Here is a 121,896-nt window from a genome sequence, read left to right as displayed (position 1 = left end):
TGTGGCCAAGCTGAAATAGGAGGCTGGGAATTTAGAGAACAATCTTGAAAGGAATGACATTGCCTGAGGACATAACATAGACTGATTAGCATCAAACAGATATAAGATGGCAGACGACTGACTTTCACTAGACCTTGAGTCTCAGTGTGCACTCACTGTAACATATCAGCAAGCTAAGTAATGACCCTACAGACATCATGATAGTTGCAAGTCCATAAAGGTCATAAAGGCGCGTGGTGGCCCAATTTTTGAAAACCCCCACCCTTTGCCCAGGTGGTGCTGGTAGTAAAGAATCCACCTGCCAATGCAGGAGACCTAAGAGATGTGGGTTCAATCCCTGGGTTGGGAAGGTCCCCTAGAGAAGGGCATGGCAACTCACTCCAGTATTCTTGCCTGGAGAATCCCATGGACAGAGGAGCCTGGCGGGCTACAGTCCATTGGGTCGCAGAGTTGGACATGACTGAAGTGACCTAGCACGTAGCCTTCCCCAAGATAGCTGGAATACCCCTCCCTCTCACCAGCCTATGAAATGACCCACCCCTATAAAAACTGACACCCTCCTACTGAGCTGCTGCTCTTGCCTTCTGAGGTGGCCCATACTTTGTGGAGTGTGTTTCTCTCTAAATAAATCCACCTCTTACCTATCATTTTGTCTCACACGGAACTCTTTCTGCAATGAAATATCCAGCACCTGAAAGCATCACTACAAACAAAGCTAGTGGAGGTGATGGAATTCCAGTTGAGCTGTTTCAGATACTGAAAGATGATGCTGTGAAAGTGCTGCACTCAATATGCCAGCAAATTTGGAAAACTCAGCAGTGGCCACAGGACTGGAAAAGGTCAGTTTTCATTCCAATCCCAAAGAAAGGCAATGCCAAAGAATGCTCAAACTACTGCACAATTGCACTCATCTCACATGCTAGTAAAGTAATGCTCAAGTTCTCCAAGCCAGACTTCAGCAATACGTGAACTGTGAACTCCCTGATGTTCAAGCTGGTTTTCGAAAAGGCAGAGGAACCAGAGATCAAATTACCAACATCTGCTGGATCATGGAAAAAGCAAGAGAGTTCCAGAAACACATCTATTTCTGCTTTATTGACTATGCCAAAGCCTTTGACTCTGTGGATCACAGTAAACTATGGAAAATTCTGAAAGAGATGGGAATCCCAGACCACCTAACCTGCCTCTTGAGAAATCTGTATGCAGGTCAGGAAGCAACAGTTAGAACTGGACATGGACCAACAGACTGGTTCCAAATAGGAAAAGGAGAATGTCAAGGCTGTATATTGTCACCCCGCTTATTTAACTACTATGCAGAGTACATCATGAGAAACGCTGGACTGGAAGAAGCACAAGCTGGAATCAAGATTGCCAGGAGAAATATCAATAACCTCAGATATGCAGATGACACCACCCTTATGGCAGAAAGTGAAGAGGAGCTAAAAAGCCTCTTGATGAAAGTGAGAGAGGAGAGCGAAAAAGTTGGCTTAAAGCTCAACATTCAGAAAACGAAGATCATGGCATCTGGTCCCATCACTTCGTGGGAAATAGATGGGGAAACAGTAGGGACAGTGTCAGACTTTATTTTTGGGGGCTCCAAAATCACTGTAGATGGTGACTGCAGCCATGAAATTAAAAGATGCTCTTCCTTGGAAGAAAAGTTATGATCACTCTAGATAGCATATTCAAAAGCAGAGACATTACTTTGCCGACTAAGGTCCGTCTAGTCAAGGCTATGGTTTTTCCTGTGGTCATGTATGGATGTGAGAGTTGGACTGTGAAGAAGGCTGAGCACCAAAGAATTGATGCGTTTGAACTATAGTGTTGGAGAAGACTCTTGAGGGTCCCTTGGACTGCAAGGAGATCCAACCGGTCTATTCTGAAGATCAGCCCTGGGATTTCTTTGGAAGGAATGATGCTAAAGCTGAAGCTCCAGTACTTTGGCCACCTCATGCGAAGAGTTGACTCATTGGAAAAGACTCTGATCCTGGGAGAGATTGGGGGCAGGAGGAAAAGGGGACGAACCAGGATGAGATGGCTGGATGGCATCACAGACTCGATGGACATGAGTCTGAGTGAACTCCGGGAGTTGGTGATGGACAGGGAGGCCTGGCATGCTGCGATTCATGGGGTTGCAAAGAGTCGGACACGACTGAGCGACTGAACTGAACTGAACTGAGCTCCATTAAGTCCTCAGAGCAGGTGTGTGATCTCAGTTAAAAGACTTGGTTCAAATTCCAATCTGGGTTTTGCCTGGGTTCAAGTTTCAATCTGAGTTGCACAGTTTCAAAATGCTGCACTTTCCTTCACCAGAACTTGGGGTTTTTATGGCCTGTAGGTGGGTGGACCCAAGTTTGGTTCTGTAACAGTCCCTTTTACTTAAGCCCAACAAAGAAAAATGTGAAAACCAAAGAGGTAAACTTAAGATTTTGTTTTAGCTGATTTGAGGGAAAATGTGAAACCTCGCCACAAAGTACTTCTCAACAAAGCATGCCTGGGTGAATTTCCTGGTGAAATTCAGGCCAGAGACAGACGCGAGTAAGCCTCGGTTTGCGGCATTGGATTCCCCTAGTGAAGGGTTCTGTCCTCCTCTGGAAGAGCTTTGTTTGGAAGGGATCTGAAGAAGAAAAAGGGAGGAACAGGTTCTGAAGGTTATCTCCATCCATCAGATTTCTGCAGGAGCCCCTCCAGGGCTGCTGCGCCCAGCACCTGTGGCTTTCTGGAGGTCCTGTGTTGATGGTGCAAGGAAGCTGCACTTGGTAGGGATTGGTTCTTCTGGCTTCCTGAGATCTCAGCGAGCTCTAATTCTCTATAGAGCATAGGTTTATTGCAGGAAGAGGGACCCCTTCCAGGGCCCGAAACTGGACTCTTGTCTAACACTCGGAAATGAATTGTCTGAGGAGACACATGTGTTGACAAAGCAAGAGATTTTATTGGGAAAGGGCACCCGGGTGGAGAGCAGTAGAGTAAGGGAACCCAGGAGAACAGCTCTGCTGCATGACTTGCAGTCTCGGGTTTTATGGTGATGGGATTAGTTTCTTGATGGTCTTTGGCCAATCATTCTAATTCAGAGTATTTCCTGGTGGCGCACATATCGCTCAGCCAAGATGGATGCTAGCGAGAGGGATTCTGGGAAGTGGACAGACACACGGTGTCTCCTTTAGACCTTTCCCAAACTCTTCCAGTTGGTGGTGGCTTATTAGTTCTGTATTCCTTATCAGGATCTCCTCTCATAAAACAACTCATGCAAATAGTTACTATGGTGCCTGGCCAGGGTGGGTGGTTTCAATCAGTGTGCTTCCCCTAACAGGTTTGTCTGTAGGTGCAGGGAGCTCACTGGAACTGATGGAAGTAATGGTGTCAGGAAGGGAGGGTGATGAGGAATTTACGGTAGCAGATGGAGCAAGCCTGAAGGAGGAGATTGCCAAAGGCTTGCACCCATGTTTCCCTTGACAGCCTCCTTTTCTTTTCCTTTGCAGTGTCTGTCTCTTCATCCCTTTTTCTTTTTTTCCTATTTCTTCTTACTTTTGTTATTGACTATTCACAATTCCTTTATTGTACTTCTTTTGGTATTGCTTGTGTGCATGCTTAGTCACGTCCAGCTCTTTGTTACCCCATGGACTGTAGCCTGTCAAACTCCTCTGTCCATGGAATTTTCCAGGCAAGACTGCTAGAGTGGGTTGCCATTTCCTTCTCCAGGGGATCTTCCCGCCCCAGGGATTGAACCCAAGTTTCTTGTGTCTTCTGCATTGGCAGGTAGATTCTTTACCACTGTGCCACCTGGGAAGCCCATTTTATAGAATTCACTTATTATATTTTTGCTCAGCATAGGTAACTAAACTAAGAAATTTGACTAAGACATTTCACATTTTAATTTCCTTTCCTAAAAGTTACACACTAAGAGCCTTGTGTCAGTGACCTGTGGGATGGCTGCTTGTCGTGGGGCAGTTAGTTTGACACTGCCTGATTTGGTCTCTCAGCCTCTGTTTTGAGAACCCTTTACTGTGAGTCATTTTTGGAAGTGGCATCTTTCCTTCATGGGAACAAAAGGCTGTAGGACCAGGCAAATAGCAGGGAGAGGAGTATTGAGCCTGTTACCGAGGACTGGATATTTAGACACTCTTGAGACTGAACATTGAATCACTGAAGCACTGGGATGAAAACAGTTACCAGCTGAGAAGACATTCTTACTGCTGCAAGAACTTTGCTGACAACTTACTTCCTGACCCTTGAGAGCAACTTGGTTCCTGTTCTTTGTCCAAGTTGGGGGACCCAACTTTCCAGGAATTCTCTAAGCTCTTCTAATAAATTCCATTTTGCTTATTATAGCCAGAGTCGGTTTTTGATGTTCTCAAGAAAAAAAAAAAAATCCAGATTCTATTGCCAAAAATGCTCCAGGATACCAACTCAACAGTGCTCTCTGAAGATGATGAGTCACTCTGGATACTTCAGGGACATATTTACCATTTCTAAATGAATTTTGATATTTAAAGTGAAAATTTAGAAAATTCAGCAAAAAAAATAGAAAGAAAAAAAATGTTCTCATCAGTTCAACGCAGCTACTTAAAATTATTTGTAGTTATCTCAAAATCAAAAAAGAACATATTTCTACATTATCTACCCATCTATTTGAGCATGAATAAGGTATAAATTCTTTTCTCTTTTCGTCTTTGTTACTTAGTCTTTTTTTCTATCTGTAGCCAGGTCTGTATATGACAGATCTTCATCAATGTTGGAGCCTGTCAATTCAACCACAGAAATTTCTATGACATTTCTGCTAAAGACCAGTATTTTGTTTGTTCGGTTTGCAGGAAAATAAAAGTCAGGAATGTGTTCAGGCCATATTGTCTTTTACATCTCATTTATAGTGGATGGTAAACACTTAAATTGCCCAGTATGAGATGAGGATTTTGAAGCTTGATTTTGAAGCCCTAGGTTCATAGGTATTCCTTGCATTTACTTGCTGTGTAATCTGAGGCATATTATGTGATCTTTATGCTTTAGTTTCTCTATTTGCAAAAAGGGGATGAGAAATTTGCCTTCAAGGTGAATGTGAATATTAAAGGTAACATAAGAAAAATGCCTGGTCATTCTTTGTGTGTAACCTCCATGGTCCATGTGTCACCTATAGAAAGTAGTCTGTAAACTACAGAGAGTGTTAAATATAAAAGGAGAGCAGCCAATTTCATAGTTTTTCTCCTCTTACCTATTGCCTTAAATCAGTAGTTCTTTTTTTAAAAGTAACATATATTTATTTGGGTAACTGGGTTTTAGTTGCAACATGTGGGAACTAGTTCCCTGACCAGGGATTGAACCCAAGCCCCTGTATTGGGAGCTTGGAGTCTTAGCTACTGGACCAACAGGAAAATCTCACTTTAAATCATAATTCTTTTTTTTTTTTTGAGTACCCCTTGAGACCAAAGAAAGGAATGGATTCTCTTTATGAAAAAATAAACATCACAACACAAGCCCAGAGTTTTGTATAAAATCTAGTGGGATTCTCAGACTATCTTAAAGCCATTTCATGGACTCAATATTAAGAATTCCTGCTTTAAATCAAGTAGCTCTTTTAAGCTGCCTTTTGTGCCAGGTAGTGTTATAAGTACTCATGTTTCCCGGAAGGTGGGATGGAGCTGCAGAAACAGTTCTGGCCCGACGGCTTTGAGGGGAAGAACATAGGACTATAATGGGCAGGTCTGAATTCTCTGTTTTCTTTCCCATCAGGGGAGCTGGAAGTATTAATAAAGGACTTTAAGGTGGCAGAGTTGTAAAATGTAGGCATTCCACATCCCCAATCCCACGTCTCTCCTCTTGGTAGGAGGGCCACCAAGGAGACCCACCTGACCCACACTGGATTAGGAGGGGATGGAGGGATAAATCTGTGTTGTGCAAATTTCCTGAGAAGTCAGAGTGCCTGGAAAGGCAGCAAGTAACTGCTTAACCCAACTGATATACCCCCGCTGCTGACACATAAGGCCTCAGAGAACTTGGATCAACCTGGACCATGTCCACGTTAAATTGTTGTTTTTCAGTCACTAATTCGTGTCTGACTCTCTGCGACTCCATGGACTGCAGCACACCAGGCTTCCCTGTCCTTCACTCTCTCTGGGAGTTTGCTCAAATTCATATCCACTGAGATGGAGATGTTATCTAACCATCTCATGCTCTGTTGCCCTCTTTTCCTTTTGCCTTCAATATTTCCCAGCACTAGGGTCTTTTGCAATGAGTCGGTTCTTCACATCAAATGGTTAAAGTATTGGAGCTTCATCTTTAGCAGAGTTCCAGAGAACAGGAAGGAGAGATAATAACGCCCTCTTCAATGAACAGTGTAAAGAAACAGGAAAACAACAGAATGGGAAAGACTAGCAATCTCTTCAAGAAAATCTGATATCAAGAGAACACAAGGATGGGCATAATAAAGGACAGAAATGGTAAGGACCTAACAGAAGAAGAGATTAAGAGGTGGCAAGGATATACAGAACTATACAAAAAAGGTCTTATGACCGGGATAACCATGATGGTGGGTCACTCACCTAGGCATCCTGGAGTGTGAAGTCAAGTGGGCCTTTAGGAAGCATTATAACAAAGGTAGTGGAGGTGATAGAATTCCAGCTGAGCTATTTAAAATCCTAAAAGATGATGCTGTTAAAGTGGTGCACTCAGTAAGTCAGCAAATTGTAAAACTCAGCAGTGGGCATAGGAGTGGAAATGGTCATTGTTCACTCCAATCCTAAAGAAAGGCAGTGCCAAATAATGTTCAAACTATCAAACAACTGCACTCATTTTGTGTGCTAGTAAGGTTATGCCCAAAATCCTTCAAGCTAGGCTTCAGCAGTATGTGAATTGAAAACTTCCCGATGTGTAAGCTGGGTTTAGAAGGGGCAGAGGAAAAAAAGGTTAAATTAAATCTGTATATTAATAACAATAGGTTTATGAAGTGCTTGTTCAATGGATGTGCACATATCTCACTGTATTTTTATAACTGTAGGAGGGCAGGGATTAGTATACATCTTCTATGGATATAGCAAACTAAAACTCAAAATCTACAGTGCCTTGTTCAAACACACTAGTGGAGACTAACACTCTTTTACGATGCTGTACTTTTACAGAAATATGTCTTAGAATGTTACTGCACCTGTAATAAAATCTAATCTAGCAATTCATTCATCCTAGGCTTGTTCTACAAGATGTGAAGTGGTTCTATTTCAACTAGATTCTACTTATTTAAGGGTTTGGCTAAAGTGGATGTTATATAAAGTCTGCTAACTTTCTGGGAATTATGTAGTTAGTTCAATTACTGAAAGGTTTCAACAATAACAAAAAACTACATATACTTGATAAAAATTGCTAATCAAAGAAATATATTATTGAGGAATTTGTTAACAATAATATGAATTTTATATTTTACATTTCTTTTTGTAAAAAAACAAAATATTTGCTTCAAACAAGTGAAAGGTGTATTTTTAAAGAAACCACAAAATTCACATTTTAATCATTTTTATGAAATATATTAATTCAGAAAAGCACATAACCATATGTACAGTTTAATGGATTAAAAATAAATATACATGCATCCACCATCTAGATCAAGAAATAAGGTACCAGCCCTCTAGAAGCAATCATCTTCAATACAAACTTCACTTACTATTACTTCAACATTAATTTCCTGAATTCATTGAACATGAATTTTCCACAAATGCAACAGACACAAGAATTGAAAATAAATACAACAGAGTCTGTTCGTTACCAAGTTTAAAGTATCAAGGTATTTTGCTTTAGATAACCTATTTCACTTGTCAAGACATATTATTCTTTCAAAGGAAGTGAACATCATGGTAAAGGTACCGACATCTTCGGGAAGAAAGACTGAAGTGAGCTGTATTGTTCTTTTTCTTTTTTTTACTGTGGGGACATTATTCAGATTTGAATTTCTTCATCAAATGGAGATGCCATGATCACCCACTCCAAATTAAACAACTTAGAGCACAGCACAACGCAGTTTCAGATCATTTCTTTCCATATTTGAGAGCAGACTTAGACTTAGCTACGAGCAAGAAGAAATCCCGTGTTACAGTTGCTTACCAAAATAGCAGATTATTTTCTCTCACAGAAAAAAAATCTGGCTGTCGGTAGTCTCTCTTGGGCTGATATGCCTGTCCACTGTGCCAGGAAACCATCCTTAGCACATGGCTTCCACTTCACAGCTCAAGATGGCTAGTCAAGCTCCAGCCATCACATCACGTTGTGCCAGAGGAAGGAGAGGTGGAATAGCTCTTTCTCTTCAAGGATTCCCTAGAAGTTTCATGCACTTCTGCTTATATCCTGCTAGACAGAAGTTGCTCACATGGCAACCTCAAGATACAGGGAAGTAAGGAAATACAGTCTTCCGGACAGAGATAGTCCCACTAAAAATCAAGCGTTCTACTAAGAACGAAAAGATACTGGCAGGAAGTCTTTTTTGCCACAGAGAGCTTTCATATTGGTAGTGTTCTGTAGGTAAATCTACTTACTATATAAACAGGTCAATATTCCGTTGAATAGGGTATTTCCCTGGTGGCCCTATGGCCAAGACTCTGTGCTCCCAATGCAGGGGGCTTGAGTTCCACCCCTGGTCAGGGAACTAGATCCCATTTGCCACAACTAAGTGATGGCATTCTGCAAGGAAAATCTTGGGTGCCCCAGCTAAATCCTGGTGAAGCCAAATAAGTAAAAATATACATTTAATATTCCTTCAGACAGGAAAGTAACTTTCCATGTAGAAAAACAACAAAAATCGATTTTACAATTTTGCAGATGAAATTTTTTAGATGTTGATGTAAGATGGCTTTTTAAATATATAGATGATGAATATCCCTTTTTCTAAAAGTATACTTCATGATGCAAGAAAGGATGAAAAGTCAGATGAAAAACATTTTAAAAGGGAATTTGGTACCACAGTTGCACACTACCTGTATCAAGCAGTCAACACTAACACAAGTTTGGAGCTGTGCCGATGGAGTCATATGGCCCTGCTGTGCTGGGCTGGGCTGCAAGTACAGACACCTGCTCATAAGTCCCGTGTGCTCCCTGCTGCCATGGGTTTAATGCAGTGGCCTAAATGCACATAATACAGGCCGACAGTGAGCTTAAAAGAATATCCCTAGTGAAGTTATCCCATCTTGAAATGAAGCTTAATTAGGAAATACTGGACATTGACATGAGTGCTATCATAGTATTTCTCTAAATTCTGCATGAAAAACTGGGTACCATGTTAAATTCTATCCTAAGCTGGCTTACACTATACCTTTTGAAGTGACGTGAAAGTTGCTGAATTGTGTCCAACTTTTCGCAAATTCTCCAGGCCAGAATACTGGACTGGGTAGCCATTCCCTTCTCCAGGGTATCTTCCCAACCCAGGGATCAAACCCAGGTCTCCCACATTGCAGGTGGATTCTTTACCAGCTGAGTCACCAGGGAAGCCCAAGGATACTGAAGTGGGTAGCCTATCCCTTCTCCAGTGGATCTTCCTGACCCAGGAACTGAACTGGGGTCTCCTGCATTGCAGGCAGATTCTTTACCAGCTGAGGTACCAGGGAAACCCACTATACGTCTTATGATTTCCCCAATCCTGCAATATCCCAGGAGTTCATGGAACAAAATATCTGTATATGAGTACAGATATGGAAGGTTTTGCAGACATGATATCCTGTAGGGAGAGTGTTGACAGGGGTAGTGACTGCTACCTGCAGGACCTGCCTGGAGAAACCCTTATTTAACAAATCATTGCAAACTGCATTAGAGCCTCTAGAGCCCACCAGTCTTTTTTAATTTTTAAAATTTATTTATTATTTTTGGCTGAGCTGGGTCTTAGCTGCTTTGAGCAGGCTTTCTCTAGCTGTGGAAAGCTAGTCTTTGCTGAGGTACCTGGGCTTCTCACTGCGGTGGCTTCTCTGCTTTTGGGCTCTAGAGCCCAGCTGTGGTGCATGGGCTTAGTTGCTTTGAGGCATGTGGGATCTACCTGGATCAGGGATCAAACCCGTGTCCCCTGCATTGGCAGGTGGCTTCTTCACTAAAGGACCACCAGGGAAGTCCTAGAATTCACCAGTCTTATAGGCAAATTGTGCTTTACCAAACATACCAAATGGTGTAATTTCTCTAAAACTTAATGGACTAAAAGGGTCCTAAGAAACCACTTTTAAGCTTTCCCTCTGCTTTGATTCAAAGACAAATAGCTGAAGGGTGAAAGAGAAGCCTTACAGGCAGTGATGAGCTTTTTGGGGGGAGAAATTTTGCTAGTTTATATAGTTCCTAACATTAAAAAAAAAAAAAACCATCTGTTCACAAAAAGAGTAAAATTGGTAAAAAGTAGATACAATGAACATTTTTGAAAACAAACAATCAGTTTTCCTATTTGAAAAGTTGCTTTCCTTTCTCCTAAGGTTTGATATTGTTGGGCAAAGTCAGCAGAGGAAAGTTTACACTGAGGAACGACCTGGATAAACCAGGGATGGATCGACCAGAGCAGTAAGGCCTGCGTACCATCACTGCAGCACTTCTACTTCCTCCCCAAGAGGTGCTGTCTCCCTTACTGGTTGGATGACTGGCTGTTTGGGGGTAACTTCCTGGTAAAATGGAGTGCTTCCTTTTTGGATCCAGCCTGCTTTACTGTAATCTGAAGTAAAGCCTGGGACTTCCCTGGCGGTCCAGTGGTTAAGACTCTGTGCTTCTACTGCATGGGGTGTTAGTTTGATCCCTGGTTGGGTAGTTAAGGTCCCACATTCCTGGATGAAGCCACAAGAAAACCTCCCAAAACCTAACATGGGAAACTTTAAACAATGTTTTTGTCAGACTACAATTTTCATCAGTGAGTGTATGTGCTTACATACGAGCAGACAGTGCCATGCAAATTACATTGAATACTGCAGTTTTGTGAGCAGGGACTGGTCCATAACTTGGGGTCGCCCATGCAGCATGTCTGAGTATCCACTTCACAGGAGAGGCACAGTATTATGACTCAGGCTGTACTCTAAGTTCTGTGGGTAATTCCTCACAGTTTTTTTTTTAAGATTGTCCTGCAGCATGTATATGCCACGTGGTGCTAAATTATCTATCAAACCTCATTCACTTTTTACAGACAGCCCTATACCCAATGAAGCCAATTTTGGAGACAAGGAAGCATAATCTTGGAGACTGTGGTAATCTGCCCAATTTTACACTGCTAATCAGTGAACCATGTAGCCAGAGCACTAGATCATGTCATTCTGATTTCAAAAACCATGCTCTCAATCACTATACTGTGTCAAGGCACAGGACAGAAAGGCAAGGAGAGAAAAAAAGAGAAATGAAAAGAGGTCAGTAAAAATTCAGGGAATATATTTATTTTTGTGACCCTTTAAAAATTCTAGCAAAAAACTTTTAAAGTCTCTTTTACAACTAGAGGCTTGAGGACATGAGTTTTTTATTCTTCCTCCACCAAGAGGATGGTGTTAAAATCAGGGTCACCGATGCCTTTACCTGATAGTTCTCCCCTGTAGTGGCTGACATGTATTAATTTATTGGTTGAAATACAGATCTCCTGCTCATTTACAAATTTGAGATCTCTCATTAGAAAGGCATGCAAGTAATCTGCATAAGATTAGCTACATATGCAAATTTATATTCATTTTCAAATGTTACCTTTTACAGTATCTTATATTAGGGATAATCCAGCTTTTCCCCATTTAATTTGTGACAGCAGGACTGAATTAATAATTAATGATCCTGTTTGTTTTAGAGAGCAAGCAGAAATAAAACCATATACCTTTTTTCTCTTGAGACTTACAATATTTTGCTACTTTCTTTGCACATTTTTGTAGTTAAATCTTTCATTCAACAAATATTTATCTCATTCTGTCACATAGAGCTTTCACTCTAGTGAGAGCCAACCATTAAATGAAATACACAAGACATTATAGGGCAAATGGTATACATGGAAATTGAGCAGAGTAAGGGAGAGTAAGAGAGAGTAAGTGGGGTGCTGTTTACATAGTTCTCAGAGCACTGACCTTTTTGAAAAAGATCTGAGGAGAGACATAGCGTAAGCAAAGTTGGTGCCAAGGGGAAGGCAGGATACTAGAGTAGAGGTCTTGAGACCCAGACATGCTTGGTGTAGCAGAGGAAAGTGGAGGGTCGAGAGGTGGGAGAAGACCGAGCAAGCAAAAAAGTCCTGAATGCGAAACTGGGGATAACGTGGGTGGGAGTGGTTTACACAGGGCCTTGTACACCACGGTAAGATTCAAAGTCCACGGCTTTCATTCTGAGATGGGAAGCCATTAGTGGATTTTAAGATAGGTGAGGAGCCAGCAAGGAGACTAAGGAATCATTTAGAAAACAGGAGAGAAACATAAGAGAGTGGAATTCCAGCAGGCAAGAAAAGGAGCTTCAAGAGGAAGAGAGTAAGTAATCAGCTATGAGTTATCAAATGCAGCTCACAGGTGAAGTAAGATGAAGACTGCGAAATGAAAAGTGGGTTTGAGAACATGGAGGCTCCTGAGGATCCAGAGCATAAGTTTAAGTGGAGTTTGGGGATCAAGTCTGACTTTCGGGTTCAAGAATGAGTAGCAGACATGCAAGTTTTTCTGTATAGGAGTGGATCAGAGCAATGGGGTAGTATTCGGAGGGAGACACGATCAAGATTTTTTCCCTGGAGGGCGGTTATTAAAATGTTCATAAGTAGACAAAAATGATCAAGTTGAGTGAGGAAACTTTTACAGGTGGACAATTCCAAGAGTAAAATGGAACTTGATATAAAAGTAGCCATTTTGGTCTTGGATAGGAATTTGGACTGTCCATCCAGTTATGGAGGCTAGCAGGGTATTCAGATGGAGGAACGTTGCTAGATGCAAGGGTGGGAGTGGGCCGGAGCTGCTACACATTTCTGATTCCTTCTATTTTCTTACAGAAACAAGAAGCAACACAGCAAAGACTCAGGATGTAATGTCAGGTTTGGAAGATGTTAAACAGCTGGGTAGGGTACACAGCTAAGAGAAATTAGCGAGAGGTGAAATTGAGCAGGGCTCAGTGAGGCTCCCCGGCATAGAGGCCTTTCTATTCCCTATTTCTTGTAGGAGAGACTTCAGCCTCCACGACCTTCCCTGAGCTCCAAAGGGCAGATCAAGGGAGGAGCATACAAGAAACAATCTGAGGCAAGATTAAAGGGAACATCAAGATTAGGAGGCCGTCCACCTGAGATGAAGGGCTTCCCAAGTGGTAAAGAACCCACCTGCCAATACAAGGAGATATAAGAGATGTGGGTTCTACCCCTGGGTTGGGAAGATTATCCAGTATTCTTGCTTGGCAAGTCCCATGGACAGAGGAGCCTGGTGGGCTCACATCCTCAACTTGTTACGCTCACATCCTAATCTTGTTAGAGACCCCACCTTTAAACCACTGTTATAAAACCCCAACATCAAGTCCTCTGGGGTTGGGACACACAGTTTTTCTAGGCAGAAACCTGGTGTGTTTCCCTTTGCTTGGTGAAGTAATAAAGATATTTTCTTCTTCACTCTACACTGTCTCCAGGATTTGATATGGCACCTGTGCAGAGACTGAGCTTTCAGTAACATAAGGGGTGAGGAATACTGGCAGCTCATTTTCCTCAAGCATACAGTGAATTGAGCAGGGTACACGGGTCAGGTAGGTAAAGTAGAGGAAGAGAGGAGTCATAACAACAGATAATGGAATCAGATTCTCTTACAGAAGTGAAATTTTTTAAAAAATGGGTTTAACGTTTAGATATGTACTTCAGTAAATAGTCGATTCTCATCATCTAAGGCAGCTGTGTTCTACAGTCACTGGGAACGCTGAACTGCTCCTGGGGAAATAAACACATGGATGGGGTCCTGAGATACTCTGACCACATTTTCGTGAACTGGTTCAACTGATTTCTGTTTAGACATGAGGTGGTGGTGGTGTAGTCACTTCCTTGTCTGACTCTGTTGCTTCCTCATAGACTGTAGCCCACCAGGCTCCTCTATCCATGGAAATTTCCAGGCAAGAATATTGCAGTGGATGGCCATTTCCTCCTCCAAGGGACCTTTGAGACCCCGGGATTGAACGTGCATCTCCTGCCCTGCAGGTGGATTCTTTATTGCTGAGCCACCAAGGAAGCCTCTGTTTAGACATCTTATCTAATATATTGTTGATTCATCAGCACTGACCTCATCATGGGCAAGAGCACTAACGATATACCTAAATCAACCCGATGTACTACACATTTTTTCCACAAAGAACATCACAGCCGTCTTGTGCTTAGGGGTACTAGATAATAGTTCAGCACAGTGTTTGGGGTGGGAGTGGAGGGGCACTTAAAACAGGAAAGTCACCAGTTAAAAGCAACAAAAAATGCTAAAAACATGACTATGTGTGTATCGTGAAAACCACATTTGTTTACACATTAGTATGTGTGTTTACACATTAGTATGAGAAATGAAATAAGACTGAGTGTTGCCTTTACCCTCATCAGTGCCTATCAGGCAAGTCACAATCTCTACCATGAATGTCCAGAAATACTATGGATATTGATCTGGGTATTACAAATAAATTTTAGTGAGAAAGCGAACTCACCAATGCAGAATAACCAGTATGGACTGTACACTGCTAAAGCTGTTTCTCTCTGTAGCTCAGAGCCCAGTTTGCTGTTTTGATCAAAGGGCGTGTAATAGGTTCAGCAGACATCCAATCACTGAACAAGAAATTAGTAATAAATTTTGCTGCCAGCTTTCAAGATGTTTGTGCATGAGACTTCTGTACTATTTTCTGTGCTGTTCCAACGTGATGTCTTGTTACAAAAGTGTTAAAAATTGCACTTAAAAGACTCCCGTTTTTCTTTTTCTTCCATTTCAGTCACTGGCAGTTTTCTTCTTAGTTACTGACAGCATCAGAGGGCACTAAGTAGGCCTCTACTGGTCCTCCCAAACAGCAAAAATCTGACCTTTTGACAAATAAGGCTACCTGATTAAAAAAATTTTTTTCCCATCAGTTGTGATTTCTGGCCCTTTCCTCCCACATCATCCCATCTCTTGATTAGGTTAGCAATAATGTAACCGGTTAGATACCACTTAAATCAATTTTTTGATACTGACTTTTGAAGGGATCTTGTTTCTTCTGATTTGTTTCCTACCTTGCCTTTTTCTTCCATGTAAATGGCTGTATATTTAGTTTACGTTTATTACTATCCTTTGTAGTTAATGCTGCCTTACATGAAGTTTAGAGCAGAAGAAATAAAACCACCTGAATACCATCATCCTCAGGTAAAGGTTGGGCTTCTCATAGTGGTGATAGTGGTAAAGAACCTGCCTGCCAATGCAGCAAACAGCTTCCATCCCTGGGTCAGAAAGATCCCCTGGAGAAGGGCATGGCAAGCCACTCCAGTATTCTTGCCTGGAGAATCCCATGGACAGAAGAACCTAGCGGGCTACAGTCCATGGGGTGGCAAAGAGTCTGACACAACTGAGCGACCAATACACACACCGCCACCGCCGCCACCCCCCTCCCCCTTTAACTGGGAGGTAAGCTTGGATTTTTTCACTCTTCCAATATGCCTATTTGCCACTGTGTAGTGGCAGAGTCTGACACCACTGAGCGAACAACATAGATACATTCCTTAACTGGGGGGGTATACTTGGATTTTCCTCCTCCAAATATGCCCATGTTGCCACTGAGTCTGTAGCAGTCTATAAAATTCAATTTGCAGCAAATTTAGCGCCCCGCCCGCCCTACCCCGAGGCCTTTATTTGTGCTTCCCTGGTGTCTCAGGTGGTAAAGAATCCACCTGCGAAGCAGAAGACCTGAGCTCCATCCCTCGGTTAGGAAGATCCCCTGGAGAAGGAAATGACAACCTACTCCAGTATTCGTGTGCCTGGAAAACCCCATGGATAGAGGGGCCTGCTGGGTTACAGTCCATGAGGTCACAAAGAGCCGGACACGACTTAAGGACTAAATCATCACCAACACACACCAACATACACACACACGTAAAGCTTAACTGGGGAGTATACTTGGATATTTTCCCCTCTAAATATGCCACTGTGCCTGTAGCAGTCTATAAAATTCAATTTGCAGCAACTCGTTAGCACTTTCCAGGTCTTATTGGAGCTTCTCTGGTGACTCAATTGGTAAAGAATCCGCCTGCAATTCCAAGTTCAATCCCTGGGTTGGGAAGATCCCCAAGAGAAGGAAATGGCAATTCACTTCTGTATTCTTGCCTGGAAAATCCCATGGACAGAGAGGAGCCTGGTGGGCTACAGTCCAAGGGGTCGCAAAGAGTCGGCTAGGACTCTGCGACTAAACTACCACCACCACCACCAGGCCTTAGTTCACCTGCGACAAACTCCAGATGACTGGATCTGAGCGCGGACGAGCTAAAAGAGAAAAAAAAACGAGAAATAAAGGAGACGGCGGGGAGGGCGCGGCTGGGGTGGAAAATATGAGTGTCCCCCTACATCAGCAGGCTCATCGGGTGTTTCAAAGCAGCGGCGCTGGCCCTTCCTCCGCGGGTCCTCACCTTGGTCTTCGAAGGCGCACGGGCTTCGGGCACAAAGCACGGTGACCCTGAACACCACCTGCCCTTTTCCCGAGCTTCCGGGGATGATTTACTTCTGTGAGGCCGAAGGCCTAGCTCTGGGTCTGCCGCCGGTCTGAGGCGGGAGCGAGGCCCGGGTTCCGAGAGGGCCTCGCGGGAGCTCGGGCCGCCGCGCACGGAAAGAGCACCTGGGCTCACCGTCCGCCCGCCGCCCAACCACGGGCTTCCCGGCCGGAGCCCGCAGGGGCGGGGGCGGGGGCGGCGGCCCGCGCGCTCCTCCGCGCGCCCCCCGCCCCCGCGCCGCCGGGCGCACGCGCAGCAGCGCAGCCGCCCTTATTTAGTCCGCGATGGCTCCTCTCACGCCCCACCGGCCTCCTCCCATAGACGCTGCCCGCCCCGCGCGCCCCGGGGCCCCCGGGACCAGCCTCGGGCGGCTCCCCGAGCCCGACTACCCCTAAACCGGAACGGCGGCGGCCGAAAGGGCGCGTGCGGACCGGTAGCGGCGACCGGAAAGAGCGGACGGGTCGCGAGGAGGCGAGCCAGGCCGCGGAGGAAGAGGAGGGCCGGGACGAGCCGAGGTTTGCCGAAGGCGGCGTTCCGGCGCGCGCGAGGGTGGGAGAGGAGGGGCGCGGCGGAAACTGCCGAGGGTTTCCGAAGGCCGCAGCGGCCGAGTTGCCCGGATGTAGTTGGTGGAGCGGCAGCGGCGGCACCAGCGGCGGCGGCGGCGGCAGGAGGAGGAGGCGGCGAAGGACCCAGCGGCGGCGGCGGGGGGAGGAGGGGAGGAGGCGGCGGAGAAGAAGGAGGAGAAGGCGGAGGAGGCAGTCGCGCTGTCCGCGGGGCGAGCAGGACGCGTCGTGTTGTCCCCTCCCCCCCACCCCCCGGTTCGCCGCTGCCCGGCCTGAGCTGAGCGTGAGCGTGGTGCGGACTGAGGAGATGGCCCGGGAGCGCCGGCGCCAGTGACGGGGAGGTGCTGAGCGTCGCCGAGGGCGCGCCGGGCCTGCGCCGCCCGCCGCCTGCGCGCCCGCCCGCCGCCGCCGTCTCCCGCGGCCGCTCCCCCCTCCCCGACACACGCTCACAGGCCGGGCATTGATGGTAATGTATGCGAGGAAACAGCAGAGGCTCAGTGATGGGTAAATCGTCTTTTCGTTTCGAGGCGGCGGGGCGGGCGGCGGGGGGGCGCTCCTCCTCATCTGGGCCGGCCGCGCCGCCATTTTTGTTGTTAACCCTGATCCGGAGCGGCCGGGAGGGGGAGCGGCCGCGCGGGCGGCGGCGGGCGGGGGGGGAATCGGGGGTGGACGGCCGCGGGCGGCGGCGGCCCCTCGCCGGCGGGAGTGCGTGTGAACGGGTGTGAGAGCGAGAGCCTATGCGCGCGGCGGGAGGGCGGGCTGCCTGGGGCCGGAGCGCCGCTGGGATTCGGAGCGGGGGCCTTTCTGCGGGCCCCGCGCTGGGGGCCCGTTCTCCGGCCTCAGGTGGCCTTTTCTTCTGTTTTCCAGCTGTCACGACCGGCGGGGGGACGCGCAGCCTTACCAGGTACCACGGGGCGGGCGCGGGCTGCGGGGCCGGCGGGGCCGGCGGGGGAGGGAGGAGCCGCTACTCGAGCGCAGGCTTCACAGGTCGCTGCAGGCCCTTCGGGGCCACAGACGCGAAACCCGCTTGGTGGGGCCGGAAACTCTGCGCTCGCCTCCCGGGGCGCTCGCCGGCGAGGAGTGGGGGCTTATTTTGACAGCTGACGGGAGGAAGTTCAAGTTCTTTTTGCGGGGAGGGTGGGGGGGAAGGGAATAAAAATTGATTCTTGTCCAGGAAGGACCTGACTCGGTTATTCGGGTGTGCGGGACTCGGTAGGACAAGATGTTCAGTAACTCTGGAATCACCTTCATTTGTTGTTTTGGGGAAACTAAAAGTTAACGCAGAGGTATCAGAATTAGACGGAAGGGCAGGGAAGAAGCCACTGATGGGTTTGCAACTCTTTAAGTGAGTTGTAAACCATTACCCCTTCCCAGTTTGTTTTCGGTGGAAATAATTGTCTTCAGTGAAAGATGGCGCTTTTCTTTCTGTAGAAATTGAGATCTTTGAGTACTTGGGTAGTTCACTGTCCTGAAAGGAGTTTTAGGTACATAGTTTTCTTTTTGTGACAGCTTCGTGTAACATTGTAAAAATTTTTTTGAAAGAGTTGGCCCCTGTTTTCCGGGGGAGGAAAGTTCATTAATTTGTAACTCTGGGGTGACTCTAGAAGTAAATACTTGCATCTGACCACTTAAAGGATAGGAGAGCGGGTTTCCAAGCTAACGGTTGTGTTTCTGGATAGCATGAGTTAAAGTTCCAGTTAAAAATCTAGGTTCCTTGACGGGTAAAACATTGTGCATTACATTTGGATAGGTCAACGATTAAACTGTTGAATCACACTCTAAAACATGGTTAATTGTGCATTAAAAAAGACAGCTATATCATGGTTGTCTTAAATATGTTAAATGTTTTTTGAGGGAGTTCCATTAAGTTCCATTAGGATAGGTCAGAAATAAGAGCCTACATTTCTATACCTTAAAATTGTTTCCCATGTCTGCAAGAGTAGTTAAACTAGATCTGAAATGCCTTACTTACTTGAATCCAAGAATTGGAGAAATTCTGATGAGAATTCTCTGAATTCTGATGCTTTTTTGGGGTCAGATCGAAGAAACGTGTTTATGCTTATTTGTATTTGTGTTTAGCATAGTTGCAGAGCAAAAACATTACAGTAGTACTCAGTGAATACTTAAACTTTTTAACTTGCAGAACAGTTTGAGGAGTTAGTTTGTCAAAGTGTTGATTTCTTGTGTTTACAAGATGATTAATGGAAGGTTTTTTTAAAAAAAAACATTTTGATATGTGTGATGAGCCTTACAATAACTTGTGTTTAGGTCTTGTGTGAGTAACTTAAAGGCAGAATTCAAAAAGAAAATTTCAATTTTACAAATTCATAAAACTGAATGTAGGTAATATAGCAAATTTTATGATAAAACTGACTTATGAAACTAAAGTTTGATTTCTTTTTTATTTTGGGGGGGTGATGTTTTACAGGCACTTAAGTATTCATCGAAGAGTCACCCCAGTAGTGGTGATCACAGACATGAAAAAATGCGAGACGCCGCAGATCCTTCACCACCAAACAAAATGTTGCGGAGATCTGATAGTCCTGAAAACAAATACAGTGACAGCACAGGTCACAGTAAGGCCAAAAATGTGCATATTCACAGAGTTAGAGAGAGGGATGGTGGTGAGTAGCTTTTTTAATTGAAACATATTTATTAATAATAGTTCTATGTAAGACAAAAAGTTTTAGTCATATTTCCAGTTTGCAAATGTTACTAAATGTTTATGTCATCAGAATATTTTGATTCCTAAACGAATTATGTAGAAATAAGATGCTGACCCCAGCATCTACAGCTGGACCCCAGTGGGTGATAATAGAGGATGCATTTATGAATGTAGCCTACCAGTGCTTTATTAATGGTGAGTGACATGCAGGACATTTCTCCAAGAAAGGAATTTTCAGCTTTTCAACTTTCCAAGATTGCAGTTTGGCTTGGTTAATTTTGAGATCCTTGTTTCTACTTCATTTTATTTTTTAAGGAGTTCAGGTGTGTGTTCTTGTGGTAAAGTATGAATTTAAAAATTTAGAAGGTTTTTTGAGACAGTTCATGGGTTAAGAAAGTCATTCGTGATACAGGAAATTTTTGTTAGGTTTTTTAAGAAAAATACTATTTTTCATATTTTCCAGGGTCTTATTAATGTAACTTCTGTATGTACTCAGATACTCACCTTTTTAAAAGTGCATTTCAGTGGTTTTACCATTAAGCTATTACTTTGCTTCAAGTTTTTTGTGGTAGGAGGCTGAAAATAAATTGTTTTCAGATTTAATGTATCCAAAATTTACCAAAATAATCAGATTTCCTGTCTACATTTGGCATTCATTGAGGGACAAACCAATTTCACTAAGTCAATTAATCATCTCTATTATTCATAAGATCTTAAATTGCATAATAATGTGTTTGAAATAAATACAGCCCATTTTGATTGTGTTTTTATAAGCTTATAAGGAAACTCAGAGTCCCTCATGGCTTTCTGTCTCTTGATTTTCAACTATCTTCAAATCTTGCTTCTTCTGGTTCTCTTTTTGCCTGCTAGGATAGAAATCAGCTATATTCAGTGTGATGAGATATTGGAAAACATTGGCCTCCTCTGTATATAATGGGTGGGTTGAGGAAGTTAATAGTGGTCAGAAGATTGCATGGAAAAAAGAAAAGATTGGATGGAGATGGAATATTTGGATGGTTATTGAATGGGAGGGGAGTATAGTTCTCTGTTAAACATAGCATAGCTCTATGCTACTTACACATATAAACATTTGTTTGGAAATAACAGCAGGTGGATCTGGTTAATAAGTTAGAATTTGGGGGGCAAAATTAATATTAATCTTTGGGGTAAGTTTTGTGTAGTGTTACGTTTAGCCTGAGATTCTATTACCAGTCACTACTATAGTGGATTTCATTTCAAATGTTGGATCTTAGAAGGCAGTACTGTTTATACTATATTGTGCTTTGTCTTTAAAATTTTGGTGATTGTGACTAAATAGGATGTGGCACCTCATCTCCTTAAAGAGAATAAGTATCCCAGGTTCTCTTTTAGTGAATATGATTTGGTTAATCTGTCGTCTACCCCCAGATCCAGAAAAGGGTCATTTTAGGTACTCTAGGAAACTTCTGTAAATGTTTTCATGCATTTACAGTGAACTGTGTCTGATTAAGTTCTTTTACAGGTGAAATACTCACAAGAACATTCTGTTGCTTAATGCTTAAATATTGAGCAAACATTGGGCGTCCACTGTGTGTCAGCAGTTGTGTGGTGTGCCTGGAAGTAATGCTGAGATGTAGTCCTGTCCTTGAAGCTGTTACTAAAAGCTCTGACTTTGGAGAGCTACTTGTTGTTAGCTGCTTGCTTTTTTTTTCTGTACTCTTTTTTTTTTTTTTCCCCCCTTCATTTTGATTTTCATTTTCCTTCCTCTTGTTGGCTTTTAGTTTCTTTTTTATTTGCATCTGTTTGCTGATGTTTCTTTAGTTCCATTTGTAAGAAACTTATCTTTCTGATCTAGTCATTTGCTAAGTTAATCCCCTTTTCTGATTTGCTTTTTAGCTATTTGCTTGTCTTCCTCTGGAGCCTTTTAACTAATACTAACTTCATCCCTGGTCTATATTATCTCTCATGTACTTGGCTGCCATATTACTTTACACCACAGAGGAATAATACCAAATACTGTAAAATGAGATCTGTATTCTTGAGTGCAGAGAGCATCTTTGATGTTAATTCTGTGTTTTAAAGATGTGAAGTGGTGACTCTTCCCTCAGTTAATTCTTAGATATTTAAGTCATTATACTTTGACTCCAGCTGTTTTTTTCTTCACAATGAGAGTTTGAAACTAACATTTTAAAGTGAATATGTGTAATTTCATTATAGATGTGTTTGTATTCCTTGATATTTTTATCTTTATAAACTCAATTGTATATGTAGATAGATTTTCACATAAAGATAAAAACCATTATTCAAAGTCAAATGCAAGTAAGCTGGATTCTCTGTGTACTCAGCCTGTGTGAGTAACAATATAAGAACAGGTTACTATATTATTGAACTAATATAAAATTGATTTTTATTTTAGGATTTTAAAATCTAATTTTAATAAATGCCTAACTCAAGCGTCTACATACCCCCTACCCTACCCCACACTGCCCCACCGGGCTTTACTGGCATCTGTCCACATCACAGTTTTTTTTTTGTTGTTCTTGTCACCTCAGATTTCGTTAAAGTGCCAATTTAGAGTAATATATAAAAAGACTTTAAGACATACTAATACTGAAAGAAATCAGAAAGTAGGGATTGAGGATTGTCACTCCCTGCAGAAGATTGAAGTCTGCAGTTTAAAAGGATTTATTCCAACTAAGTTTGTACAGTTAAAGGAATTAGAGATTTTTATCCCATAGGATTTATGAAAGGGAGTTTAGATTATTTATTGTAACTAAGGTAAATTTTGTGACATAACATTACCTAAAAGTTCATTACTTGGTGGAAAATTATTTTTACATATATTGTGATCAACTTGCAAAATATAATCTTTTGTTTAAAAATAACCAAAAGCAGGAATCTAAGGTACAGTCGTTTGATTTTTTTTTTTTTTTATAGCTTAGGTTGAATTTGTACATAATGGAATTTTTAAGCTTTTTCCATTTCATTAAAGTATGTTTTTGTTGACTAGTTCTAATGATAATTTTACCAAGTAACTTTCAGGATGATGCTAGTACCAGTGAGTTTAGGAATGAAGGGTAGCTTTATAGGAATTATGTAAATCTGTTCCACAAAAGTTCAGCCTCTTGGGGGTTGTCCCATTTTTCTTATCTTCCCTCTAAGAATTAACTGTTAGAAACATCTTTTAGGGGGAGATAGCTTAGTTCAGTTGTTTAATCAAAATCGAAAGTAATTATTCTTTACTGGTTCCCTGAATTGTGGGAATTAAGTGAATTTCTATAGCTTTTAAAGTTAGTATTCAAATATTTTTGAGTACAAAGGGAAAATTGAGTTAGTGCTTACATTTCTAAATTCTTTCTTTAAAGTTTTTCACTGCATAATGAAAGTATCCCTCCCCCCTCCTTTTTTTGGGTCGTTTACCCATATTTGGAGAAATTGGGAAATCCAATTTTCAAACGACAGTTACCGTAACATTTGAAGGAATTGTTATTCAGTAGAAAGTATTTGGGGATAACTTGTTTTTATAGTTTTTAAAATAACTTAGTAATATTTTAGTATTCTCACATTAAATAGACTGATAATTGCATAGTATGACTTTTGTGGTTCTTCGAATAACTTTACACTGGGATAAAATGAAGTATGCTTTGCATTTGTAATGTTAGAAAGTACTATAAAAATGAACAGTCTCATTTGATCCTTGCATTGACCTTGGAAGGTAGGTAGAACAAATAGTATCCCTGTTTTATAGTTTATGGATGAGGGAATATTTACTTGTGTGAAAGGAACCAGTAGTAAGATTGGTCTAGAAACGGGTTTCCCAGATGGCACTAGTGGTAAAGACCCTGCCTGCCAGTGCAGGAGACATGCGAGACATGGGTTTGATCCCTGGGTTGGGAAGATCCCCTTGAGGAGGGCATGGCAAGCCATTCTCGGTATTCTTAAAGAGGTGGTTATTATGATATAATGGATTTCAGTTCACAGTCAAAACTATTTTGGTATGGTTTACTTTAAGATCTTAAATTTTAAGAAAGAAAGTAAGTGAAGTTGCTCAGTTGTGTCTACCTCTTTGCCACCCCATGGACTGTAGCCTGCCAGGCTCCTCCGTCCTTGGGATTTTCCAGGCAAGAAGACTGGAGTGGATTGCCTAAGGCAGTATTAATTGAACTGATTGAGTTATGCAAGATGTATTTAAAGTTCTTGGTGAACATGCTTAGGATTTGGGGTTCATAATTCACAGAAAATATGTATTCTAGATGGTCTTTCTGTTAAGCCTCTTTTTGTCTTATTCTTTTGTGCAGGATGGTTTGGGTTAAGTTGTTAATCATTTTGTTATGGTGCTGAAAAGAGTGGAGTTAGCAGTGAGCTGGGGGTGTCTTCATACCCCACATATGTACCTGTACTCTTCTTCTGGGACCTTATACTAAGTATTGGAGGAGGAGTTTGTCAGTCATTTCAAAACCAGTTTTTTAGGGCTTGAAAATATATCCTACGAAGAGTCTCCTTTTTATGATTTATTTGATGCATGGTAATTTTGAAAGCCATTTTATATCCGGTCCCACAACCCTTTGAATTAGGCTGATCAGGATTATTCCTGTTTTACGATGAACATATAATCCAATTATGTAGCCTACTATTAGCTATCGAAAGTAGAAGGCAAGTGTTTTTGCTGTATATAAAACCTTATCTCTACCTTACAGTTGTACTCCAACTATAACCACTTGGTTACATCTCTAATAAACCCTTCAAAAGTTGAAAACACATAAGTTGGGAATGCATTTAATACACCTAACCTACCTTAAATGTTCTGAGAACACTTACATGAGCCTGCAATTGGACAAAATTACCTAACAGGAAGCCTGCTTTATAATAAAGTATTGAATATCTCATGTAACTCTCTGCTGTACTGAGAGTGAAAAGCAGAATTGGCTGTAAATGTAGGAGTTGTTTCCCCTTCTAATTACGTGGCTGACTGGGAAGTCCGTCTCTCTGCTGCTGCCGCCCCATCCTCAGGGTATATCACTAGCCTGGGAAGAGAGCAGAATTCACAATTAGAAGTGCGCTTTTCACTCTGCATGCCTGTTGCTTCCACATCATTGTAAGGCCAACAGATCCTAAGTTGAACTGTGGTATATACTTAAAATTGCTATTCTCTCCTCTTACCTGGACTCTTCAACAGCCTCTTAAGTGGTGTCCTGCATCCTTTTTGCTTCGTACTGTTATTCACAGCACATAGCTGGAGGGGTCCAGATAAAATGCCAGTCAGCTTACATCACTCAAGTTCAAGACCCTCCCTTGACCCTGTTACTTACCAATGCCTGTAATAGGCTCTTTGTAAAATCTGGTGTCTGGGTGTTTGTGCTGCTCTGTCCGCACTGGCCCTCAGGAAGTTTGTTCTGGTCTCAAGAGTTCTGCTCCTTGTTTCTGGGATGCTCATCTTTCTGTATGTCCACCTGATGCTGTCTCATTCCAGTAGGGGTCAGCTTCAGCACCCCCTCCCCTAGAGGCCTACTTTCCCTTCTGATGACTCAAACAGCTCCCTGTCATCCTCTGTCCTGTCTGCTGCTTTGTTCTTTCCTTGTACTTAAAGTGATCTGATGTTATTTATTTCTAGTCATTCTGTTACAGCACATGTTACTGAAAGTTACCATGCTGTGCAAAATTGCACCCTGGGATTAGGGAAAATGTGATAGGGGGCACAGTATTCAAAAACATTGTCAATGACACATTAAAACAGGAACTTTATAAATATCTTGATATAACTTTGTTAAATGGTTAAGGAGTATACTAACAATATATTTAGTAACAGCATTTTACTTTGCTAATGACCTGAAATCAGCTTGTGGAAAGGTTGCAGTTTATGAGTTACTGTGAAATGATGGAAGGAAGGTTATCTGAAGTAACCTTCTGAAAATTGTAATCAACTGTGGGTGGATATCATTCCTAACTGGAAGAACTGGGGTAACTGGCAGGTATTTGAGGTGTGTGTCTATCCTGTGAATGCGTATGTAGCTTGGTCAGCTGGGTGCAGCTGGTGTTTCTCAGCAGATGAAATTGTTTGTAGGTAAGTGGGAAATTTGTGTTATGCTCAGATAGTTTCCTGATAAATCAATAGGACTCAAACCTGATTTTCCAAAAAAAAAAAAAGCCGTGTTATAGCAGAACTGACAGTTGCTTGTCCTCTGGAACACACTCCACCAGAATAGGGAGTGAGTTTCTTAATGATTTTTTCCCCTAATATCCCAGTGGCCTAGAACAGTGCTCCACACTATGGATCATTTTAGTAAATGGGTAGATGAAAGAATACTGGGTTTGTCATTATGATTTAAGGAAATGAAATTGCAGTTTTCTGGAACAGTGTTTCTCAAACTTGTATGTATATACGAAACATTTGGGGATCTTGCTGAAATGCATATTTTAGTTCGACAATCTAGGGTGGGGCCCAAGGCTCTGCCTTTTTAACAAGATCCCGGATGTTGCCCATGTTGCTGGTTGCACGTGAGTAACACGGTGCTAGAGCACACTGCCCAATGGAGATAAAACGTGAGCCACAAAGGCAAGTCAGCTGTGGAGATTTCTGGTAGCCATGTTGAAGTAAAAGTGAAGTGAGTTTTAGTATATTTTATATAATGTAAGGTATATAAAGTATTCATTTCAGCACATACTTGATTTTTAAAAAACTAAAGATTTTTTACAATCCAATTTTTTACAAAGTCTTTGAAATCTGTTGTTTTGCGCTTATAGCATATTAAAGTTGGGACCAGCTACATTTCCTGTGCCTACTTGTCACATGTGGTTAGTGACTACTGAATTGGACAGCAGAGTTCTGGAGAATATGATCACTCTGTTGACATATTTAGCTTTACACATATTCCTGTTTTTCCAAAATTTTTTATCCGCTTGAGTTCTGAAATAGGACGTTTATGCAAGGCAAGGTTGGAGTTAATGGGCCCTTGGACTGTATAGTGCTGCTTGTACTAAAATTTTTCTTTGTGCGTACAAATTTATTATAGTAAAACCAGGAAATGCAGAGGAGGGAAAATGACATTGCCTCAGATCCTATCAGTTTTTATAGGACTCCTTCTTGTGCTATAAAATACCAGAAGAATTCTATATGTAGCCTTGGTAGAGTTTCTATTAAAAATGGTTACATTTTATGGTTTTATTTGACTTGTCTTTAGTATATTTTCTCAGTGGATTCAATACTTGGTATTGACAGTATCAGTCTGAGAGGCCTGACGAGGTAAACTTTTAGTTAGTGCTCAGAGAATGTGCATATTTACCTTTCTTCCTTAACCAGTGGTTGAAGCCATTTTTCAGTTAGTTGTTTAAGGCCAGGTGCTGATACTTGTAGTGGGGTGGTGACTTTAGGCCTATTACTTAATGTGTGTTTTTGTGTCCATTCCCTGAGCATTGTTGTGGGATTGAATGAAAATTATGGTATCTAAAACACTTGTAAAGCATTTAGATGAGTGTTCAGACTGACAGTGAATTATTAGGTTTATTCTTATTCCTGTGACTAATTAGGAGTTGTTGTCAGTCAGATCAGCAGCCCCAGGCCTCAAGCTACTCTTTCATTCTTACCTTTTCCTTAGGAAGGAGCATCCTAGATATTTCACTTGCCAGTTGAGGAATCTGGTCAGTGAGAGCTGCATGAAGGGGCCTGCAGGGCTGTGCTGACTTGCTCCCTGTTCATACCGAGAACTCTGCAGTTGAGAGATTTTTAGGATTGATGGAAGGGGAAACGTAAACACCTGTTTATTATGATTACCCCAAATTGGGCTGTCTGTTCAAATCACCTAGGAAGCTTTTGAAGCTGGAAGTTCCTGAGTCCGTCTGAATTACCGTGAATCAGAGCAATGGAGGAGGATGGAGCATAGAAAACTGAATTTTTAAAAACAAACACTGGTTTAATTTCAATATTTACCAACTGCAGATGTAGGGAGAGTACACACAAGAGGAGGATCCTCGAAGAAAATGAGATACTAAGGAATGTAAATTTTATCGTTAGGACTCTAGAAGTAGGGTGGTTGTTTGCCAAATCATACTCTGCTTTCTTGAGTTTGAAAGAATTTTCTTCTGTCACCTTCGGTCTGAGTCACAGATAATAGTATAGTTTGTATGCACTTACACATTAAATAGTGAAGTTAGCATCCTGTGGCATCTAATGTGGTAGTTAGTGCCCTAGAGTAGAACAGGTGTGGCCATTAGAGTTTCTTACCAGTATTTGCAGCTCGACAGACCAGTAGGATCTATTTGGGTACTATCTGAAGCCACTGCTGTTTCTTCAGATGAAATGTCTTTGGCATGTCATGTCTCCCCCTACCCCTCACATTCCCATGCCATCAGGCTTTCCTGAGACAGTTCAGTGTTAAACTTGATTTAGTTTTTGGAAAGTAAAGCCTTTAACCCAAGTTGGTATACTCAGATTGACTTCAGGTGTTAGCAAACAGTTTTCTTGAAATTGACTATTAGGAGTAGAATTGACCCTTGAACAGTATTTGGGGTTGGGATGGCAACAGACCTCCCCCACTCCGTATTGCAATTCTGTGTGTTAACTTTATACAGTCCATCATCCTTACCGGTGATTCCACATTTCAGATTAAATTAATATTGAAAAGACATCTATGTGTAAGTTGACCCATGCAGTTCAAACCTCTGTTGGTCAAGGGTCAATTGTAATTGCATTTTAAACAAAACTTTAAAAATTTAAAGAGGCCACTTAAGTCTTCCATACACTATGTAATGAAAATTAAAATCATTTAATTTTCATAAGCATGGCTGATGTATTTAGATAATGCTAGTCTTTTGGTTTAATCTCCGATTCCTTCTGAGTTACATGACAATATGCCCAAAAGAGCATGGCATTGTGTTGGCATCTTCTGAAGAGTTTTGACTAAATTGTATTATATTCAGAACTGGTCCTTTCTGGTAGCCAAAAAGCAACTCTAGTACTAAAGACATTATTTTGGAATATTTGGCTTAGATGAGATCATGGTGAGTATTTCTGCATTTAATAATACACTTACGAAGAAAAACTTTTCTGACTTCTCAAACTTTTGTGCGCTAGTTGATTATGCATACTTTTGTTGAAGCCCTGAGGGAAACATGGAATCTGTGACACAGTAAGATGGGCAGTTAGAAGTGGTGTTTTTTGCTGTCTTACAGCCTTTTCTGTGATGATTTGTCCCTGCTGATTGTTAGCTCCTAATTCAGGTTTTATAGCCTTGTTATTTAATACTGTTTGTGTAGAGATTGTCTTGTTTATCATGAGACGTTTAAGTCACAAGGCTATTCTTTCTAAAGCTGAAGACTGACCTTAACTTTGTATTTTTGTGTAATTACGGTAGTTCCTTTTTAATATAACTTAAATGTCAGTGTTCCTTATTTTGCAAAAGTAGACCAAGTTACTTGGTCCCTCAAAATCTCCTCTTTGATTTGGGCCAGTTTTATTTATTATTTCCTCGACAATCAGTTTAGTTAAGTCCCTAATATGGACTTTAGAATTGGGGTGTTCTTGATTCTTGGGAAGAACAGATTTTAAAATGTAGCACTCATTTTAGTATTTAAATGTTAAACTATTATTTTTAGTGCAGACATTGATAACTACTGCTTAATTTATATATAAGTTGATTTTCATTTTCGTTACATAGTGTATGGAAGACGTAAGTGGCCTCTTGAAAGCAAGAGAGCTACTGGGGGCCCTTACTTGCTAGTTGTTCAGTTGGACTTTGTTAGCTCTGGAATCACATGCTTGTTCACGGCTTTCCCCCGTTATGTCCTTGTTCATGGTCATACTGTACAGTTACGCTTTTTAAAAAAATTTATATTTGGCTCTGCTGGGTCTTTCTTTGCTGCATGTAGGCTTCCTCTAGTTGCGGAAAGCAGGGGCTACTCTCTAGTTGGAGTGCTTGGGTTTCTTGTTGCGGTGACTTGTCTTACATTGGCTCAGGCGCTAAGGTACCTGGGCTTCAGTGGTTGCTGCATGTGAGTTCAGTAGCTGCAGCACATGGGCTTTGTTGCTCCACGGCACGTGGGATCTTCCCAGACTAGCAATGGAACTGGTGTCCCCTGCATTGCAAGGCAGATACTTAACAACTGGACCACCACCGAAGCCTTACAATTACGCTTTGAGGTTGTCCTTTTGTGTACTGATTGGGGCACATTTGCCAGCCTTTGGTTATATAAAGCCTTGTATGGTTAGCATTGCTTGTTGTACTGTAGATTTGAGGTGATTAGGTTTTGGCTTAAGGTGGTAGAAGTAGAATTTAAGAGGGATTGCACTTGATTGTATTTTGAAGCAAAAACATTCTGGTGTCAAATCTAGATAGATCGGTTTGGATATGTATTTGTCATTGGGTGACCCATTACAGTCTTGTTTGTGAACTCTTATCAAATTTCTATAGTAGGGAAACTTCTGAGTCTTACTTTGTAAAGTAAAATGGATTGGCCTGTAAATTTTCTAAACTTTGCTGCTTTATTCATATTGCATTCATTTTAATGCAGAGTTATAGAATGATTTCATTTTAATTCAAGCCTAAATGTGATTTCAGCTTTGATTTTCCTTTTTTTAAAAGCCAAAGTATGTTTAAAAATATGCTTTCAAGTTTCTGAATGAATTTTATAAATCTGTATTTTAAAAATTGTTTAACTTTGCTATTCCGATTTTCCTGGCCTTTTGAAATTAAGATTTTTTTCCTGTTATCTCAGAATACTTTAATTCTAGCAGATGTTTTTGAAATGTTTGAAAATAATGTGTTTTTCTCTTTAGATCTAGTTTAGAACTCTTTAAATCAAGTTCTAAAGAAATGGATGCAGTAGATTACTATTGCTATGCTATATAGATTCTATCATATAATACTGTGCAACAGAAACCCTTTGTAGTTTTAATTTTTACTTGATCTGTTTTTGACAGGTGAGAAAGTTTTCCCGTACATAATTGATTGTACTTATTATTTATTTATTTATTTTACTTTACAAAACTGTATTGGTTTTGCCTGTACTTACTTTTTAAAAAGCATTTTTTGCTCTATGTGTTCTACCTTTCTGTACACGTAAAGATTCATAGCTTATTTTTTGATGGGTGGTAGTCTGAGGCTTTGCATGCTCAAACATGTCTTCATTTTGTTTCTATATATGGAGAATGATCTTTTTGCTAGATTAAAATCATTTTTCCTTGAATCTTTAAACATTTTATTTTTTGAAGCTACTTCTAAATTGATAACTGATCATGGTTGCAAATGAGAAGTCCACATCAAATGTAGTTCTTGTTTATAAGTGGCTTATCCTTTGGGATGCTGTGTCTTTGCCCTGTTCTCCGGTCCAGCTTGAGAATCTTGGATTTCACCTTCACCAGTCTCTCCCTGTGTGTGGTCTTATTTGGGTACTTCTGCTATTTTAGCCTGAGGATAGTCCTTAGAAAGAGTCTTCGCTTCCTTTCTCCTCTTCCTGCCACCACCCTCCCCCCGTTAAAGTTATTTCTGATTCTTCTCCCTTTGGAATTGGTGTTAGATGTGTTTTCGTTTCATTTTTACCTCTTGCTTGGTAAAAAGTAGGTGTTGGGATAACTTTTTGAGTGAGAACAGGGTACATTATACTCTGGGGAGAAGACCCCCATGACAGGTTCTTTTAGTGCCATAGTTATACTGAAAGCTGTGTTCATTTTATTCACCTGTTAAAAGTTTTAGTTTTTGGATGATTTACTTTTAATTTTTAAATGCCTTCTTATAATTTGATTCAGTAGAAACTCTTGAGATTTTATATAATATTTTTAGTTTTTTTCCATGTCAAATATATGTCCTCAGAAAGTTTTCTGTCTGGGTTTGCTGCCTCTCTTGTATGTTACCGATTTCCTCAGGCATTTGCTGTTTGAAGTTGTCTGTTCATGTTTGGAAAGGAGAGTTTAGGTTAGTTAATCACTGTCCAGAAAAATGTGTAGTTCAAAGTGTTGAATATCTGAGCTGTCCAGTGTGGCAGCCTTAACCACATGTGCCTATTGAGTATTTGAAATGTGGCTAATGTAGCTAAGAAGTTTTAATGCTTTTAAATTTAGCCCATTGCTGTTATGGCGTATTCTCTCTGCAGTATCGCGATTACTCCTTTTGCAGTTGCTATTAATCTTTTGGCTGCCAAGTCCACTGAAAACCTTCCAGATGTTCCTAAGTCCTTTAAAGTGATTTTGCCTTTCTTATTGATAGCTGCTTGATGTTTAATTTTCTTGGCTTTCCTTTCATTGCAGCTGGTATCAGCTCTTCCTGAGCTCCGAGTCTCATTTACCTCCACTGACATGTCGGTGTTCTTTGTGTTGTTCTGTCTTTGGTGTACCCTATCCTTGGATTTCCAGGCTCACAGGGTTTCTTACTTATTAGGCATATTTCATGTGATGGTCCATGGATTCCTGAAGTCTTCTTAATTTGAGTATTCCCTGACCTGATTACTACTTGGGAAGTTATCCTTAATTCCTTTTCCTTTCCTTTCTTCATGTGTTTAGGAGGGATTCTAGACCGCGTTACTCTTTTCCTAACTCATTTTTACAGGTCTGTTGTCTCTTTCCTTATGCATTGCTGTCTGAGTAAAGACTTGAGACTAGAAATATACATATTTAAATTTGTGAAATAATATTATAATAATATACATAAATATAACATTATGTGTTAACAACATGATTGTCCAAATCTGTGAGTTTTCCTCCCTAATTCTTCATATGCTTTCTTACCTGGATAATCTTCCTATGTAGTATACATAGGAAGACACTGAAATAAAAAAAAAGCTGCTACGTTCATGCTGGAAAGCTGGCAACTCAGAATAGATTTTCTGCTTGTAATGGTAGCTAGAAAACTTGAATTAAAAATCTTCTGGGAAAAAAATATTCTAAGTCACCATGGCCAAGAGTCCAGACTTTTCTCAGCCACCCTCTCCTCTCTAGTACAGTCGTGTCCAGTCCTAGAACATCAAATACTGTTGTCCCCCTTGTCTATGTTTTTTACAGCAAAACTGTACTCTAGTCACTTCGCTTGGCAAACCTCTTAATCCTTCAGGATCCCAGTTCTTTATTGTATGAGCCTTCCTTGAACCTATTTCTCTTAAAGTTCCTGTCCAGTGAATTGTAATTGTTTACATACATGGTTTGCCTACTCTTAAGCTCCTAGAAGGCAGAGACTATGTTTAATTTTATTGTATCAGGGCCTGGCATATGAATGTAGGTGCTCAGTAATGTTACAGTTACATGCCATTCGACACATGTAGTACATGTGAGAAACAGGTGAATGATGGCACACTAGTTCGTTCTCAGGTACATTTAAGAGTAAAATAAGAATTTACTATTCCAGAATTCTTGAAGTGATTGGATTGAAGTTGCTTTTGTACTGTTTATGAAGGAAACAAATAATTCATTCACGTTTTCAGGAAACTAAACTTTAAAAAAATTGTGTACAGTAATTGGTATGTTAATCCCAACACATTATTACTTGTTCTTTAAGTTACCTTGATAGTTTGACTGGTATCAGTTGCCTTATTCTCTTTAATATATTTAATTTGAATAATGACATTTACATTTTTACAGACTACCAATTTTTTTTTACTGTTCCTCTTACAAATCATTGTTTCTCAAATCCTTTTAAATTCATGCCCCATTATTTAAGAAGATCTCTTACAGTTTTACTTTCTGTGATATATTAGGCAGAATAATAATTTGGTTTTGTTTTTGAGGGGCTTTACTGCTTTACTTCCCCCTTTTTTGGTTGTTGGTCTTTTATCCAAATTTTACTGTATTTGAATATTCAATAATGTTTTTGAAGCTTATTGAAATTAAGAATTTTCCTAGAAATTCTCACATGTGGTGCTCTATATTTTTCACCCTTGAGAATTAATGCTCTAATTATTTTTAATTAGTGATTCATTGTGTTGTGATTTTATTCCTTAAAGTGACTAAAATGTTAACTGAAGATCATTTTGTAACTGAAGATCATTTTGTATCAGTAGAAAATAGAATACAGCTATAATATGGCATACTTTAGCTCTTGATAGTAAAATTTTGAGAGAATTATGACTTTTAAAACTCATTTAAATAATGTAAACTATTTCAATCCAGCAATGGATTGAAGATCAGTTGAAGTCTTTAGGGGTTGAATTCTCATCTTACTGAAAATCAAGAGCCATAGTAACAGATTGATCTTCATTTCTCTTAAATCCCATTTGGTTTTGATCTGAAACAATACTGACCAAACAATATTAAGCCAATTTTACTTCTACCCTTTTCCCCATTATTTTCATTTGAGTTGCTAGTTGTTTTTAATAGGCAAACACATCTTTAATGATTAAAGAATTAGCCTATTCACTTCAGTGAATATACTCCAAGCTTTCAAAGGAGAAGTTCTTAAGTGCTAGTTTTCATCATTGGAGATGCCTTAAGGTGAATGCTTTAAAGGTTCCTATCTGGCTTTTTTTTTTTTTTTTTTTTCGGTATATGTGTATTCTAATGTTTATTTTTTTAAAATTATTTTTCACCTTAATTTTTTCTCTGTGTTTATTCTTAAGGATATGTATGGTTTTAAAAGCTGTCTTCTGGCTTACAAGCACTAATTTATTTATGTTGGAAAACTGTATCAATATGCTTTCTCCCATATCTAGACTCGTGCTTGGGTGCTAACTTGCTTCAGTCATGTCTGACCCTTTGTGAGTGTTTGGACTGTAACCCGCTGTCCACGGGATTCTCCAGGCAAGAATACTGCACTGGGTTGCCATTTCCTCCTCCAGGGGATCTTCCTGACCCAGGGATTGAACCCATGTGTCTTAGGTCTCTTGAATTGGGAGAAGGGTTCTTTACCATTAGCACCACCTGACTCAGGATTGATCAAATCAGGTGGAGAAAGTCAAGATTGTTGGGCAGAGTGGTGCTTAAGTTTTGGTTTGTTGACTGTCTGTTCTTGGACATACTAGATATTCAGTTCAGTTCAGTTGCTCAGTCGTGTCCGACTCTTTGCGACCCCATGAATTACAGCATGCCAGGCCTCCCTGTCTATCACCTTATCTCTCTGTAAACCTTTCAGTATCATTAAGATTGGTGTTAGTGGAGGAAGCCAGGGATGCGTGTGGGGAACTTCTGTTTTGCATTCTGCTGTATTATATCAGAAGATCCTTGTTGATTGGCATTTGGGTTTTTAATACACATGTCAAAGCATCATGTTAAAGAACTAGTACCTAATAAAATTTGAAACCTAGAAAAAAGAAAATGTTGTATCATAGAGCCAGAACCCTTTGGATTGAGTATTAACTGGATTCAAACTGCAAAAAAGTTCCTTTTTTGTACTTGGGTGTATGTATCTTTTAGAATGGCATGCTGTTAAAAGTAGATCCTTGTTAGCTTGGTGACAAGGGTTAAGGTGAGAAAATGTAAGGTGAATGTGCACCAGTCCTGAGGTCTGGATTTGTAGTTTTTGTTTGCTGATTCTTAGCTTTCTGATTATGGGGAAACCTTATAAATTTCTGGATGCTTTCTCTTTCCTTCCCTTTTTTTAAACAAGATTGAATTAATAATCTACAAGATACTTTCCAAATAAATGGCTTGAAATGTGTGTAGGAGAACCTTCTGAATTTTTGTGCTTTAATTTATGCTTTTAAATATTTGCTCTGTGTCCTGTCATTCCATGGTTACAAAAACTCTCTCCCTGCCGGAAGTATAGACTACTTTGAAATATTTCTCTCCGATGTTCATTTAATATTTTCATTACTCTTTAGGGCTTCCCAGGTGGCGCTAGAGATAAAGAACCTGCCTGCCAATGCAGGAGATGAGTTTGATCCCTAGGTTGGGAAGATACCCCGGAGGAGGGCATGGCAGTCCATTCCAGTGTTCTTGCCTGGAGAATCCCTGTGGACAGAGGAGCCTGGCAGGCTACAGTTCATAGGGTCGCAGAGAGTCAGACACAACTGAAGTGACTGAGCACGCACAGGCACACATCACTTTTTAGAGAAGGATTGAACAGCATGATAGCTGGAGAAACAAGGTTGAGCATTTTCAAGACTATTATAAACACAAACCCTGAAGTTTTCACTGTATGGTATATTCTTTAAAAGTCATTTTTGTTTATACAAGAAGTGGTTTAGTTTGTAGTCCTGCCATACAGCTTCCAATTTAAGTCTTAAGATGCGCACCAAATAACAATATTCATTCTTTTGCATTGTCAGGATAAAATCACTGTGACTCTCAAAACATTGAGTATTAATATTTTTTATTTAATCTATTGGCCAAATACCGTTTTCTGGTGGGTTTACTTTTTAAAAAGGGAAGAAACACTTAATTTCATATTCCAGAAATTCTTGTGTATTTTTCGTATTTTGAACATACAACCTTTTCTCATTTCTACTTTACAAAATTATAAAACAAGTGTCATGCAATTGTGGAGTGCCATTTAAAGTTGAGGGAAAAGTCTTCAGTTTAAAGTATATAAGTAGAGTGTAAATGTTTATACCTAAATTTGGCAGTTTGTTTTTGGTGAAAATGAGTATTTCAGAATGCACATAATTAAGCATGAGTAAGTATTTATAATGCTGTGTAGGTAGCTGTGTGATTCAGTGAACATTGAAGTGTGGGTGAAGTATCCTGATTGTCCATTTACTGGTTGTATGGACTTAAGTTCTCTTTGCATCTTGGTTTCCTTTCCTTTGCTTTTGACTTCCTTAATGCTGTTATCCTTCCGTTTCCCCAGTATCCATTTACTGAGTCTCTTAGATTTTACCTCTGAAATAGCTCTCGAAGCCACTCTTTTTTTTTTTTTTTCCGAACTGGGGTCATGATTCCCTCTTGCCTAAAAGAAAGCAGTGGTCTATGACCCCTTCTCTCCCCAGTCCATTATCCACCCTGCTGCCAGAATCACCTTCTAAGAAAAGCACATTTGCTCATTCTTTATGTAAAAATCTTTCAGTGTCTTCCCAGTGCCCCTAAGATAAAAGTACAAGTGTTTCCCTAAACAGCTTGCTGCGTCTCTGTTTTTCTAGCCTTCTTCTAGTTGTTTGAAGATAATAACTGGAGTTCTGTCATACATGCTGTGTCCTTTTAGAATACTGTCTCTCCCTGCCTCAGTTTGCTGAGTTCATTCCTTCCTGTTTTTCAAAAATCTTCAATTTAGAGGTTGCTTCTCCAACCTCCCAATCCCCAGTCTGGGTTAGTTAGCAAATCAGATATCCCATAAAACACTTTACTCATGGTGGTAATATTGTACTGCTCAAACTGAGTTGCTCATTTTCCCCCTCAAGCCTGCTTTTCCTGCTGCTGCTGCTGTTAAGTCACTTCAGTCGTGTCCAACTCTGTGCGAACCCGTAGATGGCAGCCCGCCAAGCTCCCCTGTCCCTGGGATTCTCCAGGCAAGAACACTGGAGTGGGTTGCCATGTCCTTCTCCAATGCATGAAAGTGAAAAGTGAAAGTGAAGTCGCTCAGTCATATCCGACTCTTAGCGATCCCATGGACCGCAGCCCACCAGGCTCCTCCGTCCATGGGATTTTCTAGGCAAGAGTACTGGAGTGGGGTGCCATCGCCTTCTCCCATCTACATTTTGTTAAGTAGAAACTATAGCCTTTCAGTTAGTGTGACCAATAATCTCGAGCCTCCTAACCAGTCTCTCTGCTTTCCTACCTTCCGACTCTACAGTTTATTAGCAGTGCGGCAACCCTATCAAGTTACTGTTTTGTTCAGAACCCTCTCAAATGTCCTCAACAGTGGCCCACAGGCCCCTGCAATTTGTAACTCCAGCATTGTCACCTCTCTGACCTGCCTCTAAATCTTACTGTTCACTTGCAAAGATTTACCGCACTGGCTCCGTTGTCTCCTCAAGCACTTCAGGTACATTCCTGCCTCACGGTCTGGGTATCTTCTATCATTTAGTTAGTTGACTAAAGCTAGTGCATTATTTAGGGTCTACAAAGGGCTTTTTTGAATAAAAAGTGACCATATACAATAAAATATACTGCCAGTAATTCTAAGTCTTCTCAGTTTTTCAGTCTTTTTCAGAACATACTTCAGAATGTCTCAGAGAAATCTATATTATGTTTTAGAGAAGCATTGTTTTTTTTATCCATGGCCAGAAACATGTACCATTGTTTCTCACAGTGGTGTTCATGGACCACTTGCCCCAGAATCACTTGAGGTGTTTAAGAATGCCACTCAGTTCCACCTGAGTCAGAAACTCTGGGTGCTGAGACCCGAATGTCAGCAAACCTTCAGGTTGGTGTCCATAAAAGTTTGACAGCCACTGCTGTGTGCTCTATGAATAATGGAGTTACAGTGACTCCCATATTATGTTAGTGGCCGAAAGGTCTGGGTTAAGCTTTAATTAAATTTTTACAAAATATTTAAATATATTTAAAACTTTATAAAGAACTATAGCTCAAAACTTTGATACTAAGCGAACATGAGCCGTGTAAGTCTGCAGAAATAGCCTTCATTTTTTTCTGGAAGCAAGTGTGACCAACTTTGGGACTGAATAGGATCCAGTTGGAATTGTCAACAGTTGCATGCGTTCTAATCCTTAGTAACATTTTATCTGTAGTGTGTCACACTGAGAACTTTGGGATAATCTTTGATTCAAACCACAGAAACATACATTCACTGTGTAAAGATTTTTGCAAACCCTGGCCTTCTGGGCTTCCCTTGTGGCTCAGCTGGTAAAGAATCCACTTGCAATAAGGGAGACCTGGGTTCAGTCCCTGGGTTGGCAAGATCCCCTGGAGAAGGGAAAGGCTACCCACTTTAGTATTCCGGCCTGGAGAATTTCATGAACTGTATAGTCCATGGGGTAGCAAAGAGTTGGACACGATTGAGCAACTTTCACTTCACTTGCTTTCTAGGGGAATGTCTCTTACGTTAGTGCTTTGGTTGCATCAGACAATTTCAGGTATTTTTTACAGTGATTGTGAACTGTTTTACATTACTGCTCAGCTTTTGGCCTGGATGTGAATGGGTTATTTTGGGTTGTAGAAGACTGTTTACTGTCTGCTACCAGTTGTTTTGTTAAATGAAAACTTAGCACTTTTGTCATTATATGAAATGTGTAACAGTTTTAAGATGGAGATTGCCCTAAACATTTGAGATTGGTAATTGCTTACTTAGAGTCAAGGTTATTGAACTGGAAACAGTGTTTTTCTAAAAACAAGTAGAAATTTGAGTATACTCTTAGGCATAATTTATTGCATTTTTAGTGCCAGTTAAAATCACATATTGATGCAGTATAGCAGCAGTGTTATAAAACTGTATAAATGTTACACATGAACATTACCTATATAAAGAATATGAGATTTAGCAAATTTGGTCTTGAGAACTATATTTCGTTTCTGTGAAATTTTCTTCATTTTTTTTACCTGCTGCCACCTGCTTTGTTCTCTAATGTTATGTGCAACAAATCTACCTTTTATAAATACAAATTGTAATAAGTTTTATGTAAGTGAACCAACCTAGGTAAGTTCAGGTTTACATTTCTGGCTTTCATTGTTGCACTTTACAGTGTCCAAGACGACAGTTACAGGTATTAGTGAAAGCAAATAAGATAAAGAGTTTGCTTCAGAATCAGTAAGCTCTGGTACATTCAAGAAGTTCAGGGACTCCCAAGGTGGGGCTGTCCTGGGGAATAAAGATACTCTTCAAAGAGTAAGACTTGATTTTTATGCAGTGTAGGCTTTTTAGTTGATATAATTGGCAGGCACCTAAAGTCAAAGGTTGATTAGAGGTGAAAGGTTAGAAGGTAGCAGAAAACTGTATAATTAAGAATGTGTAGTTGTACAAATCACTCAAGGTGAATTTGTTGATAAAACAGATGAAATGTGTAAGGTAGAAAACCATTGGTAGAGAATGTGTAAATACATTGAGCACCTCCTGTGTGTCAAGCTCTGTGGATATTGCAGATAGTTGACTGTGCCCTGACAAAACTGACACTGTCTTGCAAGAGATAATAAAGTGGTAATATATGAGTCAGAAAAAAGTGCTCCTTGTTGAAAAGTAGAGCTGAATAAGAGGAAATAAGATAATCTTGGGAAGTAGGGGTTGCTATATGGAAATGTTGGAAGTGGGGAAGGTAATGATTGCTATATAGAAATGAGAAAGGTGAGTGTATGAATATAGAATGAAAATGAAGATTGCTCAGTTGTGTCTGACTCTTTGTGACCCCATGGACTATACAGTCCATGGAATTCGCCAGGCCAGAATAATGGAGTGGGTAGCCTTGCTCTTCTCAAGGGGATCTTGCCAACCCGGGTCTCCCACATTGCAGGTGGATCCTTTAGCAGCTGAGCCACCAGAGAAGCCCAAGAATACTGGAGTGGGTAACCTGTCCCTTCTCCAGCAGGTCTTCCCTACCCAGGAATTAAACCGGGGTCTCCTGCATTGCAAGTGGATTCTTTACCAACTGAGCTATGAGAGAAGCCCTATGATTACAGGGAGTATATTCCAGAAGAGTGTCAAGGGCTTCTGATGAGAGCATGTTAGATGTGTTGGGAAAACAAGATGGCTAAGAAGAGGTGGCAAGAATACACAGAAGAATTATACAAAAAAGATCTTCATGACCTGGATAATCACGATGGTGTGATCACTCATCTAGAGCCAGACATCCTGGAATGTGAAGTCAAGTGGGCCTTAGAAAGCATCACTACAAACAAAGCTAGTGGAGGTGATGGAATTCCAGTTGAGCTATTTCAAATCCTGGAAGATGATGCTGTGAAAGTGCTGCACTCAGTATGCCAGCAAATTTGGAAAACTCAGCAGTGGCCACAGGACTGGAAAAGGGCAGTTTTCATTCCAATTCCAAAGAAAGGCAATGCCAAAGAATGCTCAAACTACTGCACAATTGCACTCATCTCACATGCTAGTAAAGTAATGCTCAAAATTCTCCAAGCCAGGCTTCAGCAATACGTGAACTGTGAACTTCCTGATGTTCAAGCTGGATTTAGAAAAGGCAGAGGAACCAGAGATCAAATTGCCAACATCCACTGGATCATGGAAAAAGCAAGAGAGTTCCAGAAACACATCTATTTCTGCTTTATTGACTATGCCAAAGCCTTTGACTGTGTGGATCACGATAAACTGTTGAAAATTCTGAAAGAGATGGGAATACCAGACCACCTAACCTGCCTCTTGAGAAATCTGTATGCAGGTCAGGAAGCAACAGTTAGAACTGGACGTGGAAGAACAGACTGGTTCCAAATAGGAAAAGGAGAACGTCAGGGCTGTATATTGTCACCCTGCTTATTTAACTTCTATGCAGAGTACATCGTGAGAAACGCTGGGCTGGAAGAAGCACAAGCTAGAATCAAGATTGCCAGGAGAAATATCAATAACGTCAGATATGCAGATGACACCACCCTTATGGCAGAAAGTGAAGAGGTACTGGAAAGCCTCTTGATGAAACTGAAAGAGGAGAGTGAAAAAGTTGGCTTAAAGCTCAACATTCAGAAAACGAAGATCATGGCATCTGGTCCCATCACTTCATGGGAAATAGATGAGGAAACTAGAAACAGTGTAGACTTTATTTTTGGGGGGCTCCAAAATCACTGCAGATGGTGACTGCAGCCATGAAATTAAAAGACGCTTACTCCTTGGAAGAAAAGTTATGACCAACCTAGATAGCATGTTCAAAAGCAGAGATACTACTTTGTCAACTAAGGTCCGTCTAGTCAAGGCTATGGCTTTTCCATTCCAGTGGTCATGTATGGATGTGAGAGTTGGACTGTGAAGAAAGCTGAGTGCCGAAGAATTAATGCGTTTGAACTGTGGTGTTGGAGAAGACTCTTGAGAGTCCCTTGGACTGCAAGGAGATCCAACCAGTCCATTCTGAAGGAGATCAACCCTGGGATTTCTTTGGAAGGAATGATGCTAAAGCTGAAGCTCCAGTACTTTGGCCACCTCATGTGAAGAGTTGACTCATTGGAAAAAAACTCTGATGCTGGGAGGGATTGGGGGCAGGAGGAGAAGGGGACGACAGAGGATGAGATGGCTGGATGGCATCACTGACTCGATGGGCATGAGTCTGAGTGAACTCCAGGAGTTGGTGATGGACAGGGAGGCCTGGCGTGCTGCCATTCATGGGGTCGCAAAGAGTTGGGCACGACTGAGCAACTGAACTGAACTGAACCTGTTTTCAGAGTGGGGAAGTAATAGGAGATGATCTCAGAGAGGTAGCAAAGGCCAGATCATGGAGGCTTTGAAAAGGATTTAGGCTTTTACTCTGAAAAAGATCAAGAGCCAATCGAGGATATGGAGTCATTTAATCTCTGAATTAGAGAAGCAAGATCACTTACTGTATAAATTAAAGATTGGCAGTAGATTGGTGCATTAATAGTTCATTGATAATAAGTAGGAATATACACACATGCTATTATAGTATCTATACATATTATTCGGAGAAGGCATTGGCACCCAACTCCAGTACTCTTGCCTGGAAAATGCCATGGATGGAGGAGCTTGGTGGGTTGCAGTCCATGGGATCGTGAAGATTCGGACACGACTAAGCGACTTCACTTTCGCTTTTCACTTTCATGCATTGGTGAAGGAAATGGCAACCCATTCCAGTGTTCTTGCCTAGAGAATCCCAGGGACGGCAGAGCCTGGTGGGCTGCCGTCTGTGGGGTCGCACAGAGTCGGATGTGACTGAAGCGACTTAGCAGCAGCAGCATACATACTATTATTTACCGTTTACTTAACTATAGCTGGAGATATCATTGTAGTACCTTTTTTTGGTTAAATAGAAGGATTAATTTTAAATAACTGTCCTCATTTTGATGTTTGTCATGAATTTGACTGATTTTGTTTCTTAAAGACACCTGTATAGATGTTCTTTTGACAACTACCTGAAAAGTTCACTTTTAACTGGTGCTTGTAATAAAAAATAGTTTAAAACAATTTACTTTTGGATATGTGGATGTGTGTGTTTCAATGGTGGCGGGGGTAGACTGGATTACAGAACGTGTAGTTTTTTCATTAGGTGGGATGGTGGGTGAAGTAATTACAGCTTCAGTAAGGATGAGAGAGTATACGAGGGCAGGGAACGAGGAACTGGGAGCTGACTGTAATCTGTGTTAGGCTGCAGACATTTGTAATGACTTCTGTTTTCCGATAGATTTTTCTAAATGTTTTTTTTTCCCTTAGTTCCTTAAGGGTAATGATGTTAATTGAAAAACTGATACAAATAGAGTAATCCGATCATTTCCGGTGTGCTTTTTGATCTGGTACATCTTGTTCCTGAACACAGTAGATGCTGAATAATATGATTTAATGAGCAAATAGTTTCAGTTGATAGTTGTTTCTGAATTTGAATGTAATTTAAGAAGATACTTTTAGGAGATCAGAAAGGTAAGAAAAATTAATAAAATTGACAGTATTTGGGTATTTCACTCTGTCCTTTATTTGAAGAGGTTAAAGTGATTCAGTATTGGCTCTCCTGTACCAGATGCACTTGTGTAGATTGTGCTGCTTTAGCAGTGGGTGTTGTGGTACAAAGAAAATAATGTAAAATTAGCGTGTCAGGGCCAGGGCCCTAACCCCTGTCTTCCACACAGTGACTCTGTAGCCTTGGGCTCATTATTTAAAACTTTTCCATTTTTTTGAACTCTAACATAGGCATTTTTACTATTCCCTCAAAGATTTGCTTGAGAATTAAGTGGAGTGATATGCTTGAAATTGAAGGCAAAGGAGAAGGGGTCAACAAGGATTCAATGGTTAGATAGTGTCACTGACACAGTGAACATGAATTTGAGCAAACTCCTAGAAGATAGTGAAGGACAGGGAGGCCTGGTGTGCTCCAGTCCATGGGGCCACAAAGAGTCGGAGATGACTTGGTGATTGAACAGCATGATTGAAATCTGTAACAATTCCTGCCGTATACAGGGTAATCAAAAAATGTTTTTGTTTTTTGTTTTATGATAGTATTTGATTCGTGTCTGTGCACACTGTCGTGTCCGACTCTTAGTGATACCATAGATAATAGCCCGCCACATTCCTCTGTCCATGAGATTTTCCAGGCAAGAGTACTAGAGGTTGCCATTTCTTCCTCCAGGGGATCTTCCCAACCCAGGATTCGAACTTGAGTCTCCTACATCTCTTGCATTGGCAGACAGATTGTTTACGCTGAGCCACCTGGGAAGTCTTTTGATACTATCTGAGTAAAAATGGGGTGTCCCTGGTGGCTGAGACGGTAAGGAATTTGCCTGCAGTGCAGAAGTCTGGAGCTTGATCCCTGGGTTGGGAAGATCCTCTGGCTAAAAGGAATGGCTGCCCACTCCAATATTCTTGTCTGGAGAATTTCATGAGCAGAGGAGCCTGGTGAGGTCCAGTGCGTGCTGTGGTAAAGAGTTGGACAGTGACTGAGGAATTAACACTTTGGGCTTTCCTGGTGGCTCAAATAGTAAAGAATCTACCTGCATTGTATGAGACTCAAGTTCGATCACTGGGTCAGGAAGATCTCCATGTATTTGAATTTAGGCACAAAGAACCATATTCTTTTGGCATTACTCTTCCCAAGTAATCAGTCTTCTCCTATACTTAGGGTATTTAGTAATGCCTAATAATTTCTACGGACTTCCCTGGTGGCTCAGAGGTTAAAGCGTCTGCCTGCAATGCGGGAGACCTGGGTTCGATCCCTGGGTTGGGAAGATCCCCTGGAGAAGGAAATGGCAACCCACTCCAGTATTTTTGCCTGGAGAATCCCATGGACTGAGGAGCCTGTTGGGCTACAGTCCACAGGGTCGCAAAGAGTCGGACACGACTGAGTGACTTCACTTTCACTTTCAGTAATTTCTGCCTTTTCTTAATTTTGGCTTATAGCCAAACCATTGTGGTTGTATTTTAGAGATTTTGGAGTTGAAAGAAAGGAGGGATGTTTTAAATAAGTCTGGGAATTTTTCACACCTGTGATAATTTAATAATAATAACACAAGACGTATTTTTAAGGAGAACGCTTGAACAGGATTTTCTCTCTAAAATGGCATCAAATCTGGAAGTGTTTAAAAAAAAACTTAAAAATTAAGGAACAAGAACGGGGCAAAGAAAAGTGTTGTATAGAGTTCATTGACAGAATTGGCTGATATTGGGGTTGTCTGTAGGAGGCAAAAGGATGTATTTGAAGATTTTGATGGTGACTGATTCCAGGAAATAAGAGAAAAGCCATGGAAGTTTGGCGAGTAATCAGGAGTCATTAAACATACATTGGTGGAGAGTAGGAAGTTCAGTGGGGAGAGTGAAGGGCAGTGATGTTGAAAGCACCTTCAGCAAGAATGACTTTGATTAGGGCAGTGAGAGAACAAAACCACACCACCCATACTTGTTAACAGGCAGAATAGGAGTGGTCACACTTGGGTTCTAATCCCAAACTGTTTGGTTTTGGCTGGCTACCTTAAAATTTATTTATTTATTTTTGCATAACTATTAGTATACTGAGTGTACTGTCACAACCAGGAAATTGATGATACAATCCCTAATCGCTCAGATGTCACCGATTTTATTGAGTACATGCACTTTTTGGGTATGTGTCTGTTCTGTGCAGTTGTAGCATATGAGTAGATGAATGTGACGACTGCCATAGTCTGGATGTAGAGCAGTTCAGCAGGCAGTGGCACCCCACTCCAGTACTCTTGGCTGGAAAATCCCATGAACGGAGGAGCCTGGTAGGCTGCAGTTCATGGGGTCGCTAAGAGTCGGGCACGACTGAGCGACTTCACTTTTGCTTTTCACTGTCATGCATTGGAGAAGGAAATGGCAACCCACTCCAGTATTCTTGCCTGGAGAATCCCAGAGACAGAGGAGCCTAGTAGGCTGCTGTCTTTGGGGTCACATAGAGTCGTACACGGCTGAAGCGACTTAGCAGCAGCAGCAGTTTCTTGTGCTACTCTTTTTATAGGCACAGCCACTTCCCTCCTTCCACTCTGTCCTAAGCCCTGGCAACCACTGATGTCTTCTCAATCTGTAATTTTGTCATTTCAAAAACGTTATAGAAATAGAATCACGATGTGTAACTGTGAGATTGACTTTTTTTTTTTTACTCAGCTTATTCCCTTGAGAAGCAAGGGACTGCATGTCCATGGTGTGTTTCTGTTTTGTTGCTGAGTAGTATTCTATGGTATAATGTACTCAGTTTGTTTAACCATTCAGTGTTGAAGGACATTTGGGTTCTTTCCAGTTCTGGGCTATTACCAGCATTGCTGTACACTCATGTACAGATTTTGGTGTGAAATAACTTCATTTCTCTATTACAAATGCCAGAGTAAATGAATTGCTGCTTAATGACTTGCAAGTAGAAAAATCTTGTTGTCACCAATTGTCAAGCTATTGCTGTTGTTAGAACTTAATCTTCATTTATTACACTCTTGAATCACATTTTTCTGTTAGTCATTACACAGATATCTGAATTGTTTAAAGGAAAGATGTTTAATTACTGTATGCTAATTTAATGTTTAATACTTGTGAAGTGCTGGTAAATGTACCAGATTTGCTTTTTATTTTGCTCAGCTAATAACAGACATTTCTTCTAGATGACCTGTGCTACCATTGTCAAAAAACTTAAAGTGCAGTTAACAGTAAAATTACTCTATGTTATTTAATCTGCCCTTGAAGATTTAGGCGACCAGGAGAGGTTGCAGTGCATTTAATCCTTGAACAATGCAAGGCTTTATCCAGGTGTGGTATGATTTATAGGTGGCCCTTCATCTCCTTGGTTCCTTCAAGTCATCAGATTCAACCAGTCACAGACCCTGTAAGACTGTAGCATTTACTGTTGAAAAATATACAAGAGTTCAAACCCACCTTGTTCAAGGGTCAGCTGTAACTGGCAGACCTTTTGTTCCTCAACCTGGCTATCTGTCAGAATCACCTGAGAAGTTGAAACAAACCTGAAAATATTCAAATTATTAAAAGGGGTGAATGTGAATAGGTATTTTTCACTGTTTAAAAAGCACCTTTTGGATACATAAAGTTTGGAAAACTATACTAAGGTTCAGAGAATGATTTTTGTACTGTTAGGTCTTACACTGCCTTTGACATATCGTAAATGTTCAGTTAATGAAACATTTGTTAAATGAATGCTCTGTGTGTGTGTGCGTGTAATGTTGACTGCTTTTAACAACAAAGGGAAAGTTTAAAGAGTGTGTTTTGAGTAAATTATTTGCTGTATGTCATTTGGTGCAAAAAAAAAAAAAGGTGTCAAAATAAACACTTTGAAATAAGTGGTGTTGATCCCAGATATTAAGGAGATGAGTTTAGCTTCATTCACACTGCCTGTTTCGAAAGTATAGCTTCTAACTTCTCCATTTGTGCATTGGTTATTTTGAATTTTCTTAGGATTGTCTGTGTTAGTCTACTGACACCATCACCTCCGAAATTAAGATTACCTTAAGTTTTAAATTCTTAAAATATTTGAGTGTCCTCTTTCAGTCATAACAGTCTACTTGGAAAAATAATTCTCTGGGTCATATCTATTGTTTTTCTCTTAGCACATTATCTTTTGGCATTTAGTGTTTCTATGTAGAGTTCTGAGATTTGTTTTGTAAGTGACAGGCTTCTGCCTGGATGATTTAAGAATTCTCCCTCCTCCTCTTGTCTGCCATAGTTCTAATATGTGTATCCTAACAGACTTTAGAGGAATTGGATGTTGGCTTTTTAGTATTTTTTTGAACTTGAGCATGGATTTAAGTTTCCTTGAAATCATTTGTCAGGACCAGTTTGATGGATTACTTGATGGATTTGTTAGTTTTTTTCTTTAGTTAATTTTGATAGGTTTTTATGGAGGGCACACGTAGAAAACTTTCGCTGCCTTGCTTCTGGGTTCTTAGTTCCCCAACCAGGGATGGAACCTGGGCCCTTGGCAGTGAAAGCACAGAGTCCTGACCACTGGACTGGCTGTTTTTAACACTATTCATCTGAAAATCTGCTTTTAGTGTAATTTTCATTGTCAAATTTTCATGATGTCTGAATCATTTAGTTATTAAAATATCTTATTCCACTCATTGAAGTAATGATTTTTAAAATTTTGGAACAATCTCTTAAGATGAGTTTTACTTGGTTCTTTTTAGATACTGCTCATTCTATTTTAGCATGGATGGGAATTCCAACACCTAGATGGTAAATAGAGAACATAAGTGTTCTTAGGATTACTTACATTATGCAGTGCAATGTGGAGTATAATGTTGCTGTTAAAAATGATGTAGAACCACATTAGTGAAGATGTGCTTGTAGATTAAGTAAAAAAATCCACGTGTAAAGTAGGGTGATTCTATGAGTATTAGATCTACACGTGAGGACAAACCTAGGAAGATACAGTTAACCCTTCTTAATGCTTTTCTGTAGCTTCTGACTATAATATTGATATCTGTTCTGGATTTTAGAAAACCAATAGCTATTGCAATTAAAAAATAGTAAAAGATTCAACCGGAAATATGGTTCTTGGGGTATTAAAAGGGTATTGGTTGGTGATGGGATGATCATTATGTAAAGACTATTCCTTATTTGAAGCTTTTCCATCTATTTGCTACAGTTAGTTGTTAACACTTTATTTAAGTCTTGATTTAGGTTTGTCAAATGTTCTCATTATTTGTTGACAGAATGTTTAAAAAAGTTAAAATTTAAGATTCATATTCATGCAGGACTTTTAATATTAAGCTGTTGTGCATTCCTGGACTGAGGTGTGTATATAGATGTGAATCCTCTTCTGCTATTTTCCTTTGATTCTTGTTATTTTTGTCAGGATTTTCTGGTTGGTTACTTTAATGATTGAATCTGATTCTGGAACAGATGATGTACTTTTTCCTTGAAAGTTTGAAACAGTTCCTCAGTAAAACTGTGATATCTGAGTCTGGCTAGAGCTGTGAATGGACAGGGTGGGTGGTGAGGAACAGAGGGGAACTCAAGGGAGAGTGAAGAGATAATATAGTAATAATCTCTGTAGAAGGCATGTTGTGGTAAAATTGGTATGCAGGTTAAACATTATCTGTTGCAGCTTGTCTTATCCCTAATCATTCTGAGCTTGTTTTTATTTTTAAGATACCTCGTAGTATTTTGCATGCACCATTTAAATGTTTATAAAACTAGTTTAGGTGATACAGCAGAGTATTTACTTTTCCCTTTAATATACAACCATGTCCCAGTTGGAGAAGACATAGATACAAGGTGTCCAATCTTAGAAGATCACCAGTACCCCACCCTAAACTGCAGACCTGTCTAAATACAAAGCAGGATGAGTACACAGCAAAAACAGGTGGGTTTTTGGAGTAAACGTTTGTGTGTATATGTCTGTCTTAAGAGACACAGTTCAGTTCAGTGCACTCAGTTGTATCCGACTCTTTGGGACCCCATGAACCACAGCACACCAGGCCTCCCTGTCCATCACTAACTCCTGGAGTTCACCCAAACCCACGTCCGTTGAGTTGGTGATGCCATTGAAACGTCTTATCCTCTGTCATCCCCTTCTCCTCTTGCCCTCAATCTTACCCAGCATCAGGGTCTTTTCAGATGAGTCAGCTCTTCACATCAGGTGGCCAAAGTATTGGAGTTTCAGCTTCAACATCAGTCCTACCAACGAACACCCAGGAATGATCTCCTTTAGGATTGACTGGTTGGATCTCCTTGCAGTCCAAGGGACTCTCAAGAGTCTTCTCCAACACCACAGTTCAAAAGCATCAATTCTTCTATGTTCAGCTTTCTTTATAGTCCAACTCTCACATCCACGCATGACCACTGGAAAAACCATAGCTTTGACTAGACGGACCTTTGTTGACAAGTGTCTCTGCTTTTCAATATGCTGTCTAGGTTGATCGTAACTTTCCTTCCAAGGAGTAAGCGTCTTTTAAGAGACATAGTAGAGCAGTATTAAAACTTCTCATCTGTAGTGTTTTCCTCTAGGTAACTGCTGGAATATGCTGCCTTTTTTCTTTCATATAGCTTATAGATTTGGGGAAAGGACTTTTCCTAGGTAATAGAATGGAGGGTGTCAGTTTTAAAGTAAGTTTAAGTCAGACATTTTCAGTGATTGTTTCAGGTCATGAGTGTCTTCAAACCTATTTGCTGTGTCATATTTAACAGGTGGACCTTGTATACCTGCTTATGATACATAGAATTACTATCCAGCCTTTTCAAGAGCTAAACTCTAGGGATTATCTATGTCATTTCTCTTTAAATGACACTGTAGAGAGCCTAGAGGTTCCAAGAATGTGACTGAGCTATTTACCCTTAATCCCCCACTATCACCCTTATAGCAAGAGGCACTTCTGTTTGAGGTATTGGGTTTCCATTCATGTGTCTATTGAGAAACTCAAGCATTGTTGTAGTTACATCAGGGATTGTAGCATGGCATGGCAGCAAGGTTCCTGTGCACAGAAAGTTTTTCTCCTGGTGGAAGAGACATAAAGTAGACAAGGAGGGTAACTTCATGTTGTGATTTGTGCTATAAAGAAAATAAATGATAATGGCAGGGAGGAAGGGAGGCAGGTGTAGGAGGTGGTCAGGGAGAGGCCTTTTTAGGGAGTAACGTGAATCGACATCTGAAGGATGAGCAGGCAGCCATGTAAGTAAGAAAATCTGTGGCTTGAAGCTGGGAGAGAGTACTAGATAACCATTTCTCTAGAAAGAATCCTCTTAATCTTATTCTTTAGTCTTTCATGTTTTCCTTAAAGACATATTTTTAATTTGCTTTTTCATGATGCACCCAGTACTGTTCAGAAGCACCACCAAAAAACCCCCCAAAAGCAAAGATAAAAATCTCCACACACACACACCCTCTGTTTGATTTCCAGGGTCCTTGATGTCTTTAGCTTAATTTAGCTTAATATAGTTTTATCTCATTTGGGAACCACATGTTCCTGCCAAACTAGTTCTGCTCATTGCCCTCTGAACCCTTTCATTCTGTGCTCACATCCTTTTATGCCGTTTGCTCATATTGTTTGTTCTGACAGATTTTTATTCTCCATTTCGTAGAGGACATGGCACTTACTTGAAGATTCCTTTGTTCATCTGTTCATAGATTGAGGGGGTGCCATGAGGCTTCCAAAGTTGACCTTTGCCACTTCTTGTCCAGTTGATTAGAGTCAGGAGATGAAAATACTTGGAGACCTAAAGGCGTGCCAGCACCTGCCTCTTTCTATTGTTTGCTGTACCGTCTCTCTAAAGGCATTAGCTTGGGAGAAGGATGTTTTAAGTTTTTCAGCTGCACTGTCTCCTACTCATCCTTTTAGAGTCTCACAATAATTTTATAAATTTAACTAAAAATGCTTGTTATTTTTCATACTAACCTATATTTTTCTTTCAGAGGAATGCATTCTTACAGACTAGCCAGTCAGCTAATATAAAAATAAGAAAGCATGGGGAGCAATGTGAGATATAATCTAATTACACTGCATAAAAATAACTATAAAGGACAGATGTGCTGTGGTGGGGGCTTAAAAATTAAAAAAAAAAAACTATTTTGTATTGAGGTATAGCCAATTAAGTTGTGATAGTTTCAGGTAAACAGGGAAGGGACTCACTCATACATATACATGTATCCATTCTCAGTGGGGACTTGTTTTTAGATCGAGGGATCAGGGAGGGCTTTTCTAACAACTTGGCATTTAAACTGAAGCTGAAGGACGACCAGGCAGTACACAGACAGCAGTGGGAGATAGTGGTGAGCAGGTAGAGTGTATGAAGGGTCTAGAGTAGGAAGGAACTGGGCATATAGTCAGAGAAATGAAAGAGGCCAGTGTAGGCAAAGTGTAGTGAGCAGTGAGAAGTTTGAATGGTTTCCCTCTGTACTCATTGAAAGTCAGAAACACATGTCATGATCTGAGATACGTGTTGAAAAGATTATTTTGATTATTCTGTGGTGAGTGTTTTGAACTGGAGATACGAATGAAAGTGGGAGGGCAGTTAGCTATTATGGTGAACCCAGTAAATTTCTACTGGAGTCAGTAAGAAGAGGCGCTTTTATTCCAGGATTCAGTCTGCATGGCCCCGTAGTGCTCACTGCCTGTTTACTTTTCGTGGTATTAAGGCCAGTGCCTGAGATCGCTGAAGAGTTGAGAGTCCTGTGTTAATAAGTTTTTTAGGAATATAAGTATGAGGCACTGAATCTTGAGGGCATACGCAGTTTGAAGGCCCTGGACTTTTCATTGTTACCTTGTTAATATAGCCCTCACCAAGAGCTAACAGAGGGAGGATAAAAATCTTACTCTAAAATCTGCATCAGTTACCTAGTAAAAAGTCAGATGGCAGAGGTCAAAAGAAGTTACTAATATTCATAATATGCATTTCATATTTAGTTGTCATTTTTTGCAGTCTTGCACACCATTGCCTTATTTGACAAGTAAAGGTTACTACAGAAGTTGGGTGACCTCTTCATTTTTATTTAGTGAAGTGTAGAGGCAAAATCTTTACTGAAGCCCAGATTGCCTGAATGAGGCCTGACTGAGTACTCTTCACTAAATGAGTGAGTCTTAGTTAGACCCAACGTGCCCACCCTGCAAGAAGTTTTAAAAGTTATTTAAAAAAAACATTAAGATATAACTCACATTCCATGCAGTTATCACCCCACCCCCTAGGGGGGGAATTTTTTTCCATGCCTATTAGCATCATTCCTGTTTTTCTCCCTGCCCACTCCATACTGCTGATCTGCTGTCGTAATAGATTGTCCTGTTGTGGACAGTCCATATAAATGGGTTGCATGTGGTCTCTGTGACTGGCTTCTTTCACTTAGCATGGTGTTTAATAGATTGTCCTGTTGTGGACCTGTGGTCTTTGTGACTGGCTTCTTTGACTTAGCATGGTGATTTTGAGGTTTGGTTCATATTGTATCAAATATCAGTACTTAATTCCTCCCCCTGCACCAGGTTAAAGTTTATTCACCAACAATTCTCAGTGCTTTTGAAGTTACATTCAAGTTTTCTGTAAGACAGTATCATGTGCAACTTTTTCCCGATTCATGGGACCACACAAGATTGTTTGTTCAAAGCATTTCATGGAGTAGAATTTGAGAAATGATGGCCGACATCTAAGCTAGACAAGTAAAAGTCAAATATAAGATATGGTAGACTTTGGTATCCTTTTTTTGATGTGTAATTCACCTGCCATACAGTTCCTCCATTTACAGCTGTGCAGCCATCACCACAACCAATTTTAGAACGTTTTTGTCATTCAGAAAGAAACTGTAGCTGTACCTGCAGCCCCACTCCCCTGTGCTACGGTATGTCAGCAATCGTTCATCTCCTTTCTGTCTCTATAGAAAGGAGTTGGCCTATAGGGACGTTTTATGTAAGTGAAATCCTACAATGTATAGACTTGTGACTGGCTTGTTCACTTAGCTTGATATTTTCAAGGTTCATCATGTTTTAACGTGTAACAATACTTGTTCCTTTTTGTTGAAGAATATTCTATAGTATAGACATAGGATGTTTTATTCATTTGTTAATCATTTGTGGGGCATTTAGTGTGTTTCTGTCTCTTGGCAGTTCCAAGTAGTGTGCAGTAAACATTTGAGACCCATGCTTTCATTTTTCTTGGACACATACCTAGAGGTGTAATAGCTGTGTTATATGATAACTCTCTCTGTAACCTTTTCAGGAACTACTAGCCTGTTTTCCAAAGCAGCCGAGTGTTTACTTCTATAGCAGCAACGTGTGGGAGAGTGCCAGTTCTCTACATCCTCACCAACACTTATTAAGTCTGTTTCTCTTACTGGAGCCATCCTGATGGATGTGAAGTTGTCTATCATTGCAGCTTTAATTTGTATTTCCTCAATGGCTAATATTTAGCATCCTTTCATGTACCTTTTGGCCAGAGAGTTCTACTAGCAGAACCAAGTAAAAGTCCTTTGCATATGGTTTGCAGATACGGTCTCCCATTCTGTGGATTGTCTTCTCGTTTCTTGATGGTGTACCTCAAAGCACAAAGTTCTTTATTTTGACCAAGTCTAATTTTTCTGTTTTTTCTTTTTTTTTGCTTGTGTTTTTGGCAATGATTTATGCCTTTAAGAGTTTTATAGTTTTTTGCTCTTATGTTAATTCCTGTGATTTATTTTGTATGATGTAAGGAAGGGATACAACTCAGTTTTCCTTGTTGTATGTGCACCTTCTCAAGTGTTTTGTAAACTCCCCATCTGTAGCCTGTAGACAAGTGTGAATAATACATACCAGCTGCACATGTTAAAGAGTAGGAAATAAAAGGACAGCTTCAAAGGAAATGATGTTAAATGTAATTTGCACAGAGTAGTTGGTATCAATGCGCTGCAAATATTTAGCATATTCATTTGTTATAAAGATACAGGATAGCAGTACTTTTTAAAATAGTCTATATTAATGAAAGTGAGAGCTGTATCTCTCATTTATGTCTAAAGTTTCATTATTTTGGGTCCTAACTCATGTCTCCTTGATGCCAGCAGGTGTATTATATGGCATTATTGTTGGTGATGAGATTTTTGTAAGAGTTGAACATTTTGGTAAAAGTTCAAAAACAAAACTCAATACAGTACAATGTGTGCAACAGTTAACATTTCTAGAAAATTCAGCAGGTTGAATAAAGCAGAACCAGGTTCTAGGCTCAGTTAATTAGAAGCTGATATTTTTCAGATATAAAATGGTTCTTTGAAAAATGTCCTGTGCAGAGTAGTTAAGTCCAGTTAGCTACAATTTTTACTTTTCATCACCAGGTACCTCATATGCAGTCGGTAAATTGGCATCAGTGTAATGAAGTTGTGTTCATACATGAAAAATTTTTTTCTAGGAAATGCAAATCAGAATAGCAGGAGTAGGATAACTTTCAAATTGAAAGGGAAAGCCCTTATCTAGCTGTACAGGCAAGACCTCTAAAGAAAATTCAAGCCTGCTTTCCTCTCTTTGCTTGGCTTCCTTTCTGTGGCAATTTATACTTTTCTGTCCATTTTTTTTTAATGGTAACCTTGTTACCCAGAATTTCATTTCCATGTTCTCAACCCCAGGAATTTAATATCCCTTGAAGCAATCTGCAAACATACTGAGCTGCTTGTCAGTGTTCAAGTTTTTGTTAGTGCTCCAGTTATGATAAAATGTAGTTTTGAGTGATTTGCTCCTATTTTCCCCATAAAACTTCTGTTTTTAGTGTGCAATTTTGCAGAATTTAAGGTGTTTCTGGAAAACATTGATTGTTATGCAGAAATGCCCATTACAGGTAGATGACTTTTTTTGTGAACTCCCCCTGACCTTTAAGTGAAGTCTTTCTCTCTCAAAATATTTACGGCTGCATTGGATCTGTTTTGGCACACGAGATTTTTGTTGTGGCATGTGGGCTTTCTAGTTGTGACGTGTGGATTCAGTAGTTGCAGTGCAGGGGCTTAGTTGCCTGACCAGGGATGGAACTCTCATCTTCATTGGAGACCTGGACCACTAGGGGAGTCTGAAATCCCCTTATGTTTAAGTATCTGTGGTCTCTGATTCTAACTGATGAGAGAAGGACACTTGGAATAAAGTGTGGTCTGGATGCTATTAATATATGTGTGCATGCTCAGTATGCCTGACTGTCCTGTGACCCCATGGACTGTAGCCCGCTGGGCTGCTCTGTCCATGGAATTTCTGAGAAGGGAATACTGGAGTGGGTTGCCATTCTTCTCCTCCAGGGGATCTTCCTAACCCAGGGATCAAACCCACGTCTCATGTCTCCGGCATTGGCAGGCTGGTTCTTTACTACTAGTGCCACCTGGGAAGCCCTGGTCTGGATCCTGACCACCAAAACCATCTTGGCAGAGAAAGTGCCTGTAAAAAATTCAGATCTTAAGATCCCATCTCATAGAGTGTGAATCACTGTGAAATTAACTTTGAATTCTACATTTTTTACTAGATTAACATTTGAAGTCCACTGCTGAACCTTATTCAGTCATGCACATTATCTGCTTGTATTAGTTTGACTAGCAGTTTGGGGTGGTGGATGTACTTGAGATCTTCATTTATTATAGGTGTACCTTACATATGCTTCCCAGTTTCTTGGAGAAAGCATTAAGACTTAATTTCTAAGTTCGAGGATGTCGTAGGGAATTCTAGTGGTTATCTTGTTCTGAATAAGGACACAATGCCATATTTTGCCCCTGAATAGACTGGAAACATTTCATCTTTAGAAAAGCTAATTGCATTTCCTAGCCTTGTTTGTTTATATAGAATTGTATGTACTTCCCACTTTCCATTTAATATCCAAGTTCCCTTTTCTAAATGGGAGGGCAGTCTAATTGCTTAATGCCCATTTCTTGCTGAGTCAGATGAGTTACATTTTTGGTCCCATTTCCCATGATACTCTTAGGACTTCATCTTTCTCAGACTGTAGGTTATAGCCGTCTTACTCTTAAGATCTAGCTTCTGAAGTTTAGAGGTTGACAAGTAGGAGGGGTTATTCTGCCCTTTTAAATAGTGAAGATTCTGTCAGGGAGAAGGGCAGCATCTTGCACTGTTAACATGAACTGTCTATCATTTGCCTGGTCCAGGAATTGGCAGACTTTTTCTTAAAGGGCTGGATAGTAAAAATTCTAGTCTCAAGGTCCACACAGTCATTGCCACAGTTAAGAGAATAAAAGTAACTATAGATAATACTTAAATGGCTGGCTGCACCTGTGTTCTGAAAGTCTTGAATACTTTTCATCAGACTTTAATTTCTTAAAGTTGGTTTAAATTTGTGTTATTTAAAACAGTTTCATCCCACTTAGTCACAAATTCCGCTTTTCTCGAGATAATTTCTTTTTCTTTAAAGTGGATAGCCTTTTTCTTGGTAATGTAAAGAAAGCATAAAGGTCATCAGACATGTAAACAGCTATTGCTTCCATTACTTTGTTGAGCCAAGCAGCATCTATGAGACAGTCTCTCACCAGCATATATATATATATATATATATATATATATATATATATATATATGTCTCTGAATTTAGCACTGAAAGTCTGAGTTCAAGTTTTATGTGTGGCTGTATTTTTCTTTGGATATGTTACCATCCACGGGTCATTTATTCTTTGTCTCGGCTTTAGACTATGCATTATACTGCTATTACCAAAATAAAAAACACTTTTCTTATCCTGAAACATACAAATCCCATCATGGAGTGGGATATAAATATTTATGGGAGTTTTTAAGATGAAGTATGAGTTTTCAAAGAAATACTGTTTGTAGCACTCCTTAGGTATGGCTGTGGAAAATCATAACCATAATCATTGTTCTGATCTTGCTTTTCTGCCTGCTTGATACTTCAGTTTGGAAAGAACTATATGGAGAAATTAAAAGTCTCAATGGGATGCTCACCCCACCCCCCACCCCCAACTCCAAATACTTTGGAAGATAATACAAATTGTAGCTTTTGTAATAGTTGTTTGGTTCAGCCAATTATAGTCACATTATTCAGAGGCAAATCTTCCCTGCCCTGAGTTCTTAAGTGCATCCTTCTGACCCTAATCTAGAGAGCCTGTTGCCTGCTTTATCATGCTTCCTGTACAACCTCTTACTTATTTTGGGTTCTATTTAAGAATTATCAGTTTATTCTTAGTCTTTCAATAAAATATCTGTGTCTTAATCTTGCTCCTCACTTTTTTGGGGAGCCACGCCTTTCTGCCTATGGGGTCTTACTTCCCCAACCAAGGGTTGGAACCATGCCTTCCGCAGTGAAAGTGCAGAGTCTTAACTACTGGACCGCCAGGAAATTCCTCCTCACTTCTTTTTTTAAGTTGGTAGTTTTGCTAAGTGTTCTAGATGAATCTGTCTCATAGAATGTGGAATCTAGTCCCTATCAAAAAGCTCCTGTTTCTGAAAATAGCTTTCCCCTTAAAGGCTGATTGAGTTTTTTCTCTGGATGCTATTAAAGTCTTAGACTAGTGTGTCTTGATGCTTATGGTTTTTAATTGTTATGTTGTGCCCTCTGAAAACACTTAACAGACCTAAAAGCTATCTAACATGTCATTTGTTCAGAGGTTAAGCACTTTAGTACTAATTACCACTTTTTTTTTGAATTTTCGTTGATATGAAGAATAACACTAAAGTGAATTCCTGTGTCTTAAACTCAAGAGAGATCAGTAGATCTCGTTTCTAATATATATTAGGCTTATAGAGGACTCTGCCTATCATGTCTTTTACCACATCTTCAGTGTGGCACCATTCTTTCATAAATTTACATCTTGCTCAAGAACATATGCAAATAAGTGTCAGGGCATCTAACCCAGGCTTCCTAAAGAACTACTCTGGGGATCGTTTCAGTTGGTAAGACTGGCCATTCTTTCCTTCATTATTGCAACATATTTATGGGAATTTCCATGGGATTCTCAACTCATAGGGTATAAATGTGGTGTTCTCTAGGCCATATTACTAGTTCTCTTTCACTTGCATGCAACTGTAAAGCTGAGTTTTTAAAAATAGTTTTTAAGTTACACCTGAAAAGTACAAATTTTGGTGTAGATCTGAGATTTTCTTTTAAAAAGTCTTAATTTGGATTTTTTTTCTTTTTAACTGAATGTGTTGGGGTCCCCAGACCACCCCCCCAGGCTTGGTGATTGTCTTAAGAGGAGTCACAGGACCTAACATTCATTACCACGGCTTTGTCTTAATAACTGCGAAAGAACAGAAAGTGACGTCGGCAAAGGGAAAAGGCATGTGGTGCAAAGTCTGGAGGACACGAGGTGCAGGCTTCTGAGAGTCTTGGCCCAGCAGAGAGACACAGCACACCCTTCATTCCTCCAACAGCGGACTGTGACAACACTGGTGAAATGTTGTGGACTGTGGAAGCTTATTAGAGATTTGGTACCCAAGGTTTTTATTGGATTTGGATTCTTATGTAGGCATCTCTGCCTGATTTGAACCAGAAGTCTGGATTCCCAGTAGGAAAGCAGGTATTCAGCATAAACCATATCTTCTACAGAAAGGCTTAGGCACAGTGAACCACTCTTAACAGTTACTGTTGTGGAAACCCTGCTGAACAGTCATTGTGCTAGCCGAGGGCCAGCTGTGCAAGCTGACTTTTCTAAGAATGGCAACCTCAGGCTGGCATGTTAACGTCCCTGTACGCGGAGCTTATCCTTGACTGATTGCTTCTTTTGATTGTGTTTAGTCTTAAAATGTTAATTGAAGAATTTGACTACTGTATTTTTTAAAAAGTTGAGGATGTTTTACATAAATACATACTATCCAACAAGGTACATTTAAACAAGTAGATGAAGAAACCACTAGACATCTTAAGCAGCAGTCTTGTTTTGTTGGGAAATTATCCTCTCTTGTACCCCTTCATTTTCCTAGGTACATATCTTTTGTCATATCATTAGCTTTATTGGGTCTCTGAGTCTGCTTCTAGCTTCCCCAATAAGCTGTGTTCTAGCCAACGTTAAGTCTTGGTTATTCCCTTTACTCTTGCCTTGCTGTTGCTCATTCTGAGCTCATAATGCTTGTTTTTTACGTTACTATGTGTGAGTTCCCTACCTGTCACCTTTCCAGTGGAACAGACTTCTTGCTCCACTTCTGACTTCTTAGATCTGCTGACCATTCCAGTTGAGTATGTGAAACCTTAGGTTGTCTTCTGTCCTAATCCACCTCTGTTACCCATTTGGAGGCATACCTTGGGGAGATTGCCATTTTGGTTCCAGACCATTTCAGTCAAGTGAATATTGCAATAAAGTGAGACACAAGTTTTTTTATTTCCGAGTGCATGTAAAAGTTTATGCTATACTATCGACTGTTAAGTGTGTGAGGCATTATATCTAAAAAAATGTACATACCTTAATTTAAGCTCCATTACTTTGGCCACCTTATGGAAAGACCCGACTCATTGGAAAAGACCCTGATGCTGGGAAAGATTTAAGGGAAAAGGAGAAGGGGACAGCAGAGGATGAGATGGTTAGAGAGCATCACTGACTTTAGTGGACATGAATTTGCATAAACTCCATAAGATAGTAGGGACAGGGGAGCCTGGCATGCTGCAGTCCATGGAGTTGCAAAGAGTCAGACACACCTAAGCGACTGAACAACCACCTTACTTTTAAAATAGTTTTATTACTAAAAAAGAAAAAAAAGTGCTATTTTGTGAGCCTTCAGGAATCCTAATCTTAAGGTCTTGCCTCTATGTTGATGGCCCTAACAGATTGGGGTGGTGATTACTGAAGGCTGGGCGGGTTGTGGCAATTTCTTTAAGACAATGCAGTTTGCCGGCTTGGCTCTTTCTTTCACAGATGTTTCTCTATCATGCAGTGCTGGTTGATAGCATTTTGTGTCTTTCAAAATTGGAGTCAGTGATTTCCAAGCCTGCTGTTGCTTTTATCAATCAAATTTTTGTAGTATTCTAAATCCTTTGTCATTTCCAACAGTCTTCACAGCATCTTTACCAGCAGTAGCTTCGCTCTTAAGAAACCTTTCATCCATGGGAAGCAGCTCCTCATCCGTTCAGGCTTTATCATGAGAGGCAGCAGTTCAGCCTCCTCTTCAGCTCCACTTCTAGTTGTCTTGCTATTTCCACCACATCTGCAGTTCCTTCCTCCACTGAAGTCTTGATAAGGCTCAGAGTCACGTGTGAGGGTTGGAATGCGCTTCTTTCATACTCCTGTTAATACTGATATTTTGACCTCTTACCAGGCATGAATCATAAATGTTCTTGATGGCATCTAGAATGATGAATTCTTTCCAGAGGGTATTTAATTTACTTTACTTAGGTCAGTCAGACTCATGTCTATGGCAGTTATAACTTTATGAAATGTATTTCTGAAAAAGAACAGAAAGTTGAAATGACTCCTTGATCCATGGGCTTGCACAATAGATGTTAGCAGGCCTGAAAACAACATGAATTTTGTATGTTTCCGTCAAGCTCTTGGGTAACCAGGCACATTGTCAGTTAGCCCTAGTACTTTGAGAGGCGTCTTTTTTTCTTAACAATACATCTTAACAGTGGGCTGAAAACATGTTGTAAACAGATGTGCTGTCATCCAGGCTTTGTTCCATTTATAGGCAGAGAAGATTTAGCATAGTTCTTAAGGGCCCTGGGATTTTCAGGTGGTAACTGAGCGTTGGCTTCAACTTCAAGTCACCAGCTGCCTTAGTTCCTGAGAGAGTCAGCCTGTTCTTTTAAGCTTTGATGCCAGGCATTGACACCTTCTCTGTGAAAGTAATAGAAGGCTGTTTCAATCTGTGTTGAAAAATTTGTTTAGTGTAGCCACCTTCATGAATGTAAGATTTTAGCTTGATCTCCTGGTGACTTACTGCAATTTCTACATCAGCACTTGCGGCTTCACTTTGATGTTACAGAGGCAACTTCATTGCTTCAGCCTCAGGAACCAACCTCTTGGCTTCAGACTTTACTCTGCAGTTTCCTCACCTCTCAGCCTTCATAGAATTGAAGAGAGTGTGTTCTCTGCACTAGGCTTTGGCTTAGGGGAATGTTGTGGCTGGTATGTATGATCTTCTCTCCATCTGAACTCAAACTTTATCGATATCAGCAGTAATGCTGTTGTGCTTTCTTCGTGTGTTCACCAGAGTAGCACTTTTAATTTTCCTGCAGGAACTTTCTTCCTGCATTCACATTGGCTAACTGTTTGGTGCAAGAGGCCCAATTTGCTTTCTGTCTGGGCTTTCAACCTGCCTTCCCCGGTAAGCTTAACCATGTCTAGCTTTTCAGTTAAAGTGAGAGATATATGACTCTTCCTTTCACTTGAGCACATAGAGGCCATTGTAGGGTTATTAACTGGCCTAATTTCAATACCACTTGTCTCAGGGAAAATGACAGCCCGTGGAGAAGGGGAGACATGGGGGAGCAGTCAGAACACACACATTTATCATTTAGGCTTGCCATCTTGTGTGGGTGTCATTTGTGGTGTTTCAAAACAAATTCAATAGTAAATCAAAGATCACTCTCCACGGATTACTGTAACAAAGATAATCACAGTGAACAAGTTTGAAATGTTATGAGAATTACCAAAATGTGACACAGAGACAAGAAGTGAACCAATGCTGTTGGAAAAATAGCACTGATAAGATTGACACAAACCTTCAATTTGTATGAAACTCAGTATCTGAAGTTCAGTAAAGCAAAACCCAATAAAACAAAGGTAGGCCTGTAGTTGTCTTGTTGATTGAAATAGTTAATTTTTACTAAATTCTTCTCATAACCACCCTGATTCTGACTGCTAATTAATTTCCAGGACCACTGGACCATCTAAATTGCTCTTCCTGCTTCCAGGTTTTGTTCATTATCTTGTAGCCTCCATACCACTTGCTAGTTCATTTTCTGGGACAAGGAGTAGGTGGGAAGTTGAATTATGTTACCTTTATGATGAAAAGTTCATGGAATGAAACTGAAATACTAACACTTAGACTTTGGCAGTGGAGCTTTTGTATTACTAATCAAGTCTGGATTTTTAGATCTTGGCTTTTCTTAAGATAAAACTGGCATCCCTGATGGTCATGGTTCATAAAATTCATGAATTACTTGAAAGCAACTGGTCATGCTGTGAGGAGATACGATGTCATTTTCATCATCTTGAAAGCAAGCACCTTCCCTGCAACTTAACTTTTTGAAAACTTTATACTGTTTTAGTTAAAATTTGTCAAAACTTTAAAGAGCAAGTGTGGAAACTTAAAGAAGTTGGAAAGTAATTGCAAAAACTTAGTAGATAATTGAGGCTTCCCTGGTGGCTCAGATGGTAAAGAATCTGCCTGCAATACAGGAAACCTGGGTTTGATCCCTGGGTTGGGTAGATCCCCTGGGGAAGGGAATGGCAACCCAGCCCACTGTTCTTGCCTGGAGAATTCCATGGACAGTGGATAATTGGGTAATTGTCACTTTTGTTCTCTCATTAGTGGAAATTTTGGCCTTTTTAAAAAATGTATGTTGTGTCTTTAATACAACTTTAAATTTTTAAAAAAACTACAGTTTGCTAGAAATGACAACAATTCAGGTTTGCAATGATGAATTAGTGATATATCTGTAGTATGACAGCCCAGTATAAACATCAGCTATGACTTACTTAAAATTCTCTTTGCTTTTTATTTTTTAAAGGGACCAGTTACTCTCCCCAAGAAAATTCACACAACCACAGTGCTCTTCATAGTTCAAATTCACATTCTTCTAATCCAAGCAATAATCCAAGCAAAACTTCAGATGCAGTAAGTATATTAATGTTTGCAGTTTTGTTTTTTGAATATGTTGCAAAATTTTAAAAAATCAAAGTTGATCTTAATGCGCCTGAACTAATGAGCTAGCTTTAATATTAAAACTGAGGATAGTCTGAATATGCCATCTTGATATTTTTTCATTAACATCCTTTTGTGGAGCAGAATTTACCTTTGTGATACTTGAGATAGAAAGAACTTCAGATTGTGAAACTTGTGTCTTGACTTCAGCTTTTTTTTTTTCATGAACTTCTGTTTTTAAAATCTGTAAGTTGAGTATGTACTATATATTATATAGCCTACAAAACATTAGTGAGAATAGAGGTCTCGGTCCTGAAAGGCATGAAACCCAGTGAGAGACTGTACGTTTTTCTCAAAATGAAGTAATTGTTAATGAAGTAGTTTGAACTTTTTAAAGTTAGGATTCAAATGAAAGTTCTAATACATTCATGCAGAAATAAGATTTCAACTTTCCAAGCAGATGATAGATTTTTGATGTACAGAACAAAAGAAATACGGAGACTGACAATAGGTCGGTAAACCATTAGATCAGTGCATGTTAAGGTCCTGGGGGAGCCCTCAAGAGGGGACTGAGCCTGGATGAAGAGGCTGTGCTGGCCAACAGGCTGACTGTAACCCATGTAGTGGAAGAGATCTGGAATTTGTATAGCATGGAAAGGAACAGCACCTACAAAAACATAGAAGTGTGAAAAAGCACTTTGTTTGGAGAACACAGGTTTTGCTGGTGTGGAGAAATGGTAGGAGCTCAGGTTACAGAGAGAATGGGGCCAGATCACACAGCGTTTTCTGCTTCCCAGGGATCGTGGACTGTATGTGAAGGCAGTGGATAGCTCCTCAAGGGCCTAGTCAGAGAATTGCTGTATTTGCACTTTAGAAACCATCTGATAGCAGTGTGGAAAATCCATTACAGGAAGGACAAAAGGACAACTAACTGAAAGGCCAGGGAAGTATTGGCTGAATCTTGCAGGCATTGGTTATTCAGGTGGTTATCGTACTTTAAGTGGTATTGAAAATTCTTGGGGTTTATTATTTTTTGTCTCTTGCTGAATCAGTGTGATTAGTACATTTCCAGAGAAAATTGGGACATCAATGATTTTCGTTAAAAAAAACTTTGCTTAGTTTTAAGTATTAGGGTCTGTTCGTGAAAACAAATCATATTGGTTATTTTAGCACAGAGAATTTCAAACACACAAAACAAAAAGTAGCATAGATAGTGATTACCCCTGAGGACTGGAAACAAAAGGAAGAGGTTGGGGGTTATCAGAACCTAATTGCTCAGAGGAGGAGCCCGGCACAGTTCTCCGAGGGATATAATGAAAGTTTCTGATTCTGGGTTGAGAGCTGGAAACTGGGATCCGCTGTGGCTGCTTTCTCCTGCCTTTCAGTCCTCTAATGTCTGGTATTGGCAGACTTAACAGAAAGCCAGCTGGCTAAATAGAATGTAATTTGCATTGTCCCACCCAGCCTTAGCATCACAGAACATAGAAGGATGGTATTGAGATCCAGATAGCAGCTTGATAAACTTTAACAGGTGTTACCATCACACTGCTTCTGCTGAATCATTTTCACTGAGAAATATACTGAATATTTTACAATGAGTATCCATTTTTGTGAAAAATAGCCCCATTAATTTAACAGTCTAGCACTAACCTCATATTCCCTTCATCACTATTTAGATTTTGTATTCATCTGCTGTTAGGACAGAGGCGGGCCATGTGGACATTGTTTTGGTGAAAAAAAATTCTTTATTCAGGAAAAATGGTTTCTGATTATCTTGATTTTCAGGAAATAGATTGGCGTAATGAAATCAGCATAAATAATGGGTATCAGAAAGTTTGCAACATCCAGATTCTAAAGGGGGTCGGGATTTCATTATGTGAGTGACAACAGAACAGGGATTAAATGTCATGTGTTTTTAGAATCAAGGTTCCCCTTTCTGTAAATTTCAACTCTAGGTATATAATTAACCTTCAAGTGGTGGTCTTTTTCATCATAATGTACCCAGTGGGCATGACATTTTTTTACAAACTGAGTTTAATGTTACCTGAGAAGCTGGCTTTTGAACATTAGTAATCTGAAGTAATCTGAAGGTTACTTTCCAACTGTGTCTTAAAATCACTTCTAATAGACTTTTTTTGAGTAGTAAAGTAAAATATAAAATCACCATTCATTAATATTTTTGTAATGAAAGAGATGCACCGATGAATATTAGGTAGCCCAGGTTAAAAAAAAAACACATTATTTTAACCCAGATTAAATAAAATATCTTACAATTATATTTGTCAGTCACACCTCAGTAAAGTGGAAAATAATACAATGGGAAGAACATTTAACACCTGCTTTTGCATATCGGCATTTAAGTAATTTCCTTGTTTCTTTAAAAGATTCCTTCCTTAACCTGTTTTGGGGGATAGAAATAGGGTGGAGAAAATGAACTTAAATTACTAGTATGTGATTGTAATGCTGTACCCTGGAGCACATTTTGTTAAGTAAGATATTAACTTGTACTAACCTAGGATTTGATAGACCCATGCTCTTCGAGCTTCTGGTCTGTGAACTTTTAACTCACTGTCCTGCAGGTTGTGCCACAATGGAAATTAGTTGTCATTAAATACACTCTTTAGTTGAGCTATGGTATATGTTTGTTTTTTAAAGCAAGACCTTTGGCTTGGGAAGGTCTTGTGTTTATATATATTCTGATGCAAGCTCCTTGTCTCCTCCAGGACAGGTCACAGTTTGCATAACCATCACTTTTGAAGAGCACTCACTGGCTTAGGCCTCTCTGTTCTACTCTGATGTCCTCTGTCCGCCTTTAGACCGAACTAGTAATCCCATGTAATCACCTGCCCAGCAAACCAGATCTTGCAAATACATCCATAGAGGGCTTTGTTGGCATAATAATTTAGATCTAGGGGGTGGTAGATGGTAGAGAAGAACCCTTTTGAGTTTTGCCTTCTGGATTGGGTTCCTGCAGCCTGGTGAAGCCTTCTCCTGGCTAGAGTCGGGTGGGGTGTTGAGAATTAACTCTCCCCTGATCTCTAGAGGTTTGGAAGCACTGGGCTGATTTCCAGCAGCTTCACAATTTTGAAATAGCCGGAGAGCAGAATCTGCAGTGTTTCTTCAGCTATGCTCAAAATTGTTGTGACATTTTCAAAATTGGTGTTGATTTAGTGGAAATAATAGGTACCCGGAAACCTGAGTTTTGATCTTTTCTTCTATCACTCATTAGTTTTGTGATGTATGGACATGTTCTCTTAGCTTGTTCCTATGTGCTAAATTCAAGCTGAATAGGCAGTGCATAAGAATTCATTTCCTGAAGTGTTCAAATTGTGTCCCTCTGCACAGTGGTGAACAAGGAAGAAGGATGAACTCCCAAAGTATAACTCTTGCTTCATTTTAATCTCGAAGCTCCTTGGTAAACAGTTATCAATAAATTCACGTAATACTAGGATTTCCCCCAGATTTCCTGGAGCTAGTGCAGGCAGTTAAACATTACATTGTTGAGATTAGTTCCATGAGCACTGGGCCTTTCAGGTAATTTTTAATTTCATGATAATTTTACAGTGTCTATGAAATGACCAGCAAGAGACTGTATCTGAGAACTAAGACAGACCAATTTTAGTTCTGGGAAAATGAGTGCTGTGCTGCTGATGCTGTATGTTGTGTGAGACAAGTTCAGTTAATACTTGACATGTCTTGTGGATTGTGAAGCTGGAGCAAATTTCGTAGCTTTTAATATCCTGTGTTTATACTGAAGCTTTCTTGTGTGTGCTTTTATCACCCACTAAGTAACAGTGAATACAAGCAGGTTGTTCTCTGTTACACTGATTACTGTTGTGCCTTAAAGTGTTCAGAACTGATGTGCTCTCATGCCATCAAGCCAGTCAGTTGAGAGTGGATTCTCTGTGTGACTAGACTTCAGCAGTTAAAATTGTGGTGATGGGGGTTTTGTAATGCTTTTCTAAGGTCAGCATGATGTTAATTTCATGTCTTTCTTCTTGTACCTAGTAAAGATACTGAACTGTTTAATTTGATACTTTATGGAGTGGAGTGTTCCATTGTTACAGTTGAAGGTTTTCTTAGACTAAGAGCTCCTAAAGTGTACATGCAGATGATTCCATCTCAGATGAGGGCACCTTTGTCTAAGGTCTTTTCCCCGTGTGTGCTTGTAAAACCATTTACAGTCTTGATATATCAAATGATTAAATTACATTAACATTTTCTAATTTTTTTTAAGCCTTATGATTCTGCAGATGACTGGTCTGAGCATATTAGCTCTTCTGGGAAAAAATACTACTACAATTGTCGAACAGAAGTTTCACAATGGGAAAAACCAAAAGAGTGGCTTGAGAGGTATTTGTGCTTAATTGAACAGTATTTCTCATCCTTGATTCTGCGGGCTAACATCTTAGGGCGCTAAACACTCTAAATTTAGGTTTCTTAGTGTGCTATTCATCACTTCTCTTCTTAATTAAAATGTTGACCATTGTCTGTGTTTTCCATAATTTCTCTTAAAAAACAAACCTAAAAACTAGGACAGATGAGCAGCTGTCCACAAGGTCCTTGTAAACAGTATATTTAATTTTAAAACATATTGATCTACATTTATTCATCTTTTCTATAATTTGTATTAGAAATCTTCATCTTGTAGGACAGTGTTTCCTTCATGTAGAATGTAGAAATATTGTTACCGTGTTGAGTTCTAGGGTTCATGGCATGTAAAGAATCAGTGTAATGTTGCCGTCAGAAGCATTACTGTTGTTGCTGTGTCCCAGGTCCCACACCAGTTACATGACATCACTGCCTTGTTCTTTGATGTTCAGTGTACTGTTTCCTTAAGCATTTGACCAGAAGTGTTGTGTAGATTCATTGTATCTGTTATAATTTTTATGGGTTTATCTTTTATTTTTAGAGAACAGAGACAAAAAGAAGCAAACAAGATGGCAGTTAATAGCTTCCCGAAAGATAGAGATTACAGAAGAGAGGTGATGCAAGCAACAGCCACTAGTGGGTTTGCCAGCGGAAGTAAGTATTAATTTTTTTCTTTGAACTAATGTAGTGTTTGATTCATTCCAGTAGTTTGTTTACTTTACAGATATATGTGCATCGCCACTTATAATGTAAAATAGTTAGAAACATAACAGGTTTTTTCTTTTATGCTGAGTCTGTCCTTGTAACCTACATTATTTTGTTTCTTGAAAAGGGAAAGAGTATATAATAGAATAGTACATAGTAGAATGAATACACCTGTGTATTCATCACTACTCATAATGGCTATGATGCCACTGAGTTGGTTAAAAAGTAAAATTTTATGTTGTGGATTAACTTCTTAAAACAGGAGCTGCTGCAACATCCCCCTCCCCCCATTTAAACTGGACATTGCAAACCTTCCTGGATTTCAATCTAATAATTAAAGGTACACAGATAGTGACATGAAGTGCCTGTTTTTGTGTTGGCAGTGAGAAAACTTGTTTATTCTTGTATTTGGAAATGGTTTCATAATGATCATAGATCTATGTGCTATCTCGGTACTGTGGGCATACCTTCATGTTCTCTTAAGGTCAAGTTTTGTCCAAGTTGAACAATATGGGTAATGTAAATTTATTTTTTTAATTCAAGTAAAGTTTGAATTTAAAGATTTTACCACATATGTTCTATTCCCAGTGACTTGTCTTGCCCAGAATAAAATTTAAATGCCACATAGAATTCTTAGGCTCTTTATCAAGTTTTGAGAATTTTAAGATGTGTTTTGGAAATTCTTAGACTTAAGCATATTTGAGTTCTCATTCTGTAACTCAAAAAAGTAGGGATATATTTGGTCTCAATAAAGGATATTGAACTTTTGATGAAAAATTATTTAAGGTGAAATATAATATAGTTCTGTAGGGCTGAATGTTTAAAATGTGTTTCTGGAAACATTAAATTTGTTATATTAAATTGTACTTGAGTTTTAGAAAATAAAAATGGTTTAAGATACTCTAAGAAATTAAGAATATTGTATTTTGATACAGAAGACTTTGATTGTAGTCTCATTTTACTTAAGTAACTGACTTTTGGTGAATAACTAAACATGAGTGGCTTTTCCTTCCAGATTAAAAAAATACATAGTGCCCAGCTTGTGGTCCTCTTGAATAAATTATGGGTATCCAGGAAGACTGGCTAGTTGGGTGTAAAGATAACATATTTTAGTTATTAGGGCAGACCTCTCTACATAAGAGGCTGGAGATTCCCAGAGAGGAAAAGATTACCGTCTAGTGTGTCTGTCCCTTCCAAGATAACCTAGGCACTTGTCCTCTCTTGCGGGTAATTAGAAATCTGATAGAAATGTTGACAGAAGTGAAAATACAAATTTTGTCTGCTTAAAAAATATCTTTAAGAAAATGAAACCATAGTTGTATTTTTAAATTATCTCTGTCTTGTTTTTACTTTCAGAAGTGAAGTAAGTTTTTCTTCTTTATGATTTCAGAAGTTAGATATGTTACTAAAAATGAAAGAAGGAAAATATTTTAACCTCATGATTCAGGAACACTTGACATAAACTTTTTTTCTAGCTGCATATAATAGTATATAAAAACATGTGTATGTATTTTATATCAAAATCAGATTATGTTACTGTTCTTAACCTTTTCTTCTACTCAATAATGTTTCAAGGATATAGGACTTCCCAGGAGATCCAGTGGTTAAGACTCATGCTTCCACTGCAGGGAGCGGGGGTTTGATCGCTGGTTGAGGAACTGTGAATTCTGGATGACTTAAGGCACTGCCAAAAAAAATTTTTTTTCCAAACATATGTTTGCTTGTCATTTTATAAGTTAACTTTTATTATGTTGATTGCATGCTGTTCCCTTTTTTGGACATGCTCATGTCCGGTAGATAATCCTCTGTCTGTGGAAACTGGCGTGGTTTTCAGCTTTTTCCTACAGTAAACAGTGCTGCTATTTCTGTGTTTGCCCACTGACCTGATTACTTCCTTAGTTAAATTCCTAGAAGTGTAGAGGAAGAGAGTGGGTCTGTGTTTGTGTTGAAATGTAGTCATATATTACACTTTTTGAGTTTTAAGTAATGTTTGAGAAAGGATTTTAGCTGTATTGCTACTACTTTTTTTTTTTTTTGGTCAACTGACTGTACCTGGTGTGAGAGTAATAGTTACTAAGCCTTTGAAGTACTTAACTTTGTCTACCAAAAACTGCTGGGAGAGCTTCCTCTGTGTCTGGTACATTGGTATGCATGTAAGGTGGCACTTAAAGCTTTGTTCTTCCTAACAGCCCGCTAAAGAAGTATGGAGCAGGGAGCAGGAAGGATTGGAACACCTTACATGTAAAGAGAGAAAGGTAGAAGAAAGGATTTTAAAGAGCATTTTTAGGGTTTGGGGTTTTTTGGCAGTGTTGCAAATAATCCACAATTTGACACTGAAGTTGTATAGGTGAAATTTTAAATTTGATATCACTGCTACTGTAATTGCACTGATGTGGTTGTATTGTGTTTTGTTTGATTTTTAATCTTTAATCTGTGCCTTGTAGAGTGGTTGCTCCGTGGTTAGGGAAACTTTAAGTTGGTGTTCTTCAACAGTGACTCTACTGACATTCTGGGTCAGGTCATTCTTGGTGGATTCTGTCCTCTGTTGCAGAATGTAGAGCTTGTTCCCACCGCCACACTTAAGATCCGAGTAGCACTCCTCTCCTTGCCCCAGTCGTGACAACCAGAAGTGTCTCCAGACTCATGCTTAATGTTCTTGTTGTGGGGATGTGCAGATCAAGTCACTTTAATCGTGTTTCGTCTTGAGTTGTGAGTAATAGAAAGCTGTTGGGGCCATAGCATTCTCATCTGCTGTGATTTTGCTGCTGTGTCCCCCCCTCACCCTCAGAGTTTACACATGTGAGAAGTACCCTTAATTTTCATCTGAATACTTCATACATTTTGGCTGTAGTCATACAAAACAAAGGGCGTTTACTTCATGAGGAAAGTGACAAGGTTGATGGGAATTGGGCATGTTTTGTTTTTGTTTTTTAAAACTGTTAAATCTGTCTCTAAAAGCTTGTGGTAGTGTTATTTTCAGGAAGAAACTCTAGAATAAATTTTTAAGTTGTATGTGCACTCAACTTGATAGTTTACTGATAAGTTAATATCAGGGAGCAGATGTTTGTGATCTGCTGTGGCAGCGCAGTCTGTTTATTTTTCTGGTACAGTAATAAATGCATCTTTTGTAACCCTGATTTTCATTAAGTCTTCAAGTCAAAAGACCTTGTTTTGATAATGACTAAATTTTTTTTTTTTTTTTTTGACAGTATCCAGTACTATACCCAGTACCTTTTGTTTGGCTATAATGTTAGAAAGTGTACATTGCCAACTTGAAAACTGATTTGTAGTTTAAGCATACTTCCTTCTTTGTGCTCTTGTGGTCTCTAGACTTGGAGGAACCATGAATTGGAAAAAAATAACACTGCATTCAACAGGGAGGGCATCCTTTGGTAATCACGTGCTTGAATCTTAAGATGTTTTTCTACATGGAAGTTGCTTTCATCCTTTAGTTACTGGGGAGACTATTGTAATTTAGGCTGGAGAATTTTTGATAAATATAAATTTTCTTTAACTGTGATTGTTCAGATTTTCCTTCTTTTGTACTTATTTTGCAGAAGCAAAAGTATTTTGAGTTTAAAATTTATTTTTGTGGCTTTAAGTTGGAAGAGAATCTGTTTTTAACATACCTAAGTATATTTTTCTGACTTTGCTGCAGATGTAGGGCTTCTATTTTCAGATAGCATTATCTATAACTTTATTTTATAACTAAAGTATCTGGTATTTGTTAGCATTTTAAAAATGATTTACTTAATGAATGCAGAGTTCTTCACAAATTCAGCCATCCCTAAATGAGGTTGTTTTAGCCCTAGTACCAGCAGCTTCAGAGCCCACTAGTTAGCTGCTTCAGTATTCAGAAAAATCAGGCTAACAAAGTAATAATTCTTTGCAGTTGAACCACTGTGGATGATACAGTCAATTATTAGAGCCAAGATCCATATTTTAAAAGCATGGATCATTTGCTTTTTCTGTTTTTAAAATATTTTTTTAATTTGACTGAAATGTTATAAATTCATATATTGATCTTTTTAAAAAATGTTCTGTTGGAACTATGGTGTGGTTCTAAAGAATCCCCGCAAACTAGTAGCCCACTTGAAATCTGAGAACAGGATTAATATTTATAGTCGATCTGAAATTCCTCTTCCAGTATTTGGATGTTTATATGCTAGTGGTAAAACTGCAGACACTAACTGGGCTTGCAGTTTTATAGAAAAGATGTAAGTACAAGTATGTTGCTAAATTAGCTGATGTTAAAGACAGGATTCTAACGTAATCTTTTTTCTTCCCCCTTCCGTCATTCCGACATCTCTTTTTCCGAACTCTGAACTAAAGTGGAAGACAAGCATTCCAGTGATGCCAGTAGTTTGCTCCCACAGAATATTTTGTCTCAGACAAGCAGACACAATGACAGAGACTACAGACTGCCAAGAGCAGAGACTCACAGTAGCTCTGCGCCAGTACAGCACCCCATCAAACCAGTGGTGCATCCAACTGCTGCCCCAAGCACTGTTCCTTCTAGTCCATTTACGCTACAGTCTGATCACCAGCCAAAGAAATCATTTGATGCTAATGGAGCATCTACCTTATCAAAACTGCCTACACCCACATCTTCTGTCCCTGCTCAGAGAACAGAAAGAAAAGGTATGCCGTTATTACTAGATGCTGCACGTTGAACTGTAGTGTGAGTTTCTGATTATATGACATTATTTCCGTCAGCTTCAGTGAGACTCTGAATTATAAATTCGTTTAAAAGTCTTTTAGAATGTTACTGCATAGATTAGATCTTGAGTTAGCTGTAATTAGTTTTTATCTCTTTAATTGTGGAGCCTCAGAACTGGTTTTGCATTTAACACTTTGAAGTCAAGTGCTTAATTTTTAACAGTAATGGATAAAACAACTTATTAAAGCTAAATGAGTGTCCCATCACACGTGTATACAAGTAATTTTGGGTGTTTTGTGATAATTGTCTTCATGATTTAGTCTAGAAATTGTCTCAGTTTTCACTTAAAATTTAATATGAAGAGAGACATTTAAAAACTTGTCATTTCCACGTAACATGCAACTATTGGTTTCAGTTTGTGAATTAGACAGCTGAGTTATGGGCCGTAAGATAAGGAGTCTTATGTCTGAATTAGGACTTAGTTGAAAGAGTAGAGGTTAAAATTTGCAACCCAAATTCCAGTTCTGTGCTAATAACCATAGAATGTTCAAAAAAATTAGAAAAAATTGGGAGATGATGGATAATGGGAAGCACGGTGATGGGATAAGCATATTTGCATAGACCAGTCACAGTCCCAGACTTAACACTGTTTTATGAAACTAAGGAAATTTAAAGGCATTAAGTAAACAGATCACTCTAATGAGTAGACTCATTAGTAGATTAGCATCAGTTAACTGTTGAGGAATTTTTCTTTCCTTCGGGTTTAGGAGATGTGACATGGACCTATTGAGTGTTCAAGCTTTTACTTTATCTGGCCCACTGTTTCACACTGACTTAATTTGTTGACAAAGGATTTAAGTATTTGGGTTTCTTTCGCTTCTAGTTTCTTCTCCTTTTACGTACATTGTTTGAATTTCTCCTGTAGCAGTTTTTGCACATTATTAAACCATGCTTTATCATATAGTGCATAGTACATAAACAGGATATTCCAAATGTTGTCAAATTCCCCAAAGATGGCGTATCAGAATTCACTGTACAAGTTATATTTGCCCTGATGCAGAACTAAATTTCCAAAAGAGAATTTCTTAGAAAATCTGATTTAATGCATTGTTAGTTAGTAGTACTTTCTAAAGGAAGTTTGGTTTTCCAGTTTTGTCCGTTTTATTTTGTTTACAGAACATTTTATTTTTAAAAGCCTTTCTCAGTTTGGAAAAAAAGAATCCTTTGGCCTTAAAAAAGATCTTTGGTATTTATCTCATTTTACCTCTTGTTCATTTAACAGCCCTTTTTTCAGCTCTTACCTTCATCTTGGAGTTCTTTTCTTCCCTGACTTCTAGAATACTGCTGCTCTTTAATTTCCCCACTCTTCTCTTCTTGCTCCTTAAATGTCAATAGAGTTTAGTCTCTTACTGTGTTGTTTTTCTTTTTTCTTCCCCCCTAACATGTTCTCATTTGCTGGCTGGCAATTCTTAGGACTACTTTGTCTCCATAAGTGACTCCCAAACTTTATTTCTAACTCATACACATGTCTGCTTCCTTATCTAAGTAGTTGGTATCCAGAAGTTATCCGGAAGTTAATGTGTACCAAATGCCTCCCTTTCCCCTAATTTGTAGGTTCTCAGCGGTAACGCTATCCTCCCAACTACTCCACGTTCTTTAACATTCTTGCCCTTCTACCCCTACCCATCCATCAACAACTCATGAATTCTTCCAGATTTTATTCATGTATGTCCTTCTTCTTGCTACTGCCAGTGCCATGAGACTCAGATCATGGCTCTTGAAATAACCTCTGATAACTGCTGTGCTTCCTTCGACCCAGTCTGTGCACTTAGCAGTGACATCATTATACTGGGTTGTGTTCTTTTCTTGGCTTAAAGTTTCCTAGTGGTTTTTCCCAAAGGATCAAAGTTGATACTTCTCAATAAGACAATAGCAAGTCCTTGACAGTCTGATTGTGTCTGTCTTAACTAGCTTGATCTCCAGTATTTCACTCTTACATTCTCTGTATAATTAATCTGCTAAAAACTTGTACTTCTTTTTAGATCATGTTATGCTCTTTCATGGCTTGATCCTTTGCTGAAAAGGATATATTCTTTCCTCCATTCCCATTCTGTTGAACTCAGGACTCTTTTTTCAGAGCCAGCTATGATGTCCTTCTGTTCTCAGTGTCAGTTAACCTCTCAAACACGTTTCTTTTGGTCTGTTATTGCACTTACAACTTTATTGTTTTAGTTCCTTCAATTAGACTGTCCTGTGTAGGGTGAGCCATTATGATTTATTGCTTTTTGTACTTTTTTCACTCCCTGCCCTCCTTCAAAGCTTCAAGCACCATTCCTGAGAAACTTAACATAATAAAAAGTAAACTGTATACCTAGTTTGGTGCTAAAAATTTTGTATACATTTTATTCTTTAAAACAACATTGTGAGGAAAATAATTGTCTGTTAGATATGAAAAGCTTGAACATTGCTGAAGTCTAAAGCAATGGCACCCCACTCCACTAACTCTTGCCTGGAAAATCCCATGGATGGAGGAGCCTGGAAGGCTGCAATGCATGGGGTCGCTGAGGGTCGGACACGGCTGAGCAACTTCACTTTGACTTTTCACTTTCACGCATTGGAGAAGGAAATGGCAACCCACTCCAGTGTTCTTGCCTGGAGAATCCCAGGGACGGGGGAGCCTGGTGGGCTGCCATCTGTGGGGTCACACAGAGTCGGACATGACTGAAGCAATTTAGCAGCAGCAGCAGCAAACGTATTGTGTAAGATGCGGTTTCTCCAAAATCCATGTTCTTTCCATAAAATTGTACGCCATGAAAGAGATTACAAATCAATTCATATTTAAATTCTACAGTGTGTCTTTGCTGATCACAAAGTTTATGTGAGAATTTTACATATAATTTTAAGCTTCTAGGAAGCAACCTGATTGCCTTGGAATTGCCTGTGTATTCCCTTAAATAAATTGTGTAACAATTTGGATCTTTTCAGATTGTTTTCCAGTTAGTCTAAATTTATAAAAAGGTCCATTAATTTGAAATACATTTTTTTCCCTAAATTGAGACATCTGTGTTATTTCAGTTAACCTCCCTGTTGACTCTTCTCATCAACACAGTGATTTCCTTGTTTGGATTTTCCTTAACAAATAATTAAGAGGTTGATGGTTCATATAAGATGGGTCTTGGTCTTAAGTGCTAAAAAGCTGTATTTCAAGGGTGTCAGCAATAGAATGCTCTAATAAAGAATACAAGAGCAGGATCTCTGTCCTGACCACTTCTGTATCCCTAGAATAGACAGTCGGTATTTGTGATATGTGAATAAATAACTGAAAGAATGGTAATGTGCTGTTGAGGGCTGGGGAAGCACCTGCCTTGGTCATGGTTTAAAAATGTATTTGGAGAAGAAGTGTTGCATATGTTGTGATCTAATTAAAGAAACCAGAAATAGATTTAGATCTGTGTAATGCCAGTGTGTCTTCCATTAAAAAGAACAAGGCAAATCAGTCTGTGCTTGCTTGAGGGATAGAAGTGTGGAGGAGCTATGAAGCTGTTTGGTTTTGCAGAGAATAATAATTCTAGTGTTAGGTAGAGTGAAACAAGTGTGTCAGGTTACCTCCCTACAGATTATATCTTTGTTATAGTAACATTTGAACATCTATTGGCAAGACTACTTTATTAGACAACAAAGTACAGAGAAACTCTGTGCTTAAAAAATGATGAAATTGAATTTTTACAGATTGGTAGCCTGTTGAACATTCTAAACTGGTCCTGACTCCACCCTCCTTTCCAGATGTGTGAAATGACAAAATAGGCAGGAGACATGGGTCCTTGTTTTCGGATTTGGCCAAACAAGTGCCAAAGTCAGAAGAGATTAAAATTTTTTATTTAATAATTTTGAGTTATATATTAAAATAAACTAGGTCTGCAGAAGCAGACCTAGTCAGTGGCCTTAAGTAATTTCTTAGGAAATTTAGCATGTCTAAAGAGTCAGTCAGTTACATGCTGCTTCTGTAGTCTTGTGCCTCAGCTGGTAAAGAATCCCCTTGCAATGTGAGAGACCTGGGTTCGATCTCTGGGTTGGGAAGATCCCCTGGAGATGGGAGAGGCTACCCACTCCCATATTCTGGCCTAGAGAATTAATGGATTGTATAGTCCATGGGGTCGCGAAGTGTCAGACATAACTGAGCGACTTTGACTTTCTATAGTCTTAATCTAATAAGAAAGGGATTAGTCATTCTTAATATGAGGTATAAGTTAGTCACCTAAACTTCCTTTTTGTGTTTGATGATGTTTTGTAGACTGGGTGAAATTTAAATGAACTCAAGGACTTTGCATTGTATGTTAAGGCAGTAAGCCCACAGAGGAGGTCATTACTGGTTTTAAGTGGGCCACCATTCAGCCCTTCTTTGCTTTGCTTTGAACTACTTTTAGGATTACTAAATATTCATATAAAATTAGACCAATTGGCCATAGAGGTACTCAGATATTTGAATAACTGGGGACATTAATGGGAAGTGGGTGGTTAGTCTGATTTAGTCAGTGAGTTTACTAAAATTACGTTAATAAAGATGGCATTTTGAATAGTGGGACAGAGGGAATCCTGGTGGTGAAAGAATATTAGAAAATATTTGTTTATAACTTGAGAGTCAAGGAAGATCTTTTAAATCAGACTCAAAACACATTTGCCTTAAAAAGTTCATAAAACTTCTCTATGACAGAGATACAAGAAACAAAGTTTGAAAGCAAATACTGAATTAGGAGAAAATATTTGGAACATATTTAAAACCGTACATTAAGGATACATTAAGAATTCATCAAAGCAGTATGAAAAAAATAATCCAGTTGAAAAATGAGCAAAGGATAGGAACCAGCAATTATAGAAGAGGAATTTTAAATTGCCCGTCTTGCTTTAGAATGGTTAGAGAAATTTACTCAAAATGGGACAAAGGCCTTAACTTAGGAGATAAAAGCTATAAAACTCTTGGAAGAAAACAAGGTAAAATCTTTATGACACTGGATTTGGTGCTGATATCTTGGATATGACACCGAAAGCACTGGCAGCAGAAAGAAAAAATAGATAAATTGGATTCATCAAAATTAAAAACTGTGCCTCAAAGGACACTCTAGAGTGAAAAGACCACCCATGGAGTGGAAGGAAGCATTTGCTAAGTCACATCTGATTAGGGATTAATACCTGAATATACAGTAGTATGACTCAACGAGAAAGTGAACAGCCCAGTTCAGAAATGGGTAAAGGAGTTCAAAAGACATTTTTCCAGATAACATAATCTAATGGCCAGTAAGCACATAAAAAGGTGTTCAGCATTATTAGTCAACAGGGAAAGCAAATCAGACCACAGTGAAATATCACTTTATACACATTGAAAAACAGCCGCTGTGGAATACAGTTTGGCAGTTCCTCAACGGGTGAGACATAAAATTACTGTAGGATCCTCCAGTGATTCTTGCTTAAGTGTAATCAGGAGAATTGAAAGCCATGGAATCAAATGGATATTCATACACCAAGGATCGCAACAGTGCTGTTCACAGTAGCCAAATTGCGGAAGCAATCCTAGGGTAAACAAAATGTTATATATATAAAATACACATGCGGTATTACTCAGCCTTAGAAAGTAGTAAGATTGTGATACACACTGCAGCACGGATAACTTTAAAAACCTTATGCTCAGTGACACAAAAGGACAACTGTTGTGATCCAGTTCTATGAGGTACCTCAAATGGACAAATTCATGAACACAAACTAGAGCTATGCCTCCTTAGGGTTTATGAGATGGGGAGCTATTATTTGTTTAGAGCATTTGTTTGGAAAGATGAAAAAGTTCTGCAGGTGAATTATGATGGTTGTGTGTCAGTGTGAATACACTTAGTACTACTGGATTGTAAACCCAGAAATGGTTAAAATGATTAATTTTTATTAATGTTGTATATTTTATCAGCATGAAAGTTCAAAAGAAAGATTACCGATTCAGTATTGGAAATTAAAATGACATTTTTTTCACTCTTAAGATTAATGACAGTTGGTAAAAGTATGTAAGATGGTTATTATGAAGGTCACTTAAGTAAAATCTGTTAAGCTTTAAAGTAGGTTTATCTTTTGTATTATCAACAATTTCCCTGATTGAATTAAAAACCAAGTTGCAAAAGCATAAATTGTTATAAAACATCAATACCATACTTATTTTTATGTATATTTTAAATGCCTAGGTAAGTTATGAACAGACATAAGATTTGAAATTATGAATTAAAAGGAAAGTCACAGATTATATACCAGGTGGTGTCACCTAGCTATTTCATGGTTGTTTTTTTTTTTCTTATTGTACACACTTTGTTTTCCCTTATTTCTCCATGTTGTACCCTCCCTGTGTAACCATTCCTACACAGTGGAATATGGAGGGTGCCCTCGTTGCATCAGTTGTTTGAGCTTTGTTCCTGTGTCCTGTTCAATATTATTGCAGCAACTATCAGAACATTGTAGGAAATTGTTTAGTAATGTAGTCAGTCAGTACCTTTTATTCTTTAAGTGCAGTATCTCTTTAGAGATCTTATTGCAGATTGAGGAGTTATTTGGCATACCAGAAAAGTCTGGGTCAGAAAATTTTGACTTTAGTATATGCTGTCTTGAGTGTTTTGAAAGCGTATCTATAATTAGAAGAGGTGAGTGCATATTATTTAAGCCTTGGAAAGTTAGGTTATGATAACATTTCTATGTGAATGGTCTAGTCTTTGGTAGATTACTCCCTCTACTGGTAAAAATTGGAAATATAAATGAATATAAATGATGAATTCATAAAGAGACAAAAAAGTTTTATCAAAGCGAATATATCCAATTTAAAATCAAAGGGTAACATACTTATTCCATGGCTTATATTAAAGACTTGGTTAGAGAATTACAAATGATTGAAATATCAGTTAGGAAAGTAACTTAGTTCATTTTAAATTTAAAGTATGGTAGGATGACATTGCTACATTTCCTTAAAGTCAGACACACAGAATAAAAATGCTGGAGCTAAAACTAGATACCATTGCTTTGTCAACAACTGAAAAAGCTTAAAGCAACCTACAAAATTAATGCTTGGGAAAGTTGGAAAGTTTCTCATTTAAAGAATGAGACTAGAGGCTGATTTTAAAAAGCAGAACAACGTTTTGAAGTGGCTTTGTAATGTAAAATGCTGCATTGATTTTCTTAAATTCATTGTCTTTTTAAGATTCAGATTTTTTGAATTAAGTCTAAGTTATATTTGTTTCTAAGATTATACAGTATTACTTGGCTTTATGAAAAATAAAGCAAGCTGGTCATTGTCTGCTTTATCAGTTGTATTTGGAGATCTTGGGCTTTTCTCCCCCACTTTAAGCTTTGAACCTGGGAAGGTTCACATGTGTATGTGGAAGAGGACCACATACACATGCCCCTGCACCTTTCTTGCCGAGTCAGGCATCAGTCAAGAAACATGTGATGCCATTTGGGTGCTGGATCCCGTTTTGCTACCAGAGTTACAGAGAGAAATACGACAAACTTCTTTTCCTGAAAGAGTCCCTTTTCTGCTAAAAGGGAGAGATAATAAGCTATCTAATAGAAGATGCTGAGTAATACCTGTGCTAGGGCATTCCGAACGTAGAGGAGCGGCACCCAACCAATAGCTTTCTTCTGTATTTTAGTGATAAGACTACCTTTCCGGGTAGCATTTTATGTTTTCATTATCACATATGATCTTTTGTTCTCAGTTATACTTCTAGATTGAGGCAATTAATATTAAAAATGTTAAAGATGTACTTTGGGAGGATGTTTGTATAGGTGTGTCTTTTAGGAAGAGTAGGGTGAGTGGAGCTGTTTAAAAAAGTGTGAACAAATAGCATGTTGGAAAATAGCATGCTGAAGACCTACCTGGAAAAAGCATTTTAGCTCTCCTGTCTTTGATTATGCCCTTGCTTCGTTATTTCTTGTTTGTGCTAAATTTTGTTTTGATTTTGTTTCCTTTTGTTTCAAAGTTAAATATCTTTTTTTTTTTTTCCCCATAACCAACAACGCCTGGCAGAATCACCCATAGAATTGCAAGTTTACCATATTCTTGGACTCTCTCACCCCCATTCTGTTCTTTAGAACTGGGGTGGAGCTCTGGTATCTTTTTCTTTTTGTTTTTAAACTTCATGAGTAATTCTGCTAAAGTCATTCTCAAAATCAGACCTTTTAAAAAGAGAATTTCTGGCCTTTAGAGATGTTACTTGCTGAAGGTTCCTATAAATACTGAGTGGTGTCAACTGGTTTCCATACTGTTCATCAATCTCTCACAAAACTGTGAAAGACATGTATCCATAGGATAAATAAACATTTATTTACATTATTACATTATCACTGTGAGAGTGATGTGTATTAGTTTTCTGTTTTGGAGTGTTCTTCTTTTCCTGGAATGAGGAATAACACTGAAGAATTTTCAAGCCCCTGTTCATTTTTCCAGTCTGGATTTGGCAGCTTTGAAACACATGTGGAAACAACACCTTCTCCAACTCCTGTCCTTGAAGGCAGAAGAAAACCTAAGTAAAAGCAACAAAAGGGTCATTTCAGAGGGATATAAGTACTGACTTAATTGTTCATAAAGGAAGTAAAAATAGAACTTGTTTCATTCTAAACATCATTAAGATATTTAAACTGTTTATTCCTTAAGCCAAACTTAAGGTATAATGATCTGGAGAAAACTGCTGCTATTGTCTAGAATTGCCTCATGAAATGTAGTAACTTTTCACAAGAAAGATCTTATTTCCTTTAAGTTTCTTTTTACTTGTTTATGATTCCAAACAAATGTTTGAAAGCAAAGCTGAACATGGTAAACAGTCTGCTAAGACTTACAGACCCTCCTTTAAAATGTGTGCTTTGTAAAATGAAAATATATGTCTTACAAAAATGAAGATGTGGAGACCGAAATGGATCATGAGAGATCAGCACATACATGAAATGTACTGAAAGCAGCTCTCAGTCTGGATTTTAGAGAGCTATTGTCCCTAGTTCTTTCGACCATTACGCAGTGTTGTTAAAAGGCTGGTAAAGGAGGTTTGGTTTTTTATTTTGCAATAAGCTTCCTATTAATTCCCAGCTTCTTTGGGGCCATGAAGATTAACGAATGTTTAGTTCCTAGAATTGAAATTAAAGATTTGTACTTAGTAGGTAGCAATGTGATCTTCAAATACAGGGTTCCTGAAACTTTTATATACCATAGTAGCAGTCTTAATTCAATTGTATAATGTATATGAGCTTGAAAATCTTAAGGAAATGGGTTTATAGGGGGAATTAAAACAGCCTTTCTGCCAGAATTGTAAGAGTGTATGGATATCTTGAATAATCTAGTATAAATGTCGTTACCTTCTGTTTTTAATTCTTTGCTTCATTAAGGTGACTGTATTAATAAAATATGACGATATAAAAATACCAGTTTGTGTTCCTTTTCCTGTTGGTAGACATATGGTTTGTTTCTAGTTTTGTGCTAAATTTTTTTTTAATTACAATACCATTTCAAGAATTATTGAATATTTTCTTCTAATTTACATACATTAGAGTTTCTCTAAGGGTGTATACCTAAGGTGAATTAACTGGGTTATGAAGTGCATGTACTTCCAGTTTTTCTAGAGAATGCCAAATTATCTTCCAGTGTAGTTATATGAGTTTAGCTTCCACCTGAGATGCTGTTTCTATTACTCCTTATCAGTATTTGGTATTTTTAGACTTGGACATTTTTCTCAATATGAATGTGAGAGAATATTCTGTTGCTTTTTAATATATATTTTCCTGATTATCAGTGAACTTGACCTTTTGTTTTTTAAGCCATTCAGGTTTTTCTTTGAATTGTCTTTTCATGTCTTTCATTCCTTTTTCTACTGTTTGTGTTTCTTTGATTTGTAGAAATTCCTTAAAGTATTTTGGTTACCAGTCCTTTGGGTGTAATTATTTTGCTCTTTGTCATTTTCTGCATCCTCACATCAAAGTTATTTTTCTGTGTTTTCCACTACTATTTCTTAAGACTTTAATGTATATATAAAAGTTAAATCTGCCTTAAATTGGTTTTGTTTTAAATTTTCACTAGCTATGTTCTTTTTCTTAAGAGTTTTGTGGCTTTTACTAACCCATACCTCTTCAAATGCTACCAAAAATGCTGTTGGGATTTTAATTTCAATTACCTTAAATCTATGTAAATAATTTGCAGTGACAGCTTTCAAATTATGATAATTTTTCATGCATATTTTATACTTTTTTTTGAAACACTGAGGTTGGGGTTTTGTGGGAATTTTTTTTTTTTTTTTGCTATTAAAATCATCTTTTTTAGTGCTGGTAACCTTTAAATGATACAAATAGAGATAGTTCATTGCCTTCTGTATTTAATTCCAGAAGAGGAGTATGTAATTCTAAAACTCAGTTGCTAAGTATAAAAGTTCAGGAGTCTCCTCTTATTTATCACATCCTTAGTCCATTCTGGGGTTGCTCACCATCATGCCTATTCTGATTTTCATATTTAAGTAGACTGTTTTCGTGGTGATGAACATTTTCACCTTACTTCATGATGCATATAAATTAATTCTTGGAGAATTGTATTGTCCCTTTATATCTTAATGGAGCCTTATTTGGAAGTGTAGTCAACACAGGACAGTACCATGGAGGTATTGAGAGTTCGGTTCTAGACTACGACAGTGAAGCAAGTATCACAAATGAATATTTTGACTTCCCGGTGTATATAAAAGTTAACCTCTGCAATATACTGTAGTCTGTTAAGTGTGTAGTAATAGCATTATGACTAAAATCTGTGATAACCTCTAGAGGGGTGGGATGGGAGTAGGTGGGAGGGAAACTCAAGAGGGAGGGGATATATGTATGTAGTATATATATGGTTGATTCACAGTGGTGTACAACAGAAACAACACTTTTGTAAAGCAATTGTATTCCAGTATTTTAAAGATACGTACCTTAGTTTAAAAAAGAATGCTGTTGGGAAAATGTGTGGGTAGACTTGCAATACAGAGTTGCTGTGGAAACCTTCGACTATTTGGGGGGGGGGGATGAAAAAGGCAGTAACTGAAAAGCAATAAAACAAGAAGTGCTTGTACATGTATTTTGAGACATTATTACTAATAAGCAGAGTGGTGCTTTGAAACTCAGATACAGGTTTGGTAGCATCACTGCTTTCCCTGGTGACTCTAAGCAAGTTCCATAGTCTTTTTTTGTACAGTGTTGTCATCTGTGAAATCAGAGTGTGACATATCTACTTCATATCTAGTCAGCCAACTATTTCCTGAGTCCCCTCTGATGCGATTACTTGAGTTAGGTGCCTGGCACATGCATGGATCTTGCTTGTTTGATGTTGGTTCCAATTTCCAGTATTCAAGTTACAGTTTTCAGCCTTATTGTCTCCTTTGTCTTTAGAATCTACATCAGGAGACAAGTCTGTATCACACTCTTGCACAACTCCTTCCACATCTTCAGCCTCTGGACTGAACCCCACGTCTGCACCTCCAGCATCCGCTTCAGCAATTCCTGTCTCTCCTGTTCCACAGTCACCAATACCTCCATTACTTCAGGACCCAAATCTGCTTAGACAGTTGCTTCCTGCTTTGCAAGCCACGCTGCAACTTAATAATTCTAATGTGGACATATCCAAAATAAATGAAGGTAAATTTTCATGGTAACAGTTTCTCAAAAGTTCATTTGCAGTGTGCAAAATTACATAATTAGTAAAATCCCCAGTATAGCAGTTAGCAATACTTTAACTTTCTGTATATTCTCCAAGACTTGTCTGTGTACCTGGTAGTTACCAGAGATAATTACAATTGTTCTGTTAATTAAATGTTTATGGTGAATTTTTTTTTTAATGAAAACAGAAAAAGTATTTGCTAAAATTGATAGAAAACGTTTAGTCTCTAACATATTTCAAAAAGCCTCCTGTATAATTTGAAGTATTTTAAATATGCTAATTACTAGGACTAAGCCAAGCGTAGGAATTCAGGTAGTTCTTGAACTACTTAAACATCTATGAGAAGGGAAGTAATGGATATCTTATGCTGTTTTACCTAGTTAAATTGCATTGTTAATTGCGGTTTTGCTTTTCAGTGTACTACTAAAGTATTTAGACAGCCACCTCAAAGAAATCTGAGTAAAAATGGATATAGTTTGTAAGCCATTCAGATTGAAGTATTAAATCTTAGGAATATTGCAAAATTTTGTTTGCGTGCATTTTCATATAATATATTTAACAGTACTGTTAAGTGGTTAAGTCTTCCTTTATTATAAAAATGGAGCTATTCGAGGCTAGTTGGTCATTAGTTGTCCAGTCTTATTCTTCTCAACATTTCTGTATTCTCTTGTGTGATAGGTAAAGGTTTTACTAGACAAAGTAGGAGTTTTAAATAGTTTGAAGAAACCATAGCCTAAGAAAATGTTGATAATAAAAGATCTTACGCTTCAAAAGTACATAGTATTCCAAAGTACCCAGCTTTTTAATATCCATTTTTGAAAGATTGTTGAGGGTAGATGTTGATGTAGGATTTGAGTGCTCAGCTTATCTAATAAAGCAGTTGCATGGAACAGCTGCTATTTATCCCGTTCATTCCAAGTAATGTACTAAGCACCTTGCCTATGTATGGATAGGTTCCTGGTATAGTCAGAAGTTCCAGTGACGACTATGCTGTTTTAACGTCTCAAGGAGTTTTCCTTTAACTGAACACCTAAATTTTACTGGAAAGGAAACTCTACTGTTTTATTGTATAAGCCCCTTCAGTTTCTTTGCCTCTGCCTCAGATCATTCCCCATGTCTAGACCTGTTGTATTACTCCTGTCTTCTAGACTCAATTTGGGAATTCTAGTATGAAGCAATTTTTTTCTGGGTTCTTATTTGAATTTTCAAGTTTTTACTAATACTACATATGCTGCTGTGTTTTTATTTGAATTTAAGATGTACTGTGTTTCTAGTTCTTACAGCAGCTGTGACACAAGCCTCATTGCAGTCTATAATTCACAAGTTTCTTACTGCTGGACCATCTGCTTTCAACATAACTTCTCTGATTTCTCAAGCTGCTCAGCTCTCCACACAAGGTATTAATGTATTTTTAGATACCTCTAGAATTGTGTCTTTAAGGCAAGGCAGGTGGGATTAATAACAGATTTCTTTTAATCTTTGAAGAAAAAGTAACTATGATAATTTTATTTTGATTTTTTAACACTGCTTTATACAAGTAGTATTTTTCTTTACCTTTTTAGATGAAACAGGCTTTTCACATTTATCTTACGCTGTATATGTTTAATTCAGCATGTAAGTCGTTAATGAGGTATCCTGCTCCAAAGCTAAAATATACTATGATATGCTCTCAATCTTTGTGAATCATTGAATCTGTTTTCAGAGTTGAACTTTGGTTCAAGTTGGTGTTAGATGATTTTTGATCAGAGGATGTGGAAATGCTTTAGTCCTGCCTTGAGTTAACCAGCCCTATTCTTCATGCAGGTGTCTAGTTAGAAGTGACACCAAGGAGCAGATGGGAAGTAAAAGGGTCTCTTGATTTATCCCTGAGCTCCAGTGCAGAAAGCTGCTCAAGTGAGCAGGACTGCTGATCAACCAGTGCAGTGAAAAGACTCTTGAGAGACCCTTTGGGTAGTCTCATGGGGTGGGAATCTGAGGGGGCCAAGAAGTAAGGCTGAGATCAGGATGCTTTCCCAGTGAGACTGTGTTCAGACTTGGAGTGGGTGCTGCACTGGGTGGCTGGTCTCTGACGGGTCATGTGGTCAGTGTGGCCCCAGTGGGTAGAGATGCTGACTTTTTCAGATAGGTGTTCTTTTTGGGGTTATCGGGCATGTGCAGAGTTGTAAAGATCGGCCTCATGTCAATTACAGAGGTTTCTGGTTTATTTTACTCTTCACAGCCCAACCATCCAATCAGTCTCCAATGTCTTTAACGTCTGACGCATCATCCCCACGATCGTATGTGTCTCCAAGGATAAGCACACCCCAGACAAACACAGTCCCCATCAAACCTTTGATCAGTACTCCTCCTGTTTCATCACAGCCAAAGGTAAGTTCTGACAAAACGTGGTCCACTGGAGAAGGGAATGGCAAACCACTTCAGTATTCTTGCCTTGAGAACCCGATAAACAGTATGAAAAGGCAGAAAGATATGACACTGAAAAATGAACTCCCCAGATTGGTAGGTGCCCAATATACTGTTGGAGAAGGGTGGAGAAATAACTCCAGAAAGAATGAAGAGACAGAGCCAAAGCAAAAACAGTGCCCAGTTGTGGATGACTGGTGATGGAAGTAAAGTCCGATGCTGTAAAGAACAATATTGCATAGGAACCTGGAATGTTAGGTCCATGAATCAAGGTACATTGGAAGTGGTCAAACAGGAGATGGCAAGACTGAACATCAACATTTTAGGAATCAGTGAACTAAAATGGACTGGAATGGACGGATTTAATTCAGATGACCAATATGTCTACTGCTGTGGGCAAGAATCCCTTAGAAGAAATGGAGTAGCCCTCATAGTCAAAAGACTCTGAAATGTAGTACTTGGGTGCATCTCATCTCGACAGAATGATTTGTGCTCGTTTCCAAGGCAAATCATTCAGTACACAGTAATTCAAGTCTGTGCCCAACCACTAATGGTAAAGAAGCTGAAATTGAGCGATTCTGTGAGGATCTACAAGACCCTCTAGAACTAACACCAAAATGATGTGCTTTTAGGGGACTGGAATGTAAAAGGATGAAGTCAAGAGATACCTGGAGTAACAGGCAAGTTTGACTTTGGAGTGCACAATGAAGCAGGGCAAAGGCTGACAGAGTTTTGCCAAAAGAACGCACTGGTGTTAGTAAACACTCTCTTCCAACAACATAAGAGATGACTACACATGGATATCACCAGATGGTCAGTACCGAAAATCAGATTGATTATATTCTTTGCAGCGGAAGATAGAGAAGCTCTATACAGTCAGCAAAGACAAGACCAGGAACTGACTATGGCTCAGATCATGAACTCCTTATTGTGAAATTCAGACTTATATTGAAGAGAGTAGGGAAAACCACTGGACCATTCAGAAATGACCTAAATCAAATCCCTTAGGATTATACAGTGGAAGTGACAAATAGATTCAAGGGATTAGATCTGATAGAGTGCCTAAGATCTATGGACAGAGGTTTGTGGCATTGTACAGAAGGTGGTGATCAAAACACCCCCAAGAAAAAAGAAATGCAAAAAGGCAAAATGGTTGTCTGAGGACTTCTTAAAAATAGCTGAGAAAAGAATAGAAGTGAAAGGCAAAGGAGAAAAAGGAAAGCTATATCCATCTCAATGCAGAGTTCCAAAGGTGGCAAGGAGAGATAAGAAAACCTGCCTCATTGATCAATGCAAAGAAATAGAAGGAAACAATAGAATGGTAAAGACTAGAGATCTCTTCAAAAAACTTAGAGATACCAAGGGAACATTTCATCCAAAGATGGCACAATAAAGCATAGAAACGGTATGCTGTGAAAGTGCTGCATTCAATATGCCAGCAAATTTGGAAAACTCGGCGGTGTCCGCAGGACTGGAAAAGGTCAGTTTCCATTCCAATTCCAAAGAAAGGCAGTGCCAAAGAATGTCCAAACTACCACACAGGTGCACTCATCTCACACACTAGCAAAGTAATGCTCAAAATTCTCCAAACTACGCTTCAATAGTTCGTGAGCTGAGAATTTCCAGATGTTCAAGCTGGATTTGGAAAAGGCAGAGAACTGGAGATCAAATTGCCAACATCCATTGGATCATAGAAAAAGCAAGAGAATTCCAGAAAAACATCTACTCCTGCATTATTGAATATGTCAAGCCTTTGACTGTGTGGATCACAACAAACTGGAAAAGTCTTCCAAGAGATGGCAATACCAGACCACCTTACCTGCCTCCTGAGAAATACGTATGCAGGTTCAAGAAGCAACAATTAGAACCAGACATGGAACAACGGACTGGTTCCAAATTGGGAAAGGAGTCCGTCAAGGCTTTATATTTGTCAACCTGCTTGTTTAACTTATAATAAGAGTACATTTCACAGAGTACATCATGCGAAATGCCAGACTGGATGAAGCACAAGCTGGAATCTAGATTGCCAGAAGAAATATCAATAACCTCAGATACGCAGATGACACCACCCTTATGGCAGAAAATGACGAGGGACTAAATAGCCTCTTGATGAAAGAGAGGAGAGTGAATAAGCTGGCTTAAAACTCAACATTGAAAATACTAAGATCATGGCATCCAGTCCCGTCACTTCATGGCAGATAGATGGGGAAACAGAAGCTGACTTTATTTTCTTGGCCTCCAAAATCACTGCAGATGGTGACTGCAGCCATGAAATTAAAAGATGCTTGCTCCTTGGAAGAAAAGCTGTGACCAACCTAGACAGCATATTCAAAAGCAGAGACATTACTTTGCCGACAAAGGTCCATCTAGTCAAAGCTATGGTTTTTCCAGTAGTCATGTATGGATTTGAGAGTTGGACTATAAAGAAAGCTGAGCATTGAAGAATTGATGTATTTGAACCATGGTGTTGGAAAAGACTCTTGAGTCCCTTGGACTGCAAGGAGATCAAACCAGTCAATCCTGAAGGAAATCAGTCCAGAATACTCATTGGAAGGACTGATGCTGAAGCTCCAATACTTTGGCCACCTGATGTGAAGAGCTGACTCATTGGAAAAGGCCCTGATGCTAGGAAAGATTGAAGGCAGGAGAATGGGTCGACAGAGGATGAGATGGTTGGATGGCATCACTCTCTTGATGGACATGAGTTTGAGCAATCTCCTGGAGTTGGTGATGGACAGGGAAGCCTGGCGTGGGGTTGCAGAGAGTCCACTGAACTGAACTGACTGGTAGGTACATCGCCTCTGAGGGGAATTGGGAAAGAACACACTTTGGCTAAAACAAGTTTTCATAGTGTTCTAGACTGTATGGAGGAAGAGCCCTTTTTTGGGAGTGAGGTGGTGGTGGGATGCATGGCTGGTGACTGAGAATAGATGCAGGTTAATCTCAGCTAATGGAGGGCTTGGAGGAGTGAGTTGCACTGGTGCATTGATGCTGTTTTCTCTTTATTGACTTCATGGATAAAGAAGGTTTACTAATAGTCTTATTTTTGTAGAATTTTTAGACTCCAAGCTGTGAGAGAACATGTTTTCCAGTGATTTCCCCATACGTTTTTATAGAAATTTCTGTGGCAAGAGCTTTGTATCTAATTTTCACATCAGCTACTGTTTGCTTCATTTGATAGAAACTTAACTCTTTGATTAAGTCTGATGTTTATGGTCGAGTCATTTTTAGACCCAGGTCTTTCTGAATATAGAACCCATTTTATGAAGCTATATTGCTTGTTTGTCCAAGTAAAACCTTACATTGTTGGCTCCTCACAGCACAGTTAGACTGTTGCTAGTCTCTGTTCTTATTGGGCTGTGAACAGGACCTTATGATGCTGCTGTTGGATTTTACGCTGCATTCTTTGATCCTTGCTCACAAATTCATAAGCAGTTCCCAGTCATCCTCATTCTTTTGTAGCATGCCACCAGTAAAACTTGAGCTATTTGGAAGTTGAAATGTATGCGTTTTAACTTTTTTTGAACTCTTACTGGTAACTGTATGGGGAAATTATTTTTCAACGCTGTAAAACAGGGGGCTGTTTGACCCTTTAATGGCAGAGAATGCCTTACTTAAATAAAATCATAAGCAGAAGCCTAAAAATAAAACTGTATTGAAACATGGCTTGAAATGGATGGTAGGCCAGCTTTTAGGTCTTCTGTTGGCTCATCCCTTCCCTACTTGAGTCATGTTTTTGTGTGTGTTGTAGATTGCTGTTTTAAAATTTTGAGTTACAGTTGTTAGTTTTCTGTGTAGTTCCTTATTGTTTACTTGTATTTTGATGAGAGAAAAATTAAAATGTGAGTTTTAGCACAAGAGACCTATTCTTAGAGCTTATAACTTACCCTGTGGTATTCTAAGAGCACAGTGAAAGATGGCTATACACAGCATAGTGGTTGTGTTGGGTTTACAGTTGATCGTAACATTGTCACTTCAAATCCTGTAAGCAGATGGCTTGTAGTTTTTTGCATTATAAACCTTTCAGATTGTCTTTAAAAGTAAGTGGGCATTTGATCTTATATATATCTTATTAAAATGTTCTTTATAAAAGAACATGCTTTTGTATATATTTTGGACTTACATTCAAAACTGCTTGTTTTCTGTCACATGTGTGTATGAAAATATGTGTGTCCACAGTGGTAACCATGGACCTCTTGGTCTGCCACTGTAGGGTGCCATCTCTTTGAAGCCCACTCCAGTTAAATTGCATATGGGCCATAGCTCATTCTCTGATAGACAAGTCTATACATTCTCTTCATTTGTGATTGAATTTTAAGCAGCTGTATTTGTATGATGTGGTGTAATATATTTATTGATACAGAAGTAATAGTAAATCAGAAAAGATGTTACAGTATACTGGAAAGAAAATGGGGCTTAAAATCAGGAGAACTAGTTTCTTAAGCTGGTTGGCTTAAGTAATTGTTTGGCCCTGGGCCATTTTATGAAGAAATGAGATCTAAGCCTCAAAACTTTCTTCTAACTACGTAACCTTTGGAAACTCATTTGATTCCTCTTCTTTAAATCTCCATACTTTATATTGTTCAAGATTACTAACTAGACTTGGAGGGATCTGAAGATTTGGGCCCTAAATGACAATAGTTTACATAATTAAGTGTGGCTGTATTGCTAATACTGATCTTATTGTGAACATATAAGACAATTCTTAGCTTTAAAAAAAAATCACTGAACATAAATAATTGGAAAGTTTTCATTGGCAGAACTTTTGCTCTTATCTAGTTTCCACTGCTGTTTGTCTATGTGGTAGAAGCCTGTCTCACCAGATTTTGACATTCCAGGTTAGTACTCCAGTAGTTAAGCAAGGACCAGTTTCACAGTCGGCCACACAGCAGCCTGTAACTGCTGACAAGCAGCAAGGTCATGAACCTGTCTCTCCTCGAAGCCTTCAGCGCTCAAAGTAAGTTGATTTTGTGTGTTGAGACAACACTGTTTTTTCCTTCTATTACCATATTATTTGGATATTATATATGCATAGTAGACCTTGATCTTGGACGAATCCATGGATAGCCTAACAGTTTTGTGTATTATAAAATTTACAAAGGCAAATCTTACTAGATTGTCTCTAGTAGTGAATCCTGAGTTATTTTGAGGAAGAGGCTCTCTGTTTAGAATTTTGCTTGATGGAATACAATGGGAGTAACTATATATGACACTTCACTTGTAGAGGCACATGATTTTATACTACTTCATTCATTGGAAATGATTACTTCCCAATAGCAGTTTTGGATTTGAGTTTATTGATAAAGCCAAAAACCTCACATCTGAAACTTGGGTCAGTATTTTCCAACTGATGTGTGTAAGGCCTTCCTGATAGCCTCAACTCCGAACCTTTAGTCTTTAGTGGCTGCATTATAATTTTAAATATACTCAGTGATGAAAACTCTTCATCTTTTGGGAGACTTCATTTTTGGAAATATCTGAAATTCATTCAGAGCAAAGTCTGGTGTGAGGCAGCTGGAAAGTCAGCTTTGGGGTATTACATTCTTGATTCTCATCACCACATCCCCAAATCCTGGCCCAAACCATACAGGTGAAAAGATATGCAACCTCAGAGTGTTCCCCATTTTTGGTCTTATTTGCCACTGAACTCATTCATTGTGAGGCAGTTACAGTGTCTGTTTTGCTTCACATTATTTCACCCTCTCATTACACGCTTTACTCTGATTTTAAACAGTCAAAACCTCTGAACTTTTCACCCTCCATGTCTTCATGTATTTAAGATATATTGATGTGCCTTATATCTACAACTGTTCTAATGTGACCATTGCTTAGTCACATCCTTATTAGTGTTTGTAGTATACAAAGTCACAGGTTCCACTGTCAAGTTTGGATGAGTACAGATATTTTAAATTCAGCCCTGACATTACTGTTTAAAGGGCTCTTTTAACCTCCAGACGTGTATTAGGAATATGATGTAAATATTCTTTGGATTTGAAATTATGCTTATTTAATATTAAAATAATGTTATTCTTAGGAATTTGGGTATCTTTAAGTTAATGAAAGGTATTAACAGGCAATGTTTAGGATACCTAGAAACCACTTTTAACCATGCTCCATGTTCGGTTATCTTTTCTCGTAGCAGCCAGAGAAGTCCGTCACCTGGTCCAAATCACACGTCTAGTAGTAATGCATCAAATACAGCAGTTGTACCACAGAACTCCTCTGCCCGACCTCCGTGTTCACTAACACCGACGCTTGCAGCACACTTCAATGAAAATCTCATCAAGCACGTTCAAGGATGGCCTGCAGATCATGCAGAGAAGCAGGTACGCCACAGTCACAGCAGGTGCTCTGCCCGTGGTTTGCTGGCAGCTCAGTTCCACTTTGAGAAAATCTGACCCGGACCCTGTGGATTCGAGCAGTCTTTAAACTTATTTCTCATTAGATTGTCTGTGGTCACTTTGTAAATATTTGATATGTACTTACAGGATATTTGTGAGGTAACTTTCTGTTTTTCACATATTTTAATTACCCTTATAGCTCCCATTATCAAGTGCTCAGCGTTTAGCTCTGTGCTAAGTGCTTTATGTTTATTTTTTCCATTTTCTAAAACTACTGATCATGAGTTTTTCGTTTTACTAATGAGGCCCTTAAGACCAAATGATCTATACCAAGGTCACTCAGTTACTAGATATGACTCAAAGCCAGCATGCTTTTCCTGCTCAGCCAGCTACTCTGATACTTATAGTACAGTTGACCCTTGAACAACTTGGATGAGGGGCTGACTCTCCACACAGTCAAAAATCCAAGTATGGTTTATAGTCAGCCCTCCATATCCACAGTCCCTCACCCCCAGATCAACCAACTGTGGATTGTGTAGGACAGGGGTGTTGATTATTGGGAAAAATCCATGTGTAAGTGGGCCTGCCTGCACAGTGTAAACCTCTGTTGTTCAAGGTTCAACTAACTACTGAAAGTTAGAAAACACTTGTACTTTGGGATGAAGGACCAACCCTAGCACATTCCAGTTATTGCCACTGGCTGCTCCGTTTTATCAAATGACTAACCATCTGAAATGTTCTGTAAGCTCATGGTCATGGCATTGTGTATCTCTTGATATGGGGATATGGTAAGGCCCTTTTATCAGTGTTATACCTGGACTTCACTTTGGCTGATCCAGCATTTTTTATTAACCACAAATCATGAGTCCTTCTATCTTACTGCTGTACCACCATGAGACTGAAAATAGTATCTTCTCAAGAAATGTGAGGGGTGAAATCTTAAAGGAATACACTTCACCATTAGAGATGGTTTTTTTTAAAAAAAAATCATTCCCTGCCCCCCCCCCCGATCCATGAGCGTTAAGATTTATTTTATAATCTTGATATAAAGTTACATTCTCTATTTTTGTATGTGAATATGACTTATATTTCATGAGGTTTTCATTTCTTTTATAGGCATCAAGATTGCGAGAAGAAGCCCATAACATGGGAAGCGTTCATATGTCAGAAATTTGTACTGAATTAAAAAATTTAAGATCTTTAGTCCGAGTATGTGAAATTCAAGCAACTTTGCGAGAGCAAAGGTAAACTTTTCACTGAAGTAAATTTAAAGTTCTCTGTGATAATATCACATTCCATAATACTGTGAACTGTTTCATGAGTTAGTAATATTCCTGATGAATAATAATGGCATCTAGATTTTATTTCTCTTAACCCGTGGTATATAATGCTTTATTATTAAACTTTTTTTCTTGGATAGTGACTACATAAGGTACTTGTTTTATTTAAAAAGTGAGATGTTGACAGTGACCAGTTATCAGGAGTCCCCTCTTTGGTTGAGAGCAGTGCCCTCTTACTGAGGGTAAATATCTCAGTTGACATTCAAACTACTGATTACATTGTCCTTGAAGCATCAATAGATCCCTTGCAAATTACATGAAGAGTTTAGTTGTCTAGGAAGTTTAATGATGTATATGTGCTTTCTTTAATTGTTTTCACCTTAACTCTGTCTTGTATTTCTTAATGATGTAGTATTTTATTCAAATAGGATTTCTATATTGGTTAAATAGTATAGGTTATTTTCTTTTTCAATGCCTGTTACAAAATTGAGGACACACTTTGAGTGGCTTCACATCCTGTCTCTTGAGTCACTGTGTCAGACGTAATCTTGTCGTGAAACCACAGATACCAAGTCATGGTTTATGGTATACTTGGCAAAGTGAGTTTTTTCCTAACCTTTCAACGACTAAAAAGTCTGGAAACACTTCCTGAATATCAGTTGGGATTAATTTTTACTCTAGGATTGCTTCGAAAGTAGTTCTGACATATGTAAAACCTTACTTTGACTTGCTCGACAGATGTGCAGCTACTGAAACAGTCACAAACCGTGTTTGATCATATGATATCAAGCAGTAATTGTCACAGTTCACAGAAGAGTAGTGTTAACGCAGCTCATAAAAATCTAGTTAGCTGTGGAGTTTGTGTTTTTATATTTTGTTTTAAATATGCATGTCAGCTGGACTTTGCTCCATTTTTATGAACCTACATTTATATTGAGAATTATTCTTCGTAATTATTGAGAAAGGGTTAGAAAACTAGGAAATATTTTAACTTTTGTCATCCCAATACTTTAATATTTGTCATATTTTCAAATGGTTATTTTGTCCTAACTAAACTGAACAGTGTTTAATTACTTCATCATAGCTAGTAGTTAGTCATTTTCTTTGTAAAGCTATTTTTATAGTTAAAAGTTTGCTTTTTCTGTAAAATTTATAATGACTGCATGGGCTCTAATGCCATCTTTTATTTTTCAGGATACTATTTTTGAGACAACAAATTAAGGAACTCGAAAAGCTAAAAAATCAGAATTCCTTCATGGTGTGAAGATGTGAATAATTGCACATGGTGTTGAGAACAGGAACTGTAAATCTGTTGCCCAGTCTTAACATTTTTGAGCTGCATTTAAGTAGACTTTGGACCGTTAAGCTGGGCAAAGGAAATGACAAGGGGTCGGGGTCTGTGAGATTCACTTCAGGGGAAAGATACAAGATTGATTTGTAAAACCCTTGAAATGTAGATTTCTTGTAGATGTATTCTTCACGTTGTAAATATGTTTTGTAGAGTGAAGCCATGGGAAGCCATGTGTAACAGAGCTTAGACATCCAAAACTAATCAATGCTGAGGTGGCTAAATACCTAGCCTTTTACATGTAAACCTGTCTGCAAAATTAGCTTTTTTAAAGAAAAATTTGGGGGGTTAATTTATCATTCAGAAATCTTGCATTTTCAAAAATTCAGTGCAAGCGCCAGGCGATCTGTGTCTAAGGATGCGATTTTGAACCATATGGGCAGTGTACAAAATATCATGAAACAACTGTTTCCACACTTGCACCTGATCAAGAGCAGTGCTTCTCCATTTGTTTTGCAGAGAAATGTTTTTCATTTCCCGTGTGTTCCATTTCCCTTTGAAATCCTTGATCTGATTTTATTCATTTTTTAAGGCTCCTCTTTTTCTCCTTTCTTAAGGCACTGTTGCTATGGCACTTTTCTATAACCTTTTCATTCCTGTGTACAGTAGCTTAAAATTGCAGTGATTGAGCATAACCCACTTGTTTGTATAAATTATTGAAATCCATTTGCACCCTGTAAGAATGGACTTAAAAGTACTGCTGGGCATGTGTGCTGAAAGTACATTGATTGCTCAAATATGAGGAAATGGCCCAATGAACATGGTTGTGGGAGGGAAGAGGAAACAAAGCTAGTCAGATGTGAATTGTATCTGTTGTAATAAACATGTTAAAAGAAACAAAAATTGTTATTTTTCTTTACCTTCGGTCAGTGCATATTAGAATTTGAACTACCTGGGGATTCTTTATCAAAACTATTCTTGTTGAACATTTATACTTCATTGAAATAATTCCTTAAGGAAGGTTTTGTTTAAAGCATATTAACAGGAAAATGTGTATAAGACTATTTAATGAAATAAGAAATTCAACAAGAACAATTAAGTCACTTCCCAAGTGGTTGTCATTTGTTAAAACCCTGGTTTACCTGTCTTGCTATTATGACATTTCATTTTGAAGGATGTTTGTGTTGTAGCTAACTGTTCAAGTCTGGTGCTGACTGCTGTTCTTAGCCATCACAAAACGCTAAATTTGTGTAATTGGAGCTTCCTGCTGTTACCTGGAGATGGTGGGAAAGCTCAGCTTTGTATATTGTTTCCTAAAGTATATTAAAATAAAAAAAGAAACTATTGCTACTATAAAATTACCTTGGCTTTTTTTTTCTTTGCTAAAATATTGGTCTCGTGGCCTTAGCATGACACTGCCAGTATTAAATCAGATCACAAGGGTTTCTTTATGCAGAAAAATCTCCTAATTCAAAATCTTATCCGATTTAGAGACTTTTTTTCCTGTTGAGGCAGATGCATTCATGTGCTTTCAGAACTGCCAGCACCAAGGGCTTATTTTGTGATGCTAGACATTGTTGCTACATTCTGGGATGCAAAAATTCAAAATGCTCTTGTGCTTTAAGCATATTTAAAGTATAGAAGATAATGCTCAGACTTCTTAATACATTTAAAAAGGTAAATTGTGATAGTATGGTTGATATTTTCTAAATACAAAAATATTCCAGTGTAATTAAGAATTAAGATCATACTGGAAACTGACTTTTTTTATTGTAACTTGAGGATAAAATGTAAGAAAAGACAAATGTCATAAATTACATCATCATGAAATGTTAATACCTGTGAGATTGTTAATATTTGCTGGGCTTGATTAGTGCATGTACATGAAATTCGGAAGAGCTCTGTTAAGTTAGAACCCTTACTGATGTAGTCCTGTGTCTTTTCTGGAAAGATGATGGGGTAGGCAGATATTTCCCCATCAGATAGCAGCTTGGCTTGTGGTTTAAGGTAACTTTGAATTTAATTTGCTAATTGTTTATTGATCTGTATCACCTTATTCATTGGACTTCTAAAAAGTGTTTTTATCCCTAAATTAGGAATTGCTCATATATATATATATACATATGAGAAGATGCCTAATTTGAAATTTCCCAGTGAATTTTTAAACAATTAAAGATTTTGTGGAAATATTTTTAACTATTTGATTCACTTATTCTGTAGTGAATTATTTTAAATACTGCACTTTAATACTAATTACAGACTTGGTGTCCAGCTACTAACTTTCTTGAGGTAACCAGGGGATATTTATTAAAATAGGTATTATACCCCTCCAGAATATCCTTTATTTGTCCTGTTGCCATGGCTTTGAGCATGTATCTCATTTTGTGGACACTGTGGTTCAGAGAATTTGAGAATAGAGATACAAATTGCCCCTAGGAAACCTCAGGATTTTATTTTAAAAGGGACATTAGTAGTGTTACATTCACATCTTAAAAAGTGATGTAATAAAATATTCTGTGAGGGTGGGTCTGTTAGAAAGTCTTAGCCTTGAAGAGCCAGCCTCCTATTTTTCCCTTTGTTTTCTGCTTAACTAATTTGACTAACCTTTAATTTGATAACGGGCTGTACTGCCAGACTTTAAGCACACTGAAAACTCTGTGTCAGCCTTTTTTTAAAGACATTATGCTGCTTTTAATAGCCCAAATGAGTGATTTTTATCTTCCAGATTTTATATATCTGCTTCATAATTGTAAAATATTGGAAAGGAGGTGCTTAACACTTTGCAAAGAATTAATTGTTAATCCATGTCAGAAACAATCTGTTCTCTTTAAACACAACCTTTAAGGGATTATTTCAAAGGGGAGGGGGCAGGGGGCAAAGTCATTCACTGCAAACCAGAACTATTGTAGTTCAGGACTTAAAGCTACTGTATTTAGATGTGGGGTTTGAATATACGGATTTCTTTTCAATAACTGTAAATATGGCTATATTCTTGTATTTGTACTGGAGTGTACAAAATGACACTGAAAAGTAATAAATATGTTTTGACTATATTGTGCAGTTATTTCAGAACAGTCTGTTTTGAAAGTCAAAGTGCATAAATTACGCACTTGAGGAAGAATACTTAAAATACCAGGTTACTACAAAATTTTTAATAGCGGTTGTGTTCCAGTCATGTTTCACATCATTTGGCTTAAAGTTGGGATTCTTTAGATCCTGTTCTGATTTGCTGTACCCTTTTCCCTAATTCTGAACTTGGGGAGTGCCCTCAAAATGCAGTCCACCTAAAGAATCCCACTCTTTGGTCGATTTCACCCAGATTATCTCCAGCCTTGACTCTTCTTGAGCTCCCAACAAGTGAGTTTAATTCTTGCCTTAACATGGCAAATTTTCTTAAAAGACGGCGAGGGAGGGGGGATCTTTCATCCTCCACTCTTCCCATTCTCAGTAGCTGACAGCATGGTTGCCCCAGTTGCTCAAGATCCAAATATTTTTGCTCTAATAGCATGTGCTTACCCATCACCAAGAACCACGGGTCTGCCTTCAGAAGTGTGCTTGACACTTGAGAGCTCCCTGCCCTGAGGTTTCCCACTCCAGCCCAGTCCTCAATCTTCTAAGCCAGAGGCAACCTCACCCTCCTGCCTTTTCATCTTGCTTCTAATGCCCGCCACACACACATGCACAGGCTGTCAGAGAAAGAAATCAAAAACTCCTTTGGCTTACATGTTCAAACCCCAGAGTATCACCATAATCTCATGTCAGGTTTCTCTGCTGTTTGTCCCTTGTTGGCTGCAGTGCCCCTTTTCCCCCGCCCCAGTGGTCTTCTCTTCCTCTGTCCACAAAGCTCTGGTTCCAGAGGTCAGTATAGCTGGCTGCCCAGTCGGTCTCATCTCAGAGGCCTGCCCTGACCGCCCCCCCCTCCCCCATCCAAATCAGTATCCCTAAGCCTGCATGCGGTTTTCTTCGGAAGTGTCTTGTGCAGAGTAAGCACTCCATAAATGTTTGTTGAATGAATTATGAGTGTTAAAGGGCTATGGACAGAGTCAATTTGCGAAGACAAGATTACTGAGTTTTTTCTTCAAGTTGTGATTTTGATCCTCACCATGAGAGACAAGAACAGCAATTAGCTTTTTTTCTTCTTTTCTAAGAAATCACTATTGACTTAGTTATCAAAACCTAACTCCAAACCCATCTTAATTGCTAGTGTTATGAAATGTTACTCTCAGATGATCAGTCAACTGAATCAGTAATAATCAGTCTCCTGTAGTACATTTGAGGAGTAAAGAATCCCCTGAGAGGCAAGGTGCTCTTTCTGATGTGATAATCACAGGGAGATGGACCGCCAGGAACTGTCTGCTGTAGGGCATGACTGACGGGGTTGGGGACTGGGTCCAGGTTTCACAAATGGCCTTAATGGGGCCATTTGTTTGGTTTAGATGATGCCTTAACTTCCAACTAGATGCTTGTAACTTTTAGGATGGGTGTAGGCCTACTACGTTCTAAGATGTGTCAATGGTAGAAAAATGTCCTTATTACATACACCCATCCTAGAGGACCCTGATGCTGGGAAAGATTGAGGGTAAGAGGAGAAGGAGGCAACAGAGGGTGAGATGGTTGGATAGCATCACCAATTCATAAATAGGAGTCTGAGCAAACTTCGGGAGATTGTGAAGGACAGGGAAGCCTAGCATGCTGCAGTCCATAGGTTGTAAAGAGTCAGACACAACCTAGCAACTGGAAAACAGTCCTAGAGGAAAACAACTGGAATGTGAGAATTCCCTGCTTTTGTGACTGGGTGTACCTTAGAAGGGCTTCCCCGGTGGGGATAGTGGTAAAGAGCACACCTGCTAGTGCAGGAGACACAGGTTCGATCCCTGGGTTGGGAAGATCCCCTGGAGGAGGGCACAGCAACCCACTCTAGTATTCTTGCCTGGAGAATTCCACGGACAGGAGCCTGGCAGGCTAGTCCATAAGATCGCAGAGTCAGACACGACTGAAGTGACTTAGCATGCACGTACTTTATAACTCCAATTCTGGGAGTTGATGATGGACATGGAAGCCTGGCGTGCTGCAGTCTACGGGGTCGCAAAGAGTCAGACATGACAGGGACTGAACCGAACTGAATTTCATAAATGGGCATCTCTTTCCTGTTTTAATGTGCCTACTGTTTAATTGCCCAATTTGACCAGCATATGTTGGTGTGTGATGATTGTAAGTTTTCTCATCCTATTTAGGTAGTTTAGGGTTTTTACCTTAGTGAAAAAGGCAGGATGCAAGAACAAGGTTTTTTGTATTACGTATTCCCATCACCTAGAACAATCGGCACGTAGAATGTGCTCAAGTATTTTTACATGAATGAATGAAATATACAACTTACATATTTCCTTTCTAGGATTGCCCAAATTTGTGTTTAATATTTAAGCATAATGCACTCATTTTTTAATTTTTTAAAGTTCATGATTAAAGAAAGATTGAGCAGTCATTCTGAAATAAGTCAACAAGCTGCTTCCTTAAATTTCATTTTTTTTTTCCACTTTGATACCTTGACATTTATCATGTTATGAGCTAAAACTGTTAAAGTGATAAGCAGAAGGCACTTCTGTGGTTGGAGAAGCTATAAGTTGTAAACTGTGAATACAGTCTCAGGTTCCACCCATATCTCTTTACCTGTTTCACAAGCACAAGTGTGCCAAAGATATGACGTAAAATACATGACAATGGAATTATAAGATAGCTGATAAGATATCCCCCAGTGCTTAACCAAAGTATTTGAAGAGCCAAAATATTCCTTCACAAACTTCAAAACAATGAACAAAGCACAAACCTGTTCTATAATCTTTGAAAGGTGATGGCTGGAGAGAAATGAAGACAGAAAATGTTGGTGGAGGTCAGCACATCTAGTCACCCCTTACTTAGGGTCCAGTCAGAAGTCACCCTGGGTATTTCCAAAGGCGGGAATGTGGAACTGGCGGACGATAAACCAAGGCAGGCCTAACTAGAGGATCCAGCAAGGCAGAGACCCAGGAGGATGCTCAGAGGGCAGCTCCTGCCCAGGAAAACATGAGTCCCTTGACTAAGCTGCCAATCAAGCAGGGTGGGAGAAACCCCACTTCCCCACCTCCCCTGCTTCAGAGCAGAGTTTTCGCAGAAGCAAGAGAGCCTGGCACACAAGCTCTGCAGCCCTGAGATGGGAAGACATGGGAGAAACAGGGGCTTGAGCACAGACAAGCAAATAACCAGCTTACCCTCCGATCTCACTAGCAGAACCAAGAGAAAGGGTGCCGATTTCAGCACCGTTTCCTGACAGGAGGTCATGGAGCACTCGTTTATGACGTTCTAAACAATGTTTGAGAAAAAGTGACCCAAGTGTTAACAGTTAGTGACTTGTTCAAATATAAGAATAGCAGACACTCCCGAACAAACCAGGGTCAGAGACCTCAAAGAAAGCAATAAATGACCAGATCTAACCAAAAGGTGAAGGGAGAAGGTGGTGGGAGCAACTGAGGGGTTGGGCCCCGATGACGGTCAGGTGATGTCAGAATAAGAAAATGGGAGGAAAGACAAGGGCAGAAGTTTTCTTAGGGAGACAACTTGGAGTCCCATCTGTAGAAATGTGCTCTATACTGGGCGGGTCAAGTGCCTGCTCCAGGGAAGACAATGAAGAAGGCATAAACAGATTGAAAATATAAATGCACAGAAAATTTAGAATTCAATGCAAAATGCTTAATAACTACAGAAATAGTTGCTATGAAGGAAACAAGGCAATAGTTTAGAGACCCACAGGGAGAGAGGTGAGGGGTTTTACACCACGGAGCCTGGAAAAGCCTCCCTAACAATGAGCTCTTGAGCTGAGATGTGAGGAAGGAGAATAGGATATAGCATGTCAGGCTCCACGTTACATCAGGGCTCAGTGACACTACACCAGAAGCAGTCCCGTACAATCTCAGTCACAAAGAAAGACTTTTTATCACCTCTGTCACTTTCAGTCCTGTTTGGGAAATACTGTTGTGGTGGTTGTAACATGCTGAAGCCAAGCTCAAGGCCCTGACTGTGCAATGATGCCCATTTATTCCCAACTCTATGTTGAATGACTTTTTATCAGCCACTCAGAATTGGCCAGTGATAGTATTGACACCATGGAAATGGGCTAACCCTCCAACCAGGCTTCACTCCCCCAGACCTATTTTAAGCATTCATTAGTGCACTGATTGATGAACATTACTGCCATACATGATGTCCAGTTAATAAATACATGGACAAGTCCCCTGGCCAGTCATCCCTGCCCTGGACACAACCAGAAGGAGGGCAGTGCGCAGGCAGCCCCACTGGACCATCTCTCAACCAGGACCAGCCACGTGAGGAAGAGAGGGGCTGCACTCAGTCAGTGAGGACTTTCACAGTCTCCATCAGTGACCTTAGGTAAACTGCACAGCGGGCCCTGGTGGCTCAGGGGTAAAGAATCTGCCTGCCAGTGCAGGAGATAAGAGTTCGATCCCTAGGTCTGGAAAAATCCCCTGGAGAAGGAACGACAACCCATCCCAGTGTTCTTGCCTGGGAAATCCCATGGACAGAGGAGCCTGGCAGGCTATAGGTCGCAATGAGTCAGACACAACCAAGCAATTAGACAACAATAACAACAAATGCAGGCCTCAGGAAAAGGGATGTGGATTGGGACATAGAGGCTTGCTTATAAAGCCCTTTAGAACTATTCCCTGGCAGCTCAGGGGTTAGGTCTCCATGCTTTCACTGCCTTTGTGTCCCCCCTTGATGCTGCTTCCAAGTTTGCACGTTTTTGTTTTTAACCATTTTCTTTAGCTCAGTGTTTGTCCACAGCAAGAATGGTTTGGGTGATGCCAGTGATAAACTTCAGGGGTGACACAGCCTTTGGCTCACGTGTTCCCATCACGCTCTGGGAGGATTCTCCTCCCCCCATGTGCATGTCCCCTGTGCCCCAGCCCCATGGGAGAAGGGCTCAGCCTCCACTTCAGGGCCCTTTCCAGTATCCCTGTTGTTACTTTCCGCGTTGTTTCTGACTCCTGCGCTCGTGTGAAACAGAAGAGGAATGTCATCTGGATGGAGACGGGAAAGCAAGCATTTGGAGGGCACACATGTTTCACACAGGTAACGTGCACACAGGTAGCATGTGCACACATGTAATGTGTGCACACATTTGGAGGGCACACATGTTACACACATGTAACAACCTAGAAAGAGGGAACCTGGGCTCAAGCCAGGCAGGTGCTTCCCAGTGGGATCCTCCCCCTGCATCCTCTCTGCTTCCTAATCCTCACTCATGTCCCTCACCTCGTCTGTAACCAGGTAAGGTTTACCATATTCTGTTTGGCTGGAGCCAGCAAGCTTATCCAGCAGGGAAAGTCACTCATTTTCATTGGCTGGAATCCAGCCCCCCAGGATCTGATTTGTCCACAAGCAGCACGCAGGCCCCAAGACCCACACAAGGACACACACCGTCCACATTCCTGAGTCTGGATGTTTTTTTTAAACACAACATATATCTGCATTTTTATTATTGAATTCCAAATGTCATCATTGGGAATGGATAAATTAGGGTATGACATCAACTGACTGTGACAGAGACCAATCAAAAGGGAAATTTCAAAAAAGGAAAAGAAATTATCTGACGCATAAAAGTGTGAGCTAATAAGACAGTCGGGACTTCCCGGGTGGCTCTAGTGCTAAAGAACCCACCTCCCAGTGCAGGAGACACGAGATGGGGTTCAATCCCTGGGTTAGGAAAGTCCCTGGAGAAGGACATGGCAACCCACTCCAGTATTCTTGCCTGGAGTATCCGATGGACGGAGGAGTCTGGTTGGACTACAGTCCGTGGGGTCACAAAGAGTCAGACATGATGGAAGCAACTTAGCACGCAGCACGAAATAAGACAGTCAGCTTCATAAAGTCATCTGAAGTCCAGCTCCCTCTGGGTATGACTTCACAATCCCTATGGACTGTCTCTCATTTAGGTAGTACAAGATGGCTGACCGCCAGGCTTTGTTGTTGTTGTAAACTATTTTCTATTGGGGTATAGCCGATGATCACTGTTGTGATGGTTTCAGGTGAGCAGTGAAGGGCTGAGTCTGGATATTGACACTGGGACCATGCTTGGCCCCTCTTCTCACACATCCCAGTAATGCTTGTGACTTTTTATTTTGAAAAACAGCAAATTTATGAAACATGAAGAGGACTGTTCACTGAACACCTGTGTGCTGCCTTTGGGAGTCACTCACAAGGTCACTGCCCTGTCCCCTCCCTCCCCCCTAAACCACCCCACAGGCAGTAGTAGACACTGTAGCACTTTCCTTTACACACTCTTCCACAAATAAGGATATTACAGTACATAACCAGATAACATTGTATCACAAGAACAGATACAATGTGGTGGAGTTTGGGAGCAAAGGAAAATTAGAGAAATATCCATACAGGGGTCAAATCAGAGCCCCTTTGGCTTTGCCCTGTAGAAGTCAGTTTTCAGAATCATTCTCTACAAGCATACTTGAAAGTTTTACAAGAATCTTCTTTTGCAGTCATAGTGATAGTGTCAATCATTCAGCTGTGTCAGACTCTTTGGGACCCCATGGACGGGGCTGTAGCCCACCAGGCTCCTCGGTCCATGAAATTCTCCAGGCAAGAATACTGGAGTGGATTGCCATTCCCCTCTCCAGGGGATCTTCCTGACCTAGGGATTGAACCTGGGTCTCTTGCATTGCAGGCAGATTCTTGACCATCTGAGCCACCACCGAAACAGTTACGGGAGGGAAACTGCACCAGACTTAGGATGTTCTTAGACACTCAGTCGTGTCCGACACTTTGGGACCCCATAGACTGCAGCCCACCAGACTCCTCTGTCCGTGGGGATTCTCCAGGCAAGAATACTGAAGAGGGTTGCCATGCCCTCCTCCAGGGGATCTTCCCAACCCAGGGATCGAACCTAGGTTTCCGCATTGCAGGCGGATTCTTTACCATCTGAGCCACCAGGAAAGCCCACAGCAGTACGAGATCTGCGTGCTGCGGGCTGGGCTGCCCGGCTGGTGACACTAGGTGGCAGTATTGGGCTTTATTCAGGCATATCGGCCGAGCAGGCAAGAAGCTCCCCAGACTTCAGGGCTGGGGTGAGAGAGAAGGTCGTTATGCTTTCAAATAGCTGCAAGAACTGTGAGCGGACACTGAAGAGACAGGAATTTATTTTAATGAACACAATTCTTCTGGGAGGATATTGGGTGAGCGCTCCCTGGGAGTCTGACTTACTGAATTCAGATCCAGGCTCTCGGACGTCCCTGGTGGGCCAGTAGTTAAGAATTGCCTGTTAGTGCAGGGGACACAGGGATTTGATCCCTGGTCGGGGAAGATCCCACGTGCTGCAGGGCAACAAAGTCCGTGGGCCTCAACTCCTGAGCCTGCACTCTAAGAGCCGGTGCTCCAAAATGAGAGAAGCCAGTGAAATGAGAAGTCCGTAATCCAAAACCACATATTCAGGGCAGAACGGCACAACCTCAGAGAGACTGAGTTTTTATGTATTTGTGGCCTCACTCCCTCAGCTTGAGGAATGAACTCCACAAAGGCAGGGCTTGTGTGTGTCTGTTTCCTGCAGGGTCCCCAGCCCCTAGAATAGGACCTGGCATGTAAGAGTTTAATCAATAAAGTTTGATTGAATGAGTGAACCCTCCACCTCTTAGCTGGAAGCAATCACAGCTATGGTAAATTCTTTGCCCTTATCTGAGCTCTCCTCCTCCCATTGAATCTGATGGTTCTGGACCTGTTGGAATGGTAAACAGTGCTCACAACAATAGCTCAAATTTGCCTCCACTGAGATGCTTGCCTTATGTACAGCAGTTCCTTTGTTGTTTTTGGTTATTTCTTTGACTGTAAGTTTACTGTTTGGTGTTTAAATCATAGGGTTGGAGTTTTCAGAGCTGGAAAACACCCTTGAGGCACTATTCTAGTGCCCCTATGGACAAACCACTTAGCTGTTCACTTGGAGATGAGCAGATTAGGGTAGAGCCTGGGAACAAAGGAGAAAATTTATCTGAGCAACATGGATACTTCAGGAAGGATGTGCTGTTGCCGGAAGCCGCCTGCCTACCCCCTCTATCTACTCTCGATAAAGCTAAAGGCTGTGGCTGGCAGGGTTCAGGTCTAGTCACCTATCACCCACTCTAATCACAAAAGTGAGCTTGACTGTCAAATGTGCCAGTACCCCTGGGCTGGAGACTGGTTTGGAGGAGAAAGAAACTGTGCTAACCGGAAACAGGAGAAGGAGAGGGAGGGAAAAGGGGGTCATTTGATGAGAGTGCCAGCAAGTAGGTGGGGCAGGTCAGGAGTCTAGGGGGACAGCAGCCCAAAGTGGAGAGTGATCCATTTATACAGAAAGATGCCAGCCAGGGGCTGATGGCAGGACCAGTCCTCAGGGATGGGAGCCCAGATGAACTAGGAATAATGGCTAGATCACAGGCAAGGACACCAGCGTCTAGCTCAACAACCATGAACACTTAATGCCTTAAGACCAGGGGAGCGAGGGTCCTGGCTTGCAAGAAACTCACAGTGTGGTTTAGGGCTAGGCTTTCTGTTCTCAGAAAGGGTCTGGATTGGAAGATGAAGAAACTAAGGTGGCTGTGTTCCAAGAGGATATCGTGGACAAGCTGAGACTCAGCTTGGAGGTTCTATTCAAACCAGGAATGTGTGCATTTGTTTCCTCCTCAGTCAGGTCTTCATTTTTGCCATCCTGTCAAGAGAAAGCATGATGGGGATGAGCAAACTGAGCTCGTTAGTTATTTTTGCGTAAGTGACTGCTCAGGGCGTTGCATGTCTCTTCTCATTCACCTGCCCATGTAGTGATGTGTGATTGGGGGTTAGAGCAGGTCTGTGAATGAGACCAGAATGCCTCCTCCTCTTCACTTTCTCTGACATGGAACTACATCGAAAAGGCTGCCTCCAGCAGCCCTCCTGCCCTTTTTCATATCTCCTTCCATCTTTGGCTTAAACCGGTGATACCAGTTTAATCCCAGTTGCGCAGCACTGCTGAGAGTCAGACGCACCTACGAGTTAGCAGAAAGGAGTGTTCTCACCGAGGGCTCTGGAAGGTCTGGCAGCACCAGCAAGGGTGGCTTCAGGGCCCACATACAAGCTGTGACATCTGTTGGTAAAGGGTGACATTCTTCTTGCCCATTCATGAGGAAATACTGAGCTCCTTCTCGTATGCCAGAAAATGTCCCAGGTATTTGGGACACATCACTGAACTCAAGATTCCCTGGCCTGCGGACATGCGCACTTCCACTGGGAAGCAGACGCTAAACGGTAAACATCGTTGTTCTTGTTGTTGTTGTTCAGTTGCTAAAGCCGTGTCCGACTCTCTGTGACCTGGTGGACTACAGCACGCCAGACTTCCCTGTCCTTCACTATCTCCCGGAGTTTGCTCAAACTCATGTCCGTTGAGTCAGTGATGCCATCCAACCACCTCATGCTCTATTGCTCCCTTCTTCTGTCTTCAATCTTTCCCAGCATCAGGGTTGTTTCCAGCAAGTCAGCAATTCACATCAGGTGGCCAAAGTATTGGAGCTTCAGCTTTAGCATTAGTCCTCCCAATGATACTTAAGTAAATTACACAGTGAGTTAGAAGGTGATAAGTGGTAGGAGTAAAGCAAAAGCAGAACAGGGTAAGAACATCCAGATGGATGTGTAGTGCACAGTGTCATTAAAAAGATTTTTTTAATTAAAAAATTTTTGAGGGGCCAAGAAGCATGTGAGGTCTTAGTTCCCCATCTAGGGAAACTCAAACTCATGTTTGGCCACCTGATGCAAAGAGCTGACTCACTGGAAAAGACCCTGAGGCTGGGAAAGATTGAGGGCAACAGAAGAAGTGGGCAACAGGGGATGAGATGGTTGGATGGCATCACTGACTCGATGGACATGAGTTTGAGCCCATGGCTCCTGCAGAGGAAGCTCCGAGTCTTAACCACTGGACTGCCTGGTAAGTCCCCTGTTTCTGCCATTTTGAATAGTGTGTTGGAGGTCAGCATGGTTGGCGGGAAACACAGAGTCGAGATTTGGAGGACAATGAGCTGGCCACGTCTGGGGGGGACATCAGGAAGAGTAAGCTGCTGTGAAGGCCCGCTGGTAGAGCAGGCCTGGGTGCGGTGGGTGGAGTGATCAGCAGGGGAGACTAGCAGGAGGCGAGGTTGGGTGAGTGGCCAGATCCAGGCCACAGAGGGCCCGGGAGGCCTCGTGAGGACTTTGGCTTTATCTCCGAGTGAAACAGGTCCACAGGAGGGTTTGGTCAGAGCACATCATGCTGCCATCTTCAAGTGCTGTGTGTTGAGAACACCTGAATGGAGGTGGTGTAGCAGGAGAAGCATGGCTCTTGGGAGCTACTGCGGTGGTCCAGGCTTGAGATGCTAAGGCTTGGCAGAGACAGGACACAGGGTTCTGGGAGGACCAGGAAGGTGGCCAACCGAGATGCTTGATGGAACGGATGACAGTTTGAGAGGGGAGGGGTCAGGGTGACCCCAGGGTTCTGGGAAGAATCAAGGAGTGTGGTAGGGAGGTTTCTGGCTGCGGACGATGCAGAGTCACTGTGGGTGCCCGCCGCGCTGGCCACTGTGATCTGGTGGAAGGACCCCTTTACCCCACTCAGTCCTCGGGGCCCTCAGGCGGCTCAGAGGAGCAGTGATGTTGGCCTCCTGGGGGGGGTCCTCTAGGAAAGGCCCGGGGAGGTGCCAGGGAGGGGTTTCTGTCTTGGGCAGGCGAGGGCAGGGGTGTGACCATGGGTGCAGCCTCACTGGGACCTAGGTCCTCTGGGGGTGGAGGGACCCCAGTGGGGCAAGGACGCAAAGAAGCACCAGGGACCTGCCGAACGCATCAGACGAGGTCATGCGCCAGAAGAGCCCGCCTTTGTTTTGCGGGCTTCCCTGGTGGCTCAGACGGTGAAGCGTCTGCCTACAATATGGAAGACCTGGGTTCAGTCCCTGGGTTGGGAAGATCTCCTGGAGAAGGAAATGGCAACCTACTCCAGTATTCTTGCCTGGAAAACCCCAAGGATGGAGGAGCCTGGTAGGCTACAGTCCATGGGGTTGTAAAGAGTCAGACACGACCAAGCGACTTCACTTTGCTTCGTGAGCCCTTTATGGACCCCTGGCGGTCAGATCCCAACACGAGGTGAGGTAGGCTGGCAGCCGTGCAGTCAGAGGAGGCAGGGCAGATGGCGCTGTGCCTCCTTGGCTACTGACTGTCCCTCTCTGTGCCCTGGACCGAAGCTCCCCCGGCCCATCGGAGGCACAGCCAGCACTCAGACCGCAGGTCTGGGGCCGTGCAGCTCACGTCCACTGTCTTGGCGCCTCCAGTGACCCCAACCCTCACTCTCTGAGCCCCTGCGGAGTGGGGAGCAGATCTTAAGGCCACCGGACAGGCATTCCCTGGCCCACCGACGGCTGGAAGAAGGGCTGAACAAAAACGGATTTCATTGTTGAGGTGAAGAGACCAAGTCCGTGTTTTTCTTTACTTCTGCTCCAACCACTGAACAGAGTCCAACCAGCTGATTGTTTCTCAGGAGGAACCAAGCCTGCCTTGTCAGAGGGTCGGGGGGCCTCGGGGGTTGGGGGTGGGGCGGTAAGGAGATGGGACTCCAAGAAAGAAAGGCCTCTTCTGTGGGAGTCGTGGAGGAGGGGGGAGTCACATGCAACTTCTATGTATGGAAGCCTCTAGAGGCCCATTGAAAAGATAGGCAGGTAGAAGGGAAGCCAGGGAGCACATAGAAGTCAGGGCCCCCATTCTGCCCCCTCCCCTTCCCTTCTCCCCCTTCTCCCCATCCTCAGACCCAAGGGACCCCTCCTCCTCCGGTTAATAAGCTCCTCTAACCTCTTCTCTGTGGGGAGGGGGCTGGGCCAGCCAGCAGTGCTAAGGTGTGAAGTCTGACCACACTGTCATAACCCTGGTTTATAGAAGGTGCTGGAAACTTATGTTGAACCTTCACCACCCACCGCCCCCCCGCCTCTGCCCCAGCTGCTCTGCCAGGTGCCAAATAAATATTTGGGAGGAACAGTTTCCTTTCTGCAGAAGGGGGCCCCTTTCTTGGTCCTGGGTGCTCTCTGATGTGTGGGGTGGTGGCACGGGGTCAGGCTGCTGCCTGGGCCCCTACCTTGGGGGTGAAGGCCCTTCGCCAAAGGCTGGGGGTGCTGGACAGGGGGGTTCTCCTTGAGAACCTGCTCAGGGGGCACTAAGGTCCTAGAGGCTCCTCAGGGACCGTGAGGCTGTGGCCTCTGCCTCGGGGAGCTGCCTGAACGCCTGTCCTGTGGGGAGAAGGGCAGCCTCTAGGTGGACCTGGTGCTGGGGTTCCACACCGGAAGCCCAGGCCTGGGCGTCTGCTCTTGTGTGCTCTCACCGAGGCCTTCTAACACCCCTCGGGTCCCCAGGTGTGACAGCGATGGACTCGTGTGTCTCACCACACAGAGACTTCCCTGTTCTAGGATGCCCACCTCGCACCTCTGCCACCAGCTCTGTGATCAGGGCGTGGGGGTGCGGGTGCTGCAGTCCAGCTGGGGGACAGCTCTTCTGTCCCTGCCAGACCTTCACCAGGCTGTGTGGTGTCCAGCCCTGGGCTCTGAAAGCCCAGGCTGTGCCAGGCAGGGCAGAGCACTGGAGAGGATCTGGAATGACTCAGGTAAGGAGAGGTTCGGGTCGTGACTTCCTGTGGTCCCCAGGCAGGTGGAGGGACATCACCAGAGGGATTGTGCTGAACCGTCCCGTGACTCAACTAAGGATGCTCCGAGGGGAAATGAGACCGGACTGTCGCGTGTGTAGGTTTGGCAAAGGAAGACTTTCCAGCTGGGAGGGTCTCTGAGCCCTAGGAGGGCTGCCGAAGGGCATGGGGACTCCTGGGCGGCAGTGGGGAAGACACGGTGGGAGTGCAGAGCTCTCCTCCAGCCTGGGGCGGGTCAGGGATCTGAGTTCACAAAGAACTGGGTTCGGGGGAGGGAGAACCCTCAGCAGACAGCTGAGACACGGGCATGTGCAAAGTGTGCAAGGCAGCTGCTTGAGAGTCAATGCTGACACTTTCTGACTCAAAGGAGGAGTGAGGAATCCGAGTTCTGTGATGATGGCTTAATTAGACACCCTCTGAGCCTTGAACAGTCACTGTCGCCAGTGACACCCGAGAGGACCTGTGGATGGGGCCTGATATTTCTTCCAGGGGCTCGTAGGTACCTGATTCAACATGAGCTCTGGAAGCCTTCTGCTGATGCCAGATGAGGTCTGCACTCAGCAACGTTGCAGGATCAGGGCTGGGAGCGTTTATTTTTGTAGAAAACTGAATCGGGGTTGGACGTACAACCAGAAGACGGTGACGTATCTAGGCTGGAGCTGGGAAAACCTCCCCCATGTCCGGAGCCTTCTTGTGGCGTCTCCTCCCTCAGAGTTTATTTGGGGCGGTGATGCTGCAAGTTCTCAGACTTTGCACAAACCTCCTGTATTTTGTGGCCCTCATGCATCAAGCTTCCAGAAATTTGTATTAAAGCCAGCCTGCATTTACAGTATTGGAGGGTTGCCATCTGCTCTGAGTTCTCCTGTAGTCCGAGCAGCTTGCCTGGAGAAATTTGGGTTTGGGAGAGTTGAAGGTAGGACCCTGCGATAAGCTTCCAGACCTGCAGTCATTTGGTGAGAGCTTCTCCCTTGTTAAGGATGGATTTACTGCTCAGAAGCACTCAGAATATACAATAGGTGTCCTCTCTGGCTCTTCCCCATTGAGCTACCCAGCTCACTCCCTCACCTCCCCCAGACCTTACTAAGATGTTCATTTGTAGAGAGGTATCCCTTGGTTGGGCTTCCTCAGCTGGTAAAGAATCTGCCTGCAATTGCAGAAGACCTCAGTTTGATTCCTGGGTTGGGAAGATCCCCTGGAGGAGGGCATGGCAACCCACTCCGGTATTCTTGCCTGGAGAATCCCATGGACAGAGAAGCCCGTTGGGGTGGGGGGGTGCTTTGTGCAGCTACAGCCTAAGGGGTCGCAGAGTCAGATACGACTGAGCGACTAAGCACAGCACAGCATCCCTTGGTTACTCCTGACAGTGGCTCATGGCTCCCTGCTTCCCTCCTCGCTCTGTTCTTCCACCTGAGTACTTGCTACCACCTGGCATCTCCTTATGTTAGTCAGCTGTGTTTTGCTGTCAGTCTGCCTTCATGAGAATGCAAGTTCCAAGAGATATTTGAGTTCCTCGCTGTCTCCGTGATCTGGTCCAGTTCCTGGCATAAGGTACCTGCTCTGTTAATACTTGTTGAGTGCATGCCTGCCATGCTCAGCTGTGTGTACCCACCTTCACCGTGTGACTCCATTCACTAGGCTGTCCTCTTTGCTCTTTTTCATCTACCAAGTCCTGTCTTTGCTTTAAAGCCCAAGTCAGTACCAATGTCTTCCTGGTCCTTCTCCTGGTTTTATGTTCTCAAGAGTATTAGAGTTCTTCCGCCCACCCCACCCCACCCCCACCACTCCTGGCAGGAGTTACAGAGTTAGAATCAAATACGGAAACCTGAATGTTTTTCTTTCTTCTTGGTCTCTGCATATGCGCTTAGTTGCTTCAGTTTTGCGTGCTCACTGGTAACCCACCGGGCTCCTCTGTCCATGGGATTCTCCAGGCAAGAATACTGGAGTGGGTTGCCATGCCCTCCTCCAGGGGATCTTCCCAACCCAGGGATCGAACCCACCTCTCTTACGTCTCCTGCATTGGCAGGCGGGTTCTTTACTACTAGCACCACCTGGTCTAATCAGCCTCACAGCTACTCAGTGACACTTTTAGCTCCAAGAGATGCTTGGTTGTTCCTGAAACTATGAATGTTTATATGCCAACAAAAGGCTAAGTTGGGGTGAGGCAGGGTCAGCTTCTGAGTTGACTGTGTGGACATAAAGAAAGGAGAGAAAACCATTTGGTCTTTAGGCTGATTAACACTGTTAAAGGGTGCTTTGGGTGGATTCAATCGGCCTGGTGCTACTGGAAGTAAGGAATATATTTTCTTGCTGGTTTTCACTGCATTAGATCATGTTGTTTTAACCCAAGGGCCTCAGGAAGTGCAGGGTAAATTAAAACACTCAATCAAGTTTAAAGAAAAAAAAAAAAGGACCTTAAATGGAGTTATGGTTGATTGTGCCACAAATGTTAAAGTTCAAGTTGACATTCCAGCCTGAGCTCGTAATGTTATTACTGAGGACCCCGTAGCAGGGGGAGGGAGAGAGGGGGTATCAGACTTCAACACACCGGTCGTGACTTCTGTTACTTTAGAAGAAAATGAACCTTGTGATAACCTAACTCTTCTGTGTTTATTTATTTTCTCGCCTGTTCAAAGGTCAGTCCAGGCTGGACAGCAAGGGTCTATATACTTTGCCTTTGCCATTTGCTCGGGGGGCCTCAGCTGGTGGAGCAGAAGTGCCTTAGGGGAAAACTGCATTCCCTCTGGCCCCTGCTCTGGCCACCCCATCTCTGCAGCACTGGCTGACTTGGGGTGGGATGGGTGGTCCTGTAGCCTGGAGGACATGCATACCAGAGACTGTAGCATCTGGCACTATCTCTGCATGCTGTTGACCCGGGAACACACACGGCGAGTCTGCAAAATCTCAGTTCAAAGACTGACAGTAAACTATTGCCTGTGGAATGAACCAGTCCCAGTGACACCACTGTGTTTGGGGAACTGGACTTTTCAAAGATAGCAGGTTGCCTTTGGGCATAATTAAGGGTGGGAGAAGTCTGTGATAGCATCTGCCTGGTTCTTCTCCCTTCATCCTCATCCTCCTGGTCACGGTCCATCCTCAAATGTCAGCCCCTGTTGTTCAGTTGCCTGGTCGTGTCCGACTATTTGCGACCCCATGGACTGCAGCACGCCAGGCTTCCCTGTCCATCACTATCTCCAGGAATTTGTTTCAACTCATGTCCACTGAGTTGATGATGCCATCCAACCATCTCATCCTCTGTCACCCCTTTCTCCTCCTGCATTCTATCTTTCCCAGCATCAGGGTATTTTCCAGTGAGTCAGCTCTTCACATCAGGTAGCCAAAGTATTGGAGCTTCAACTTCAGCACCAGTTCTTCCAATGAGTATTCAAGGTTGATTTCCTCTAAGATTGACTGGTTTGATCTTGCAGTCCAAGGGACTCTCAGGAGTCTTTTTCAGCACCACAGTTTGAAAATTATCAATTCTTCCGCACTCTGCCTTCTTTATGGTCCAGCTCTTACAACTGTATGTGACTACTGGGAAGACCATAGCCTTGGCTATACTGACCTTTGTTCGCAAAGTGATGTCTTTGCTTTTTAACTCACTGTCTAGGGTTGTCAACACCTTAGAATATAGTAACTGATCTTTATGGCTTATGGAACAGCCTCTTGGGTGATATTTAGTTAATCTTCGTGACGTTCCCAGGTGGCAGGAATTGTCATCATGACCTCTGTTTGGTCAACAAGAGAACAGAGGGAGACTCTGAAGCAGGAAACACACCTAGGCCTCACTTCTCAGATCATATGACCCAGGCAGCACACAGCCCCTGCCCAGAGCCCTCGGAGTCCCAGGGTCAGCCTCACCAGACAAGGGCAGCGTAACAAGGAAGCCAGATGCATCTTCCACGATGGGCATTGTTTCAGGTGCTTGGCACACAACACCTCATTCTTCTTCCCAATAGCCTTATAAAGTAGCTATTCTATTCTCATTTTTAAAATAAAAAAAATAAAGGCTTAGGAAGACATGAAGACTGCCACCAAGTGTATGACAGACAGCTCCGTTAAACCCATCTTTATTAAAAACAACAACAACAACAAAACCTGGAGGAATCACAACCCCAGTGTGGCGTTGCCAGGAGGCAGGTGGCGTTTCGAGTCCAGAGTGCACCTGTCCACAGCCCCCGAACCCTGGGGAAGAAAGGCTTTGGGTGGATATAGGGCCAGGAGGTTTATAAGCAGAAAAGCACCCCGGCTGGACCGTTAACTCAAAAGCCAGCGATTTGCATCTCAAACCAATGAAGTAGTTGAAGAAGAGGTGTAGGTGCTGCCAGGTTTAGGTGAGAAGCTCGCTGGCTGAGTGCGTGAAACCCAAGCTAAGGAGACATCAAGGCAGAGACCCACTGGCAACTCTGGATTTCTAGCAAACTCAGTTTGCTGGAAATCATTTTTCCAAAACCTTAGTACATTTTTGTCAAACACTTATTTTAGTAATTTTTTTTCTCCTTTTCTTATGGCTGTTTGCACCCCAGTCCACACACAGACCAGCCTTTGCCCTTCTCTGCTTGGCCACTGCCTTCCTTCTAGGCCCAGCCCGTCTCTTGCCTACTGGGACTGGGAGGCTAGTGATCCAACTTTCAGGTGGGCCAGAAAGCCATCGATAGCTGTCCTTCTCTTTGCCCTTAGAACCTTGTCACAGGGCCTCAGGCTTGCTGGGACAGGAGTCTGATGGTCAGACTGACTGCTCAACTCTCATGGCACTAGTCAGAGCTCATGCCCCCACCCCACCCTGTACCAGCCTCACAGCATCGCTAATAAGAGATCCAGGGCCCCGTGACAGGTGAGAACCCTGGGATGAAGGGGTAAGGATTTTTTATGGTATTGATGATCAAGTACTTTTAATTTATTATTTTTCTAATTTTTATTTGAGTGTAGTTGATTTACAATGTTGTGTTAGTTCCAGGTGCACAGCAAAATGAATCAGTTAGACATAGACATATGTGCGTGCGAAGGTGCTTAAGTTGTGTATGACCCTTTGTGACCCTATAGACTATAGCCCGCTAGGTTCCTCTGCCCGTGGGATTCTCTAGGCAAGAATATGGGAGTGGGTTGCCAAGCCCTTCTCCAAGGGATCTTCCCAACCCAGGGATCAAAGTGGTGTCTCTTTACGTCTCCTGCACTGGCAGGGGGATTCTTTACCACTCGTGCCTGGTTTGGGTCATGAGTCCCTCTTCCACTGCCTTTCAGCTTTTTGATATGATCAAAGATGGGATCACTAGGAACTACAGTTTCCTTTTCTGAAAACAGGGATAATAATATCTCTTTTCTATGTATCACAGGGTAGTCAGGATGAAAAAAAGAAGTACAGCAGAGCTCTTCAAAAACTGCAAACCACTATATTAGTTATCACTATATTCTCCTCTGAGACTAACCCCAGGAGACAAGTTGTAGGTTATTTGGAAACCTGTTGGCAGTTGCAGGTCTTGACATCTATCTGGAGGAGCCCCTGTCTTGTTGGTAGAGCAGGTGTACAATCCCTCAGCCATCTTTCAACACATCTCCTGAGGACAGGGGGCAGTACTTGGTGTCTCTATGAAGCTCAAGGCCAAAGGTTCTCAAAGTGTGGTCCCCAATCAGCAGCATCAGCGCCACCCGGGAACTAACTAGAAATGCAGATTCTCAGGCCCCATCTCTGACCTACTGAATCAGAAACCCATTAATCTGCTTTAACAAGCCTTCCAGATAATTTTCACACTTGTTCATGTTTGGGAACCAGGCACTTGATCTTGGAGCTGCTGTAGAGGCCAAGAACAAGGGCCTTACCTTTTTTAAAAAAAGTATACTGCAGTGTTAGTTGATTTACAATGCTGTGTTAATTGCAGGTGCTGGCTAAACAATTCAGCTATACATGTACATATATCCACTCTTTTAAGATTCTTTTCTCATACAGGTTATCATAGAATATTGAGTAGAATTCCCTATGCTATATGGTAGGTCCCTGTTGGTTGTATATGCTGCTGCTGCTGCTAAGTTACTTCAGTCGTGTCCGACTCTGTGTGACCCCATAGACGGCAGCCCACCAGGCTGCCCCGTCCCTGGGATTCTCCAGGCAAGGACACTGGAGTGGGTTGCCATGTCCTTCTCCAATGCATGAAAGTGAAAAGTGAAAGTGAAGTTGCTCAGTCGTGTCTGACTCTTCGTGACCCCGTGGACTGCAGCCCACCAGGCTCCTCTGTCTATGGGATTTTCCAGGCAAGAGTACTGGAGTGGGGTGCCATCACCTTCTCCTTGGTTGTATATAGTAGTATGTATATGTTAATCCCAAGCTCCTAATTTACTTCTTCCTACCTTTCCCCTTTCGTAACCAGAAGTTAGTTTTCAAAATCTGTGAGTCTATTTGTGTTTAGTAAATAAGTTCATTTATATCATTTTAAAATAAGATTCCACTTAAGAGTGGTAGCCTGTGTTATTTATTTCTCTCTCTCTGAAGGCCCACCCTCCTCCCGCTTGCCAGCCTATTACTGGCCCTCCACAACATGAGCAGGCATCACAGGGAAGGTTTGTGGAATTCTAGAGCCTAGAGGGACTCCAGAAGCCAGTTTTCAGGTTGGCTTATTCTGTAGCTGAGGTTCTGCAACCCCACGGGGCTTAGTGAGAGCGGATCCAAACCCAGACCCAGAGCTGGGGTCAAGGTGATGCTCAGCAGGGCTCCCACTGTCTCTCCTGCATCCACACCACAAAGTTCCATGCACCTGCTACTCAGAGGAGGAGGGAAGCTGGGTCCCTGGAGGGCAGGGCCCCTGGGGTGATCTGGGCTGTGTTCCTTGATGGCCTGGAAGATGATGTCATCTCCAGGAGTGACTGTGTGTGGGGAGGGTCCTTCCATTCTCCTGAAGATGGAATCTGGTGTGGACCTTGGTCAGAGCCCTGAGGGGTCCCTTCCCTGGAGGCCTCTTTCCTTGTGGGCGTGAGCATCCTGGCTGGTGGGAAGGCTGTGATTCTCACTGCTGCTGTTTATGTATGGAATGATGCCAAGGTCAGGGTCAGGGTCGGGAAACATTTTCTCCAGGAGAAGGCCAAGGTCGGACAGAGCTGAGGAAGATTGCAAATAAAACCCAGCATCAGGGAAGAGAGTCACTGCCAGCTACCTAAGCTGGCTGGTTTCTGCAACGAAAGTTGAAATTCTAGAATGACAGAAAAACTTCCCAGAAATCCTTACTTTAGGCTCCTAGGAAGTAAGGGAAGTCTGAGAGTAATGGTGATTCAATTAACTCGTAAACAGCCTGATTCTCAGGAGCAAAAGTTATCTCTTTTCCTTTTCCCCTCTCCCTCAAATTTCTCCTTTGGTCCAGAGGTAATTTGACCTCTTAATAACGTCAAGATGTTTCTATGGAATCACAGAACACCAACAATTTCATCCCACACCCTGGTTCAAGGAGAAGTCTACCACAATTTACCAGTGACTGCAATGTCCGGGAATAACTTTCCAGCTTTGAGACGGCCCTACAGTAATGCCCTGAGCCCAGAGTCTCTGTGCAGCTGCTTGGCCCTGGGGTGGGGGGTGGGTGGGCATCGAACTGCCTCGGTTTCCTCAGCCCTAAAGTCAGAAACTGGAGTGATCATTTTTACGATTAATTTTAAAGGTGGCTGACAAGGCCTCATATAGCTCTTAGGACACAGAGGAACTGTTCGATTAATTTGATCAGTCTAGACTGGTGACTCACGTGGAGTTGGAGGGCAAATTACCCTGTTAGTTTCTTGGCTTTGATCTCAACCCAAATGAGAGTCAGGTTGCCAGGTCACATGAGGGGGTGTAGCCCCCAGCTGCTTCCTCCAACACTGCCACCTCAGTACAGAATCAGGATGGTCCGTCACCTTTCTTTGTTTTTACATGAATCAGGTATGGAGGATGGCTTTGTTTAATTCATCTGCTTGGAGGTTTTCTGTTTGCTTTCAAAAGCTGAAGCTGGCCAAAACAGCTTGTGGGCTTGTAGGAACAATGCACGCATTTAGAACTTAGAGGTTTGGGGCGATGCCTCTCCTGGATTCTGTTCGGTAAACACATTTCCATCACAAATATGAAAAAAACAAGAAATGAACCAGGGTCACCCAGAATATGAACTCCTCCTCAGGAAGCGCCCTGGGTTGTGGTGGGAGACACAGGCTCTCGGAGGAATTTGAAAACCAGGTTATGGAAATGGGCCTCATCGCACCTGGACCTGCTGCTATCATCACCTTTCCTGGTCTCATGCACAAAGGAGCTTGTTCGTTATTGTCTGAAGCCCTATGAAGCTTCTGGAACAGGGCTCACAGCCGTCTTACTGACTTTACCGCGTGATAGTGAGACAGGGTCGTTGAAATACTGGGTCTCAACTTCCCCTAGAATGATCTGGCTTCCCGTGTCAGTAGCAAAGCGCAGCCCATCTTCCCAGGTGGGCGCGCTGCTTCACTCTCGCCACTAGAGGGCGAGAGAGACCCACACCCAGGCCCAGGCCCGTTCTGTCCGGCCAGAGAGGACACCCCTCCGAGAGGGGAAAGCTGCACAACAGTGACATTTAATTCTCTGAAAAACAAACGTGACAATGGTTGTGCAAGTTCCAGTGTTGGGTTAGGAAAAAAGGGTCACCTGGTGCGGTTTTTTAATACTTTTTTTTAAAACATTTTGTTCCCCATTCTCTAAAGAGTTGAAGACATTATTTTAAATAATTTGTACGATGCATGTGTAAGAATCAAACGTGTGATAAAGGAGTGGCTGGTGACTTAGGGCAAAGGCCCTATTCCCGGTTTTGATACTCTGGCCCTAGGGCCCCAAGATGCAAGCTGGTTCCATTCTCGTTTCTGGAGGATCTGGTCCCAGAAACATCTCAAGGGAGACTTTTCAAGAATTTAAAGTAACATGTTACAAATGAACTTATCTATGAAACAGAAACAGACTCACATAGTGAACAGAGGCTGTGGTTGTGGGAGCCCGGTTAGGAGGATGGGGGAGGGGAGATGGACTGGGAGTCTGGGATTAAGCAAGTGCAAACTGTTACATATAGCATGGATTAAACAACAAGGTCCTGCTGTTTCAATTCAGTTCAATTCAGTTCAGTCGCTCAGTTGTGTCCGATTCTTTGCGACCCCATGAATCGCAGCACGCCAGGCCTCTCTGTCCATCACCAACTCCCGGAGTTCACTCAGATTCACGTTCATCAAGTCAGTGATGCCATCCAGCCATCTCATCCTCTGTCGTCCCCTTCTCCTCCTGTCCCCAATCCCTCCCAGCATCAGAGTCTTTTCCAATGAGTCAAATCTTCTCATGAGGTGGCCAGAGTATTGGAGTTTCAGCTTTAGCATCATTCCTTCCAAAGAAATCCCAGGGCTGATCTCCTTCAGAATGGACTGGTTGGATCTCCTTGCAGTCCAAGGGACTCTCAAGAGTCTCCTCCAACACCACAGTTCAAAAGCATCAGTTCTTCGGCGCTCAGCTTTCTTTATGGTCCAACTCTCACATCCATACATGACCACTGGAAAAACCATAGCCTTGACTAGATGGACCTTAGTCGGCAAAGTAATGTCTCTGCTTTTGAATATGCTATCTAGGTTGGTCATCACTTTCCTTCCAAGAAGTAAGCGTCTTTTAATTTCATGGCTGCAGTCACCATCTGCAGTGATTTTGGAGCCCCAAAAAATGAAGTCTGACACTGTTTCTACTGGTTCCCCATCTATTTCCCATGAAGTGATGGGACCAGATGCCATGATCTTTGTTTTCTGAATGTTGAGCTTTAAGCCAACTTTTTCACTCTCTTCTTTCAGTTTCATCAAGAGGCTTTCCAGTACCTCTTCACTTTCTGCCATAAGGGTGGTGTCATCTGCATATCTGAGGTTATTGATATTTCTCCTGGCAATCTTGATTCCAGCTTGTGTTTCTTCCAGTCCAGCGTTTCTCATGATGTACTCTGCATAGAAGTTAAATAAGCAGGGTGACAATATACAGCCTTGACGTACTCCTTTTCCTATGGAATTATATTCAATATCCTGTGATAAACCATAAGGGAAAGAATATTAAAAAGAATGTATATATATGTATAACTGAATCACTTTACTATTTAACAGAATCTAACACAACATTGTAAATCAATTTTTTTTTTAAATGGAGAAAACAAAATAACATGTTAGCAGAAGTTGGGAAAATAAACTAGAATGACACCAGGAAAAAAGATGTAGGCTCTCTCCCTCCACCCTCCTCTGCCGTTTTTTTTCTTTCAGTCTGGAATTATGATACGGATGTAAAATGATTTCTGAGAAAGCTTTTTAGAGTCTGCTGAGTCTTTATTCCCAAAGTTAAATCTGTCCAGTTGGTGAGTGAAAGAAGACGGACTCCATCAGGACAGAAAGAGATTCAGGTTTGGGAGAATTTTATCAGTTTAAAATGGTTCTGAGATTTTCTCTTTGGTCTTGTGTGGATTGCAAACTTGACTTGAGAGCCCAGTTATCAGCTGGCTTCCTGTGGGCCATCTGCTGTTTGCAGTCCACACTGTAATTCTCTGCCAATGAACCAGACCTGCCAGGTTAGTGAGGGTTGG

General features: G+C 40.8%; 1 protein-coding gene across 3 annotated transcripts; it reads left to right on the top strand.

Annotated features, from left to right (window-relative positions):
* Positions 1-17,092: 17,092 nt before the first annotated feature.
* On the top strand, positions 17,093-97,221 carry WAC (WW domain containing adaptor with coiled-coil). Of its 3 annotated transcripts, none has more exons than XM_052650609.1 (14): positions 17,093-17,118; positions 18,034-18,070; positions 19,595-19,790; positions 62,764-62,870; positions 67,135-67,250; positions 67,810-67,922; positions 72,306-72,614; positions 84,049-84,294; positions 85,591-85,713; positions 86,535-86,683; positions 91,558-91,676; positions 92,859-93,045; positions 94,177-94,304; positions 95,535-97,221. In XM_052650609.1, the coding sequence occupies exons 3-14, from the start codon at positions 19,652-19,654 to the stop codon at positions 95,602-95,604; spliced, it is 1,806 nt and encodes a 601-aa protein (XP_052506569.1). In that variant the 5' UTR covers positions 17,093-17,118; positions 18,034-18,070; positions 19,595-19,651; the 3' UTR covers positions 95,605-97,221. The 3 variants fall into 3 exon arrangements, with proteins under 3 accessions (XP_052506569.1, XP_052506568.1, XP_052506570.1); XM_052650608.1 differs by lacking the exon at positions 17,093-17,118 and adding an exon at positions 17,589-17,670; XM_052650610.1 differs by lacking the exons at positions 17,093-17,118; positions 72,306-72,614 and adding an exon at positions 17,589-17,670.
* The last annotated feature ends 24,675 nt before the right edge of the window (positions 97,222-121,896 follow it).

Source organism: Budorcas taxicolor, chromosome 13 (assembly GCF_023091745.1).
Source record: "Budorcas taxicolor isolate Tak-1 chromosome 13, Takin1.1, whole genome shotgun sequence".
NCBI lineage: Eukaryota > Metazoa > Chordata > Mammalia > Artiodactyla > Bovidae > Budorcas > Budorcas taxicolor.
Note: the sequence above shows the minus strand (reverse complement) of the source record. Positions and strands in the feature narration are given on the sequence as shown.

Bases quoted from the DNA above. Each gene is read 5' to 3' on its own strand.
- WAC (XM_052650608.1), top strand. From the start codon at position 17,630: ATGGTAATGTATGCGAGGAAACAGCAGAGGCTCAGTGATGG. The intron at 19,791-62,763 runs GTGAGTAGCTTT...TATTTTTTAAAG, and splicing joins AGTTAGAGAGAGGGATGGTG to GGACCAGTTACTCTCCCCAA. The intron at 84,295-85,590 runs GTAAATTTTCAT...CTGTGTTTCTAG, and splicing joins CATATCCAAAATAAATGAAG to TTCTTACAGCAGCTGTGACA.